The sequence below is a fragment of the Apodemus sylvaticus genome, chromosome 7, assembly GCF_947179515.1.
Source record: "Apodemus sylvaticus chromosome 7, mApoSyl1.1, whole genome shotgun sequence".
Classification (NCBI taxonomy): Eukaryota; Metazoa; Chordata; class Mammalia; order Rodentia; family Muridae; genus Apodemus; species Apodemus sylvaticus.
Genome location: NC_067478.1, coordinates 120,196,557 through 120,337,966, shown reverse-complemented (window position 1 = coordinate 120,337,966; position 141,410 = coordinate 120,196,557). Strand labels below are relative to the sequence as shown.

General features: G+C 44.2%; 5 protein-coding genes, 10 non-coding genes and 1 pseudogene across 26 annotated transcripts; 10 read left to right on the top strand and 6 right to left on the bottom strand.

Moving 5' to 3' along the window:
• Positions 1-3,171: 3,171 nt before the first annotated feature.
• LOC127690329 (uncharacterized) lies at positions 3,172-3,346 on the bottom strand (annotated as a pseudogene).
• An 18,502-nt stretch (positions 3,347-21,848) lies between these two features.
• Positions 21,849-40,855, top strand: Vstm5 (V-set and transmembrane domain containing 5). The gene is made up of 4 exons (XM_052189729.1): positions 21,849-22,224; positions 38,673-38,999; positions 39,093-39,233; positions 39,666-40,855. Exons 1-4 carry the CDS (start codon positions 22,137-22,139, stop codon positions 39,707-39,709), a joined length of 600 nt encoding a protein of 199 aa, XP_052045689.1. The 5' UTR covers positions 21,849-22,136; the 3' UTR covers positions 39,710-40,855.
• Positions 40,856-42,620: 1,765 nt separating this feature from the next.
• On the bottom strand, positions 42,621-63,556 carry Med17 (mediator complex subunit 17). Its single transcript, XM_052189091.1, has 12 exons — positions 63,304-63,556; positions 61,501-61,667; positions 59,781-60,000; positions 57,948-58,084; positions 57,785-57,869; positions 55,954-56,106; positions 55,189-55,319; positions 54,005-54,189; positions 50,878-51,015; positions 49,270-49,387; positions 44,401-44,560; positions 42,621-43,706 (listed from the first exon to the last, which is right to left on the bottom strand). Exons 1-12 carry the CDS (start codon positions 63,545-63,547, stop codon positions 43,495-43,497), a joined length of 1,950 nt encoding a protein of 649 aa, XP_052045051.1. The 5' UTR covers positions 63,548-63,556; the 3' UTR covers positions 42,621-43,494.
• A 2,197-nt stretch (positions 63,557-65,753) lies between these two features.
• On the bottom strand, positions 65,754-88,779 carry C7H11orf54 (chromosome 7 C11orf54 homolog). Of its 2 annotated transcripts, XM_052189092.1 has the most exons (9): positions 88,654-88,779; positions 84,653-84,794; positions 79,557-79,655; positions 76,271-76,344; positions 76,019-76,120; positions 71,593-71,769; positions 70,585-70,734; positions 69,530-69,646; positions 65,754-67,329 (listed from the first exon to the last, which is right to left on the bottom strand). In XM_052189092.1, exons 2-9 carry the CDS (start codon positions 84,705-84,707, stop codon positions 67,156-67,158), a joined length of 948 nt encoding a protein of 315 aa, XP_052045052.1. In that variant the 5' UTR covers positions 84,708-84,794; positions 88,654-88,779; the 3' UTR covers positions 65,754-67,155. The 2 variants fall into 2 exon arrangements, with proteins under 2 accessions (XP_052045052.1, XP_052045053.1); XM_052189093.1 differs by lacking the exons at positions 76,271-76,344; positions 84,653-84,794.
• Positions 88,780-88,862: 83 nt separating this feature from the next.
• On the top strand, positions 88,863-98,328 carry Taf1d (TATA-box binding protein associated factor, RNA polymerase I subunit D). Of its 2 annotated transcripts, none has more exons than XM_052189090.1 (12): positions 88,863-89,015; positions 90,282-90,378; positions 91,239-91,614; positions 92,455-92,642; positions 92,968-93,019; positions 93,938-94,101; positions 95,108-95,150; positions 96,541-96,580; positions 96,779-96,811; positions 97,660-97,689; positions 97,920-97,950; positions 98,283-98,328. In XM_052189090.1, the coding sequence occupies exons 2-6, from the start codon at positions 90,308-90,310 to the stop codon at positions 94,091-94,093; spliced, it is 843 nt and encodes a 280-aa protein (XP_052045050.1). In that variant the 5' UTR covers positions 88,863-89,015; positions 90,282-90,307; the 3' UTR covers positions 94,094-94,101; positions 95,108-95,150; positions 96,541-96,580; positions 96,779-96,811; positions 97,660-97,689; positions 97,920-97,950; positions 98,283-98,328. The 2 variants fall into 2 exon arrangements, with proteins under 2 accessions (XP_052045050.1, XP_052045048.1); XM_052189088.1 differs by having other exon boundaries at positions 95,108-95,165.
• Positions 94,883-95,012, top strand: LOC127690425 (small nucleolar RNA SNORA40). The gene has a single exon (XR_007979117.1). It is a non-coding gene; the product is annotated as a small nucleolar RNA SNORA40 (small nucleolar RNA).
• On the top strand, positions 96,360-96,486 carry LOC127690349 (small nucleolar RNA SNORA18). The gene has a single exon (XR_007979069.1). It is a non-coding gene; the product is annotated as a small nucleolar RNA SNORA18 (small nucleolar RNA).
• On the top strand, positions 96,622-96,693 carry LOC127690431 (small nucleolar RNA SNORD5). Its single transcript, XR_007979123.1, has one exon. It is a non-coding gene; the product is annotated as a small nucleolar RNA SNORD5 (small nucleolar RNA).
• On the top strand, positions 97,381-97,517 carry LOC127690336 (small nucleolar RNA SNORA8). The gene has a single exon (XR_007979058.1). It is a non-coding gene; the product is annotated as a small nucleolar RNA SNORA8 (small nucleolar RNA).
• On the top strand, positions 97,730-97,858 carry LOC127690344 (small nucleolar RNA SNORA1). Its single transcript, XR_007979065.1, has one exon. It is a non-coding gene; the product is annotated as a small nucleolar RNA SNORA1 (small nucleolar RNA).
• LOC127690335 (small nucleolar RNA Z40) lies at positions 98,030-98,103 on the top strand. Its single transcript, XR_007979057.1, has one exon. It is a non-coding gene; the product is annotated as a small nucleolar RNA Z40 (small nucleolar RNA).
• A 38-nt stretch (positions 98,329-98,366) lies between the features above and the next one.
• On the top strand, positions 98,367-98,488 carry LOC127690348 (small nucleolar RNA SNORA32). Its single transcript, XR_007979068.1, has one exon. It is a non-coding gene; the product is annotated as a small nucleolar RNA SNORA32 (small nucleolar RNA).
• A 123-nt stretch (positions 98,489-98,611) lies between these two features.
• On the top strand, positions 98,612-98,744 carry LOC127690342 (small nucleolar RNA SNORA25). The gene has a single exon (XR_007979063.1). It is a non-coding gene; the product is annotated as a small nucleolar RNA SNORA25 (small nucleolar RNA).
• Positions 98,745-98,838: 94 nt separating this feature from the next.
• Cep295 (centrosomal protein 295) lies at positions 98,839-138,982 on the bottom strand. 10 transcript variants are annotated; one of them, XM_052189081.1, is made up of 29 exons: positions 138,850-138,982; positions 136,084-136,214; positions 134,501-134,701; positions 133,301-133,425; positions 132,420-132,513; positions 127,506-127,601; positions 124,449-124,589; positions 121,606-121,789; positions 121,215-121,379; positions 119,086-119,307; positions 117,136-117,228; positions 116,877-116,980; positions 116,456-116,590; positions 116,185-116,282; positions 112,532-115,910; positions 111,367-111,526; positions 111,109-111,261; positions 108,629-108,781; positions 107,368-107,474; positions 106,758-106,860; positions 106,165-106,410; positions 104,621-104,757; positions 104,044-104,191; positions 103,024-103,613; positions 99,782-99,916; positions 99,606-99,693; positions 99,379-99,516; positions 99,165-99,228; positions 98,839-99,092 (listed from the first exon to the last, which is right to left on the bottom strand). In XM_052189081.1, exons 1-29 carry the CDS (start codon positions 138,965-138,967, stop codon positions 99,026-99,028), a joined length of 7,575 nt encoding a protein of 2,524 aa, XP_052045041.1. In that variant the 5' UTR covers positions 138,968-138,982; the 3' UTR covers positions 98,839-99,025. The 10 variants fall into 10 exon arrangements, with proteins under 10 accessions (XP_052045041.1, XP_052045047.1, XP_052045044.1 ...); XM_052189087.1 differs by having other exon boundaries at positions 111,118-111,261; XM_052189084.1 differs by having other exon boundaries at positions 98,839-99,228; positions 112,532-112,981; positions 113,579-115,910.
• On the bottom strand, positions 106,946-107,015 carry LOC127690350 (small nucleolar RNA U2-30). The gene has a single exon (XR_007979070.1). It is a non-coding gene; the product is annotated as a small nucleolar RNA U2-30 (small nucleolar RNA).
• LOC127690351 (small nucleolar RNA U2-19) lies at positions 107,188-107,267 on the bottom strand. The gene has a single exon (XR_007979071.1). It is a non-coding gene; the product is annotated as a small nucleolar RNA U2-19 (small nucleolar RNA).
• Positions 138,983-141,410: the final 2,428 nt, after the last annotated feature.

Genomic DNA, 141,410 nt, shown 5'->3' with positions numbered 1-141,410 from the left:
ACAGCTCTCTACCAGTCAGTATGCTCCTCACGGCTCCATTAATCCCTCACAACACCGTAAGGGAGCGTGGTGCTGGGCAGCAGAATGGTGAGCAACCTTCTCAGGAAGAAAGTGGGAATGCTCATACAACCTGTGGCTGGACAACAGCCTGCACTCGTGTGTGTGTGTGTGTGTGTGTGTGTGTGTGTGTGTGCATGTGTGTGTGCATGTGTGTGTGCATGTGTGCATGTGTGTGTGAATGTGTGTGTGCGTGTGCATGCATGCATGTGTATGTGCATGTGCCTGTGTGTGTATATGCATGCGTGCATGTGTGTGTGTGTGTGTGTGTTGGCAGTGGGGGTGTGCGGGTGTAGAATGAGTGGGGGGTGGCTGGACCGCAGCCTGTGTGGGTGGATCACAGTCTGTCTGGAACACGGTTTACAGAGGCCAGGACATCAGAGTGAGAACCTCGGAGTCAGTGCTGTCTCAGGAACAGGAGCCCCGAGGCCCGACAGTCTCTGCACTGCCCCATTATAACCCTGTGGCAACATCCTTGCTGGTCCATAGACGGCTGGGGTTTCTCTGTGATCTAAGAAAAGAAAGGCTTAGCCAATTAGAAATAAAGATGGATTTTTCTCCTCTTCACACCTGTTGAAAGGGTTTAGATTAAACAGGTTGTTCGTAGTATGAAAACCTGGCTTTTCTGGATAGATCACTGGGGGGGCGGTCAAAAGCCAGTGATTGAGATGTTACAACCACTTGTAGGTAGCCAAAGTTTAAAGACTTTGTGGCCAGCCTGGAGGCTGTAATATTCTTGTCTGCTGAAGGAGCTGAGAGACAATTAAGTGACCTCAGTCAGAAGGACAGTCTCCAGGCTGTTCAAAGGGACAGCCTTCCTCTAATGACCGCCCGTGCTTATCCCAGACTTTCATCTGCCTTCGCATTGCTCTAACCAGTAATTACACCTTCCAGCCTCTGAGGTAGGTAAAAATTACTGCACCCGCTTTACAGGTGAATAAAGAACTTCTGGGGGGGGGGGTGCTGTTACTGAGGCCACACAGGCGTCCCAGCAGGGCAAGCAGAGGAGACAGCTCCTTCCGCTGCCTGCCAGACCAGGCTGCTCTAAAGAAGCAGCCAGAAGGTTCCTGTGTGATGCCACTTCCAAGGGCCTTTCAAGGAGGGGGTGCGAGGAAGAGGAAGATGAGGAGGAGGAGGGAGAGGGAGGGGGGCAGAAGGAAGGAGAAGGAGAGAAATTGGGGGAAGAAGAAAGGGGAGAGGGAGAAAGTGGGACAAGAGGAGAGAGGAAGAGGGGGAAGAGACAGTAGAGAGGAGAGGCAGAGGAGGAGAGGACAAGGAGAAGGAATTGAGACTCCGGTCTCCGGTCTCCCAGTCCCTAAGTACTAACTCTACCTTTCCCGTGCACAGCTTCCTTTCCTTCATACCTTATCCGAGTCACCAGGCCAGGCTGCTGCCTAGACAAAGCCTTCACCCACTGACAAGTGTTCACAGTACAGGAAGGTACCAGAGGAGAGGGTACACACCAGCTCAGCTACAAACCCTTCTGTCACAGCGGTGACCTGCCTACAAGGCAGCAGAAAAGTCGTGGGAGTAACCAATCACTGTCTGGTCAGATGTAAGGTTCAGTCCATGAGATGGAACCATTGCCCATAGAACCTGAGACTAGACAGGCCGTGGACCTATGGGAACAAATACTGCCATCCTGTTGAAGGAACACAGCAACAGGAAGACTCCTGATGATGTTCTGCTGTCTGAGAGAATCTCATGTATCTGAGCTTTGCTCAGCCGCCATCCGAGAGGCTTCCTTCTGCAGCAGACAGGAACAAACATGGAGTCTCACAGCTGGTCTCCATCAAATCCCTTCCTTCAGGGCTTGGGGAACCCTGCAGAGGAGGAGGTGGAGAGGGTATAAGAGCCAGAGGGGATGGAGGAAACCAAGTCCCTCTAGACACAGCAGGGCGGAAGCACCCTGAACTCACAGAGCCGGGCGGGCACCATGCACAGGGCCTACACAGGCCTGAGCCAGATGGGGCCCCGTAGCTGAGGGGGAAGTGGACAGAAGGCCTCAGTCCAAACCCAGAATCTATCTCCAGTTGAAAACAGCTCCCAAGGAAAAATTAGTTTTCTCCAATGAAGTCTCACTGGATATACAATGAAGTCTCACTGGATATACAATCCATATTTAAGAACAGGCCCCAGGCTGAAGAGATGGCTCAGTGGTTAAGAGCACTGACTGCTCTTCCAAAAGTCCTGAGTTCAAATCCCAGCAACCACATGGTGGCTCACAACCATCTGTAATGGGATCTGATGCCCTCTTCTGGTGAGTCTGAAGACAGCTACAATGTACTTAGATACAACAATAAATAAAATCCTTAAGCCGGGGCCTGAGCAGGCCAAGGCAGAGCAAACAGAGATCCTGAATTCAAATTCCCAGCAGCCACATGTTGGCTCGCAACCGTCAGTACAGCTACAGTGTAATCAAATAAATAAATCTTTAAAAAGCAAGCCTTCATCTCGCCCAGGCATACTGGGGCATGCAGAGGCCAGCAGACCTCTGGAGTTCCAGGCCACCCAGGTCTATATAGTGAGTTCCAGGAGAGCCAGAGGTTTATAGTGAAACCCTGTCTCATAAACAAACAAGAAAAAGATAAATAAATGTTAATTTAAAAAAGAGCAGGCCGCATGCCCAGCAGTAAATGACCGACACGGAACAAGCTCTATGGTGTTTTTAGAAGCTTTTGTTTCACAGTGCTCAGTCTAGGATTTTTTTTTTTTGATTTGTTTTTTCGAGACAGGGTTTCTCTGTGTAGCCCTGGCTGTCCTGGAACTCACTCTGTAGACCAGGCTGGCCTGGAACTCAGAAATCTGCCTGCCTCTGCCTCCCAAGTGCTGGGATTACAGGCGTGCGTCACCACTGCCCACCAGGTTTTTTTTTTTTTCCTTTTTAAAACGTTCCAGGTATTTTGGTTTGATATTATGGTTTCCGGTTTGTGTGTTTGTGGACCTCTGTGTGTGTGCTGTGTCTATGCATTTCTGGTGCTTTTCTTTGGCTCTTTTTTATTCTCTCTCTTCTGTTTGTTCCGTCCTACCCTGGTTTGTTTGCTTTTATTATATTTTATTATAGTTATTTTTGATTGCCTGCTTGTTTTCCTTTGCTTTTTGCTCTTCTTCAAGAGAGAGTGTGAACACAGTCCCCCTCCCCCACACCCACACCCCCACCACCACAAATTATCCAGTTTTCTGAATTTGGGGAAATCACAGAGATCAGCACATCCAGAGCATAATGAATAAACCTTGCCCTGGGAAAGCCACCTTCGTGATCATGGTAATTCCCCTGCCTGTTTTGTTTTCTAGTGAGAGAAAAAAAAAAAAAAAGATACAGGGTTGGGGAGGTGGGGAGGTGAGGAGAGAGGAAACAGAAAATATTGTATAAAAATATCTATTTTCAAATTTTAAAATATGTTTAGATATGTGTGTACGTATATAATGTGTATAGATACATATTATTCTGTGCCACACACACACCCTTCCTCCTTTACACTAAGGCACACACAACCCCTCTTTTCAACATCTATTAGCGGCTTCTGGCAGTCTTGGAGCACCACCTGGTGGGAAATTAAGGTATTACATTGCTATTGTGTCTGAAGGCTGTGTTACCTGATGTAAATGGGGGAAATAGTACTTCAGTAAAAAGTTGCCAAAAACAAAAAATCACCAACTCCACAGCACACACACACGCGCACACGGGCGCACAACGCCCGCACGAGCCCACGCGCACACATGCACGCAGAGCCACGCACCCACGCGCTCCCACGCGCTCCCACACGCTCACACGAGCCACATCCACGCGCACGCGCCCACGACACATACCACTAGATGTGAAGTTACAGGTTAAATCCAACACAGCGACAGTGGGAAATTTTACTGATAAACTTTCACCAATAGGCAGGCCATTTGTGTAAAAATGAATCGGGAAATACTCACATTGACATTTTGTTCCTCCCAACATTGAAGAATATATAATCTTTCTGGCAGTTCATGGAATCATCTCAAAAGCACACCACTCATTAGACACAAAGCAAGCCTCAACAAATATAGGGACGATGGAATAATAGTCCATATTTTATCAGACCAGTATAAGGACCTTTAATCCACTAAACTGGACAATCTAAAAGACATGGATAAATTTCTAGACACATATAATTTACTAAAATGAAATAAATTATTTAAAAAGACCAAGAATTGGGGATGCGACTGAAAAAATAATAAAATATCTTCCTAGTAAAGAAAGACTGGGTCCAGATGGCTTCATACAGAATTCTACTCAACAGCCACAGAATTAACACCAACACTAACCAAATTATTCCGTTAAAGGAAAGAAGGAAGGCTTCCTAAGTCTCCGTATGAAGCCAGTGTTACCCAGACTCCCAAACCAGAAGACAACACAGGAACAACAATAACAAAAGTATAGAGCAGTCTCCGCGATGACGGTGTAAGAGCGCACTCAGCAAGAGCCAGGGCAGTACTCACACCAGAGTCCAGATGTCCACTACACCGAGTCAGGGATGTCCTAACACGGCTGAAACACAAGAGGACCTTAAACCAGTGATATAAAAATGATAGAAGCCTGTAAAGAGAAAATGGATAAACCCATTAAAGAAATGCAGGAAAATGCAATCAAACAGGTAAGGGGAATGAATAAAACTGCTCAAGACCTGAAAATGGAAATAGAAGCAATAAAGAAAACACAAACTGAGGCAGCCCTGGAGATGGAAAACCTGGGGAGGCGAACAGGAAGCACAGGAGCACGCATCACCAACAGAATGCAAAATCCTCAGAGGTAAAAGAGACGATGAAGAAACTGATGATCCATCTGTTGAAGAAAATGTTAAATCTAAAAAAATTCTGAAACAAAATATCAAAGAAATCTGGGACACTATGAAAAAACTATTCCTCTATTCCTATTCTAAGAATAATAGGAATAGATGAAGAAGATACCCAGTTACAGAAAGTATTTTCAACAAAATCATAGAAGAAAAATTCCCCAAGCTAAAAAATTAAATAAATAAATAAATAAATAAATAAATAAATAAATAAATAAATAAATAAATAAAAAAAATACAAAATGCCTATATACACACAGGAAGCTTACAGAACACCAAATAGATTCCACAAAAAAATGCCCCCACCACATCATAGACAAAACACAACATCTACAAAACAAATAAAGAATACTAAAAGCTGTGAGAGAGAAATGCCAAGTAACATATAAAAGCAGACCTATAAGTACACCCAAAGTCTCTTTTTAAAAAATTATTTGTTTGTTTGTTTGTTTGTTTGTTTAATGTATGTGAGTACACTGTAGCTGTCTTCAGACACACCAGAAAAGGGCATCAGATTCCATTACTGATGGTTCTGAACCATGTGGTTTCTGGGAATTGAACTCAGGACCTCTGGAAGAGCAGTCAGTGCTCTTAACAAGTCTGAGCCATCTCTCCAGTCCTATACCCAAATTCTCAACAGAGACTCTCAAAGTCAGAAGGGTCTGGGCAGGTGTCTTATAGACCCTAAGAGACCATAGATGTTAACATATACCCAGCAAAACTTTCAATCACTATAGATGGAGAAAACAAGATATTCTGTGACAGAAACACATTTAAACAATGTCTATCCATAAATCCAGCTCTACAAAAGATATTAGAAAGAAAACTCCAATACAAGGAAGTTCACTACACCCAAGAAAACACAGGGAATAAGTAACTCACACCAGCAAACCAAAGGAAGGAAAACACACACACACACACACACCTGCACAATACGACCAACATCGGAATTAGCAATTGTTGGTTATTAATATCTGTCAACATTAATGGATTTAATTCCCCAATAAAAAGACACAAGCTAACAGAATGAAGGCAAAACAAGATCTTTCATTCTGCTGCATACAAGAAACACACCTCAGCAACAAAAATAGTCATTACTTCAGAATACAGGGTTGGAAAAAAAGACTTTCCAAGCAAATGGACCCAAGAAGCCAGATGGAGTAGTCATTCTAATGTCTAATAAAACAGACTTTCAACCAAAAGTAATCAAGAGATTAGGAAGGACTATTCATACTTGTCTAAGGAAAAATCCACCAAGATGATGTCTCAATTCTGAACATCTATGCCCCAAATAATAGGGGAACCACATTTGTAAAAGAAACATTGCTAGAGCTTAAATCACACATCAAACCCCACACATTAATAGTGGGAGACTTCTACACCCAACTCTCACTACTACACAGGCCATCAAGACAGAAATAAACAGAAAAATAATGAAGTTAACAGAGGTTATGAATCAAATGGACCTAACAGACATCTATAGAATATTTCATCCAAACACAAGCACCTCATGAAACCTTCTCCAAAATTGACCATATATTTATCAGACTACTGTGACTTAAAGCTGGACTTCACCAATAATAACAGCAAACAACAGAAAGCTACAAACTCATGGAAACTTGACAACTGAATGAACACTGGGTGTGGCTGTATTGAGCTCCCGTGGGCGATCATGCTTCTAGCCACCCCCTAGAGTTCTCTGGTTTCACAAATGAAAGATCCACACACTCAGCATTATTTTTAATATGCCTTACTACCTCAACAGTTGGGCACTTCCAAACTTCCCCACAGCTCGCACACACTCCCCTCTGGTACTCCTGAGTTAACCCTTTCTAAACCTATATTTTATCTTTGTTCCTTCTGGGCAGCCCTCCCATGGGGCCACTTTCCCATTGTACCTACATTTCTGCTGTCTCACCCTCCTGCTCCTTCATGGTGTGGTCCGTGGTCCATCCTACACCCCTCTCCCCTGCATTTCTTTCAACCTCCCAAACATTAGCCCTTGACAACTTTATTTCCCAATCAGAGCCAGCTGGGGGCAGGCTTCCTTTAGCACATGAAGGTCACTGCAAACAGGTCACTTGGTTAACACAAGCAGCACGAGAACTCAAACCACTACAACTGGGTAGGGGAAGAAATAAAGAAATTAAAGACTTTCTAGAATTCAACAAAAATGAAGGCACAACATACCCAAACTTATGGGACACAACTAAAGCAGTGCTAAGAAGAAAATTCATAGCATTAAGTGCCATAAAGAAATTGAAGCGATCTCCTACTAACAACTTAAAAGCACAGCTGAAAGCTCTAGAACAAAAAGAAGCAAACACACCCAAGAGGAGTAAGTGGCAGTAAATAAATAAATTAAAAACAAAGAAAATAATACAAAGAATTAACAAAACCAAAAGCTGGTTCTTCCGAGAAAAATCAACAAGATGGATAAACCATTAGCCAAACTAACTAAAAGTCACAGAGGCAGTATCCAAATTAACAAAATCAGAAACGAAAAGGGAGATATAAACGACAATGAGGAAATTCAAAGAATCATTAGGTCTTACTTTAAAAGCCTGTACTCCACAAAATTGGAAAATCTAAACAAAATGGATGGTTTTATTGATAGATACCACTTACCAAGGTTAAATCAAGATCATGTAAACTATTTAAACTGTCCTACAACCCCTAAGAAAATGGAAGCAATCATTAAAAGTCTCCCAACCCAGAAAAGGCCAAACCCAGATGGTTTTTTGGCTTAGAATTCTGCCAGGTCTTCAAAGAAGAGCTAATATAAATATTCCTTAAAATATTCCACAAAATAAAAACAGAAGGAACATTGCCAAACTCATTCTATGAGGCTACAGTCACCCTGATACCTAAACCACACAGAGACTCAACAAGGAGAATTTTAGATCATTTACCCTTATAAATGTTGAATCCAAAAACACATAAAAAATATCATCCACCATAATCAATTAGGCTTCATCCCAGGGATGCAGAAAGGGGTCAATACATAAAAATCCATCAATGTAATCCACCATATAAACAAAAAAGAAAAAAACACATAATCATCTCATTAGATGTTGAAAAGGCCTTTGACAAAATCAAACAAACATGTTAAAAGTCTTACAGAAATCAGGGATACAAGGTCCATACCCACACATAATAAAGACAATATACAGCAATCCAGTAGGCAACATCAAATTAAATGGAGAGAAACTTAAAGCAATTCCACTAAAATCAAATCAGGGACAAGACAAGGCTGCCCACTCTCTCCCTATCGATTCAATATAGTACTCAAAGTCCTAGCCATAGCAATTAGACAACAAAAGAAGGACAAAGGGATACAAATTGGAAATGAAGAAGTCAAAATATCACTATTCACAGATGATATATATTATACATGTATACACAGTATATATAAGTGACCCCTAAAATTCTACCAGAAAAATCCTAAACCTGATAAACACCTTCAGCAAAATGTATTTATAATACAAAATCAACTACAAAAAAAAAAAGAAAGAAAGAAAGAAAAGAATCAGCAGCCCTCCTTTATACAAATGGGCTAAGAAAGAAATTAGGGAACGAACACCCTTCACAATAGCCACAAATAATATAAAATAACTTGGTATAACTAACCAAGCAAGTGAAAGATCTGTATGACAAGAACTTCAAGTTTCTGAAGAAAGAAATTGTAGAAGATATGAGAAGGTGGAAAGATCTCTCATGCTCGTGGATTGATAGGATTAACATAGTACAAATAGCCATTTTACCAAAAGCAATCTACAGATTCAATGCAATTATCACCAAAATTCCAACACAATTCTTTACAGACCTTGAAAGAACAATTCTCAACTTCATATGGAAAAACACAAAATCTAAGATAGCCAAAACAATCCTGTACAATAAAAGAACGTCTAGAGGTTTCACCATCCTTAATTTCAAGCTGTACTACAGAGCAACAGTAATAAAAACTGCATGGAATTCGCATAAGAACAGACAGGTTGATCAATGGAATAGAATCAAAGACCCACAAATAAACCCACAAACCTATGAACACTTGATTATTTTTGTCACAGAAAAACCACACAATGGAAAAAAGAAAGCATCTGAAACAAATGGTGCTGGTCTAACTGGATGTCTGCATGTAGGACATTGCAATTAGACCCATATTTATCACCCTGAATAAAACTCAAATCCAAGTGGATCAAAGACCTCAACATAAAACCAAACACACTGAATCTAAGAAGAGAGTAAGGGACTGCATTGAACTCACTGGCAGTGGAGAATGGCTAAGATCAAAACCTCAAGTGACAGCACATGCTGGCAAGAATGTAGACCAAGGGGAATACTTCTCTATTGCTCATGGGAGTGCAAACTTATACAACCACTTTGACAATCAATTTGGTGGTTTCTCAGAAAACTGAGAATAGTTCTATTCCAAGACCCAGCTATACCACTCCTGGCCATATATCCAAAAGATACCTCACTATATTACAAGGACATTTGCTCAACTGTGTTCATAACAGCTGGTTCATTTATACAATAGAATACTCAGCTATTAAATACAAAGGCATCAGGAAATTTTCAGGCAAAGAATGGGACTAGAAAATATCATTCTGAGTGAGGTAACGCAAACCCAGAAAGACACATCTTATGTACTCACTTATAAGTGGACATTAGCCATAAAGTACAGGACACACATGTGCCTTACTTAGGTTTTACTGCTGTGAACAGACACCATGACCAAGGCAAGTCTTATAAATGACAACATTTCATTGTCTCAGAGGATCAGCCCATTATCCTCAAGGCAGGAACATGGCAGCACCCAGGCGGGCATGGTGCAGGTGGAGCTGAGAGTTCTAAGTCTTCCTCTGAAGCCTGCTAGTGGAAGACTCACTTCCAGGCAGCTATGGTGAGGGTCTTAAAGTGCACGCCCACAGAGACACACTAATCCAACAAGGCCACACCTCTTAGTAGTGCCACTCCCTGGGCCAACCGTGTCTAAACCAACAAACCATGCTACACCCCACAGACCCAAAGAAACTAATTAACACGGAAGGTCCAAGGGAGGATTGGTGAATTTCACTCAGAACAGGAATAAAATAGACATCAGAAGTGAATAGAGGGAGCAAACTGTGTGGAAGAGGGGAGGGAGAGGAATGGGGGCGGGAATCAGATGTAGAGGAGCAATGGGAGGGAGGACTGGAGGAGAGAACTGAGATAGGATCATCTCTGTGGCAAGCTAGAGACCTGGGACATATACTCATGACCCTACTGAGACTCCTAGCAGTGGGGGATAGGGAGCCTGAATGGCGATCTCCTGTAGCCAGGAGGAACTTCCAGGGGAAGGAAGGGAACACAACCCAGTCACAAAACCTTCAATCCTAAATTTGCCTACAAGTTGTTCAGGGATAAAGATGGAACAGCGATTGAGGGAATGGAAAACCAGCCACTGGCCCAACTTGAGATGCATCCTACGGGAGAGAGCCAACCCCTAGTACTGTTAATGATCCTGTGCTATGCTTGCACACAGAAGCCTAGCATAACTGCGTCCTGAGAGGCTTCGTCCAGCAGCTGATGCAGAGAGCCACAGCCAAACATCAGGCAGAGCTCCTGGAGTCTTGTGGAAAACCAGGAAGGGTCAAGGACACCATGCAAAGACATACAGAGTCAACTGACCTGGGCCAGTGGGGCTCACAGAGACTGAACCACCAACCAAAGAGCATGCAGGACTGGGCTTAGGCCCCCTACATATGTAGCAGTTGTACAGATTGGTCTTTATGTGCGTCCCTTGACATTTGGAACAGGGACTGTCTGACTCCATTGCCTGCCCTTGGGTGGCATCCCCCTAACTGTGCTGCCTTGTCTGGCCTCAGTGGGAGATCTTGCCCTTAGTCCTGCTGTGACTTGATCTACCAGGATGTGTTGATATCAATGGGAGGTGGGGGGGTCCCCTTCTCTACGAAGAAAAGAGAGGATAAGGGGAGCGGGGTATGAGGATGGGACTAGAAGGACAGGAGGAGGTGGGGCCTGTGATCAGGATGTAAAGTAAGTTAGTTAATTGACTAATTAATTAATTAATTAGCTAATTTTTAAAAGTTCCCAGAATTCCAGCTGTGCAGTGGTGGCTCACGCCTGTAATCCCAGCACTTGGGAGGCAGAGGCTGGCAGATCCCTGAGTTTGAGGCCAGCCTGGTCTACAGAGTGAGTTCCAGAACAGCCAGGGTTATACAGAGAAACCCTGTCTCGAGAAAAAAACAAAACAAAACAAAACAAAAAAAAAAACAAATCCAAAAAACAAAACAAACAAAAAAAGTTCCCAGAATTCCAAATATAAACTCTCTGTAATTAGGCAAAAATCATGCCCCTCCTAGCGCACGATTGAAATCATAGTCACCTGCTGTGAAGCAACCCCTTATCCCACACTTGGGATTAAACCAAGAACACATTCACATAACATAACTGGGTTTTTAAAGAAACCAAAATTCTCACCACACACACACACACACACACACACACACACACACACGTACCACATGTACATGACTGACTGGGTGGGGCCCGTCACATTATTAAGGTTTTGTCAAAAAGAACTGATTGTGACTGTAAACCATACCTTCGAATATCTTCACAGCAACATCTAGACTAATATGTGACCAAAAAGTTTGACACCATGCCTTGATGTCACATTCACCATCAGTGGGGCATGAGCCCGAAGAGTGACTGACTCGACATGCCATGAATACGAAGGCAAGGACAAGTGGTTCTGGGGGAAAGCATGGCCCCCCATCACTGCCACACTGCACCATGTGGAAATGAGGCTTAGCCCACTGTGCCCACCTGCTCTAGGCCTCCTGCAGAGTGGCACAGCCAGGCTGGGGCGGCATCCAGCCTCCTGGTGTGCGTGTGATGCCCGCTCTTCCGCTCTGTTCAGTGTCTTCCTTCTGTCCTCTCCTAAGCTCTGAGTGGCACTGGGGTTACTTCCAAGACTGCAGAATCTACCCTGACTGTAGCCTCCAGCCAGCTGTTCTTGGGAATTCAGTACCTACCCCGACTGTTCAGCAGACCTGTATCCGGAATCTGGGTCTCTGAATAGTGCAAACTCCTGTGTGGTAATGTCTCTTCTCTGAGCATGCGGACCTAGAGTCTTGAGATTTTCCCACTTCATCCACCACTTCACAGAGCATTGCGACTGGCCGCGGAAGTCCATCCTGATCTGCTCTCTCCGAAATACCCCCGGATGGTGTGGTGCCCCTGGGAAGTGGCACTATTAGGAGATGTGGCCTTACTGAAGAAGGTGTAGCCTTGTCAGAGGAACTGTGTCACTATGGGGGTGGGCTGTAAGGCTCCTAAATTCAAGCTCCACCCAGTGTGGGGAAGAGAGATTCGGTCTTCTCCTGGCTGCCTTTAGATCAAGATGTAGAACTCTCAGCTCCTCCAGCCCCACGTCTGCCTGGATGCTTCCCGCCATGATGATAATGGTGGACTGAGCTCGGAACCTGTAAGCCAGCCCCAATTAAATGGTTTCCTTTATAAGAGTTGCCTTGGTCATAGTGTCTGTACACAGCAATGGAAACCCTAACTGAGACAGAGGATGACCGTGGCAGCTGACTGATGATACATGCATTTGAAGTGTCTGAGCCTATTTCCTTAACAATAAGCTCTACATTTTCAGAGAAGATATTAGTGTGTGTGTGTGTGTGTGTGTGTGTGAATTATTGTAACAACTTACAGTCTACAGACCAACTAACCCAACAATGGGCATCCGTGAATAGAAAGTTCAAGAATCTAGTAGTTGTTCAGTCCCACAAGGATAGTTGTTTCAACTGGTTTCTGTACAAGCTGGAATCCTGAAGAAGCAGGTTCTAACAGATGTGCTGGCCAGTAAGTGTAAGCAGGTAAAGAAGGAAGCCTTCCTTCTTCCACCGCCCGTATATAGACCTCCAGCAGAAGGCGTTGCCCAGATTAAAGATATGTACCACACCTAGATATGAGTTTTTCTATACTTGGAACTTGCTCTGTCCCGGGCTGGTCTTGAACTCAGAGATCTGCTTGTCTCTGTCTCCTGGGATTAAAGGTGTGTACCACTTTGTATGGGCCTGAGTTTTTCATGACCACTATGCCTCAAGATCTGGATTAAAGGCCCATGTCTTCCAGCCTCAAAATCTGGATCAAAGATGTAAATCCTCCATTTATGGATTGTAGTTCACTCCAGATACAGTCAAGTTGACAACTGGGAACAGCCATCACACCTAGCATGCTCAAGGCTCTGGGTTCAATCTCCCAGCACTGAAAAGAAGGAAAAGTAGTTGTGATCATTAGGATGATTTCTATAAAGCTGTTTAATTAGAGCCAGGTCACAGCTCCCACCCCCAGCATCCACCAGTTGTCCCTCTAAAACCTTCAACTGCCTCAAAGTCCCTTGTGTTAGCTGTCACCCAGGGACAGCCACAGAGACAGGGTATGGTAATACTTCTACCATCAGAAGTCTTGCATTCCAAACGTGGTCTGAATGCCCCAATTCAGGAAATACGTCCTGCGTCCTGCCTTCCGTGCCTTCCTCCTCTGCAAATGCAGATACCCACGCTGAGAGTGCTGGCCTCCCTGTGGGGTTCAAGAGAAATAATGTAACTCCGAATCATCGGCAAAAGTAGACAACGTGTCTATGCTCACACTAAGATTCCAGGAACCAGCAGCAGCCAGTCACTTCCCTGGAGAATACTTCCTTCCCTCTACAGTGAAATATAATCAGGCATTCGGTGAAGAAAGTATTTCTAACCCTTCTGCCTCTGGCAGCAGAACATGAATTTCACAGTATCTATTATTCATCAACCCCGACCCATGCATCCATTCACTGACCATCCATCCATCCATCCTGTTAATCTTCACTGAATCCCTGATGTCTGAAGGAGATGCAGTGTTTATCTCTTTAAGGACACAGTTTAGTCTTATAAGTAGCATACTTGACTGTCACTACCTAACCACACTGTGAGCTTTAAGAAGAGACATGATTCCAGGCGTGGTCCAGTGTCTGACGCCAGCAAAGAGAATGCAAAGGAGGCAGCACCACTGCCACGGGCTGCTTCCCTCCGACCCTTACAGAGTGGGGCTGCTAGCTGGGTTGTAGAGAGTAGCTGGGCAGAAAGACAGGGAATGATCACATCCCACCAATGATCACTCAGCAGACTTCCCTGGACTGCCTCAGACCCTGGCTGAGTCTAGCGAGAGGCCATTTATGTGAGCATAGCCTGCATTCACCCACCAACACGGCAGCTGCCAGTTCCCTGTCATCCCAGGAGCCCCGGGGCCATTAAGGCTGGCTGGAGCCTCTCGTATTAATGAAGGATGCTCTCGGGGTCAGCTTGCCAGGAACACAGACGAGGCTGCGGTTGGAAGCATCTCCCCTGGTCCTGGACGCACTGAGCTTGCCTAACGCACGGAGAGCCGTGGCCTCCTTCCCCTCCGTGGCGTCTCTCCTCTCTTCATCTCTCATCTCCGTCAGCAGCTCTTCTGCACTGTCTCCTGCCCCTCCAGCCTTCTTCTTGCTCTGTCATTATTTCCCCCTTTCCCTTCTCTCTGGCCCTCTCCTCCCTCATCCTGTGCCTGTTTCCATTCCCTCACTATCTTTACATGTTTCTCATACAGACCTCTGTTTTTCCTTTTATCATTTGTGTGCATTTCCTCCTTTGATGACTTCTGAAGGTCCTTGTGAAAGTGTGCTCCAATTCCCCGGATCATTTCCCTGTTGTTGAAAGACACTCACATTCCTTGCATGTCTTGTCTTTTTTTAAGTGTGTGTGTGTGTGTGTGTGTGTGTGTGTGTGTTTGTGTGCACCACATGCTTCCAGTGCCTGCAGCAGCCAAAAGATGTCAGTGCATCCCTGGAGTTAAAGGAATATGTGAGCTGCCCCCTGTGGATAATGGAAACTGAACTCAGATCCTCTGTAAGAGCTGCCCAGTGTGGGTGCTAAGAATGAAACTTGGGCCTCTGTGAGGACCGGAAATGCCCCTCCAGCCTCTGTGAGGACCGGAAATGCCCCTCCAGCCTCTGTGAGGACCGGAAATGCCCCTCCAGCCTCTGTGAGGGCCGGAAATGCCCCTCCAGCCTCTGTGAGGGCCGGAAATGCCCCTCCAGCCTCTGTGAGGCATGGTCCTGACATAACTAACAAGTGAGATTGGAATAGTAACCTCTGTGCTGGCCATTCAGGCTGTAAACAGAGTTCACAGTCTACAGCTCTAAGAATATTTCAAAGAAGCCTTTTTTTTTTTTTCAGTAGAGTGCTTTAAGGTCTAAATCAGAAGACAGTTAAACAGCTAGCCATCCCTGAGGTTTGGCACCTGCTCCAATACTGATTCTCTGACACGCATTTGTATCTTTGGTTGGTTATAGGCTACTTAAAATGTCCTAAACGCAGACACTGGATGACCTTAGGAAGGCCACGCAGGAGGCCGGTTCTGGAGCTGGAGTACAAGCAATTATCACAATCAACTGACCCAAAAGTGTGTCCGACCTGTGCTGGGTGCCCCTGCTAGTCTTCAGTTTATGCTGGAAGCCTAAGGAGCAGGCTCTAATGCCGATGAAATGGCCTTGGTGGTTACCTGAGAGAGTGAGCAGGCGGAGAAAAAGCTTCCTCCTCCCATGCCCTTATACAGGCTTCCAGCAGACGATGTGGCCCAGATTAGAAGTGAATTTTCCCAGCTCAAACGATCTAGATTAAAGGTGTGCTTTTCCCACCTTAAAGAACAGATTAGAAATGGATCTCCCTACTTCAAAGTAAGCAAAAATTCTGTACAGGTGTGTCCTCCATTTTCGAGTTTTAATTAATTCCATATGTAGTCAAGGTGACAGCCAAGGATGGTCATTGCAATGAATAATGGAATCCCAGTAGGGTATAGACGGAGCCCCCTTTCTATGACCCACACATTATAGACTCTAGTCGTCACCCACAAGCATGAGAACAGCCTGCAGAGACGTGCAGGAGGGACCTGCTGAGATTGCAAACAAGGGTTAAGTACTCCCCCTTTCCTAAGGAATGTCAGCAGACTCCATTTTGAGGGTTTCTTGTGGGTAGTCACAGTTGCTTGGATAGACAGAGGGACATCAGAGAGTGGGGCTCCCTTGAGGAGTTGCTTTAGTGTTGGATTGTCACAGGTAGGAGACTCTTAGTGACTGACTTACATTTCATGACAGCCGTGTAGACTGATAATGCTCAACTCAAAGACTGAGTAGCTCAGATTTACAAAGGGGTAGACATTTGCTCACGTCAGAAAGCTGTTTCTAACTCGGGGCTGCTTCAGACACAGACCAATATGGACATTTCTTAGGTTCCCGCAGGCTATTCAGAGAGCTAAGGCTTACATACATCAGCAACCCCTCCTGACTACAGAGACTGAAAGCAGCCCAGGTAGTTTAGGTGCTTCGGACCATCAGAGCTCAAAAAAGGAGCATGCTAAACCTCATGGTTCTTCCTCTCAGTAAGGCTGGCCTCCATGAGGTCTCAGGTGATATGGACACCATAAACCAGTCCATCTTAAGGACTCATACAGCCCCAAATGGCACAGAGAACCCTAGATTAAAGGAACCAGACATAATAAAAGGTCAGATGGGTATTCTATATCGTAGCATTGAACACAGCGGCCTCCTAGTTCAGCCATCCACCTGTCACCATAACTTTACATCACACACCAAGAATCAAGTGGCAGGGTGTGGTGGTTTGTGGCCTTAAAACCAGCACTTGGGAGGCAGAAGTAGGCAGATCTCTGAATTTAAGACTGGTCTGTTCTACATAATGAGTTCTAGGACAGTCAAGGCTATGTAGAGAGACCTGTCTCAAAAAGGAAAAGACAGAGGAAGGGAGGGAGGGAGGGAGGGAGGGAGGGAGGGAGGGAGGGAGGGAGGGAGGGAGAGAAGAAACAAGAATATTTTTCAGAGAAACAACAGAAGTATCTACAGGCCTCCAGACCTGGTGACAAGTTTTGCAGAATATCCAGATGTAAGGTCAGACAAATTCAAATGCTTTTCAGAACCACAGAACAACAAAATTAAAATCCGGACTGTCCTCAGAAATGAGGCTGTCACGGAGGAGCCATGACAGGAACAACATACGTCATTCTCTTGAAGGTGGAAAGGGTCCCCAAGGTTTGGAGAAAATAGAGCCTGGTTGTTTTTACTGACTGGGAAGAATGTGTTCAGTGCCTGAGGGCCACAGTGCATGCTAAAGGTTATGAGGAAACAGCCAGCTTTTCGTGCTCCATGACCCTTGACCTCTCAATCACAGCGCTCGGTATTCAGACCTGACTCCCAGTCTACATTTTCTAAGCTAATCTTTATTTCTTTTTAATATGCTTTTAATTATAATAGTATTACAACACTGTCCCCCTTTCTGACTTCCTCCAGTCCCCCTCAGTTACCCTCCCTCCAACTCTTTTCATGATATCTCCATGAAAAGTCAATAGTATCTTTCCCTTTGATTATTATTATATATTTATGTGTATGCACAAACCCTTATAAATACAATATAAAATAAATGTAAATAGCAGCCGAGTCTTTTTTTTTGTTGTTGCTTCTATGTATACAGTTTGAAATGTCTGCTCACACATTGGAGCAGAGCTGGTAGTGCTGCTCTGAGTATGTGGGGCCTTTAAGAGGCGGAGCAGTTGTCTGCTTCCTGACCTTGGATACAGAATGAGCTCGGCCCTCCTGCCCCTGCAGCCGTGCCTTCCCGACCACCCTGACCGACCATGGTGTGTTTACTGCTCTGGAGGCCATGACACCTGGAGAGTGGACCCCCTAACAGGTAGACTAAAGTCTCATGCAGAAGCCACCTTTATTCAGAGCATAGAACGGTTTATACGATTACGGTGGCAAGCTTTGAGTGGCAGTCAGGCCACATGTGACAGAAACATTCCTCAATAGAGGCATATAAACAAGTAACAGTAGCCGGCTGTAATGAACAGTCTGACGGAAACTCACTCCTATCTGCTACACCTGGGAGGGGCACCAAAGCGCATCCCAAGAACAATTCTGTGTTTTAAGAAACTGAGGTCACAAGACTCTTGTCTTGGGGTCTTGAAGTTTTCTCACAAGCCCTCAGAAAACCCCCCATGGGACTCCATCCTCGGGCCATGTTCCGACAGCAGTAGGATGACGGACGCCCTTGAGCTGAGAGCCAGAATAGACCTCTTCTTCCTCGCGTTGCTTTGTCAGATGTTTTGTCTCAGCAATAAGGCAAGTAACTCATGCGACCCCACTCCCAGGACATCTGACTGACGTGGGGCTTGGACCGTGGTGCCTTTCCCTAACAGTTGCTGGATACACAGAGGTCCACACGACCACAGAGTTAGGTGGCCAGGCAGAGCAGGATTTCAGAGCATTATTGAATCCTACTACCAGCTTTTTTTTTATTTGTTTGTTTGTTTGTTTGTTTTTGTTTTTGTTTTTGTTTTTCGAGATAGGGTTTCTCTGTGTAGTTCGGGATGTCCTGGAACTCACTCTGTAGATCAGGCTGGCCTCGAACTCAGAAATCCTTCTGCCTCTGCCTCCCAAATGCTGGGATTAAAGGCGTGTGCCACCACCGTCTGCTACTACCAGCTTCTAATCTCAAGAGACTCTTCCTTCTATTTTGTGTTTCTCAGGCTTCAGACTTCCTGGTTCATACATTCACTTGACAAACAGTAATTAAGTGACTCCCACATATCAGCTGCCAGGTTAATAGCAGTGAGCAGAACACGTATTTTCCTTTAACCTTGGGCTCCACAGAAAAGGGACTATGGGCCTAGAGGAGATTAATTTGGGCCATTGAATCTCCATCAGTGTGTGAAACCCTTGGGACTTGGATCCATGAGTCTTTGGAATGCTGATACTTGCAGCTGCAGGGCATGCTGGGTAATGTTTGATGAACTAACCAGTAAATGCAAAGGATACTGGACTCAGAAACATTTTAGAAGACTCCTCAGTTCAGTCAGGAGATTCTCAATTTAAAAAAAAAAGTTTCCAACATTTCAGTGTGCTTTATTTCCTGTGCTTGAGATCAAACTCAGCACTTCACGATGCTGGGCAAGGGGTCTATGACTGTAGTCCACCCAGCCATTCCCTTTATCCAAATGTGGATACGATTAAAAATAGAAGATGATTGGCTCTTTGGCTTTATGAGATTGTTGACTGTAAGCGTATTCACTAATCGTATATCCGGTGACCACAGTATCTGACAGAAACAACTTGGTGGACCAGGATTTTTCAGGCATATAGTTTCAGAAGGCTCCGGACTTCTGTCACAGAGGGTCGGGCAGGGCAGCACAGCCTCATTCATGCCAGTGAGCCTGTGTGGAGGACGATGCTCAAATCACAGCAGACCAGGGAACACGAGGCAAGAAACAGGAACTGTATCTGCCAAATGTCTGACCCTAGCAACCTCCTCCAGGCTCCGTCCTAAAGATTCCAGAGGCCCCAACAAAGCGGGCTGGGTAGAAGGAGCGTTCAAGCCACAGCACCAAGGAGAGCACGTGGGATGCTAATTATAGGGCGGCGGTTTTAAATTGGGAAGACTAGGAGAGGCTCAGTCAGTAAAATGCTCGCCTTGCAAACAGGAAGGCCTGGATTCAGATCCCAGCACCCACATTTTAGAAAACAGCACAAAACTGACCATGGCAGTACACATCAGAAATCCCACAGAGACAGAGACAGAGACAGGAGGATCATGAGGACTTTTCGGCTAACCAGTATAGCCAATCGGTGAGCTCTCAGTTCAGTGAGAACCCTTGCCTCAAAAAAGGTGGAGAAAGACCACAGAAGCTCTGTGTGTGTGTGTGTGTGTGTGTGTGTGTGTGTGTGTGTGTGTGTGTGTGTGTATGTGTGTGTGTGTCTGTCTGTCTCTCTCTCTCTCACACACATACACACATTTTATTTTATTTTAAATTGACAGATAGTAGTTATTGTGCATGACCAAGTATTTTAAAGTGTGTGCACACAGTGTGCTGGTTAAACGCAGCTGAATAAAGTAGCACAGGTTATGTGGTCCTCATTTGCATTAGTCAAGCCTCCTTCCGCTCAGCGTTCACTCATCACATTTCATCATTAATTACCGACTCCATACTATGCAGTAAACAGATGTCTTGAATGTAGTCTCCCTAACTGCAATGTCCTGTCCTTCAGCCAACATTTGCTTTATGTCACAGAAACCCAGCTCAGGCGACTCCCTGGGGAAACTGAGAGTTCAAACCCCGGAGCACACACCGTGTCTGCTTCTCTCCCTGGGTCCTGGCCCAGTGTGTCTCATCTTAGCTTCATTCTTTTGACTTTTAAAATATCTTTAGTTATTATTTTTGAAAGAGGGTCCCAGCCCTAAACTTGCCCATGACTTCCCTGGGGGTGGCATGTGGCCATTGCTGGGACTGCTAAAGCAGAGGACATGAACCTACAGTATCACCACCCCATGCCTGTCACACAAGAGGTCCTGGGCTGGGAAGGAGGCCAAGTCAGGCATGGTGTCGACGTAAGAAGCCAAGGAAGAAGGATACAACCAAGAGCCCGAACACAGGAGGGCATGCCACGCCCCATGGCCTCTTGGGAGAGCACGCTACACACCGCTGTCTCCTGGCACTTCCTGTCTTTCTGTTCCTCGCTCCTTTCCTAGAGAGATTCGTCCTCCCTTGAGACTTCATGAAGTCTCAAGAGCCACAGACCTAGGGCGAAGGCGTGTCTTCGAGGCAGGAGGAGAACTGAGCAGAGCTTTCCCTGGAAAGACACTTCTATTCCTATCCAGCGAGGAACAAAGCGTGTATTAAGGTCACATTAGCAAGGGTCAGGAACTTGGGTGGTTCAAGCGGCTGGCTGTCTGTATCCCAGAGAAGCCCAACCCTGCACGTCACTGGGGCTCCCCGTACAACCTGCTGCCAGCTCCACCTCCACGGAAGTCTCCTCTCCCCTGGCGATTGTTACAGATTACACAATCTGAGAGTTCTGTAAGTGCCCTAGTGCCCTGCCTGAATCCTTTAGGTCGCCTGTGCATAGTGAGTCTCCTCCTCCCCCTTTCAGGAAAAGAGTGTCTCAATTGGAAGCAAACAGCTACACAGCAGGTAGCCACTGCCTTTTCTGTCCTCCCCATCCCTCCCACCCCCTCATCCAGAGATTCCCGCATAGACTTCCCTTTTAAATATCACCGTTGTTTGTTCAGACTGCTACTTCCTAGCTACAAGGGAGGTAAGAAAATCTAGTTCTGACAAAGTCAACTATAATGCCACAACTAGCTTGAGCCAGTTTTAGTTTCTCCCGACTTCCATATCTTTACACACCACCACATCCCCCTTGGAGTCTAGTCGCTCTGAGCTTTCCAGCATGCCGGCTCTTCATTTAACCGCAGACTGTGTCGTAGTTGATCATTGTTTCGAGGCCCCACCCCTTGCTGGGATTCCTAAAGCACCCAGTCACTCCTGAGGCTTCCAGAATGCTGGGGTTGCAGGAGGGCCGCCTCTAGGGGCTCTACAGTCAGTGTGGTTGTATCTCTAGTACAGCTCAGCCAACATTCCAATACTGTCCTGTGGAGGAGTGCCCACCTCAGCCAGGTCCCACACGGAAAGCAGCTTTCAGAGCCCTTTCCTGGTTGGCTGATTACCTGGCTGGCTGGGTCACTGGCCGGACAATGGACGGATGGATGGACGGACAGACGGACGGATGGACGGATGGAGCATGACTGTCCATCTACTCCACCAGAGCCAGCCTGAGTCTCCCTAGCTGGCTCCCCTCACCCCTCACACCCCAGGCTGTCACTTGGCTTTCCTAAGTGCCTGCCCCCAATGTAACTTGAAGCCCTCAAATTGTCTCTTTGGGTCTCTGGGCAGCAGCCAGCACTAGCCCTCCCTCCTAGTCACCTCCCCGCGCTGAACCTTGAATTGATACACTGGGCGTGACCCTCAGGAAATTGCTCATTATTTGCCATTAGTGCCTCTGAGTGCGTGCCTTCCCATTATACCATATCTTTCCATATTCATAGTCCTTCCTTCTCTCACTGCTCCCTCCCTTCCTCTTCCCTTCCTCCTTTCTTCCCTCTCTCCTGGGAACTGGTTGAACCAGAGTACAACCTGCTCATCTGCCTCAGACGGAGCAGCTGCGGGAGCTGAGACGCGCTGAGCTGCGAGCAGTGCAGCCGAGCCACGGCCTAGGGGGCTAGGCTGGCGCGCTGCGCTGCGGGGCGCTGCTGAGGGCGAGCATTGGACCGGCCGCCTCCCCGAGGCCCATGCGGGGGCAATACAGTCCGCGGCTCGCTCATGAGGCCACCGCGATGCGGGGGGAGGACCCAAGGCATCCCGCTGGGGCTGCTCGCCTTCTGGGTGGCTGCCGCCCGCTGTCTGCAGAGTAAGTGCCTGATTGGGAGACCTCGCAGGTGGGAGCGACATGGCGGGCGGGAACAACGTCGCTGGAAGGAGCGACCCCTACGCTGCTGTCGGCAAGCTACAGAGGTGCGGACTAGGATCATTTCACCGTCTCCAGGCTGGCGGGGCGCAGCTGGAGAGTCCTAGGCCGAGCCAAGGCTCCCTCGGTGCCCTGGGCCGCGGTGGCTGCTGCTATCAAAGCAGGAAGCCGTCCTGGAGATAACTCGCTCCCTGCTGGGCCCTGGCCTTCTGGGCAGCAATTTTTATTTTCTTTCTGGAAATAACCAGGCTGCTAACCCCAGGGAGCTCACCGCCACCCTCTGGTGGTAGACCCTCCTTGGGTTTCCTAGGTCCTATGGTCCTCCCTTAACATGGTCCTGGGGTTCGCTGGAGCATGAGACCAGGGAAGGTGCCCCGTGAGGCAGCACTAGAAGCCCTGGAATGGCGAGTCGGGATGTGACACACACTGATCATCATCTATAGACACGAAAGATTATAGTGCAATTGTACTCTTGTTCAAGGACTAACATTATTACCATTCCCATCTTAAGGATCAGTCAATGGAGGTGCCTAGAGAGGGGCGACAGGAGTTGAGAGGGCTGGTGGGGAAAGCTGGCCTTCAGAAGCTCCTTTGTTACGGATTCTTGGGCTCTACAAGCTTCCTAACCATTTAGCCCACATAAAATGAGAGCCTCTTCTTCTGTGTTCCGTAAGTGCTGCAACTGAGGCACAGGAGGGCAACACTGCCGGGACAGGTGACTGACTACCTATCCAGTGTGCGGTGAGGCCGAGGCTCTACCAGTTTCTAGGTCTTTTCCTGGAAACCACCCTGCGCATTTGCAAGACTCAGGAAGACTGAACTGAGATGGGGGACTGTGGCTTCAGCAGCTGGGGGTGTGGCTCTGGTAGCTGGGGGTGTGGCTCCGGCAGCTGGGGGACTGGTCTTAGACCCTCGTTAGTCCATCAGGTAGGAATCTTGGCAATGAATGACCTTTCCCATTGGTTTCCAAGCCCCAAGCGCAAGTTTCTAGTCGCCATTCTTGCTCTTGGTACATCTGTCTGTCTGTGGTGTTCAGGGGGTAATATCCAGAGTCCGGCTTCTCCCTGCAGGAGGCAGGCCACAGTAGGTACAGGGGATGCTGTGGTTAACAGCTTTTCCTTCGCTGTGGCCTCTGGAGGAGGTAGGGGCTGCCTTCTGGGAACACTCAGAACTCAGATTTAGTAAATCAAAGGACTCTATGTGAAGCAAACCACACTGACCGGGTCGTAGCAGTTGGTTAGGAGCCCCCGTGACAGTGTGCTAAGGGGAATACAAGATGTCCCAGACATGTAAGTCTGTGGAGCAGGTGAAGGTTTGTGTCACCTGGCGACTGTCTCCTGCCCGGCTGTGGCTTCAGGAAGATCGGCACCGGCTGTTCTGATGAGGTTGAGTGTTTGCCCCTTTCCAACGGGAGCAGCCTTCTCACGTGGTGAGTGGGTGTGAGCCTGCCTGGCTGCGGCCTGCGCTGGAGGCCAACCCCAGTAATGTGGGGGGTGCCTCTCCTCTCCTCACCAGCTCCCTGCCTCCTCGGCCTCCTCAGCTTCTGCCAACGGCTTCAGTCTAGGGCTGGGGGATCGCTCAGTGACAGGTCTTTTCTAGCATGTGTTTGGCACCTAGCACTGTTGACAAGAAACCGTAAGTGTAAAAGAAGGAAGAAAATGAGAGCAAGAAGCCTCATTCCAAAAAAGCCTGTGTTACAACATGTCCCCAGACACAAAATCCCTGTGTGTGGAAGCTTCCGCTCTGTTTATGGTGGTGTTAGCGGCTAAACATATGCCCCAAATGCATTGGTTGAAACCTCTGATGTGGCATTATTCCCCACTGTGGTGAGACTAATGTCCTTATCAAAGAGAAATCAGAACTCTTCCTCTGCTGGTGAGGACACAGTGAGCAGTTTAACAGGCGGGAAGAGGGTGGTCGCTAAGCTACAAACCTCTTGTTAGCGAGAGCGCTCAGCAGGTAAAGGCACAAGGTGAGATGAGAGGACTGACTCTGTAAGCTCGTCCCGTGATGTCCACAGAGACCACGGCACCCAGGCACCCACAGACATGGCATGCACACAAATAAATAAGTACATGTAAAAATATTTTCAAAATAAATTTAAATAAAGTATGACTGTAGCTGTATTGGTAGGGTTGTATTAAATGCCTTGGACCTTGCACTTCCTGCTCTCCAGGACTGAGTGGGGGGTCAGGGGGGAATAAAGGCCTGAGCTTCAGCCATTCAGCCTGTAGACTCCCACAGCAGCCGGCTCTAGAGGACTGTACTGCCCTGGAGGACACCAGTGCGGAGCTGGTGCCATAAACGTGTAGAGCTGTAGGTGGCGCTATAGAGCCAGGTACTGGGTGGAGGCTGGGGACGTTTTCAGTGTGCTAGAAACTTGGGTTGGAAGGCAGGTTTGAGTGATGTCTGACAGAGAAATAAGGAGTGTTCTTGGACAGTGCAGAGAGAATTCCTGTAAAGTAACGAAGACATTGGCGCAGCTGCCTATGCGCTTCAGAGTTCTGAGGAAGTTAGAAGCTGACTGTGAGGCAGTTGCTTATTTAGCTGAGGAGATTTCTAAGCAAAGTGTTGGAAAAGGGGATTTGTCACTCCTGGCTACTCACAGCAAATCCAAGAGGAAATGATGGATTGGGCTGGGTGTGGTGGTGCATATGATCCCAGTACTCAGGAGGCCAGCCTGGTCTACATCATGAGCTCTAGGCCAACCCAGACTACAGAGTGGGACCATGTCTCAAAAACAAAACAAAACAAAAAACAAAAAAGTTGAATAACTAAACAAAAGAACCAGATCTTAAAGATTTGGCTGTAACCTGCCTGTAGTGTAAAATAATAATAATAAAGGTATATTAGGAAGAGAGCGGCAGGGGTATGGTAAACAGCCCTGATAAATATGGGTGTGAACGTAGACACTAGTCAGCCACCCCAACAGAAACACTGCCACTCTGAACTGAAGGGGCCAGGACAGAATGAAAGACTGTGGGTGTCTTAGTCCTGCTTGACTGACTCTCGGAGCTATGCAGCGGTAGACATGTTCTTCCAAACAGGAAGGAACCAGGACTGATTACGAGATTGTTAGGGCTGCCTTGGTTCAAAGGAGAGAGAAGAGGACATAGTTTCAGTGTCAACTGCTCCGACAGTGGACCCAGGCCACCAGTAAGAATGTTAGGGGTCACTTGAGTGTGTCAAAAGGCAAATCATCCAACAGAAGAATCTAGTCTTAACAGTGTGTCTGACTGCGCTGGGAACTATCACTGCCCCGGCTTCCCTTTGGGTTCTTTCCAATGAAATGATAATTTCCCTGTACAGGGCGGTCACGTCGTGTATTTTGGGATATGTCACTTCCATAGCTCCCAGTGCACAGCCAGAAAGAGCCTGGCTTCAGGATGACTTATCCCTAACATCTCACCCACATCTGCCTTAGGAGACTTTTAACTAAGACTTCAAAGTTAACTTTAGAGAAGATTCCAGAATGGGTTCATAATTTCAAGGCTAATGAGATAAGATAAATGTGGTTTTTATGTAGAACAGATATGAGTTTGGGAGACCAGAAATGGAAGATGTAGATTGAATGTATGCCCACAAACTTAGAAAAGATGAAAATCCAACTTCTCTCGGTTATGTTGGGATAGCAATGGTGACAACCCGAAAAAGCCAACATGAGAGATCTCCCTCATCAAGAACCACAGGTGCCTTTGACCTGGGCTTTCCTCCTGGAAAGTAAAAAATGAGGAAAAGTTTAGTCATGCTATTAAGATGGGGGTACATCCTGAGACTTGCATTATCAGCTGATCTCAATATGATGAGAACATCTTACAGGGGGCTCACAGAAACCAAAGTGTCTCTTGTGTCACCAGAGGGTCTACTCTCATGGGTCACAATCATGGATGTGGTCCATTACCTGGCATATGCCTGTGTTTACATAGATAGTGAAAATGTAGACGGAAGAGAGAATTGTTAAGTTCAGAGCATCAAAATAATTTTCTCTTTACTGATTCCCTAGCCTGCTAGATATCAGTCAGCTCTCTGGACACAGGGGACACAGAGATAGCAAAAAGGGTCAGACAGGGAGCAGCAGGCACAAAGCGCGCCTTGTCCACATGTCCAGCCAGTTGAGAATGCATGCTGGTCTTTCTTCCTGCTGAGGAATGCCACAGGTAGCTCAGGCCTGCCCCTTGCTGACCCAGGGAAGCCCTTCTGTGAAGAATCCCCAGATGGCAGAGAGAAGTCTTTGATGCTCAGTGCCAGCCTTGTAAGCTCTGAGTTCACAGGGCCAGGACAGTGAGGAAGGGGACTCAGTGCTCCCCCTGCAACTTGCTTATGAAGACAGGTGCAAAAACAAACAAACCTTTTGGGGAACTAGACTGACTGACTCATGGTGGTAAGCCGTACTGGCTGCTCTTCCAGAGCCTCAATTGCCAGCACTCACATGGTGGCTCGTAATCACCTGTAACTCCAGTTCTAAGGCAGGCTAGCTAATGGCCTCTTCTGACCTCCAGGGGCACCAGGTTGCACATGGGATGCGTACACATACATGAAGACAAAACACATAGCTGGGCAGTGGTGGCGCACGCCTTTAACCCCAGCACTTGGGAGGTAGAGGCAGGTGGATTTCTGAGTTCGAGGCCAGCCTGGTCTACAGAGTGAGTTCCAGGACAGCCAGGGCTACACAGAGAAACCCTGTCTCGGAAAAAAAAGAAGGAGGAGGAGGAGAAGGAGGAGGAGGAGGAGGAGGAGGAGGAAGAAGAAGAAGAAGAAGAAGAAGAAGAAGAAGAAGAAGAAGAAGAAGAAGAAGAAGAAGAAGAAAGAAGAAGAAGAAGAAGAAGAAGAAGACAAAACACTCACACACACAGTATACAATAAAGCAAATAAGTAATTTTTCAAAAGAAAGCTAGGTGCCTACTTCACACCAGTAAAACCAGCATTGCCAAGGGCAGGGACCAGACTATTGGTTCTGCCTTGGAGCTTCTCCAGCTAGTATGGCCAGGCAGAGCATGTTTCCTCTGGACGATGTCCATCAGTTTGGTCCTAGGGGACCAACTGGCCAAGAAGTACTCAGGTCTCTCCCACTTTCATTTCTTGGAACATCCGCCATTGTGTCTTGGAGTCTCGATTGCTGTGCGGTTTGAGTCACACAGACTTATAACAACTTTCCTGTGGGGTTTGGGGTAGGAAATCTGTTTTGCTTTGGTCTCACTTGTCTCAGAAGTTCTTGAACACTTACTGCCACTGGCCACCAGGAGCTGGACGTCCTGAGGGACCTCCTGGGAAAGTGTAATCCCAAGTGGGTGAGTTACACTGGCCCTGGGCATTGAGATTGGGGCTCAGTTTGGAGTGGGGAGGATTGTTTTAATGAGGAAGCCTTGAAGGCTAAGTAGGTGGGCAGAGAAAGCTGCAGGAATCCTGGGGAGCCTCCCGGCGCTGGCCCAGTGACTAGGAGATCATTCTTTAGCTATACTAGACTTTATGTTCCTGTGTTGTGAGTCTCCTGTTGCCTATGGGACAGCATGGTTCTTTCCCAGCTCGGTAAATCCATTGTGAGGAAACGTCACTTGCCAATCATGCTTCTCTCAGAACGTGTCCTGCCATTAAGCAACAAGGCCCATAGGTTCCTTTCTTGATGCTGGTTTCTAGGGGAGTCAAGTCCAGGGAGCCCCAGACCTGCCAAGCACTAGCCCAGTTCTCAGTGAGTCTACACTGACTTCCTCTTCCGCTCAACACCCTGCCAGTTAAGAAACTGGAGCTTGGGAAGCTCTTGGGGTCTTGGGTGGAAGTTGTTGGGATAAACCCGTGTGCTCGAGGAGGGAGATGTAGCTCTGGACACAAAACGCTGGTACCAGGACCCAACAGGAAGCTCTTTTTGTCTTCCCTCCTCTACAGACAACCTAAAGCAAAGCAGACCTCAGGCTAAGCCAAGGCCCGGAAGCAGAACCCCATCATCGCCTTCCCTCCCCCTCCATCCAGCCTTGGACATTCTTTGCGATGAGATTTCAGAGAGATTCTTGTGCTAGAATTATTTTCTCCTTTGTGTTAGAGGAGTTAGACACAGAGTAGAGGCTTGAGGTGAAGGTAGTGAGAGAAATTACCCTTCAGGGTATAAGGTATATTAGGGGAGTCATTGAATGACACAGATTCAATTTCAAATTGGACAAAAGGTGCTGTCAGAATCTCAGGTTTGGAGGCCTGGGTGTGAGGCAGTCCCATACATAATGGTTGGTATGCAGCCCCACAGCATGTGCATGTGGCTGGGCTGCCTATGCTTCCCACAGGGCAGAGGAAAGGGGGATAGCCTCAGCAAGGCTACAGCAGACATTTCCTGTCAGCTCCCCACACCTGCACCTGGAAAAGGCGCAGCGGGTGTGGCCTGATATGTAAGGTGACAACTCCTGATATAACAGGGTTAAAGTTCAATTCAGTTCTGCCGCCCCAGAGAACTGGCCTGGCTGACAGAACAGGTCACATTTAGGACAGTCCTTGAAGAGAGAAAATGGCCCTGAGGCCAGGGAGTGGCAAGTTGAGCTGAGCTAAGGAGATAAAGCCCACTGGGGCGCGGCCCGTAGTTTGGGGTGATTGGAGTGGAGGGTGAAGAGGACTCACGGGAGACAGAGGTGGAAGAGAAAGCGGAAACCAGCCTTGAGGCCTTTCAGAATCCAGGAGATTTGCACTTGGGAAACGAAATACTCAGGACTCCTGAGGCAAAAGCCAGAGAGGCAATAAATACTTCTGGCCTCCTGCCGCCTTCCAGAGCTGGACCACTAGTCACTCTGAATGGAACTTAAAGCTGAGGTGTGGGCGGCTTGTAAAGGACTCTGCTCCAGGCCCCTCCCGCTTCGTGGGTTGCTGCCAATCTCTGGTGTTCCTTGGCTTGAGCACCGGGATCTCTGCCTCCACCTGCCCTCACAGGACGATGTCTCTCTGGATCCAAACCTCTCTTTATAAAAAGACAGCGGGTCAACTGTGTCCAAGCCAATTGAGCCCACTCTGGTGACCTCATTCTGACTTGATGGCGTCTGTAAATGTACAGTCTCTAAAGATCACATACAGGCTCGGATGCCATCATATCTCTGGGGGACACCATTTAAACTTTAACAGGCAGACAACAAGGTGGGACCTCTGGGTAGGACACAAGTCTTAGCAAACTTTTCCGGTGTAGCCTGGAACTCCCATCAGCCCTTGCCAGGTCTGTGGTCACTTGCTGCTCCACATCTTCAAATTACTTCTGATGGAGTCTAGGAACATACTTTTTTAATCCACCAGATGAACTTCACACCTATGCCACATGAGTGTCATGGATGGAATCAGAGCAGCCCTGGATGAAAGGCAAAGGAAGCCCCTGGAATTGATTGTTCCTGGTGGTCCAGGTTTTTTCTCTGTGAAGTGGTTTTCTTTGACTCACTGCCAGGCCATAAGGATCCCCAGTTACCACTTTGGAGGTGTCAGCTGAGCGTGCTGGGGGGATTTGTGGTCTCCCCACGGGGGTGGGGAGGTGGGGGGATCAGCCACAGCAGCTGGGTACTTCAGCAAAATGTAGTCCACACGAACCAGCTGTCAGTGTGGGAAGTGCCAGCTGAGGGCACCAAACAGTGTGGGCTTGAACAAGATAGTGGGACCTGGGAACCAACCCACAGATGGGACGGAGGGGTCCATATGCTAACCTGAAGAGGACAGGCTGGAGATGGACAGTTGCCAGGGTGCCTGCCCCACATACAGAACCCTTGGGTCAACCTCTCCCTCAGTATAAAGGGGCCATGGTGATAGAAGACTATAATCTCTGCAGCACAGAGGCAGAGGCAGGAAGGTACAGAGTTCAAGGTATATAGTGATTTGAAGGCGAGAAGGATAAGGCATTCAAAGCATGTCTCAAAAAAGCAGGGATGGGAGGAGCCAAAGCAAGTCGGAACATATGAGCTTTTTCAAGAAGCAAACTATGGAACTGAAATGTCAGTCAAGAAATAACCTCAGCCGGGTATGGTGGCACACACCTGTAATCCCAGCACTTGGGGAGGCAGAGGCAGGCAGATTTCTGAGTTCGAGCCCAGCCTGGTCTACAGAGTGAGTTCCAGGACAGCCGGGGCTACACAGAGAACCCTGTCTAAAACTAAAACTAAAAACTAAAAAAAGAAAAGAAATAACCTAGGTGTTAGGAGCAGACTGTTATGCGTGGCTGTCTGAATAGCTTTATTCCTTCTGTAATGTTTCCTGTAAAAGTTTCTTTTATTCACCTGCTCTAATTGTCCTCTTGGAGGCTTACTGCCTCTGTCTGCTAACCTAGGCCTAGTCCTGGAAGCTTCTAGCCTCCCTTCAATCTAATCTAGGCCTAGAATGTTTTCAGCCTCTAAGATTTGTTGCTGAATAAGCTCACCCTTCCTACTTCTTCCTGATCTCTGGCTGGCAGATTCAACTCAGCTGTTCTGACTCAAACTCCTCTCCAAGCTGACTGGTTCAATGGCCAACTCCTCTCCAAACTGACTGATTCAATCCGGCTTCTCTTGGCTTCTCCTGAATTGTTGTGCTCAGCCTCAAACTAATCTGGCAATTTGTTCTAATGTTCTGGCTCCTTCTCATTGTCTGGCTAGTTCTGTCTTCACTTGTGTATAGCTTGTTTTCTGTCTGCATCCTGTCTCTGAACAACTGTCCCAGTAAAAACATTATGAAATATAATGAGATAAGGGAATTCCTGGCAGGCCTATGCCAAGGTGTGCCCCTGAATACTTATGTCATGCAGCAGATCTGGTATAAAGGGGATTTGTTGGGGGAAGGGAGAGGCATGAGGACCTGGAGAAGGGGTAGAGGCAGACAGATGGGAGCCAAGTCAGAGGGTAGAGAAGTTTGGGGGGGCACAGAGAAGGACAGAAAGGGGGGGAGAGAGAACGCGAGAGAGAGACACGGGGGGTGGGTGGTGTAAGACCTGAAAAAACCGAGGGTGCCCCACGTCTCGGAAGGCAACACCCATATCACTTGCGAGAAACGATCTTGATGCAATAAACGAGGATTTTTATTCCAGAGCTCTGGGGTCCACAGACGTATACTGTGCAGGGGTAGAGAACTGTGGACCGAATGCCGAATTGGGACAGCTTTTATAAGTTTACAACAAAGCCCCCAAATCACAAACCAATCATTCCTTAGCATCGAGAGCCCGCAATTAGTTTCTTATTTTCTTGGAGGTCTATAGCTGCGGGAACTCCTGGGTGGGGGTAATGGCATAAGCAATTTACAGAAGCAAGATAAGCAGATAATTAGCTCATTTCCAGTTACCTTACAAGGCCAGGGTCACCTATTCAAGGCCTTTTTGCCTAGCTCTTAACAAAGGGCGGGCTCTGGAATGCGACCTTTTACCTAGTTTCTGACAAAGAGCACAAAGAGAGGGCTCTGGAATATGAAGTGTTTGGGGCTCCTTAGAAGGCTGGAGTTAGAGCTTCTTTGGAGTGATGAAACTCCATTTTAAACTTCTGACTTCTTGGGGTCATTAGAGAGTTAGGCTGTATTTTCTATCCTTTCATTGACAATCCTTTCATACGCAGCTCACACCTGGTGGCGGTGGCCGGTGGTAAGGTAAGCCTTCGCTGGGTCCCTGGGAGGAGCCTAGTGGAATTCCCTCTAAGTCAACAAAACCTATCTCCTCTCTCCTTCTTCCTCTCTGCACTGCTCTGTCTTCAGTCGCTTCCCTTTCCTAGTCTGTCAGATCTTTCTGATTCATCACTCTGTCCGCCCCACAGTTAGACATCACTTTCAAACATGGGTGCTTCCTTCTACAAACTAACTTTACTTTCATTATTTGAGATTACTCAATAATAGTACTCATGTGTGTACTAAGGGCTGAGCCACATCACAACTGAACCAGGTTTTCTCAGTAAATAACACAATCTCAGTTTTTACAGTGTGATCAAATATCCTGTAACAGCTTCAAACATGTGCCAGCGTGAGCTGATGGGCAGAATGGGATTGTAACTAAGATGGCGGCAGTCGTGTTAAGCTAGATCCTCTACTGGGGTCTTCTGCACTGTGTGTCATCCCTGTCTTCACAACTGGCATTTGCCCCTTTGCCTCCCCCCCCCCCTTTGCTTCATCTGGCAGAGTCCTTCACTCCCAGCCCTGTTCCTGTGAGTAAGGCATGCCCTGGCAGAAGAGAGCACAGCTGACCTCTTCTGTAAAGCTGATGAGTGTTCTTGTGAGGGTCAGGAACAGAAGTTTGCCTGTTCTATTGAAAGGATAGAAAATACAGCCTAACGCTCTAATGACCCCAAGAAGTCAGAAGTTTAAGATGGAGTTTCTTCACTCCAAAGAAGCTCTAACTCCAGTCTTCTAAGGAGCTCCCAACACTTCATATTCCAGAGCCCGCTCTTTGTTAGAAACTAGGTGAAAGGTCACATTCCAGAGCCTGCCCTTTGTTAAGAGCTAGGCTAAAGGCCTAGATCCTGGCCCAGTAAGGTAACTGGAAATGAGCTAACTATCTGCTTATCTTGCTTCTGCTTACGCCATTACCCCCACCCAGGAATTCTCGCAGCTATAGACCTCATAGAAAATAGGAAACTAATTGGTCCACAGAGTGCAGGCTCCGATAATTTAAACTGATTGGCCTAAAACTATGGAGTAGTACAAATTGATTGGCTCGCACTACAAGGGCTCTCGATGCTAAGGAATGATTGGTTTGTGATTTGGAGGTTTTGTTGTAAACTTATAAAAGCTGTCCCAATTCTGCACTTGGGGTCCCACAGTCCTCTACCCCTGCATGGTGTACGACTGTGGACCCCAGAGCCTCTTGCTTATTGCATCAAGACTGTTTCTCCCGAGTGATATGGGTGTCACCTTCTGAGGCATGGGCACTGGGGTTTTTTTCGGGTCTTACACTCTCTGTTTTAAAAGCTGTGGAGGTTTTGCCAGGCATGGTGGTGAGTTCCAAGCCAACTGGGGCGGCGTAATAAAACCCTGACTCAAAAGTGGGGACACGGATTGGATATTTTTCCTGGTGTATTTGCCATAGTCTGAGGTGCCCAGCACAGTGTCTTCCTAGTGGCATCCTTGTAGGCAGGACTTCCTGCGTCCCTGCCTACCACTTACACTTTACTTCTTGGAGCATAGAGTCCGGGGTTTGGCAATTGCAGCTTTGCTTTGATTCCTCCTAACAGGCCAGACCTGTGAAGTGACTATAGCCATTACCTCAGTCACATTACAGATGAGGAGCAGAGGCCTAGGCTGTGGATTAGCCATAACTCGGCCAAAGTCACAGCAGTAACGAAGAGCAGGCTGGCACTGGAACCTACCTCTGCTGCCTCATCTCCTTCCAAGGCCTGGATTTCCTGATGGGATTCCCCGGGCTGTCTCCATGTATGGCCACCATCTGCAAGAAGGCAAGACTCTGGACTCTGTGGGGATAGCATGTAGGAGCAGGGGGATGCCTGCTTGTATCCACACAGGGCTCATTGCTTAGTTAAGTCATAACTAGGGAGGCAAGCTGGGTCCTGAAGTTCAGCCACGGGAGCCTGAGCTCCAATTTTTTCCAGCTTGGCCTAGTCCTGCATTCTGCACAACACTCCTGCAGGCCAGCTGCATAACCCACTAAGGGGAGGCCACCACTCAGTAAGGCCTGTCCATGTGCCAGTGTGCTGTGGGATTCTTGGGGTACAACCTAGACCAAGCAGGCTAGACTACAAGCTAAAGGGAGAGGGGTGTTCAGTAGTCACACCGTGAGGATGGACACAGCTGAGAGCTACTGAGGTGACAGAAAGGCGCCTTGGGAGAAGCTGGCCTAGGCTTTCGGAGCTTTCACCATAATGCTATGAACAGCTTCTGTACACACCCCAACCACTCAATGTTATCAACGTTCTTTATCTTTGCTGATCTGATAGCGGCTGGAGTCATTGAACTTTGGACTGTGAAATGGGTCTGATGCCCATAGATGCTATTCATAGGCTGAGAAGGTTTGCTATTTTAGAGTGACTTTTCTTATTGGGATACAAACTTTGAGCTTTGTTGAAGGGGGACATCCAGGTAGCCAGCGTGGAAGGCTATCTCTGTCCAGAGATGGATGATAGTAGGTAGAAGACTGATAGGTTACAGGTAGAGGATATAGAAATGAGGATAGTAGATCAACAGATAGAGGAGAGATAAATAATTATAAATAGATAACAAACAACAAATACTAACTGGTGATAGACCATAGTCACCTACATACATACATGCTTAGATGCTGGATAGATAATAGGTAGATAGATAAACAAACACGTAGATACACACACACATACACACACACAGATAGATAGATAGATAGATAGATAGATAGATAGATAGATAGATAGATATAGATATAGATATATATAATATAGACATACAGGTAGACAGCTTGTAAAGTGCACCAAGCATAGAAACCCTAGATTTTAGGCTGGTGAGAGAGCTCAGCAGGTAAAAGCAGTCTGTGCGAGCTAGAGGGCCTGAATGTGATGCCCAGAGCCAACTTACACACACACATTCTTTCTCTCTCTCTCTCTCTCACACACACACACATACACACACACATTATCTCTCTCTCTCTCTCTCACACACACACATTCTCTTTAACACACACACATTCTCTCTCACACACACATACACATGCACATATACATACACTCACACACTCACATGCACACAAATAAACCCTTCCTTCCAGGCCTGCCCTCCCACACACTGTTGTTCGATGACCTAACTTCCACCTCGGAGCAGCTGCTCTCAGGGAGGAAAGGCTGGCAGGTCGCATGGTCACTCACATATTCATTGACTCAACAGACATTGATGGGTCGCCACCGGGTACCCGCATGGTGCTGAGTCCAGGAGTCCAGCCTCCAAGGCTGACCTGGAATTTGACCTCAGTGTTCTTATTTATTCCAGGAGCCTAAACTCTGCCCTGGGCTCTTTGTTAAAGGATAACTAACTGTATCCCACGGGCCTCAGAGAGAATGGCCAGCAGTCATGGGTGGTCCCTAGCGAGCTGAAGTGCTCCAACCCTGAACAACTTCTGTGGTGAAGGGCAGCTTCCTGAGGGAGCCATGAGACCTGGCAGAGGCGGCTTCCAGCAGTCCTGTGAGGAAAAGTCCTGGCAGAGGTGGCGAGCCGTGCTCTTTGCATTCCCATCTGAGAGGGAGGTTGGCCAGGAAGAGCTTACACTTGGAGAGACTGAGATCCATCTGCGCATAGCCAGGCCAGGCTTCGGTCCCAAAGGTGGTCGTGTGGCCACCGCAAGTGGGAGAGCACGGATTCGGGGAAACCCCACAGCTCTGGGCGGCCTCCTTTGTTCTGCATGTCAGAGCGCTTGTGCTGACCCTCAGAGGGCACCAGCAGGGCCTCGGGCCACACTCATCCATGTTTCTCATTCTTTGGCTTTGAAACATGAGGGTCCTTGTTAAAATATAATCGGTTCAAAAAAGCCCTGGAAAACCAACTTAAAGAACATTTAACAGACCCGAAGAAGCTTCCATTTGGGCCAAATGTAAGTTAAGTTGTAAGATGTTTTCCATGATAATAGAGTATGCCGGAAGCAGTTCAAAGAAATAAATCCACATGTCTACAGGAACACTAAGAACACACTCACTCGCCCCTCTTGAATCTCAGACACAGGCTCCCTAAGTAGCTCTGACTGGCCCAGGACTTGTGCAGTAGCTCAGGCTAGCCTGAAGTTTCCCATGCTTTTGCCTCGCTTTGTTAAATTCTGGGAATATAGGCCACCATGCTCATCCTATGAAATAGCTTTCATTTTGCACTGGGCTGGGGGGACATGCGCATCGCATTGCATATATGAGGTCAGACTCTTCTATCTTGTTTGAGACAGGTCTTCTTGAGAAATAGCTTTAATTTTTTTTAACAGAATAGTACCAGCTGATATATTTAGAAGAAAGGAGGAATTTAATACATCATGGGATTACAGATGTAGCCATCTATGAAGTGGCTAACAAGGGTGAGGTGCAGCGGTGAATGCCAAAACCTCCAAATGCACCCAAGTTTCCCAACAAGGTGACCATGTGGTCTCTATAGGAAAGGGAACATGCCAGTCACAACTTAACTCCCACTTAAGTCCCCAGCCACCCAACAGACTTCTAATGTTGGACTTCTGCGCTGCTGCACCCAAGGAGCACAGACAGGGAGGCAGGGTGTGGGAGGGTCAGAATTTTTACCCCTTCTGGGTGAGCTGCCCTGTGAGCATCTGTGTGCTTAGCTCTCCAGAACACTGTCCTTTCGGGGTTTGCATAGGACTCTCCACGCGGGCGTGGATGAAGGCACAGACCACTGGGGGCAGGAGAGAGCGAGAGCGACAAACCTATCACTGATAGGTGTGTCAGCCCCCTCCGCTCCCTGGAGGCTGGAAGAGGCTCTCCAAGCTCCAGCATCCCAGGCACTCCCTGCTTTTCCTGGTCACCAGTCCCATTCCTGAAGATACCTAGGCATGGCTGGCCACCAATTGTGTCATGGGTACACAAAGAGGCTCTCTGTCACTCCCGTCGCTCTGGAGGGTCGGGGCTTTAGGAGCCGAGTGACGGGACATGGTGGCAGAAGTCAGATGTTCATTCTTGCATGCTAATGTTAGAGAGAGAGGGTATATGCACTCCTGTCACTTGACACTCTAGAAAGCCTCTGCTGCCATTTTAAGAGTTCCTTTCACCACTGTGTTTCCTTATGTTGGGTGGGAAAGGTGTGCATGCTCAATGGACAACTGAAGGAACCAGTTCTCTCCCACCGTGCGGGCGTCAGGGACTGGGCTCGGGCCATCAGCAGGCTTGGTGACAAGCTCCCTAGCCCACTGAAGCCATCTCAGTGGCCCTCCTACCCACCTTTTTAAAGCACGAGATCCCTTGCCCTGCTTTAGTTCCCCAGCCACCCCAGGGAATGGATACACAGATACTGGTGTCAGTCAGTGGTAGAGGACAAGAGAAAAGGGTCTGGAAACATTACGTGTTGGGTTACGTACAGCCGACAGGGTGGACCCAGGGCCGCCGGGCGCCCGAAGGTGAGGGAGCTAAGCAGGAAGGATAGGTGGGAACTAAAGGGCCTTAGTCAGGGTTTCCCCTGCTGTGCTAGAACACCGTGACCAGAAGCAGCTGACGAAGCAGAGGGCCTACGTCACTCACTTCCACATCACAGTCCGCCTCCGAAGGAAGCCGGGGCAGGAGCTCAAGGCAGGAACCTGGAGGCAGGAGCTGAGGCACAGGCGAACCCTGTTTACCTGCAAGGCCATGGCTTGCGCAAACACCTGCTTTCTTCTACGCTCCAGGACCCTTCCAGAGGTGACACCACCAACAGTGGCTGGGCCCTCCCACATCAATCATAAATCAAGACAATGTACTCCAGGCTTGCCCACCGTCTCACATGATGGGGGGGATTTCCTCAATTGAGACTCACCCTTCTCAGTGACTGAACGGTCTGTCAAGTTAAGGTTGAACTAGGCAGCAGCCCTCCCCTCCCGTCGCTAGCCTTCCCGTATGTGGGAGCACCTGTCACACCACTCTGTCCCGTCTACTGCCAGCCACTGACCTCCTAGTTGAGCCATAATATAAATGTTTGAGCTTTGAAGTCAGTCACCCATGTGCAAACCTCAGTCCTGCAGAGTGACCCTGGGCAGGCTTTTCAGTCATAATGAGCCTGAGGCTTCACCACTGATTAACTGGCAATGGATTATGGGAGACTTCAGTAGTGTAGGGTCTGTGCATGGTGTGCACTGTGTGACACGGTACCTATTTAGTACTTGTGAAACACACCTGTTCAACAGAGGCACCACGGTTCCCTTACACACTCGGCAGACATCTCTGCTTTATCCAACCCCATAGCCACACCCAACTGGTCACTGTGCTCAGGCCCAGGTACTTCCTAGCGTGTTGTAAATCACCCTGATCTTTTAAATTCCCCGTCTCTCTCTTTCAGTAACCGCCTGGCAGCCTCTCTTGTTCCCATGATGCCTGAGTCCCTGGCACTGTCAGTCTGGACTCCAGCCCAGTTCTCTAGCTTTTCATCCCGAGCCCCACCCAGTGTCCCTTGCCTTCCAGTCACCGTGCCCACCCTCAGGACAGATGCCAGAGCTCCTTTCGCCTCTGCCAGAAATGTCTGCTTTGTATTTTCCTTCACAGTTACTACTTCCTCTTGCTTGTTCATTGGGTCTGAGCTCAAATGTGATTTCCTCAGAGAAGTCTTCCCAAACCATCGTGTACCCGCCTTCACTGCTCACAGTTATCCTAGCTTATCGCCAGTGCACTGGCCACTACCGAGCATCAGGCTGTTCTGTCCACTGGTCCCTAGTGCTCCGCCCCTCGCTGACTATAGAACAGCGCTGTCTGTTCGCCTGGCTTGTGAGTACTATAGGTGTTCAGTGCATGCTCATGAAGAAACTGGTTGGCAAGTAGATTCAACCGCAGATTCATGTGTGCCTACAGGTCAGGGTGTGTCACTGTACATCCCACAGTCAGTCATCAACGCCACCGTCCAAGAAGACATCCTGCTGTCAGTGGACTACATCTGCCACGGCGTGCCCACGATTGAGTGGAAGTACACACCTAACTGGGGTGTGCAGAAGATCGTGGAGTGGAAACCAGGGACCCCAGCCAATGTCTCCCAAAGCCACAGAGACAGAGTCTGCACCTTTGACAATGGCTCCATACGGCTTTTCAGTGTGGGTGTGAGGGATTCTGGCTACTACATCATCACTGTCACAGAGCACCTGGGCAGCAGCCAGTCTGGCACCATCTTGCTGCACGTGTCAGGTAAGAGAGCCCCAGGGCTCCCTGAGCTGCAGGCACAGGTGGGTGACACTGTAGCCTTAAGAGAGACCTTGCTTCCCTCCTGTCCCACCCCAGAGATCCGCTATGAAGACCTCCACTTCGTTGCTGTCTTCTTCGCTCTGCTTGCTGCTGTAGCTGTGGTATTGATCAGTCTCATGTGGGTCTGCAACCAGTGTGCGTACAAATTCCACAGGGACAGGAGGTACAAACTCAAAGGTAACGCTCTGGGCCGGGTGGTAATCCCTTCACACTTTTGAGGTCGGAGGTGGCTCCTGTTACCTCATTCACACTAAAAAGCCACCGTGCGGCAGATTTTCAACCCCTTGTTGAATGTTTGCATGCATGCGTGCGTGTGTGTGTGTGTGTGTGTGTGTGTGTGTGTGTGTGTAAGTCAGAGGTCAATATTGGGTGTCTTCCTCAAGCACACTCCACCCCTGATTTTTGAAGCAGAATTTCTCTCTGACCTGGAGATCACTGATTGGCTAGACTGGGTGGCCAATAATCCCCGGAATCTGCCTGTTTCCATCCACACCCTGAGCACGGGGATTACAGACGTAGTTATGTGAGTTCTGGGGCTCTGAATTTAGGTCTGTACGATCATGCATTTAACCAAAAGGAGCTGCCCTTGACTTGTCTTCTGCTTTGCAGAAAGCACCACTGAGGAGATTGAGCTGAAAGATGTTGAGTGTTAGCCAAGACTGTGCCCAATTACATTGCTACCTCAAGAGAACAACAGTATTTTCGAGTCCAAGGAACAAACCGAGCCAATCCCTGCTGCAGCATCCACACCCCTTTCCTGATGAGACAGCTGGAAGAGAAGAAAGCTGACTGGGATCTGGAGGTGACGGCTTGCTTATAGAAGCAAGTTCTAGGGCTTACCTGTAGCTCACAGATACGTCTGAGGCTTCCGACCAGGAACTCTTCCTTGGTTGCAGGTTCAGGGCCATGCTGACCCTTAACACAGGCAGGTACCCGCTACCACTCTAAATGCAGGCTGCAGCCCCACAGCGCTCTGCTGAAGAGTTCCTGTCTCCAGAGCCAGCGATCTGCAGAGGGGCTGACATGCAGCTAGGACTGGAGCACGTGTTCTGCTCCTTTGTGCTCCTGTCTGATGTGCAAACTGTGGCACCCCCATCCTCCTCCTCCCCATTCTACATCCCATACATGAGCAAGCCTGAGGCTCTGAGGAGGTGGAGTGAACTGTACCTCATGGGGAGCAGCCGAGTGCCCGAGGGAACCAGCTTGGGGCACAGAGAGCAGAAGACATCCATCGTCCATCTCACCCTCCCTCATACGAAGTAGCCTGAAATTGCGTTACTACAGATGATGTGGCTTACGCTGACCAGGGGTAGTGCAACAGGAAACTCTGCAAGGCGTCATCCAGCTTCATCCTTCAAGTCCCAGTCAGATCCCGGGCAGGGGAGATGCGGTATTCACCTACCTCATATGGCATCAGGGGAAGCCAGTATTAGCCTAGATCTCTCAGAGGAATTGAGAAAAGCACACGAGATGGCTCAGCCCTTAAAGACTAGGCTCACAACCAAAAATGGGAGAGAAGCATGCGAGTCATTGAAGGAAAGTAGAGAAAGTGCAGTATCACATAACGAAGGTTAAAATGCCTTGGGGTGGGGCTAGAGAGAGGTTCAGTACCTAGGAGCCCTTGCTGTTCTTACAGAAGACCCTGATTCAATTCCATGCAGCAACATGGTAGCGCATAACCTTCTCTAACTCCAGTTCCCTCTTCTGGCCCCCATGGGTACTGCATGCACACAGTGCACACATATATGTGAAGGCAAAGCATTCACACACGTGAAATAAAATTTTAAAATTAAATCTAAGCAAGTTTGTTTTTCCAGGGCCCTGGATTACCAGGGCTCCAGCTGAGCTTGGGGGTTGGGTCTCTGTTGGCCTTGGTTTACAGCGTCTCAGACTACTGTCAGGGTTACCTGAAGGGTCTTCCCAGCTTGTTTGTCAAGCTCTAGCTGCAAGCATACACTCCCTTCCTGCTTCTGATGCACAGCTGCAGCTCAAAGCTACCACACGCCACCTCTGATGGAAGCTGAGGTGAGCGGTTGTGTGCAGGGCCTGGGCTGCAGGTCCACGCATAGGAAGGTAAAAGTGGACTAGAATATTCCTTTTTTTTTTTTTTCCCTTTCAGGTCCCCAATGCTCATATCTTTTTTATTTCCCGCAAGGCAGGTAAGGAATTGTTGCTAAAACCCCTTTTCTTGGGGCAACAAAAACATTGGCTACCTTTCCTTGGGTCCCAACCACAAACCAAGGTGCAACAACCTATTTGTTGTAGACAGAAGACCATTTTGAAATGTGTGCTTCCAGAATTTTTTTTTTAACCATGGGCACTTTTTTTTAAAAAAAAATATTTTATGTATATGAGTATACTGTAGCTGTCTTCAGACACACCAGAAGATGGCATAGGATCCCATTACAGATGGTTGTGAGCCACCATGTGGTTGCTGGGAATTGAACTCAGGACCTCTGGAAGAGCAGTCAGTGCTCTTAACTGCTGCGCCATCTCTCCAACCCCTACTTCCAGAATTCTGACTGTAGTTCTAGAATCCTGGCTCCCTCTGGAAAGGGTGGAGACAAGGAGATTGCCATGCCAGTCAGTGGTGCATACCTTGCTTTATAGAACAAACTGGTGTCAACTGGGTCTTCTGAGAGCAGGAACTCAGAACCTAAGAGGTGTATGTCATACTCGTATAAGTTGTCTGGTATTAAAAAACTGAAATAAACCTGTCGCTTGAGGCCTATGACAGTAACTGCCTGAGACAATCTCAGGCTTAACTGGAAAGGATACCACAGTGAGAACAGATGCAGTGAAGTAAGGTTTCCAGGGCGTCTTGGCCAGTACAAGAATGTAGAGACACAGCCCAAGGAGGACACCATTCAGAACGGTCCAAGAGTACACTACCGCTGTCTTCAGACACCCCAGAAGAAGGCATCAGATCCCATTACAGGTGGCTGTGAGCCACTATGTGGTTGCTGGGAATTGAACTCAGGACCTCTGGAAGAGCAGTCAGTGCTCTTAACTGCTGAAGAAATGTAACCATGGGCAAATGGCGTGCCTCGGACTGACTGGAGAACCAACTGTCATCAATAGGGTGGTGTCCTGGGCTTTATTGCTGTGAACAGACACCATGACCACAGAAATCCTAACTGGGGCTGGCTGACAGCTTCAGAGCTTTAGTCCCTCGCCACCATGGTAGAGAACATGGCAGCATATAGGCGGACGTGCTGGACATGAAGCTCAGAGCTCTTCGTCCTGATCTGCGGGCAGCAGGGAGGAACTGTACCACACTGGGTGTACCTTGAGCATACGAGACCTCAAAGCCCATCCCCCTTTTCTTTTTCGTTTCTTTAACCTTGAGACCAGGTTCTCCCTACGTAGTCCCAGATGGTCTGGAACTCATGCAGATCAGGCTGAACTTGAACTCTTGATCTTCCTGTCCTCAACTCCCCGTCCTAGATTACAGGCATGAGCCGTCACAGTGGGCGCATCTCCTTTATATCTCAACTTGTCAAATTTCAAGTGGATGCAGTCAGCTCTATGGAACTTTTTTTTAAGTTATTTATTTTATGCTTATGAATACACTGTAGCTGTCTTCAGACACCTCAGAAGAAGGCATCAGATCTCATTACAGATGGTTGTGAGCCACCATGTGGTTGCTGGGATTTGAACTCAGGACCTCCGGAAGAGCAGTCAGTGCTCTAACCGCTGAGCCGTCTCTCCAACCCTCTATGGAACTTTCTATATAGCCAAAGACAGCGACCACTAACAGGGGAAGCAGACTGTATCATGGTATGTTTTTTAGTTTCCTCTGCTTTTTGGGGAAGTTCTTAACCTGTTCACTTAGACCCAGGTGAGGAAGAAGATAGCTACAAAGGTACTTTACATCCTGAACACCCCAGGAGCCCCAACTACTAGGGAAGACTACTGTGAGTGACCTTGGTGAACTTCCGGGACAGGGCCTGGCGTGGTCAGTAAATCTGTGTTGTAAGATCTTCTTAGGTGATTCTTAAAAGAAACAACAGGAGCGTCTGTTTCCGACAGTTCATATGGGTTATGAGAAAGTCACAAAATACTTGGAGATTTTTTAAACACAAAGTTTATGTTAACATTAAAGATGGATTTTTTTTAAAAAAGCAAATTCAAGCCCTTAAGTTAGTAATATTTTCAGGTCAGCTGTATAAAAAATGTACTATTTTACATCTCTCCGTACTGCATACTATAACTGTACATACATTTTTCCATTCCAAAGTACTTGTCACTTATAAAGTGAGAGAATTCAAGCTGCAAGGTAAACACGGAACTTTTAAACAGGGCTCCCGTGAAAGACTGGAGCACCAGTGCACATGAGTCTGCGCTCAGTACTTATATGGAAGACATCTCTCCCTTGTGCTTATAACTGCTCTGCAAACACGCAGGTCAGTATTTCTGGAACTTGTTCTGGAGAAAATCACAGCAGACAGGGGCTCAGGGCAGACATGAGCAGCTCCATCTTATAAACGAAGTTTCGGCCTTCCATCTTGTTCCACTGAACCTCCTTGAATGGTCCTCGGAGATGACTCCACTTGCTGTCTTGTAAAACGTCACTTTTCGGAAGGTCTTTGCACTGGTTACGGGGAAACTGAACCATAATCTTGCTGCCGCTCTCAGGTCCGTTACGAACTATTGAGGAAACCAACATCAGTCCATTCACTCTGTGACTTAAAAAGTGACGGAAAACCTGCCCAATAGCTTAGTCGATCTCATAAACAATCGTCTCAAGAGCAGGCCATGAGAGGTACACAGCCCTAGGCCTGCACCTGGGAGGTGCAGTCTACAGGATCAGGAGTTCAAGGCTGGTTCTGACTACATAGTAAGATCAAGGGCAGTGTTTCAGTTCCAAAATACGAAATTTATTTATTACTTTATGCATATATATGTATAAATGTGTGTATATGTATGCACGTGTGAAAGTCAGAAGTCAACAGACAATTGACAGAAGTTCTGACAACCGTGTGGGGTCTGGGATCAAACTCAGGCCATCAGGCTTGGTGGTAAGGGCTTCTTCCTGCTAAAACATCTTGTCAGACCTTCAAATGCTAAAGTTCTGCACATACCCATACTCTAAGATGATTTAAATATTTTTAAACTATGATTTGCCCTATAAAAATTAGGCAACATGTGCCAGGTGTGGTAACCTATGCCTGCAAGCCAAGCCCCAAACAGCTGAGATGGGACTGCCCGTGTCCACTTATACACACATAGACTCAAATACACACTACAGCCGTGTAAACATGTTAACTCATATAGAGATAAATGAAAGGAGACTTCTAAGCACTTCCTCCCATTTCCCTCCCACTGGAGCAGTGCAAAGTACCTGAAATAGCGTAGTCTCCACTTGGCGAGGCCACTGTGATGGCCGAGGCGTTGCCAATACTCTCTATGGGCCCGAGACCCACATGATTACTGAAGCTGAGGACCTGCCAGCCCATAACCTTGGCCAGCTGCTGAACTGCATGCACCTGGTGCTGTGACATCTGTGAATGAGAAGATGACTGAATAGCGGGCACACTTTGATGAGCAGATGGAGCTTGTTAGGTGTGAGAAAGTCTGTGTGACATGACTACTAGAGAGGAGGGTAGACCCCACCTCCCACTGCAGAAGCTGCGGCTGCCTAGTGCTGTCTGTCTGCCGCTGTCAGCCTGCCACTGCCGCTTCCTGTCTGGATCAATACATGTGGAGTATCATCAGAAGTTGCTGTGCTCCAAGCATCTTCCATTTGCCCTTTAAACAGTGTCGCCCCACTCTCTGCTAGGGAGACTTCACATCAGTTCACTCTTCTCTGGCTTCAGGTAATGGACCTATCAAAACTGAGGGCTCTCCAGTGCAGCCAGCAGAATAGTAAGGGACACCGTGGGTCAGGATTGTCCTCCGGGTGGACACTGGTTCCTGAGAGGCTTGCTAGATTAGCTGGAGCTCGTGACAAAAACCTGCTCATCTGGTCAAGTTCCACATTACATCCCTCAAGGCCAGAAGACCTCAGGCCACCACTAAGTGACTGCTGGGTCTCCCACTCCCACATGGTCAGCTGACCCTCAGTGACAGCATTGCCTGTCTTCTTCCTCCCCTGGTGGAGTGAACTCTGCAGCCAGCAGTGAAGGCAGCAGCACCAGGGCAGCAACGCTGCCACTCCCTGCTTCTCTGGTCCCTGTCCACTTGCAGACCTTGGTCTCTAGACATGCCACTCTCTCTGAGACACTCCAATACATCTGTGTGTACTCTTCAGCTAACCAAGCCACTTAGGATGCAACTGACGGGGCTGAGTCAGCTGTGTCCCTCACAGATGCACCTGGTTACCTGGCATCAAAGAGGCAAATCTTCCATGAGAGAACCACACCAGGAGGAAAGTATTAGCATATTTGCTCTTAATTTGTGTGAATAATTATCATTACATTAGCATAAAACCCCTCCCTTTTCTGCCACAGTTCATCACTTTACTAGCTAATCCCAACTTTAAGGTGGCAAACTACTGCTCTTCTTGCACTTCGCTGTCACCAAACAAGTCTGTGGAACAGGGACTAGAAGCCAGCACTTTCCAGTGTCCTTTCACAGGAGCAATCCTTTCCAGAGCCGAAGACTTAAAATCACCTGCTGTGTCTAACGGCTGTGTGTATAGGATGTCTAATGGCTGTGTGTGTAGGATGTCTAATGGCTGTGTGTATAGGATGTTTAATGACTGTGTATATAGGATGTCTAATGGCTGTGTGTATAGGATGTCTAATGGCTGTGTGTATAGGATGTCTAATGGCTGTGTGTATAGGATGTCTAATGGCTGTGTGTATATAGGATGTCTAATGGCTGTGTGTGTAGGATGTCTAATGGCTGTGTGTGTAGGATGTCTAATGGCTGTGTGTATATAGGATGTCTAATGGCTGTGTGTGTAGGATGTCTAATGGCTGTGTGTGTAGGATGTCTAATGGCTGTGTGTATATAGGATGTCTAATGGCTGTGTGTGTAGGATGTCTAATGGCTGTGTGTATAGGATGTCTAATGACTGTGTGTATAGGATGTCTAATGGCTGTGTGTATATAGGATGTCTAATGGCTGTGTGTGTAGGCTGTGTAATGGCTGTGTGTATAGGATGTCTAATGGCTGTGTGTATATAGGATGTCTAACGGCTGTGTGTATAGGATGTCTAATGGCTGTGTGTATATAGGATGTCTAATGGCTGTGTGTGTATAGGATGTCTAATGGCTATGTGTATATAGGATGTCTAATGGCTGTGTGTATAGGATGTCTAATGGCTGTGTGTATATAGGATGTCTAATGGCTGTGTGTATAGGCTGTCTAATGGCTGTGTGTATAGGCTGTCTAATGGCTGTGTGTGTATAGGATGTCTAATGGCTGTGTGTATAGGCTGTCTAATGGCTGTGTGTATAGGATGTCTAATGGCTGTGTGTATAGGATGTCTAATGGCTGTGTGTATAGGCTGTCTAATGGCTGTGTGTATAGGATGTCTAATGGCTGTGTGTATATAGGATGTCTAATGGCTGTGTGTGTAGGATATCTAATGGCTGTGTATGTAGGATGTCTAATGGCTGTGTGTATAGGATGTCTAATGGCTGTGTGTATATAGGATGTCTAATGGCTGTGTGTATAGGATGTCTAATGGCTGTGTGTATAGGATGTCTAATGGCTGTGTGTATATAGGATGTCTAATGGCTGTGTGTGTAGGATGTCTAATGGCTGTGTGTGTAGGATGTCTAATGGCTGTGTGTATATAGGATGTCTAATGGCTGTGTGTGTAGGATGTCTAATGGCTGTGTGTGTAGGATGTCTAATGGCTGTGTGTATATAGGATGTCTAATGGCTGTGTGTGTAGGATGTCTAATGGCTGTGTGTATAGGATGTCTAATGACTGTGTGTATAGGATGTCTAATGGCTGTGTGTATATAGGATGTCTAATGGCTGTGTGTGTAGGCTGTGTAATGGCTGTGTGTATAGGATGTCTAATGGCTGTGTGTATATAGGATGTCTAACGGCTGTGTGTATAGGATGTCTAATGGCTGTGTGTATATAGGATGTCTAATGGCTGTGTGTGTATAGGATGTCTAATGGCTATGTGTATATAGGATGTCTAATGGCTGTGTGTATAGGATGTCTAATGGCTGTGTGTATATAGGATGTCTAATGGCTGTGTGTATAGGCTGTCTAATGGCTGTGTGTATAGGCTGTCTAATGGCTGTGTGTGTATAGGATGTCTAATGGCTGTGTGTATAGGCTGTCTAATGGCTGTGTGTATAGGATGTCTAATGGCTGTGTGTATAGGATGTCTAATGGCTGTGTGTATAGGCTGTCTAATGGCTGTGTGTATAGGATGTCTAATGGCTGTGTGTATATAGGATGTCTAATGGCTGTGTGTGTAGGATATCTAATGGCTGTGTATGTAGGATGTCTAATGGCTGTGTGTATAGGATGTCTAATGGCTGTGTGTATATAGGATGTCTAATGGCTGTGTATGTAGGCTATCTAATGGCTGTGTGTATAGGATGTCTAATGGCTGTGTGTATATAGGATGTCTAACGGCTGTGTGTATAGGATGTCTAATGGCTGTGTGTATAGGATGTCTAATGGCTGTGTGTATATAGGATGTCTAATGGCTGTGTATGTAGGCTATCTAATGGCTGTGTGTATAGGGTGTCTAATGGCTGTGTGTATATAGGATGTCTAACGGCTGTGTGTATAAGATGTCTAATGGCTGTGTGTATATAGGATGTCTAATGGCTGTGTGTATATAGGATGTCTAATGGCTATGTGTGTATAGGATGTCTAATGGCTGTGTGTATAGGATGTCTAATGGCTATGTGTATATAGGATGTCTAACGGCTGTGTGTATAGGATGTCTAATGGCTGTGTGTATATAGGATGTCTAATGGCTGTGTGTATAGGCTGTCTAATGGCTGTGTGTATAGGATGTCTAATGGCTATGTGTGTATAGGCTGTCTAATGGCTGTGTGTATAGGCTGTCTAATGGCTGTGTGTGTATAGGCTGTCTAATGGCTGTGTGTATAGGCTGTCTAATGACTGTGAGTGTATAGGCTGTCTAATGGCTGTGTGTATAGGCTATCTAATGGCTGTGTGTATAGGATGTCTAACGGCTATGTATGTAGGATGTCTAATGGCTGTGTGTATAGGATGTCTAATGGCTGTGTGTATATAGGATGTCTAATGGCTGTGTGCATATAGGATGTCTAATGGCTGTGTGTGTAGGATGTCTAATGGCTGTGTGTATATAGGATGTCTAATGGCTGTGTGTGTAGGCTGTCTAATGGCTGTGTGTATATAGGATGTCTAATGGCTGTGTGTATAGGATGTCTAATGGCTGTGTGTATAGGATGTCTAATGGCTGTGTGTATATAGGATGTCTAATGGCTGTGTGTATAGGATGTCTAACGGCTGTGTGTGTAGGATGTCTAATGGCTGTGTGTATATAGGATGTCTAATGGCTGTGTGTATATAGGATGTCTAATGGCTGTGTGTATAGGATGTCTAATGGCTGTGTGTATATAGGATGTCTAATGGCTGTGTGTATAGGATGTCTAACGGCTGTGTGTGTAGGCTGTCTAATGGCTGTGTGTATAGGATGTCTAATGGCTGTGTGTGTAGGATGTCTAATGGCTGTGTGTGTATAGGATGTCTAATGGCTGTGTGTATATAGGATGTCTAATGGCTGTGTGTATAGGATGTCTAATGGCTGTGTATGTAGGATGTCTAATGGCTGTGTGTATATAGGATGTCTAATGGCTGTGTGTATAGGATGTCTAATGGCTATGTTTATAGGATGATGGCTGCCGTAGTCTGCATGTGTCTTCCTCTCTCTGCCTTCCTTGGGCTAATAGCTCCCCCTTCCTGGAGAAGGTCTATACCCCAACATTAGTGCAAATAAAAACAGGACAGATTATGAGCCATTATGATTATTACTGGAAGTAAGTGACAGGGCAGAAAAAAGGGTCTCTCCATCTGGAACCATTCTAACTACTGCTTGCTCGGACTGTTCCTCCATCAATTAATGAAACTAGGGACTTGAGGCCAGAGGTGTGGCCAGGCATGTGTTGAACTCCTGCATTCCAGTAACCAGGAGGACACAATCCATTCCAGGCTACACAATCCATTCCAGGCTAGGCTGAGCTACATTGAGACTTATCTCAAAGGCAAAACTCCAACCAAGGCACAGTGTGCCACCGACCTGAGATAGAAGGAAGTCCTGTAGCTCCTGCTCCTGATGAGACAACGTGATCACCCGTCCATCTCTGTGCACAACGCGGACCTGCTCCACACCTATGTTCAACTGCAGCTGGATGGACCTGCAGACGCACACTCAGTTGGTACAGTCCCGAGAGACACTACACAAGGTTAGCAGCGTGCACAAAGATGCAATGGCTCTGAGGCCTAAGACGACTTTTATGTCACAGGTGAGGGTGGTTTCTTAGCATCCACCAAATGAAATCGAAGGGAGACTTCCTCAGACTGCACTGGGCACTTGCTCCGCAGGCTAGTCAGTCTTCCCTTAGGGTTGTCATAGCAGGACAAGCACACAGCAGCATCCCCAACTCCCAAGTAGCAAGCTATGTGGGCCTGGCTCTTATTTAAAATATAGGTAAGGGCTCTTGCATCCAACCCTGAGTTCAATCCTAGGCACTAGGTCCAATTGTGGAAGGAGAAAACCAGCTTCTATAGACTGTCCTCTGACCCTTTGTAATGATGGGTCCATGCACAAGTAGCATGGTATGCATGCACACCAGCCCCCAGAAAAGGAAATAGATGTAAAACACACAGGCTTAGCTCCTGTCCATCGCAGATTTCCCGCATCTGGTCTTACACTTGTTCACTCACTGAAAATCAGTACTGCCTGAATCTTCTGCTCTTCCTTCACAAGGGAGGGACTTTGTATGTCACAGTGCTTTGTTCATGGTGACCAGTTTGCTCTGTCTTAAATAAAGCATCTAAGCCCTTGCAGAGCCTGGAGAGGCAGCTGGGCCTTTTCACTACCGGTTTTAAAGACGGGATCTTGTTTTGTAAAGCCCGGTCTGGCCTTGACCTCCCAAGCTCTGGGATTGGAGGTGTGTACCAGCGCACCCAGCTGTTTTATAAATGCCATGCAAGCATTCTGAGCTGACTAAGAATGCTGGGACAGGACGATGCTGCCTTCCACAGACACACAACAGTCAACCTGGTTTACAGGCACAATCATCAGCCAATGGCTCAGCACCAAGGACAACACCAGGTCAGGAGAGAACTACAAATTCAGACGACCCTCAGCACACTAGGCTGAGTGCAGGCGTGGATGGTGTGCATGGTCCTCTCACTCCTGACACAACAGAGTGCACATGCTCTAGGCAGGAACTGGCTCCAGCCTGGCGAGTGTCGTCGCAAGCTTTCCGCTCCGGTGGGGATCTACTCAGCCCACAGGCGGCCAGGGATAGCTGTGAATACAGCCCAAAACGAAACTGTAAACCTGAGATTTATGTGGCTTTTAGAAGATGTGTGCATGGATGCCACATATGTGCAGGTGCCCCTGGAGGTCAGAAGAGAATCTCAGATTCCCTGGAGCTGGAATTACAGGCAGCTGTGAGCCACCTGATTTGGTTGCTAGGGAACGATCCTCTGGAAGAAAACTTCACTCAGCCATCTCTCAGCCCCTTACCTCTTGTGTTTGCAAACACGTTACAGGTGATATAATTTATAGACACTCATGGCCCAAAACAAATAAAAAGCCCAAGGCTTATAGAATCCCTTGGAGAAGGACACACAGCTCCTCAGCAAGCTGTCTGCGTGACTTACTGGTGATACTTACTTGCAGATCTGTTCATAACCCTGAGATGTGATTAAAACTTTTACGCTAGACTCATACACATCATTGATGTTTGACCAGTGAGCCTGAATCTGGGGGTCCTCAATGCGACTTGCCAAGCTGTCAATGGTTGCAGCAGTCCTTTAAAAGAAAATGTAAAAATCATCATACAGAATGAAAGGATTGAAATTACTATCAATTTTACAAATATCTGAAGATTATGTAATTTTGCCTACTTTCCAACCCCACACCATTTGAAAGGTGAAGGTTCTGGACATGAGCTGGTCCCAGGAGCCCTTGCACACCCACTGCTACGCCGGTCATAGCTTTGTACCACAACCCACACTCAGACCACCTCATTCATCCTGTCCTGCTCATGAAAGCTCATTCCACACAGGTAAGGCACCCCCCAGGTACTAAGCTGATATGCACCCGGATATTAGTGATGTTTGGTAACAAGTGACTGGGTCATACCCACACCTGGAATAAATCATAATTAAGGGAATGAAAGACTTGGGCACAATCCAAACATCACCTGTCAAGAAACTCAGCAATAAGCCAGGCAGAGGCAGCACACACCTGTAATCCCAGCACTTGGGAGGCAGAGGCAGGTGAATTTCTGAGTTCGAGGCTAGCCTGGACTACAGAGTGAGTTCTAAGACAGCCAAGGCTGCACAGAGAAACCCTGTTTTGGAAAAAACAAAATACAAACAAACAAAAAAGAAAGTCAGCAATGCTCGCTACACATGAACATCTGAAACCATGCATGCAGTCCTGTGTGTCTGGCAGGCACTGGCTTTTATTTTTTGGTTGGGTTTATTTATTTTGCTTTGAAGCAATCTATCCCTGTGTAGTCCCAGCTTTGCCTGGAACTAATGGTCTACATAGCAAGTTCCAGGAGAGCCAGGACCTCCTAGAAAGACCCTGACTCAAAACAAAATAACAACAACAACAAAACCCAAAACTTCATGATCCTCAGGTGTGGCAGCACACACACGAAATGCCTCCTCACTATACATTTCGCACACAAGTCCATTATTTCTATAAATGGGTGTGGGGGGGTGGTTACTACATTTTAAAGCTTTCCTACCTCTGAGATCTAGGTACTGTTTAAGATCAGTAATGATTCTAAAGACACTTCTTTCTCAGTCCTATACTTCTCACATATTTCAAAGAGTTTCACTTTACAGTCAGTGAGAACTTTTAAGGTGACAATACATTCCCACTGACAGCATTTATCCCTGAAGCCCATGAGGAAGGCAGAGCCTGACCAATACACCACTGGGGTAGCTCTAGAATACCTCTGCACAAGTTACTCATTCTTTCCCAAGGCTTGGCTTCTGTATCTATGCACAGTGACCTGGGCACAGTGATGCAGGAGAATCTGACGGGCCACGAACCTGCAGTGCAAGGCCAAGCTCAAACCCATCTCCCACCCCGCTCTCCCTTTCTTCCAGTGCACCACCAGTACTCTGAAGCGTCTTCCTAATTTACTTTCCTAAAAGCTCAAGGACCTAAGTTTCTATTCCTGCGGGGACAGTAAGCCAATATTCTAACAAACCATGGTAAAGAATGGAGTCTGCCTATAGAAGACAGGCCTTGTCTCTTTCCTGAAAGGTCAATCAAGCAGGGCAGATGAGGGAGCTGGCTAGATCACTCCTAGGAAGGCAGGTTTACCTTAAAATATTGTGTGCTTTCCCAGAGTTTCTTCCACCTGGTGTAGTCCCCAGGAGTTACTACAAAATCTGAGGCTCAGCTAGGTCTACCCATCTTTTTTAGGCCGACTCAGCAGATGTAATGTTTTTTTCTTCATCTGCCCCCACCCCCTGGTGCTGGCAAAAGCTGGGTGTGCTTTTAGCTTCCTCACAAGCATTTGGGGTTTCCCTGCTCTTTTGTGACGCCCTGACCTCTCACTGCCTACACTCAAGCTGAACAGCAGTGTTCCCTCTTTTTCCTCTCCTCCTTCGTCCCAGGCAGCTGGGAGACTCACAGCTTGCCTGCCCTGAGCATTCCCTTTCAAACTCTCCTAAACTGTTTTAATCGTAAGAGGACCCCGATTTCTACGTACCACACTAGATGGCTCTGCTGGGACCCCCTCAAGATTTCTGGTAATACGTTCATGCTGTTTAGTATTTATTTATTTACTTATTTTATGTGTACTGGAGTTTTGCCTGCATGTATGTCTGAGTAAGAGCATCAGATCCTCTGGAACTGGAGTTACAGACAGTTGTGGACTGTCATGTGGGTACTAGGAATTGAACCCAGGTCCTCTGGAAGAGCAACCAGTGTTCTTAGCTACTGAGCCATCTCTCCTGCCCTCCTGCCATTTAATATTTTAATCAGCAGTGAAAATAAACCTATTCTGGCACCTCTAGATAGCATCAGCATGACAAGTGTAAGAAGTCAATGAAAACAAGACATCCACGAGCAGTGTCACCTGCTAAATGACAACGCTACAGAACCTTCAGACCTCCTCACCAGGGTCAGCACTGAAAGAGGACAGAGTTAACACAGCAAGATGCACTTCCCTCTCATTTGGGCCAGCCAGGCTTCAAAGACTGGTGAGAGAGAACAGGGGATGAAAGGGTGTGGCAGCAGCACACACCTTTACTAGCAAAGACAGGTACAAACAAGGTCTCTCTCAGTTCAGGGATGGGGCTACTCAAAACAAAACACACAGCACTTTTGGGCTAACACAGCCTCGGGCTGTTAGTTTTAGCAGAGCAAACTAACAAAATTATCAAAGTCTCAACCAGCTCAACATTAAGAAAGAAAAAAAGGGCTTCATTGTTATCAGCTCCAAGTAACAATTAAGTCAATGTGGGATAAGGGTTTCCAAACAAAACACAATACACAAAATACAAAGGAGGGAAGTCTTTTTCCTGGCTATCAACCAGGTCTGTACAGGTTCTGGGTAGTGTTAAAAACAGAGCAATTCAGCTAGACAGCAGGATCTGCACCCCTAACACCCTTCCCAGCCCCCTCCACACCCCTCAACTGGACTAGACCCAGTCTGTCACCAACATTTTTCTCTTAGCCACTTTCTGCTAACATGAACCCAAAATTAATACAGAGAGGACAGGAAAAGGACTCCATTTCACAGAAAAACAGTAACTTTCTTCATCCTTACCTGCTCCTTAGAAAAATATGCTTTGCTTGTTTAATTATTTTTTCTAGGAGCCCTTCTGTGGACTGTATTGAATTAATTTCATTTTTATCAAAAGCTTGAGGACCTGAGAGTCTCATCCTCTTGTGGCCAAAGGGAGCACTCGCTGGGTGTGGCATCACGACTGAACTCAAGGTCTGTTTGTGAAACTGACAAAAAACAAAACAAACCACAAGTCACTTTTAACAATCCGCACCCGTGTAATAAACAGGACACCCATTCAGCCTGGCAGTGGTAGTGCACGCCTGTAATCCCAGCTCTTGGGAGGCAGAAGCAGGCAGATTTCTGAGTTCGAGGCCAGCCTGCTCTACAGAGTAAGTTCCTGGACAGTCAGGACTACACAGAGAAACCCTGTCTCGAAAAACCAAAAAAGAAAAAAAAAGAAAGAAAAGCTTGGTTCAAATTATTTTTGGAAATAATAAAAGTAATAAGTAAAAAGTAATCTTGCCAGATGTGACAGCAATGCCTTTAATGTTAGTTCTGAGGAGGCCGACACCAGCCTGGTCTACTACACGTGTGTTGCAAGGTAGCCAGGGCTACATAGTGAGATTCGGTCCCCAGACCACCATCACCACAATCACCCTGACACAGAGATAAACGCACTGAGTGCGACCATACGTGTGATTCAAGTCTCTAAGGAGGTGGGCTCCTTTGAACTACAATTTTTATTCTGAAAGTTTAAATTACAAAGTATTCTTCATTAAGTCTCATCTCATATCATGATCAGACAGTTAATCAACTGTACTAGACTACCTGGCAGAACCCCAAGAAACATGTAATAGTGGGGCTGAACTGGGAGCCTCACCCATCCTAAGTAAGAGTTCAGCCCTGAGGGAAATCCTCAGTGTAAAAATCCTAACACACCGGCTTGCTGGAATATAAGCCTCTATGGTGTGTCCAAACCCGATGCTGCGCAGCTTGGCCTCCCCCAGAGCAGCCTCCTCCATACAGTGGCGTGCTTCCCACGGCAACTCCAGAACTCGCTGTGTGTGCCTAGTGCTACAAGACACTGTGGGAGCAAGGCCATGGACTGGTTATTTCTGGCCTTTCAACCAGGCAGGGGCACCAGGGCCGCCAGGTCCCGAGCATCATGGAGGGTCTGTTTCCGCTCTGCTGTGCTCACACCGCAGAACCTCACTGGTTGGTACCTCTCTGATCAGCAGGTGTAAGTTGTGCTCCAGGACGTAGAGGTGATCCTCCTGACCAGGCTTCTCTGTGGCACTTTTCTGGGACTTCTTATCATCTGAGGAGTGGCACAGAGAAATGGACAACTGCAAGCCTGTGTAGAGAGGCAGGACAGATGCAGATAAGTCATGTCACTCAGAGCGCATTCTCAAGACTCTCAAGTGAACAGCAGGCCTGATGTGAGCGCCTCTCCTCACATGGCCTCCCTTACCTAACATGGTCACATCTCACAGGCTTGGACAACGGACGGTTAATATTCCACAGACTATACCGTGGCTCTGACACTGAGCTGTGACTGCGGATGACTGGGATCAACAAGAAGTTGATCTAGTTCGGCCAGGCCCTCCTCCATGCTCATAAAGGCCTGGGGCAGAGCTGCTCATGTCTCAGCCTACACTAGTAGGCATACAGCCGCCGACAGCTCATTTCTAGATAGCCTGGACTGCTTCTCAACAAAAGCTTCATTTCTACAAATTAGGAACATTCTATTTCTTTTTGTAAGTTGGTACCTCATTTAGAAAAGTCAAGTATCCTTGAAAGAAATACCACTGTCAAAGCACTGCTGCTGACTGAAGCTACAGCACTACAATTTTTAACATATGCCATGCCAGCCCAAGGTGTCCCAGAGCAGAGCGGGCAGCACGGCCGGCTCGCGTCCTGAGCCCACTCTTCCGGCACACCCAGGCCATCAAGTCCTGCCTGCCGTCCCAGCAGGCCGCCTGACTCACTTGGGAAGGGCTGAGAGATGATCTGGTTTTTCACCACAATGTGAGGGATCTGAGACTTAATCTGAACGGCTTCCCGAGAGAGCTGAGCAAAGATCTCCTTACAAAGAAGAACATTTTGTGCTGCTTCGAGTTTCGTCTGCCAGTGTGGGGAACCTGGAAGACAGAGGCAGTGTACAAAGCCGTGTCCACAGAGCATGTCCACAGCTGCGTGGACAGTGACCTCCCTTTACATCACAGCTTCAGGGTACTGCTGTAACCCTGTTCACAGTCGCCACCACCTCACATGCAAGCAAGCTTTGGGTCACTCTTACCTGTCTCCCTCTCATCCCTTCCCTTTCCTACTCTAACTCTTCTTCCAAAACCTCCTTCCTGTGTGCCTGCATGAGTGAGTGCATGCGTGTGTGTGTGCGCGTGCCTGCGATTGTCAGTTTGTGGCTGCGCACAAGAGTGTGAGGTTGTTTATAGAAACATAAGCAGCTAATCAGCGGCTGCACCTTAGAGGCCTGAGGGCCAGGGGAACACAGACAAAGCCTGGAAAATCCATGAGAAGTTAACCATGCAGCTCAGGTCTTCAGAGGAAGCTGCTCATCTGCCTTCCTCCTGCAGTGCTCGGACAGGATATACTTTACAACCTCGTGGTCCTGTGCTACCTGCCCACAGAGCCAGGCTCCGCCCGTGTACTCTAGAATCTGTTCATCTATCCCAGACCCTCTCCCCCTAAACCTTAAACGTTTTTAAGTCCATTAAACATTAAACACATCCTTATGAGATGTCACTTTTGTTTTACAACCGCCTAAAAGACTACTGTTAACCTAGGGCCAGGTAAATCCTGACACCTACAGGCATATTTACCTCAGTCAAGCTCCCTAGACCTTAAATCTTGGGTACTATTTCTGAGTCAACAGTACCCATCTTTAAGAAAGAAGCCATATGTACTTGTAAAGAATGTCAATGTAAACATGTCTTAAGCTTTGTTGCACACATGACACTGAGTTAATTGTCATCAGAAAACTCTTTTTTCCAAGAGTGTGCTGTACTTAAATATGGCTAAAATAAACTGCCCGGTGTCAGATTCTAGAAGTCTGAAGCAGTGGTGTCAAGCTGAACAGTTTCAGTCTTAGCTCGTCTGTTTCATTCTGATGCTGGCTGTATTGCCTGCAGGGACTCCTCTCTGCATCACCTTGCCTAGAAACCATTAGCGCCCGCAGTCCCTCAGTAATGAGGCCTCATGAACCCCTCACCCACCCACAACGGAATGATGGGGTGCAGTCTGGCACAAGCGCACAGCAGGTAAGCACAGGCAGGGTGCTGAGTGCACGGCTGGCCCTGCCCACAGACAGTGAGTGCTTCATAGCAGCCTCCCCAACCTCTATACTCCTGGTGTCTCCACTCCCCGTGACATTCCCAGCCTTGGAGGAGTTGAACATCTTCTTCTACACAGAGACACCTAGTATACTTCAACCTACAAAAATATGTAGCTATTCACTAGTGCCGTATTTTTAATAAGAGGTACGTTTCCAGAAGCAAGCATAGCATTTCATGCCTGTAACTCCAGCATGTAGAAGGCCAAGGCAGAAGGACTATGAGTTTAAAGTCAAAGATTGTCTCAAAGCACCAAAAACTGATAGCAGCTCTTTGAGAAACCCACATCCATGCTCTGGGGTATCTTTCTTTCTGAGCATTCTCCTTCTCTTAACCCTCACTGCTTAAGACATCTTCAATAACAGCCAACTTCCTATTGTTTTCACACCAAAGGTCTCTTTTCCTCTCTCTTTTCATCTGGCTTACTGGGTATGTGAGTCTAGAATGGAGTGTAGACACCATGACATACCTGGCTTGGATTTGGGCAAAGGTCTCTTAAAAAGGTTAACTGTGCCGAGATCACCAATGTCTGGAGCCTGTTTCTGAATAGAAACCTAGACAACATGAAAAACATTAGCAAAGTAGCTTCAGGGTAACTGCCAAGAAATAACTTAAAAAACACTAATCAGTACCTTGATATAAGCAGACCCCTCTAAATCACTGGGAATCTGGACATCTAGAGGACAGTAATCTTCTGGTATCTTCTTATCCAAGTCAATGTCTGTATTCTTTATCACTTCAAAGGTACCATGATGGGGAAAGAGAGAACCTAATTGGGTATTAAAGATTAAAATAATTAATGTGACAAATTAATTTAACAAATACATCAAATATAACATCTATCCCCACACCACTAAAACATGAATTCTTTCCACTGGAAATGTGCATGCTAAGTGGGAGGCACTGGAAGGCTGAGGCGGGAGGGTCAAGAGTTCAAAGCCAACATTGCCTACATGAGACCCTATCTTGAAAATCCCGACAGACCAGTCTTACTGTAGTAGCTACATTCAAAAGAAAGTTCAGGGGACTGGTGAGATGGCTCAGCGGTTAAGAGCACTGACTGTTCTCCTGAAGGTCTTGAGTTCAAATCCCAGCAACTACATGGTGGCTCACAAACATCCATAATGAGATCTAATGTCCTCTTCTGGTGTGTCTGAAGACAGCTACAGTGTACTTACATATAATAAATAAATAAATCTTTAAAAAATAGAGAAAGTTCCAAGGCAGAATATTTAAGGCTTGGCTCCAGTGGGAGATGGTCGAACAGTCCTGCTGGGTGAGCCAAACCAGAGAAGGAAGCAGAGGAAAGGGAGAAGACAGGTGAGTCTACAGTTTGAGGCTAGCCTGGTCTACATAAGGAATTCTAGGCCAAGGAGAGCTACACAATGAGATCTTGTCTAGAAATAAAACCAAACAACATAACACTTGGTGGGCACGGTGACACACACCTGCACCTGTCTCAAAGACATCACTGTAACCTGACCTCTACAGACCACACACGATTCTCTTGGAGTTTTGATAAAATGAATTCGGCATCAGAAAGACAAACCCACAGCACTCCCAGTGCTATTTCCAGCCAGCTCCTCAACTTTGATGTGCAGCAGGGCTATGCAGGTCAGAAATCTAAGGAACAGTTACATTAGTGGATGGTTAAGTGCAATGCCTGTAACAAGATATTCAGGATCATCTTACAATTAAAGAGCGCAAACAAACTCTTCCATAATCTCAAGGAATCAGCCAAAGAGCAATTAAGTATTTGTACATAATTATTTTGGGGAAAGAAGTTACAATGTCAGCTGGGCAGTGGTGGTGCACACCTTTAATCCTAGCACTTGAGAGACAAAGGCAAGTGGATTTCTGAGTTCGAGGCCAGCCTGGTCTACAGAGTGAGTTCCAGGATAGCCAGGGCTATACAGAGAAACCCTGTTTTAGGGAAAAAAGAAAGAAAGAAAGAAAGGAAGGAAGGAAGGAAGGAAGGAAGGGAGGGAAGGAAGGAGGGAGGGAAGAAGGAAGGAAGGAAGGAAGGAAGGAAGGAAGGAAGGAAGGAAGAAGTTACAATGTCTAGAACCAGAAAGCACTAATTGATCTTGCAGTGGGACTCACATCAGTGCTGGGACACTGACCCCAGAATGTGTTAAGTAACAGCATGATTTTGGTTCAAGGAGTCTTCAACATCTCTACTACCATTTTCAAGCATCCTGGGGATGTAGTTACTACAGTAAGATTGGACTGTCTGGGGTCTTTCAAGATAGAGTCTCTTATAGGCAAAGTTGGCCTTGAACTCTTGACTCTCCAGCCTCAGACTGAGTGTTAGGACTCCAGATGTGTGACACCTGGCTCCGCCAAGAATGGTTTTGGCTTACGGGTAAAGACATTAAATATGTCCAACAGGGAGCTGAGAACCGATCCTGGCAGGAGGCTAGGCGCCATCACACAAAGCAGTTCCTTTGGTCAGACATCTGTACCTGCACTTCTGTAGCTCAGGTCACCCAGGATCTTGTCTCCCACCTTCCTCAGTTTCCAGTGCTGCCGCAGTCTCAGGAGCTCGGAGTTGAAGTCCCGCTGCAGCTTGTTTTCCTGGTTCTCGGCCACCGACTTGGTCAGCCTCTCTGCCCCCTTCAGTAGGATCTGAGCTGCCCCAGCGAGAGACTTCTTCTTGGAGATCAGCTGCAGCGTCTGTGGACTCTACCAAAAATAATGTAGCATGTTTTCTATCAAAAATGAGTTCCAACATATTTTAGATAATTTTAAAACTACATTATTTTCTCAAGCAGCAAGTGTTTTACATGGAAGAAAAGTTGTGATTACACACACACACACACACACACACACACACACACACACACATACACACGAAGGGTGATGACAGTTGCCAAGCAAGCATGAGGCCTGCTGAGTTCCATGCCCAGCACCCACATTCAAACCCAGTGCAGCAACACGCCCCTGGCCTCCCAGTCCCAGGGAAGGACAATTCTGGAGGTGTGCTGGCCAGTCAATCAGGTCAACAAGTGAATTTTACCTTCAGAAAGAGAAACTGACTCAAAAATATAAAAATTCAGAGAGAACTGAGAAAGCTATTTAAGGTAACCTCTGACATCCACACTCGCACATACTCACACAAATACATACACAAAAACATAATGAATAAATGTAGAAGAAAAATGAGCAGATGGGGAAGTAAAATACCAAGACTTAAAAAAAAATTCCCTTGCAGAACTTTTTTTAAACAAATGTAACCTGTTCCTTGGCAAGCTTACAAAATGACCTTAAGCCAAAATACCACAGTGGCCCAGAACTAGAACTCAGCAATCCACCTCCTGGGGTGGACTAGGCCCAGGCCCTGTCCTTACCCTCCCAGCTCCCACCCTGTGCATGCCTTTCTGTGACACCCATGCTTTGCGTTACATTCCAAACCCGTGCTTAGATGCAAACTCTGCAGAAACTAGCACCTACATGGCTCAGATCAACACTGAGCTGACAACTGCCCTAAGACCAGTAGGGACCTCCAGGACTTTTGAAACTGTGACTGTGGTCAGTCCGCAGCACTGCCTTAACTACACTCACTGACTCACTGCAGACTGTGTGTACAGCCACCAGTTCTGAGGGTCACTGAGTAGCTGCACTCCCAAGTGACAAGTCTAACCAGTGCAAGTTTTCTAACAGTTGAGTGTGTCCAAAAACAAAGCGAAAGATTTTTGCAGGAGTTAAGTTTCACAATAAGACCCCAGCCTTCTCCAATCACACTACTCCGAATTCCCACCACCTCACCTGGCCTCAGACTAGCTGAGGAACTAGCTGGTCAGGCCTGGTTAGTACCTGCATGGAGAGAGGCCACCCTCATTCTTTATCTACATAAGGAGCCTGATTCAAAGATAATCCTCATCTGCAAAGCGCTTTTTCCTATACTAATGATACTTTATTAGTGCACATGTGTGTGAGCGTATGGAGAGGGCGGAGGGGCGTCAGAGCCCCTGAAGCTGGAGCTACAGGCAGGCTCCAGCTGCCTGATGTGGCACTAAGACTCGAACTCAGGTCATGTGCAGCAAGGATGTGTTCTTAATCACGGAGCCACTGCTCGAGCTCGTGGATTTAATTCTTCAACAAAGTAAAAGGGAGCGAAATGCACACAACCAAACACCGGTCCTGGGACTAGAGGAAAGACGTTCAGTTAAAGGGCACACGTACCTGTTTGGGAGGAAGCGCATCCTGAGAGACGGGGTCCAGAGCCATGAACTTTTTGTCCCTGACAATACTGAGGACATCATAGAGAACACACATCTCCGTGAGGGCACTTCGCAAGTTGTTCCTCACTGAGTCCCAAGGCCACAGAGAGGGCTGGAATCTCACCAATCCTAAAAAAACAGAAAAGAAAAACAGAAGCACATGTGTACTGGTTACATTGAATACAAGACAGAAGAAGGCTCATTTAAAGGTTTAAAAGTGTGAAAAGGAGACATGAGTTCCCTTCCAAACTGCTTTCCTTCACCTCCTTATCATACCCTATCTTGATCTGTTAACACCTAACAAATCCAGTCTAATTCCCACAGGCCAAAGCTTCATTATATCGTAGGGAGGCCCTCAAACCTTTCTGAACCTAGTGCTTCATTCATCCCAGCTAAGCACTGAACTATATCCCCAGCCCCAAGCAAGCCTTTAAAATAACCTGCTTCCTTTCAACATTTAGAACTTGAGTAATTGTAGTGAATTCCTGAACTGCAAAACAACGGGCAAAGCCCCAAATGGCCTACAACACCAGCATTACTATTGGCTCCATGAAGGGATCACATCTTCCTTTTAGTCAATTTTTAATGCATGTTCACTCTACAGAGTTTGCGATAAAGGATCAGGGAGTGAAAGTCAAAAGTTTTCTTTTAATCTCAGTCCTGACTCTCCTCCCTCCTGAGACATAACAGTTACTAACAGTTGGGTGAACCCTTCCACAGCTTTCCCCGATAATTTAACACATACTGTTACTTGCCTGTTCCTCCCACTGCTTTGTCCTAACGATACCTCATCCAGCATATAGGACCTACTTATTCTTTCACACACCTCAAGACATTTGGAAGCCAGGAAGCACGCCATTTAAGCCTGTCACTTAATAGACAGGTCAAATGTTCCTAATGAAGTCAGTACTGGATCTCAATACACACTTCTGCTCTACAGTTCTTTCTGGGGGTGGAGGATTTCATGGATCAAATGGAATACACATTTAGAAATTTGCATTTAAAACTACTGAGCTGATCTGCCTTTCCAACACTGGGTAATAACAATGTTGGTTTGTTTTTATTTTCTAAGATTTATTTATTTAATGGATATGAGTATTCTGTTGCTCTCTTCAGACACACCAGAAAGAAAAGGGCATTGGATTCCATTACAGATGGTTACAGATGAGCCTTACAGATGATTGTGAGCCGCCGTGTGGTTGCTGGAAATTGAACTCAGGACCTCTGGAAGAGCAGTCAGTAATCTTAACTGCCAAGCCATCTCTCCAATCCCCAATGCCAAACTTATGAAAACTACATTTAAATTTTTATTTATTTACTGAGATGGTGTTTATTAGCTCACGCTTTTCATAAATCTGACTGCCTCTGCCTGGCGAATTACCTACCACACTAGACACGAACATCCCCACTTAAACCGACTCTGTCACATCACGAAATCAAAAACCGTGGTTACAAATTTTGTTTCTTGGATAATAAGGAGTATCCAAAATCTAGTCTGGAATTCTCCAAATTCCCCTCTTTCAGTTTTGTTTCCTTGTAATTCATTCATCTCAAAGTTTCAGTGGTCACCTTTAAGCATCACCTGTCTACACCTAAAATCACCCCCCAAAGCTGTTCGACCCCGAGTCCCTACTAGGTCGGCCTTCCCACCGCTGTCAATACTTGTCATTGTAAGGGGGGCTGCTCGGCTCAGGCCCACCCTCCACAAAACTCTACCCCTAGGGGAGCCCCTGGGGCAGAGCCAGCAGCCCGGGCGAAGCCTCACCCTCCTCGTCGTCCTGGTCGGCCCCCGCGCCCGCCCAGTCCGGCGCGTCGCCGTCCGGCCCCGCCGCCTCCTCCTCTTCAGAGCCGGAGCCCTGGCTGAAGTCGATGCGCTGCGCCAGGCGCGCCAGGTTCTGCGACATAGACAGCGGCTGCAGGTACGTCTCGGTGCCATCGAGGCCCACCTCCTGCACCTGCTTCTCGCAGGCCGACTCGATGCTGATGCGCACAGCTCGCACCCCCGACATGCTGGCGGCGGCCTGCGGGCGACTCGCCGGGGAAAACTCAGAAGCGAGCGCGGACACAGAAGGCTGGACGCCGAGCTCCCCGAAAGCCCGACGCGGCGGGCCGGGAGGAAGCCAACCACCCACCGCTGCCCCACAATGCTCCGCGCAGCGTCTCGCGGAACGCTATGAGCAGGCGCCGAGGAGCCCCTGCCCGGACACTTCCTGTAGGCTGCACGCGGGAGCCGGAAGCTTCCGGCTGACCGTGGCTCAGCCGCAGCCGGGAAAGTGGGGTGAGATGGTTTTACGTAGACACGCTGGGCGTTGTAATTTTGTTTAGTTGGTTGCTTGGTTTTTGAAGTAGCTTATTTCTTGTTGACCTGATTAGTTTGTTGATTGGTTATTGAGACACGCAGCGTACACATCACACCACTCACTCCCGTTGATTCAGGCTGGGATGCGTCCACTCACTTTGTGGGTAGATTTTCACTTCCTAGTTAAAGCTCTCTGGGAACCTAGAGGTGTCTCCTCTAGGTGATTTTACACTCAGTGAATTTAACGATGAAGACGTACGTACCGTCACAAGTAAGGGCTGAACACTTATGTAAGCACTCACAAAGGCACTGAGGACGGTGGTTTCACCATAATTCGCAGCTGTTGGAGTGTCTGCTGATGGAGCTGCTTCCTCCAGCAAAAAGTCTGAGTCACGCAGCGAGCAGCGCTACCATCCCGACTGCACCACATTGAGGGCAACAAGCTTCTGGAGACCAACATGTAACAAGCTTGCCTACCCAGGATTTCCATCAGGGCAGAGCAGAGAGCGCTTAGCCAGCGGAACACTGAAGAGTACCGGTTCTTCACCTGGCAGTCCTTCCCCACGTGCACGTGGATGCCAGGGCATCTCTGCAGCTGTAGTTACAGCCAGTTGTGAGCTGCCTGATGTGGGAGGCAGGGAACAGACTCAGGTCCTCTAGAAGAGCAGCAAGCACTGCCGAGCCAGCTTTCCGGCGCCTGCTTAACTGCAGGCAGCCTTTAAACCTACACTTGACAAACCAAGAGCACCCGATGCTCCATTGATATCTGTGGGAAATTCAAAGCTCATACAGGAACTATTAAAGCCAGCCATTCCTTATTCTGTCGGGCCATTTTTTTTTCAAGACAGGCCTAGTAGCTCTCCTGATCTCTCTAGAAACCTTCCTTACATCAGGATTAATACCTTGTGGGTGTGTGATTTCATTAGTCTTGATAGTTGAATCATATTAAGGAAGTGAATCCATCCTCTCAGTGTGGGACCCCACAAGGAAATAGAATTCTTTTTATGTTCCACCCCTGCTGTATTTCTGTTCACATATTAATATGTTAATTACATAATATTTGTTTGGGTTCTCCAACTAAACATATCCCAGAAACTAGTGATATACCTGGCACAATCATCCACCCACCCAACAAACATTTACTGTAGGCTTACGTGGGCACTGTGCTACAGTGGTAAGCTAACACCTCCCTCAGCTCTGGAGTACAGGGTAAGTGAGGTGAGAACACCAGCACCAGGCTGGGTGAGAAGTGGATCAAGCCCTCGTCGCACAAGTGTGAAGACCGGAGCTTGGATCCCCAGAGCCCCCATAAAAAGCTGGGTGGTGTGGCGGCTCGTATGCATTCCCAGTGAAGACAGGGTCGCACTGCCTGACTGGCCTAGTGAGTCTGCAAGCCTCAGAGTTTAAGGTGGAGAGAAATCAGACCCTGGGCTTGACCTCTGCCTTCCATGTGCATGCACACTTATGTTGTGGACATGCAAACATGTAGCACACATACACATTTAAAAAATAGTAATGCTGTTGTTTTAAAGAATATATATGTATATGTGAGTACACTGTAGCTCTCTTCAGACACACCAGAAGAGAGCATGGGATCCCATTACAGATGGTTGTGAGCCACCATGTGGTTGCTGGGAATTGAACTCAGGACCTCTGGAAGAGCAGTCAGTGCCCTTAACTACTGAGCCATTTCTCCAACCCAGTAATATTGTTTTTGTTGAGTAAGATATTTAAAGAAACTATCAGATGATCAGCTGGGCAGTAGTGGCACATGCCTTTATTCCTAGTACCTGGGAGGCAGAGGCAGGCAGATCTCAAGTTCAAGACCAATCTGGTCTACAGTGGGAGTTCCAGGACAGCCACGGCTACATAGAGAAACTCTTGTCTCAATAAACAAATGAGAGAGAGAAGAAAAAAACAGTATCAAATGATTTTATTCAGTTTCACCTCAAAAATCATGTTTAATTAAAAATAATACATGTGCATTACAAAATAAAGAATAAGAAAACATTTAGAGCTTATTTCTAAAGAGTTCCTAAACCCACATCTTATTGCTATTAGGAAGGTTGGAAAGTTGATTTCTGGCTAATGATCATCACATGTTCTGTGATATAGAACAGCAAGAAGATTTCTAACCATCATCACCATATGCTAACCATCAGCACTCAGTGTAATATCTTTTGAAAAGCACAAAAAGATTTCTTGAATGTAGTCACCTCGGAAAGAGGAACAAACAGGTCTCTGGATTCCCACCCCTCCCCCAGCATCCTGCAGAATTCATGGTGGTCCTAGCCTGAGGTTCAGGGCTAAATAGAAAGAAGGCACAAGGTGTACCTAACCAAGCAGGCCAAGCTGTGGCCCTGCCCACCATCACTGTCCAGGCTCCCGTTTGTCCTGACAGCTATGTGACATCTCTTTCTGGAAGATGTCCTCCTCTAGTGGTACCAGGCTTCAGCCTTTTCCTTCTCCTGGCATGAAAGTCCTGAGGGAATTCCAGTTTCTTGTGGTTCATTCTCTCAACAGTCTATATAGCCAAAGAAAGGGTACAAAGGTGTCTCTTTAAAACACCACACTAAGAGTAAGTTGTGTTATATCTCATGATGGAGACGTGTTTGGTGTTGTGTTTTGTTGTTCTTTCTTTTCTTTCTTACCTTGCAAACAGTTACTAAGGTACAAACTGTTGGATAGAGACCCCATTCAGGTAGAGTCTGGCTAATCGATGTTATTAACCTTGGAAGGCCACTGCAGACGTCTGAGTGTGGGTAGTCCCGAGTGCTGAGAACATAGTATACTAACTTCCAGAGTGGGCTTAAAATGGGGGGGGGGGCGGGGCAAAGAGTCCACACCGTTGCGTCTAATGCTCAGTAATAATCCCTTAGCCCTTGTGGGGTGAACTTGAAACATTTAGTAATGCCACACAAATGTCAGTTATTCCCAGATAGCAGGAATAATGGAAGGTCCCTGTTCATATTCATATCTGTGGTATGAAGAGAAGGTAGACTTTGCTGGGCTATAAAGACACAAGATTGGTTTACTAAAGTGAGCATCTCAGTTATCTATGTCCCTAATACTCTCCCTCACATGAAGATTCGTGCCATAAGTCCATATCCTTGCATTTCAAATGCCATAAAAATAGTGCTCGTGTAGTGATATTACTTTAATTAGTTGTGCTGGGGTTAAGGTAGGGCCTTGGCTTCTAGGGAAGTGCTGTCTGTCTGTGTCTGTCTGTCTCTCTCTCTGGTCCTCTACTGTATTTTTTAATTACTATCAGTTGCTGGGTTAGTAATTTAACCTTAGCTAACCATTCAACCAGCTGCTTTAATCTCTCCCAAAGGCATGGGTCTCTTTGGGTTGGTCAATGCGGTAGAGGAACTGTGCAGGTGAGAAGTAGCCAAGATACTCCACTGTGTCTGGGGTGGTATCGTAGTGGTAGTGTCCACCTTCTCCATGGTGACTGAAGAAATGTGTGTGCTCCAGGCGCAAATCGAGCCCCTAGGACAGCAGGCGGTCTGTTAGTATGGAGTCAAGTCATTTTGAACACAGTGTATTGCAGGGGAAGGAGAGAAGCCTTTTGTTACTTCTTAATGGCTTTCTTTTCTTTAAGGCAGGAACGCACTGTGGCTGACACTCACTTTGAGCTCCCCGCCTTCCTACTGCATCGTCTGAGTGACAGATCACAGCATCTACCCCTAAACCAGCGTTGACTTTTGTAGTGCTGGTGGGTCTCTGACTCAAGGCCTCCTGCATGCCAGGTGAGGGCTCTATCTGAGCTACACCTGCAGCTGACCAGTTTTAAGTAAGCAATGGAGTCACACTAAGGAACCTCAAGGCTGCGGGGGAACAGCCCGTGCCATCAGGAGAGCGCACTGGGCCTCGTTTTCATTTCTTTCTTCAAGGCAGCACCTTCCTCCGTGTCCTTCCAAGAAGACTTTCACCATTTCTATTCAAACTGTACTTTCTACACTGCTGCATATTGCTTATTCCAAAACTTCCAATGCAGGAGGATGGAGAGATGCCTCAGTAGTTAAGAGCACTGGCCGAATCCCCAGAGGACCCATGTGCAATTCCCAGGACAACTCTCAGCCATCTGTAACTCCAGTTCCAGGGGATCTGATGCCCTCTTCTGGCCTCCAGGGGTACCAGGCACACATGTGGTACACAGACATACATGCAGGCAAAACATCCATACACAGAAAAGGAATACAACTTAATCTTGTTTCTTTACAAACTTACAATATGGCTTGGAGTTTCTGCCTGTGAGAGGGTAAGCGCTTTGGTTTCTCTGATGCCTCTGTGGCGTTCTGCTCAGGCTTTCACTGTGTCAATGGACACATTTCCAGTGTTTCTACTACTATAGAACATTGTCCTTGGTTTAATTGATCACTGTGGAGCCTCGTAAAGACAAGATCTTAGACAGCAGTCACTGCCTGAAAGGCCCACCAGTCAGGACTTTGGTAGACACTCTCCGGATCTGGCATGTAGCAGCATTAGGACTGGGGGCAGGATGGCAAGAGACCTGAATATTGTACTTTATTATTATTTATTGTTTTTTATTTGTCTCAAGACCAATTTCACTGTGTTGCCCAGGATGGTCTAATCTCACAGAGATCCTAAAGAATGCTGGAATTAAAGGCTTGTTCCAACACACCAGCTCTATTATTGAATAGTATCCCAACTTGTGTGATATTTAAAATGCCTGCTCTTTTACTTTCTTGAAGGTAAGTCTGCTCTGCCAAACACTCTGTGTAGAAAGCCACCCATCCCCTGTCTTTCAGGATGATGCCCACAAACTGGACATGGTGGCAGTGCCTGTCACCTCAACACTGAAGAGGAAACTGTGAGCAGAAGGATCAGAGGTTCAAGGTCATCCTTGGCTACAAAGAGTTAGTGGCCTGGATTGATGCATACATTCTAAGAAAAAAGCCAGGCGCGATACCACATGCCCTTAGTTCCTGCACTTGAGAGGCAGAGGCAGTTGGTGCCTGGTCTACAAGGTGAGTTCTAGGAGAGCCAAAACATTAGGTCTCAAACCTGGGACAAATGGCTATTTAATATATGAAAGCAGCCGGCTGCCAGGTTCTCCTAGGGTCTTTCAGTCCTTTTCTGTCACAGGGATGGCTGCCACACCCTGCCCTCTACCCCAACTCTCCAGCCCGGGGCTGGGCCGCCCTTCTGCCAGAGGCTCTTTCGTACGTAATCAAGCCATTTTGGTGACCCGCTCTATTTTTAACTTTTGCCCTCCTGGCTGCTGCACCTGGTTCCTCTCTCTCCCCCTCCTCCTACTCCCTCCTCCCGTGGCTCAGGGGCACCTCCACTCTGGACTCTGCAGATGTCCCTGCTTCTGGCTGTACTCCAGCTTCTCCTCCAAAGTACTCATGGCTTATCCTCAGGCTTAAATAACAAAAACCCAAATCACCTCATTCTAATACAATATGAGGCTGGCAGGATGAGTGGCAAAAGTGCTGCCAAGCCAAACGTACTGTTGTTCTCTCCTTCCTACTGTGTGTCTCACATGGTGTTGTTCTCTGATCTCCACTCATTTGCTGTAGCACGTCTCACGCTCACACACACACATGCACACACACACACACACACACACACACACACAAAATAAATAAATAAATAAATATTAAAAGAGCGAGTACCCCACCAAGCATTTTCACTGTGTATAAAAGGAAGATGAAAGACTCACCGGGTCTTTGGAAACAAACACTGGTAGACAAACCAAGGGAGCCTTCATCTCGTAGAAGTTTAGCCATTTATTGACAGCTTCGTCCGAGTTCAGTGGACAGGAAGAAAATTCTGCAGGCTGAAATAAGAACTTGTTAAACAGGAAAACACTGAATATTAATGAAAATTAAATAATGAGAATAAAAAAGTATGATCTCATTGTTATAAGTTTTATACTTTTCACTGAGTGCACTTTGGTATCAGTTACATGTGAACCAATCTGTACACCCTAAAGCTTATTCCTAATTAATGAGGTGAGGCCTTACTGTTTTTCTTTCCACAGGTATTCAGCCTTCTTGTTGTACATTCTTTTTTTTTTTTTTTAAAGATTTATTTATTTATTATATGTAAGTACACTGTAGCTGTCTTCAGACACACCAGAAGAGGGCGTCAGATATCATTACGGATGGTTGTGAGCCACCATGTGGTTGCTGGGATTTGAACTCAGGACCTTTGGAAGAGCAGTTGGTGCTCTTACCCGCTGAGCCACCTCTCCAGCCCACTTGTTGTACATTCTTGTTCTCCATTTTATGTGTGGTTTTAATTTAATTTTTTTGCGATGTTGGGAATTGAACCTGGGGACTTGTTCACTCTAGGCAAGTCCTACATATATATATAAAACCACTGAGCCATAGCCCCAGCCCCTCCCCATTCTGGGTGAATGATTTTCAACAAGAATGCCCATGCCAGCCAAGGGGAATTAGACACACGCATGCGCAGAGATGGATGGAGCTAGACTGCACAATATATAAAAGTTTCCTTCAATGGGAAAAAGAGAGAGCGGCAGCTGCAATCTACAGAAAATGTACAAAAACACGGATGATTTTCTGACATTAGGGTTGGTTATGGTTTATGGGCCAAATGTAAAGTAAAAACTTATACTATGCATGGTGGTATATGTCTGTAATGACAGTACTTAGCAGGCTGAGGCTTGTCAATCCAAAGGCAATGCGATCTATGTAGTGAGGTTGTGGCAAGCTAGCTGTTGTGTCCATGCAGGCAGCAGAGAGCGCTCACCATGATGTGGGCTTTGACTTTTCCCTTCTGCACGATGAAGGTGCCTCCCATCCCTACAGGCTTGGTGCCATAGTGCTTCTCCAGAGTCTGCCTCATGCAGCTCACAAAGTTAAGTTCTCCTGTTCTTCTCTTGGCTTGCACCTCAATGACCTGCAAAGGGTGAAATGGTGCACATAACTGCATAAACTACGCAATTCTATGTAGATATCTACCTAAATGTACCAGTATAAAGTCACTGCTACCAGGTAAAGGTAAATCTTCTTATTTGCTCAGCACACAAAGATGAGAGTTGAAATGCCTCATTCCTTGTGAGTCTTAATCTCTCTCTCTCTCTCTCACACACACACACACACACACACACACACCAGCTATACATGACTCCAACAATCTTATTCATGAGTTCTGAGCTGAGTCCTATTCTGAACTCTGGAGACCAAAGTGGTTCAGAAAATGTAAGGGTTACTGGCTTAAAGAGATTCACCTAGGGTAATGGTTTTCCCTATTTTCCGGGGTACTTTTACACCGCTATCTCATTTCTCAAGGCTCTCTCCTTTCAAGATCTAGGTCCCCACTGGGGATAATACTGAGATCAACCAGGCATGCATCCTCCTTGTCAGCTTCTTGTTTTTGTCACCAACACTAGCTCAGTGTCCTTCTGAAACAAACAAATGCCTAGCTACCACCTGCTAAGTAGGGGTGATATTTTATTGCTTCATGCAAGTGATAAATATCTGAGATTTGTATCTTGTTACCTTTTACTCAGAAAAGTAGAGCAAATGGATGCTCTGTTTACTAAGTAAATATTCTTAACTTTGGGTTTTAAAAAGACTTTGTCTTTCCTTGTACTATTCTGAATCTTTTTTTTTTTTTTTAACTAAGTAGGCCATATAAAAACTTTGCATTGGCTCATCTGATTTTCTTGGGAGAACTATATTGAAAACAATAAAAGCTCATATTTAGTTATCTGAGAAGATGTAAAGAATGCTATGTTCTTATGGGCATAATCACCTTGCCAGGTTGGCCCTCACTGGCAAACAGGTTAGCCAGGAGTGCACATCCAAAATCATGATATTTTTGGCTGTATTTCTCCAGCAGGCATTCACCATCTGCAGGATTTTCACAGGCAAAGTAACTTCCATTTACAGGTCGGTTGTGTTCGCTTGCTGTTTGAACAATTGGCATGAACTGGAAAGAAACAAATCAGTGTTAGTGCAATAATTACTTTTTTTTTCTTTCAGACATTGGGAGATTGCATCCTAGGTCTTTCCCACTATAGTCACACATTGCAGTGGTGTTGGAGATAGCATGCAGGCGGTTCCTGCGAGGACAAGGCTTGCACTGGCTGGTTTTGTGTGTCGACTTGACACGGGCTGGAGTTATGACAGAGAGAAGAGCTTCAGTTGAGGAAGTGCCACCATGAGATCCAGCTGTGAGGCATTTTCTCAATTAGTGACCAAGGGGGGAGGTCCCCTTGTGGGTGGTACCATCCCTGGGCTGGTAGTCTTGGGTTCTATAAGAGAGCAGGCTGAGCAAGCCAGGGGAAGCAAGCCAGTAAGGAACATCCCTCCATGGCCTCTGTATCAGCTCCTGCTTCCTGCCCTGCTTGAGTTCCAGTCCTGACTTCCTTTGGTGATCAACAGCAACGTAGAAGTGTAAGCTGAATAAACCCTTTCCTCCCCAGCTTGCTTCTTGGTCATGATATTTGTGCAGGAATAGAAACCCTGACTGAGACAAGGCTCTACCACTGGCTTATGTTCCCAGCCAAGTTCAAACCGGTACCTAGACAACATGACCATTCCCTAGGGCCACCTCAGCAGCACCCGAACCTGTCTGTGGGATGCAGGGGTTAGGGAGAAGGGGCTCTGCTGAAAGACTCCTGAATCCTGGGAAATCTTCACTCAAGTCTTGGGATAGGACAACACCCCAAAAATTCACGAGAGACTGTTCTTGATGCAAACACATGAGGCTTAATTCTCCAGTGCACTGAGCCGCTCCTGTGTCTGAGCAGGGACAGAGGAGTTCCACCTGAGCAGCTGCCACTGGGGTTTTTTAAAGAAACAGACCATAGGGGCTGGAGAGATGGCTCAGCTGGTAAGAGCACCGACTGCTGTTCCAAAGGTCATGAGTTCAAATCCCAGCATCCACATGGTGGCTCACAACCATCCGTAAAGAGATCTGACATCCTCTTCTCTTGTCTGAAGACAGCTACAGTGTACTTACATATAATAAATAAATAAATATTTAAAAAAAAAAAAGAAAAAAGAAACAGACCATAAAGAAAAAGGGGAGGGGATGTTCAGGCTGTGATCTATGTCATAAGGAATGGGGAGATCAGCGGCAATTCATGGCTCAGCGGAAGGTTACAGGTTATCTTGGGCAAACACAGTTACTTTGAGCGGGGATGAATCCTTGAAGAAAGGGGAGTCCTCTTCCTTGCAGCTGGAGGGAGTGTGGAGGGAGTGCCAGTCTTTGGAGCAGGAGTGCTATCTTAAGGTTGACAGTTTTCTAAGTTGCACTGTGTCTAGGCTAATTGTTAGTGGTCTCTCATTGCTCCCTGGCTGTCTGCTTTCCCAGCTGCAGGAAGGGAAGCAGCTGTGTCCCACCATGTCCTCCTCACTGTGTTATCTCCACAAACCTTCAGAACACCTGGGAAAACAACCCTGGATGGAAACTTCTGAAACTGTGAACAAGAGTGTCTCCTTCCAACTGTCTGTTGCCATTATTCTGTCATAGCTGTGGACATTCAACACAAACATTTCGTAAAATGCTTTTCTAATTTCCTTTTAGATTCATTTATTTTACATGTGTATGTGCTTTGCCCACACATATGTGTGGCATGCCTGGTCCTCACAGAGGTCAGAAGGTGGCACTGATTTCCCGGAACTGGAGTTACAGACAGCTGTGGGCTGCCATATATGTGCTGGAACTGAACCTGGGCCTTCAGGAAGGGGGCCTTAACCGCTGAACCACCTCTCCATCCCACTCATAGAAAATGTTCACAGCATCTCTTTTTTGGAGACAGCCCCTTGCTGTGTATCCCAGTAAGTTGCTGTGAAGACTATCTGTCATGGAATTCACAAACTTAGATATCATCCTCTTGCCTGAACTCTGGGATTACTGTGTCCACCACGACACCTGACAAAACGTCTGTCTGTATATTTATTTAGAACAGGATCTCATTCTATGGTCCTGGCTGGCTGTGTAGACCAGGCTGATCTTAGACTTATAGTAATCCTTCTCAGCCTCTCAAATATTAAGATTGCAGGAGTGAGCCATCATGAACAGCTCAAAATGTCTAATCTTAGACTTTAACTTTTTTTCGGTCTTGCACACTGGGAAAATTCTATCACTGCTTCTGCAAGAGAAGTTGTGTAACTTCTGAACAACTCCCTATCTGATAACGTTATAAGAGAAAGGTGGTCCATCTCATCATGAGATGTGGACAGTGACAGTCACATCACATAGCATAGGTAGTACACACCATGTTTAGTATAAATGGTACACGGCACATTATAACACACCACATACAGCATGCACGACTGGCACCAGTTCCAGCCATTTATTTTTGTAAGTAGCCAAAAAGTGGTTACTTACTATGTTTTTGTTGTTCTTTTTGTTTTTCAAGATAGGTTTTCTCTGTTTAACAGCCCTGGCTGACCTGGAACTTAGTACAGAAATCAGGCTGGCCTCGAACTCATAGAAATCTGCTTGCCTCAGCCTCCTGAGTTCAGGAATTAAAAGCATGCCCCACCATGTCTGGCTACTATCTAGTTTTTATCATGGAGTTCCTCTTTGGACCCAAAGTTGCCCTTATATGACAGCAAGGATTTACAGAGATGTGAGGGATCCAATGATATGTAAGAAAAATCATGAGCCAGGTGGTAGCTCATGCCTTTGATCCCAGCACTTGGGAGGCAGAGGCAGGTGGATCTCTGCGAGTTTGAGACCAGACTGGTCTACTGAGTAAGTTCCAGGACAGCTAGAGCTACACAGAGAAAACCTGTCTCAAAAAACAAAACAAAAACAACAACAATAACAAAAAAAATCATGAGGCCTCAAGTGGACATGGCAATCCAGAAGTAAATAGGCAGAGAAAGATGACTGTATGAGGTCAGCCTGGATTACATAGCCAGACTCTGCTTCCAGAAACAAGAACACACATAACACACACACACAGACACACTCATAAATACATACACACTATGTACACACAACACATATAAATACATAATACATATAGCATACATACACACATAATGCACACATATGACACACGCGTATAATATACTACACACATAACACACTATACAAAATTCACACATATACATAATACATGCAATACACAGACATAATACATAAATGCATAGTACACACAATATATATACAGACATAATACATGTACATACCATTTACAGCCACAATATACACACACAATATACACACACTACACACAATATATACACACAATACACACACAATACACAGTAATGCACACATTATATACACATTACACACATACATAATATACACACACAAAACACATACATAATACACTATACATATAATATACTATATACATACATAGCACACACTACACACATACATAACACTATAAAAACATATACGTACAATACATAGACATACAATACACACATACACACATCATACACAATACATGCATAATACATAAACACATAATACACATTACACACTATACACATACACTACACACAACACACATATACATACATGCATAATACACATAACACATACATAACACACTACAAACACACATACATACTACACAGATACTACATAATACATGTAATACATATACACTACACACTATACATACACACATATATGTACACAATACACATGCACATATAATAAATGTACATGCTACACACCTAATACATACACATTATACACATACATACACATACATATATAATACATACTACACAGATATATACACACTACATACAAACATGCTACATACATATATACATACATGCTATACATAATCCACACATACATAATAAACATGCACACACCTTTGTGTTTAACCTATTCTCTAAACACTCTGAAAGTAAAATAGGCGCTTCATTAGCACTGGACCATTTGGAGTGTCCACTTGGGCTCAAATCTGAAGAGACATCAACAACTTACAATTCACTCATAAAGGAGGTGGTTTTTGTTTTTGTTTTTCCCTTGACACAGGCTCTCCCACTGTAACCAGACTGACTTGGAACTCACTATGTGGCCCATGATGACCTTGAAGTTGCACAATCCCTCTGCCTCAGCCTCCTAAATGCTAGAACACATGTAGGAGGCACCACTCCCAGCTAAAAGTAAATTTTGACAGACCAGTAAAAAGGTTGTGAATAAATGTCAAATGACTAAAATAAAGCAATGCTCTTTACACACTGACCTCAGAATTGAATCCAAGCGTCTGAAATGGACCTGCCCCTGCTCCAAGGATAAAAGCTCCAGGCAGCTTTATTTCTTTTGCAATTTCATTTAGGTCATAAACCTATAAAAAGGAGAAAATTATTGAAGCTGTACCATATGAATTTCCTGATTTACTTTTTACAACAGACCACTAGCTTTCTTGCCTGCCACACTCGCTGGTGTGGGCCGACCCAGTTTCTAGTCTGAATACAGAGAATAAAAGCATACTTACTTTTTTTTTGTTTACAAGAGGCAATAAGTAAGGCACACCTCCTACTTCTGCAATTCTAGTTTGCCCACAGATGCCTAAAAAAACACAAGCCATCTTAAAAGTAGGCAAACATATCATTCCAGTATAAAATTCCAGAGGACACTAATTTATTAGGAACACCTGTGGGAGAATCTCAGCTGGAAGGAGCAGAGATAAAAAGGGCCAGGTGGTCCCTGCTCGGCTCTGCTGTAAACTCCTGAGCATGACTCTGAGGCAAACCAACCACTGATTTCTAAGAGGGCAGGGGCCAACTTTTGGGTAGAGTTGCTAGAACTCATTTGCTTGATCCTTTAAAAATCCCCCTAGGTACATTTTCATTTTTAAAAAAAGTATTCTTTTTGGGTATAAGTTGTATATTTAAGTTTTTTGTAATTTATTTCCATCTTATGTGGATTTAGTATTTTGCCTGCACGTATGTCTGTGTGGAAGTTTCAGATTTGGGGGTTACAGATAGTTGTGAGCTGCCATGTGGGTGCTGAGATTTGAACCTGGGTCCTATGGAAGTACAATCAGTGCCCTCAACTGCTAAGCCATCTCTCCAGCCCCATAGTTTTAAATTTTTATAACATTTTCCTTTGGCAGAATGTTGTTCTTTAGACCCATGCTGAAATTTTTTTTTAAGTTTATATAAGTAAGTTTATACAAAAAACAAATGAAGCCAGGCGGTGGTGGTGCATGTCTGTAATCCCAGCACTCTGTGAGGCAGACACAGGCGGATTTCTGAGTTTGAGGCCATCCTGGTCTGCAGAGTGAGGTCCAGGACAGCCAGGGCTACACAAGGAAACCCTGTCTCAAAAAACAAAAAATCCAAAAAACCAAAAACCAAAAACAAAAAACCAAAACCAAATGATAGATAACCTTTAGGTACTAGCAAGTTTCTATGCGTGTTTTCTGTAGTTGTGCAGGTTTGTTGTTTGCTTTGTGCTAGGGATTGAACTCAGGGGTAAAAATAAATTGTACTACTAAGATGACGTTCTCCCAACCCCTTTTATCTACTTACATTTTAAAATCCAAGTTAAACTATTAAAACTAAATTTAAACTAAATAATTTAAACTTTATATTGTACTTTATTTACATTTTTAATTGACTGATTTTTATTGTATATGTGTACACATGAGTGTGGTGTGTGTATAGTATATTCAAACACATTTATGTGCATATACTGCACATATATACCATAAGCAGAAGCCAGAGAAAGAGCCTGGGTGAGCTGCTCCATCTCGCTCCGCCTTACTCCTTGCGGGTCTGTCCCTGCACCTGAAGTGAGCCGCCGCAGTCCTCCCTGTCTGCCTGAGTGCTGCTGCCTTACAGACAAGCATGGCTGCTCCAGGTGTTATGTGGGCTCTGCGATCTGAACTCAAGCCCTCGTGCTCCAGCAGGAAGAGCTGCTCCCTCCCTCCCCCCCATGTCACCTCTCCAGTCCTTCCACTTGCATTGTTCTCATGACCTGTATTTATTTATACTGTGTGGCAGTAAGGGCATATGTGTCAGAAAACAACCTGTGGGGTCTTCCCTTCCACTGTGCAGATTCTTGCTTGGGACTGAACTCATGAGGTGTGACAGCAAGGGCCTTTCCTCCTCCAGATTTGAACCTGGGTCCTATGGAAGTACAATCAGTGCCCTGGCCAGCCCCGTTACTGACATTTTTAGTATTAGAACAACACAATGAGGCAGTTTGAGGGAAGGCACTTTTTAAAGTATAGTAGAAATTTATTATCATCTACTTAAGAAGTCTTTCAAGGCCAGGTGGTGGTGGCGCACGCCTGTAATCCCAGCACTCTGGGAGGCAGAGGCAGGCGGATTTCTGAGTTCGAGGCCAGCCTGGTCTACAGAGTGAGTTCCAGGACAGCCAGGGCTATACAGAGAAACCCTGTCTTGAAAAAACAAAATCAAAAAAAAAAAAAAGTCTTTCAAGGTTATCATTAAGTGAAGCACATTTAATCACCCTGCTGTTATGCAGAGGAGAGATGCAAAAAAGTCTTAATAAGTGCCTTCTGTGTTTGGGGAAGAGTTTGTGTACAGGTTGTGTACTGAGTGACAGACAAGATGCTGAAGGCTGGTGGAACTACTAGAGAACCATAGCTGTCCAGGGACTAGGGAGGAAGGAAGCCCTCGGCAGAAATGTGGTACACAGAACAGGAGATTCTAGAGATCTCAGTGAGACAGAGATTTCAAAGGTGCTGGATCCTGGTTAAAAGTGCAAGGTTAGATGAAAAACTTGGAACGATTCTACAAAGTAGGTGGATGCAAGGGGAAAAGATCCTGCAAAACATTACAAAGCGTCTTCTACACAGAGACAGCTGGAGAAACAAGGAAGAAAAGAGTAATTTACTCTCAAAATGAAAACCAGAAACCACGGGCGATTACAAGGGGGAGGAAAATAAGACTTGATCTTAGTTTGTTCATCCGCAGGGTTGAACTGTGGCTGGAGAGACGGCTCAGCAGTCAAGAGCACTGGCTCACTCTTCCAGAAGCCCTGGGTCAGTTCCCAGAACCCACAACCATCTGTAAGTCCACATGGATCTGATGTTTTCTTCTGGCCTCCATAGGCATCAGGCATATACAAGGTACACAGTCATACATACATACAAAGTACGGAGTACGTATAAAATAAATGTTTCCAAAATGGCTTCTAATAGTTGCAAGGTGTTGAGTCAAAGACTGTTGAACCTGGCAGACTCCCACACACTCCTAGTTAATGTATCTAAGGCTGTGGGACATTATGGGGCTTAGTCCAAGTAATCGGATGAATAGACACTCAGACCAATGTCTAAGACTCCCAAGCAGATTACTTTGTAACCAGCTAGCTATGCCAATTAACATAAAAGAAGAGGAGCTGCACTATGCTCTAATTCCTCATGGTCACAGGGCAGAAGACAGAGGTTAGACTTTCTATTACGACTCACACGGAGTTTACCTGGCTCCAGTCGCCTCTCCCTAGCTCCAGTCTTTCAACAGAGAGCTGGAGCGAGCGTCCTGGAATGCTGCAGTCACATGCATCTGACCCAGGTGTCAGTCACCCTGGAGCTGCTTTACTCAACCAGTATTCATTGGCAAATTTCTGGAAGACGTCTAAGTATTTAATAGATAATCAAATATAAGGCCTAAAAAGAGGCTTGCTTCATTTTAGATTATGTATATGATGTCTGAAAGTTGTAGTAATAGCTTTTATTCATAGAGGAAAATAATACTGGCTTCTAAAAATGTATGACTGAAAACCAAAAACTTTTTTTTTTAACTACGCACCTTTTACAGGAAAGGTAAATGGCTCCTTGGTTAGATCTGGACAGTCAACCACTGAGACCTGGACATCAGCAAAGTTATCCTTTAGCCCCTTCTGCAAAACTAATACAAGACACACAAAGAAGATATTTAACATTAGGTAAGGAAATTGGCCACCATATACTAAATCATTCTTCAAAGTTTCTTTGTTACACTCACAATCTTAACTTACATTATAAGAAAGAGAGAGGGGAACAGAGATAGAGAGAGAGAGAGGGAGAGAGAGAGAGGACCCCAGGTCTTAAGTACAAAGCACACAGTCCACCTCTGACCTGAACCACCAACCCAGGAGTGCTCTTTTTTTTTTTTTTTTTTTAGTATTTTTTTAACTTCTTGCAATCTTTTTTTTTTTTTTAAGTTTACTTTTTATTTAACATAGTGTTCTGCTGTGTGGGCACATGCACACCTGAAGTGGGCACCAGATCTCATTACAGATAGTTGTGAGTCACCATATGGGTGCTAGGAATTGAACTCAGGACCTCTGGAAGAGCAGCCAATGCTCTTAACCACTGAGCCATCTCTCCAGCCCCAGAATAATCTTACTGATGAATAAAATTAGACCTTGACGTGCTCAGAAGACATAATGTACTCTCTGACAGACAAATACCCATAATTACTAGCTAGCTTTGGGGTGCTGATTTGAAAAACAATGGCCCCCATATGGACAGGGATTAGAAGGGGCCGCCTTGCTGGAGGAGGTATGGCCTTGTTGAAGGAGGTGTGGCCTTGCTGGAGGAGGTGTGGCTTATTGAAGATGTATGTCTCTGGGAGTGGGCTCTGTGGTTTCTCTTCCAGCCAGCTGTCCTATATCTGGATGTAAAATCTCTTGGCTCCTGCACCATACTTGCTTACTTCCCTCCATGATGGTCATGGACTGACCATCTAAAACTGTACGCGAGCCCCAGTTAAATGTCTTCTTTATAGGAGCTGCCTCGGTGTTTTCACTGAGCCCTGGGTCCATTATTCTTTTTGATAAAGTAAGTTCAGGTTGTAAGTGTAACAACGTATTTTGAAGGAAGGTTTATTCTGTCTTGTCCTGGTGTCTCTTCACAGCAACTAGCAGATACAGGAAGGAAACAGACTGCCCACAGGTGAGAGCTCTTTTCTCTTGAGGGGATTTCAAAACACCCAATAAAAGGAATCTCTTGCCACAGGTTCAGTGGTGATTATAGTCAGATAACAGTGCAATCCAAAGAAGCCAGATAGAAGAGCAGAGACTCCGCGACCCCACTTTAAGTGTTTCAAAGGCAGGTGTCTAAGGTGATCTCTGGGGTAGAAAGGCTGCCTGGAAGGTCCGTGAGGGAGCCTACTAAGGACTGAACATATTTAATCTGAGTGTCAAGTTACATGTGCTGATATAGGTACATGTGCTCACACAGGTACATGTGCTGACACAGGCACATGTGCTCACACAGGTACATGTGCTGACACAGACACATGTGCTCACACAGGTACATGTGCTGACACAGGCACATGTGCTCACACAGGTATATGTGCTGACACAGGCACATGTGCTCACACAGGTACATGTGCTCACACAGGCACATGTGCTCACACAGGCACATGTGCTGACACAGACACATGTGCTCACACAGGTACATGTGCTCACACAGACACATGTGCTCACACAGGTACATGTGCTCACACAGGTACATGTGCTGACACAGACACATGTGCTCACACAGGTACATGTGCTGACACAGGTACATGTGCTGACACAGACACATGTGCCCACACAGGTACATGTGCTCACACAGGTACATGTGCTGACACAGACACATGTGCTCACACAGGTACATGTGCTGACACAGGAACATGTGCTTGCACAGGTACATGTGCTGACATAAGTACATGTGCTGACACAGGCACATGTGCTCACACAGGTACATGTGCTCACACAGGTACATGTGCTGACACAGACACATTTGCTCACACAGGCATGTGTGCTGACACAGACACATGTGCTCACACAGGTACATGTGCTGACACAGGAACATGTGCTTGCACAGGTACATGTGCTGACATAGGCACATGTGCTCACACAGGTACATATGCTGACATAGGCACATGTGCTGACACAGGTACATGTACTCACACAGGTACATGTGCTGGCACAGGCACATGTGCTCACACAGGCACATGTGCTCACACAGGTACATGTGCTGACATAGGCACATGTGCTGACACAGGTACATGTGCTGACACAGGAACATGTGCTTGCACAGGTACATGTGCTGACATAGGCACATGTGCTCACACAGGTACATGTGCTGACATAGGCACATGTGCTGACACAGGTACATGTACTCACACAGGTACATGTGCTGGCACAGGCACATGTGCTCACACAGGCACATGTGCTCACATTCACAATCACTATACTTTATTGGAGGTGCACTGTGCTGTCATACACATGTAGAAAAGCATAGTCTTAACATTCCAGAGCCTTTTTTTCCTAGAACTTTATTTTATTCTGCTTTTTTAGACAGGTATCTCCCTATGTATCCCTGGCTGTCCTGGAATTCATTACATAGACCAGTTTAGTCCCAAGTTCATAGAGAGAAAGTTCCTTATTAGTGAAGACTGAGACCAATTAAGTAGATGACAGCTTTGCCAACAAGAACAGTCTCTTCCATGGCTAGGAAGGGACACTGCTACAGTGAAAATCGATGTAACTCTAATATACATATGTATTTCATTTATTTATAGTGTGTCTGTATGTGTGTGTGACAGACACACACACACACACACACACACACACACACGCAGTTTGTGCTGCAAGCGCATTTACTCACTGAGCCATCTCGTCAGCCCCACAAGGATTATATTTTCAAGGATCAAAAAGAATAAGAAGCAAGCAATTAAAAAAGCAAACAGCAGGGCTGGAGAGATGGCTCAGTGGTTAAAAGCATTGCTTCTCTTCCAGAGGAGGCAGGTTCGATCCCCCTGCACCCATATGGAGGCTGATAACTGTGTAACTCCAGTTCCTGATGACCCAGCACAGCTTTGGTCTCCGCAAGCACAGGGCACTCATAGGATACACAGACACACATGCAGACAAAAAAACAAAGACCAAGTACACGTCTGATCCAGTCTCTGTGAACATGTTCATTCTCAGACAGCATACCATGAAAAGGGATCCCACAAAATAGAGCCTGAGACACGACAGCTTAGATGCAGACATTCCGGGCTTCATTGGTGCATTTGTCTATCTTTTTTCTTCTCTAGCTTACACTGGGGAACTTTCTTATGTTTTTGTTTGAACAAAATAAAAAAAGAAAGGAAAAAGCCGAGCATGGTGTTGCATGCCTTTAATTCTAGCACTCTGGAGGCAGAGGCAGGTGGGTGGGTCTCTGAGTTCAAGGCCAGCCTGATCCACAGAGTGAGTTCCAGGACAGCTAGGGCTACACAGACAAATACTGCCTCAAACAAACAAACAAACAAACAAACAAAGACTCCACACAGAGAAATTTAAGTAGTGAACTGACAGTCAGTGAATCAATATGCAAAGTATATTTGAGACTATGATCAATACTCAAGAATAGACTATTTGACTTTTATTATTTATCTATTTTTAATATGTATGAGTGCTGTGTCTGTGCACCACCTGTATGTCTGGCGCTGAAGGAGGCCAGAAGCAGACACCGTACCATCTAGAACTAACAATCACACACAATTATGAGCCACCATGTGAGTTCTGGGAACACAACTCAGGTCGTCTGAGTTCAGCCAGTGCTCTTAACCACCGACCCATCTCTCCAGCCCCAGTAGACTGTATTTAAAGAATACAGTCAATATTGCACAACTCTCTGGGTTCCTCTGCTAATTTTCATTACATAAAGGTGGTAGCAACAAGATCACTATAAACAGTGATATGGTGGTTATTCTTGGAAGAATAACTTTTATCACTCTATATAGTGTTATTGAGCTTATTCCTGGAAGAATAATTTATATCACTACAAATAGTGATATGGTGGTTACTCCTGGGAGACTAATTCATATCACTACAAATAGTGATTTGGTGGTTACTCCTGAGAGAGTAATTCATATAAATAGTGATATGGTGGTTACTGCTGGGAAAATAAGCAGAGAAGGAGCCAACGCTAGGGTTGGAACAAAATGAAATTTGAATTTACCTACAACAATATCTTTTTAATTAATTAATTAATTCACCTTGCGTTCCAACATCAGCCCCTTCCCCCTCCCCAGGCCCCTCACTCTTGAAGCTCCTCCTCTCTCTCCCCCTCCCATTCTCTTCTGAGAAGAGGTATCTCCTCCTCCTCACACACACATCAGTCACACCCTCTCTCACTGGGGCCAGAGGAGGTGGCCCAACTAGGGGAATGGGGTCTGCAGGCAGGCAACAAATTCAGGGACAGCAGACAGCCCCTGCTCCACGTGCTGGGGACCCAATGAAGACTAAGTTACACATCTGCTACATGTGTGCGTGGGTTGGGACGGGACTGGCTTTTAAGGTATTAGTATGTGCAGTTTCATGTGATGCTAAAAATCTTGAATTAAATAACTTCTATTTTGTTAAGGTCAAGATGGGATAATAAGCCGGGCGTGGTGGTGCACGCCTTTAATCCCAGCACTTGGGAGGCAGAGGCAGGCGCATTTCTGAGTTCGAGGCCAGCCTGGTCTACAGAGTGAGTTCCAGGACAGCCAGGGCTACACAGAGAAACCCTGTCTCAAAAAACCAAAATAAATAAATAAATAAATAAATAAATAATAAAAAAGATGGGATAATAATTGTAAATGTTTATAAATAACATAGCTTAAAAAACTTACATAACTTTGGTTTTTTTTTCTTTTTTGAGACATAGAAATTTGGATACTGATGCAGAAATTTCTGAATCAAAAGTACTATTTCAATAAGATAGAGAGGTAATTAAAGAGAGAAGGCAGAGGCAGGAGGCTCTCTGTGAATTTGAGGCCAGCCTGGTCTACAGAGTGAGTTCCAGGACAGCCAGGGATACATAGAGAAAGCCTGTCTTAGAAAAATCAAAACAAACAAGCTAAACACAACCCCAACGACCCAAAGCTAACATCATTTTTACCTTCCGCAAGCTCCTCCAGACTTGGCAAGTGAAAAGAAAACTCAGTGCAAGCCATTCTCTTCCTCTCTCACTGCTACTCAGCCACAGCGGCTGCCGGCTGAGCACCACGGGAGCTCACAGGGCAGCAGCACAAGTCCGGGCTCTGGAGACAACGGTAGAGCTTAGTGACTTGATGAAGGCAAAGGCCGTCGAGGTCCCATCTCCTCAGAGTTCACTTACGTAAGGAGGGTAAAGTGCTCAAGGCTCCACTCAGAGTTCACACAGCTTCCAGCCAGGTCCATGTGAGCAGGAGCTGAGGGACCTCTGCCCTACAGACTGTTCTTTCTTCCTCTTCCTTTTGATCTGTTTCTCGTTCCCTCCCGCTCTCCTCTTCCTTCCTGGCAGTGCTGCGTGTGGAACCCAGGACTTCAGCCTCACCCCAGCCCAGTACTGTTACATGAACCTGCTCTTAATACTTTTGTACTTTCTAATTTCCTTTCTCTTTGTTCCGTACTGGGATTGAGGCAGGAGCTCAGGCGTGCCAGGAAAGCCCTTTCTCATGGAGTGCTCCACTCGGCCTCAGCCTGAGCTTTTCTAACAGATGGTCTAAGAATATGGACTTATGTGTGTTTATACAATCCGTACAGTCCACAGTATCACATATCATAGATCACAAAAATAGACTACTCTATTTTTGACATTTAAGCTAAAAGTTAATTGTCTTAGAGTTATTACATTGTTTTTAATATTACACTTATTTGTGTGTGTGTGTGTGTGTATGTGTGTGTGTCCTTGTGCGCGTGTCATAGCATACCTGTAGAAGGCACAGGACAACTTGTAGGAATCGGTTCTCTTTTCCACCATGTGGATGCCAGGACTGAACTCAGCTACTTATTGGTAGCTTCACCCACCAGGCAATCATGCTGCCCTGACTACCCAGTAGTAACAAAACACCAAAGTCTGGCATTGTAATAGTATAATGGGAGTTTGCTTTGTTTTTTTCCCTGAAGCTAAAAAAAATCATGTTGCCAAATCTCATTTGTTTACATTTGAATTATTCTTTTTATCTGCCATTTTAATAAGAGAAAAATTTTACCAATTGAAATGGAAACCTATGAATGATTAGATTCTGAAACTCTTTTTTTTTTTTTTTACTTTAATTTCTAAAGAAATATACTTACTTGGTAAGTACTTTTAACATTCAGTTAATCTGGTAACTTAATCAATTATAATCCTATATTTCCAAAAATGCAGGGCAAAAACACTTTACAAAACACGAGCACACAGACTCATTACTTACTTCCCTGTTCAGGAGATCGGCCTTCTAAGCAAGCTCAGTGAGCCGGCTGGAGGGAATACAGGGAAAGAAAAGGAGCCAGGCAGGGAGTGACAGGCAGGGCCAATCCCAGCACAGGACAGTCAAATCACAGAGGGCATCCCTGCCTCCCAGAGCACCATGGGAGTAGCTAGCACTCAATATTGTTAATGGAACATCTCCTTAATCAGAACGGTTGGCTTTAAAAGTGCTCACGCAGCAAATGAAAAGTGGGTCCCTCAGACTGCTGTGGATTTCTTCTGATTTGTTTTTCTCCTTAGACAGACGATTCATACCCTGTCTACATAATGGAATCCCAGCCCACAGCTCCTCCTGCCTCCACACAACCCACATGTGGAGGTCAGAGGACAACTTGCAGAAGTCAGCTCTCTCTTCCTCTCTGCACATGTAACTCCTACGCCATCTCTGGCCTACGATTTCTACTTTTGACCACACTTTCAGAACATACATATTCCATGAACATGCCACTGAACATATTTAGCACCTCATATTTACAGTTTTTCTTTTAAGATATAGGATCCCTACATTGTCTCCACAAACCATCCTCCTGCCTCAGCCTCTAAGGTAGCTGAAAGAGGTGACATTCACTTTAGTACTTTACCAAACATTCATTTTTATTGTCCTTTAATATTTAACACATACATTCTTGTGTTTCAAATGAAATATAAGTAATTATTGAAGATGGGTCTCAGCTGCTATAACCATACCTGAATTACTCTAAACACATTTTTCAATTGAGTGTCTTTAATTGTTTATAAGTAAAACATGTTAATTTTTTTTTGAAATAGTTTAAAACTGGTATATTGTATACAAATAGATCTTACTCACTCTTTACCCAGATGCCCCATGTTAACAGTTTCACACTCTGTATGAACCAGAGATACTTCCTAATATAAGAACATGCCAAATCTGTACAACGAACAGCATATTAATCCATTGCTGATTGTTTTCATTTTTTTGTTGTTGTTGAGATAAGGATCACTAGAAGGCCCAGGTCTGTTTGAGCCCCGTGAGTGCTGGGGTTCAACGAATGTATGAGATTAACACCTCACCCGACTCTGGAGACAGGATTTTTCTGTCCAGTCCTGTCTGTTCTGGAACTCATTCTGTAGACCAGGCTGGTCTTGAACTCACAGAGTACTGGGTTTAAAGGCATGTGCTACCACTGCCCATTAATATCCCTAATTTTATACTTTTTACTTTCTTAAAGGAAAACCAGTCAGTTTGTTTTATATCACTACCAAAATGGAGACAAAGTCTAACTAACCATGGGCATCTCCAGCCCAAATAACTGGTTTAGAAATGTAGATGTTCATGCCGACGACAGCAGGGGACATGTGTATGTAAAGGGTGGAGTTAGAGTGAGGACCCTCAGGGAATGGTTTCCACAGACAATCAGAGCTGCTCCAGCATAGCATCCAGCCAGATGAGGGCAAATATTTACTTTCCTGATGTGAGTGGCGGGAGCCAATAGCTCAGAACCGGGGTAGAGGAAGGGTGACAAACGGGAAGAGAAACAACATGGAAAGCACCAGAGTGACTGGGCAGCCGTGCTGAGGGCCATATTAAGGCCTCTCTGTTCAGAAACTGTCATGCCCTTTAAAGCCCCTCAAAATTCTCAAATCCACAACACACTTACATTGTACTTCTTATTATTGTCCAGAAAAGGAAACAGATTTACCCAAGATCATTCAGTTGTTACAAGGCAGAAACAATTCAAAAGCAGATTGGAGCCAGGCATGTTGGTGCACATGTTCAGCTCCAGCACTGAAGGCAAAGTCAGGGGCAGAGGGGTGCAGAGGCAGGAGGTTGTCTGTGAGTTTAAGACCAGCCCGGTTTGCATATCAAGTTCTAGGACCCTCAGGGCTACATAGAGACACAAGTGTCGAACAACAGCCGCAACACCAACAAACACAAAGGCCGGTCTGTGAATCCAGAACGCACCCGATGTAAGCGGAACCTGCAGTGAAGAAATGGCCGCTTCAGCTGACACCAGGAAGACTGTTCAGAGAACCCTGCAGCACCCAGGACACCTGATCCTGCCTGAGCTCCATCTTCCTCCTAGGCTGGATTTCTCCTCTCTTCCAAATATATCGCACACAGTAGGTGGTCTGTTAGTTAATTGTTAAGTATTTATGATATACCAGATTGTTATGATATACAGACTAATAGGGTTCAAGCACAAGGCTGGCTTTACAGCTTTGCACAATAGTCTAGTCAGTCACGTAGGACCCTGTACAGATCTAACCACATACACAGGTTTTGTTTGCTTTTCTTGGTTTTGTTTTTTCTCGGGGCACACTTATGCACACTGGCAAGTTCTCTATAATCCAGCTATATCTCTAGGCCAACAACTTTACATTTGAAATGTGTTTGTCTATGAGAGCTCAAGGGATAGTGAAGTGCGAGAACGTATGTCCTCTCCCCGCAGACCTTGTCACCCACTGAATAAGGTGTTTGTAATGTTCCGTTAGAACTTAGTCCCAGTGGACCTGCATGGGTGCAAAGCCACAGAGACAATGTTGCAGGGTTCACAGACTGTTGGCAAACTGTGCAGGGGTCAAAAAGTACAAGTAAGGCCAGTGTGCACAGGTACTGTACACACATACGTAGCACAGGCCATCCTTAGTCTGCCAGGGAACTTGACACACTGCGGGCTCAGTCACCACAACAAACCGACGCTCACCTGACCCGCAGTGACTTCACACTCGCAGGAATGCCTTCTTTCCAGCCAGGAACACAGGTTCAGTCTCCTGCCTGCCTTTTCTGATAGCTCCAGGCCAAGGGAAGAGCCCGGTTAGCCCCGCCCCAAGGACCGCCCACCACATAGCCACGCCCACTGACGTGCCCTCCCGCGAGATTTCGTCCAAGTCCTAGTCCGATGCTGGGCGGGGGCGACGCCCTTTTCCGCGCAGCGCGGCGCGGCGGCGGAGGTGAGCGGCTGTTGGTTCTGAGCGTTCCGATCTGCCGCGGCCGGCCCGGCGGCGTCGCCCGGGCGCAGGGCGGGGCTCTTCGGGCTGTCGGCGGGGAAACGGCGCTGTTGTCGGGGTAGGAGCAGCGGAGCGGGCCGCGATCCCGCAGGCCGCGCGAGCCTCGGGTCGCTGTCGGGGGAGGCCGAGGTGTTGTGGGAGGCGTTTGTCGTGTCTTGTTAGGCCGGGGTCGTGTGCCGCCTGCACACACCTTCCGTGCTTTAAGGGTCTTGTCGGCCGGCCCTCCCGTGGCCGCCAAAGGTCGTAGTCTCTGGGTATGAAAGCTGCATACAGGTGGAGGTGGTTGCCTGTGAATTTACCCACAGGTGTATCGTTGGGGCAAACGGGTCAACCTTTAAGTTTTGGTAGAATACTTTAAAAAAGCAATTCATGTAGTGCGTATTTAGCCATCTAAGGTCGTAGTCACTCTGTTTTCCTCACCCTTGAAGGTTGTGATTAGTTTAGTTCTAGGATTTGTGTAGCCCAGGAGAACTTTGAAGTTTTCTCTGCTTTAGTACATGTGGCTGTTTTACCTGCCTGTTATTTCCACACCACGTGCTCACAGAGCTCCGAAGAGGATGTCGACTCTTAGGATTGGTTACAGCTATTTTTAAGCTGCCACGTGGGTGCTGAGAGTCTAAATCTTAGTCCATTGAAGAGCTCTTAGTCCACTGACAGTATTCTTACTCCGCTCCCCCCGCCCCCCAAGACAGGGTTTCTCTGTGTAGCCCTGGCTGTCAAGGAACTCATTCTGTAGACCAGGCTGGCCTCGAACTCAAAAATCCGCCTGCCTCTGCCTCCCAAGTGCTGGGATTACAGGCGTGTGCCCCCACGCCCGGCTCACTGACAGTATTCTTAAAACTGCTAGGCCATCGCTCCAGCCATAATCTAAAGTTTTTTGTACATACTACAGGCCATTTGATCAGTAATAATCTTTGCCACTATCCGAACTCGTTTTTGTGATGAGTGCACAGCCCAGATTGGAATTAGAAATGCTATATTGCTGTGAGGCTAGGTGATAGTTAAAGCCAAGTCGGTTTTTTAGGGTAGATTTAGAAACAGTATTGAAATGTGGTTTCTGTGTGCATGTACGCCATATGTGTGAGGGTACTGAGGTGAGATCTGTAACGTGGAGATTGTGAACAGCCCAGTGTGGGTACTGGAAAACTGAACTCTGGAAGAGCAGTGGAGCTCTACTGAGCTCACTCAAAGGCACTAAAAGTAGATGTAAAGTGTCCTGTCCGTAAAGATTTACAAAAATTCACACAGTGGTAAGGAGTATGTTGAGCTTTTCCATTAGAATGCTATGAATGGGAAGGTGCATCACTGAAATTTGTAATTGCAGAAAACTGGGTAAGGCAGAGAAAAGTGATGGCTCAATCAGGAGTGAATTCTGTTGACTGTGTGGAATTGGATAGAGCTGAAGATACTGGAAACCAAAGGTAAGGTAGCCTTTGTGGGTAAACTATAGTTCAGTCCAAATGTTCAATTTATTTTGAGACAGTCTCAATAGATAGAGCCATGGCTGCCTTCAGCCAGATAACCCTGCCTATCTGCCCCGAGAGTTGGAATTAAAGGCATGTTACCACACCCTGCACTCCAGTAAACCCGAATGATGGGAAGTTATTTGTAATGCTTCTTGGGAAAGATACAGAATAACTCAATTAGCATTTATATTAGCTTGACTAATATAGATTGAATAAAACTATTATTCAGATAACTACCAACCTGAAGATGTAGAAATGGAACATAGTTTTTTCTAAGAAAACTACATTGTGGGGGTTATATCTGGTCTTTTGTTTTTTGTTTTTCGAAACAGTGTTTCTCTGTAGTCCTGGCTGTCCTGCAACTCACTCTGTAGACCAGGCTGGCCTCGAACTTAGAAATCTGCTTGCCTCTGCCTCCAGAGTGTTGGGATTAAAGGCGTGCTCCACCACTGCCTGGCCTGTATCTGGCTTTATTGGCCCATTTTTGTTAGGTAGATAGCGAAGTTTCAGCCTTTAAGATTTTAACCATGTCCATAAATAGTAAGGATATAGTAGTTAACTGGTGCTGAGTCCATACTAAAATGGTGGGTATGATTTTAGGGGGTTGATCTTAGAAGAAGAAATGTACTTTGAATTTTTAATATGTCTTTAGGTTTGTCCTAGTGCTTTTGTATGCCTGTCCTGGTGCTCTTAGGTCAGTAGAGGGTGTGGAGCTGTGAAACTGAAGGAGTGCATGACTGGGCTGCCTGGGAGTGCCCTTGCCACAGCGAGGAGGTACCTAATGAGAACTGAGTGCAGTTTCATTTTTGTTTTAGTGATGACTCATCTGATAGCTTATTTAAAACTCAGTGTGTTCCTTCACCTGCACAAACGCCAAGACCCCCCACTGTGAAGTGTGTTCCTTCACCTACAAGTGTTGAAACAGATTCATCAAGCGACTCTTCGCTAGAACCAAGACCCTTGACTTTAAAGGCTATTTTTGAGAGATTTAAGAAAAAGAAACGGAAAAAGAGGAAAAAGAGAAAATATAAGCCAAGATTAAGACCAAGAGGAAGACCATCTGGAACAAAGAACACTAGAAAGTCACAGATAGATGCAAAACAAATTAAAGACAAAAGAGCTGTGTTTCCATTCTTAGATTCTGAAAATGGAAGAAAACCTTTACCTTGGAAGAAAATTTTAACATATGAGGTGAGTGTAGGTGTGAGATACATTAGGTAAGATGGAGTGGTTTATTGGCCATTCTTACTTAAGGTATCTGAGGGACACCTGAAACAGATTGTTACTTTAACAATAGTGACATCTGTGTAAAATACTCCAGTCCTCATCTCACATGCATCACTAGTGAGAGAAATGTGCACAAGCATATTTATCAGTGTGCACAGATTTAGGCAGTTGAGTATACTCCTTAACTGAGTCACTTTATGTTATTGTCTCTAAACTACTCTGAAGCACAGGATACCCAATTTTATTTGCAGCAGTAGTCAAACCTGTCACTACAAGGTCAGCAGGTATGGTATCATTTCTTAAGGCCCACTTCTAGCAATCACTATTCAAAAAGCAATTCCTCTGGTGAGGATCCCTTCTCAGATGATTGTGAGCTATGCCAAATTGACAGTTAACAAGGACAAGGGCTGGAAAGAAACCCAAGTACCTGGGTACTAGCTAGGTTTTTCAAATGTTTGCGCAGTAGATGTTGAATGGTTGCCGGTGGTCCTCAGTTGGAGTGTGTAGTCTGAGGTAACATCGACTTTCTTGGCATGTATGCGCATATACATATAATATAGCACAGCTTGCCAGTTTGGTTGTCTTCCTGTCACCTTGGTCTTGGATATGGTCTTGACTACCCAAGTCTGTAATTAGAGTAGACCCGTCATGTACACAACATTTACATGGTTTCTGTGCTTTCAAATCTGGTCCTTTTGATGAGCAGCAAGCCATTGTCCAGCCCTTGGTACAGTTTCATTCAAGCTTGAAATTATAATATATAATTAGTATTTGGTGTTTTAACATTGTGTTTCTAACTTGCAGCAAGCTGTTGCAAGAGGATTTTTTCACCACATTGAAAAACTCAAGTATGAACACCACCTTAAGGAATGCTTGAAGCAGATGCATGCTGGGGAAGATTTAGATAAGGAAGACCTTGATAGCCGCAGACACAAGTACATGGATGATGAAGGCTCACTTTCTCCTATTGAAGAGCCATTGGGTCTTGAAGGGTAATTTGTTCATGGGCTTTGTCATTTTGTAAGCTAGTTTAATTAAAGACGGTCTCATTACAGTATAGCTTTGGCTAGATTTGGAACTTCGATTTACTCGCCTCTGTCACCCAAATGCTGGGATTAAAGGCATGTGCCATCTATAAAATAAGCATCCTATAAAATTCTGCAATAGTAGCCATAGATTCTAGTCCATTTAGGGTTGTTTAAGGTATATGCACAGGACATCAGGTTGGGGAGGATTGTTTTTCTTTGACTATAGCTTTCAGTGGTATCAGAATACTAATAAGGTAAGGATTGTGAAACATTGCATTTAATGTTACAGATCTGAAGAAGAAGCAACAAATCCTCAATCTGAATGTGATATCAAGTTGGTTGTAAGTGGCTGGTTTTTATTCTGTCTCATTTACAGGATGTAGAAGTTGTATATGATTGTGGACTTTGAGTGAAACTGCTATTTAGGCTATTGGATAACAAGGATTTTTTTTTTTTGTGCCTCTTCCTCTTAGTCCCAAGTGTTGGGTTTCAAAGCCTTTTCGCATTTATATTTATGATAAGGCATCATACTGCCGAGTTAGGACTCCAGCTTTGAATATTTGTAGGGTATGGTGGAGGCCGGAAGTCAATTTTGTGAGACCACAAAATTAACTGGATTAATCTGCCAGCACAGTCTTTGCACCTACTATTTATTGGCTTACAAAATGTGCATCTGTGCCTGGCTCCAATCTCAAGACTTCTTTTACTTTTGTAGAAAATTTCAGTATTGTGTTTTGTTTGCATGTAAGTAAGTATACCGGGTGTGTTCCTGGTGCCTGGTTAGGCCAGAAGAGTAGATCCCTTGGAGCTGGAGATGGTGGGTACATGGAATTGAATCTTAGTCTTGGGAGTAAGAGAAGCCAGTGTTGGGGCTTATTTTTTGTACTCTTGATTTTGTTTCCTACTTTTTGTGTGAGTGTTCCATCTGCATGTGCACCTGATTAATGGAAGAAGGCACCAGGTCACATTACAGATGGTTACTAGCCACCATGTTGTTGCTGGGAATTGATCTGCAGGAACCCTGAAAGAACAGCCTTGGTCTTTAACTGCTGAGGCATCTCTCCAGCCCTGAAAAGCCACTCTTAACCACTGACTGAGCCAGCCCTCTACCCTCTAGCTCCTGATAATAAAGAACATTTAGCTAGTCTGGTGTGCTGTGCTGTTGAATGAGAAAATAGTGCTGCTGTACTGAGGAATATATTTACACTCACCCACCAGTCAGTGGTGAGTTTAGTTACTGGTTTTTCTTTTAAATGCAGGAAGACAGTTGCTTCATAGTAAGTTCAGACTTCTCGCGGAAGAGAAACTTAGAACAAGAGAAGATTAAATTAAGAAAAAATTTACATTCACTAAAAAAGCCAAAGATGCCACACACCGAGATCACAGAAGGACCTGGAAAGGAGATGAGCACGTGAATAAGAAGGTAAAGAACACAAATGATTATGTATGCCAAGTAAATCAAGAAACATAAAAATCACTGAACAAATCTGGGGAAGAAAATAAACTTGCATGCCGGAGAGATGGCTCAGGTTAAGAGCGCTGACTGCTCTTAAGGTCGTGAGTCAAATCCCAGCAACCATGTGGTGGCTCACAACCATCCATAATGAGATCTGATGCCCTCTTCTGGGGTGTCTGAAGACAGCTACTGTGTACTTAAATAAATAAATCTTTAAAAAAAAGGAAAATAAACTCGCTGGGGGAAAGCTAATAAACACTTAGTAGAGCTCTTTTCAGTGCTTGATTTCAGAGTAAGAAATACTATAAGGATTATTCTATTATAGCAAATACAATTTGGATTCTGGAAGGAAAATGCTAACAAAATCCTATACATGTCTAGTTTCAAAAACTCCAGCCTCTTCAGTGCAAAGCCCAAAATATTTTAAAAATTATTTTTCATATTTGTATATTTTGCCTACATGCAGTATGAATCCTGGTACCTAATGTCAGAAGGCATCAGGGCCCATGGATCTCAAGTTACAAGACGGTTAATTTAGTCAGCCAATGGGGAGCTGAACCACAATTCTGTCTACATTTACAAAGTTGTTTTTATCTGAGCTTTGTCATCAAACCCACACACAGGTTCAGGCTGCAAGTCAAACAAGAGCTTATCTTCCTCTGGGACTGTTTTGAATGTTACCACTGTCCATACTGTGGTCGCAATTGTAAAGCTGGGTTTGTGTCAGATATGTATTGTTTGGTTTGATAGCACTTGGTGTGTGTTTTTGTTCAGCTGTTGGACAAAGGCCAGTTGGACAGGTGCAAAAAATAAATCCTCTTTTGCAACCCAGAACTCATTGTTAAGTATGAGTTTTGATACATACAAGAAGGAATATAAGAGCAAAGAGATGTTACTGATGATGCTGATTCTAGCAATATAATATATAGTTTATTCTATAAAGGTAATGTGATAAATATTCCTCTCTTTAAAGGATTAACTTGATTATGAAATCTGAATTGAAGATACTCATGAATGTATGTTTCAGTATTGTAAGTAGCATGTCAATTTACATCTTCACAGTTTTCATCTCAGTTATGTAAACTTGCTAATTCTATGAAAGTTTGTTTTAGAGTACTCTTAAACCTCAGTAAATCCTAGAACCATTAGAATCAATTTGAACTGAAATAGGTATGTTTAGCAAAATGAAAAAATAAACAAGGCTACAAGTAAGGTCTTATACATACTCGATTTACATATAAACTCCTCAAGCATGGATTATAAATTATAGCAGAAATGTTTGAAAAGTACAACTTAACAAAAAAACCAAAACCAGATTACCCCTTTTAGTCGCTTTATCTGCCTATATATGCTGGTACAAATTATCTTTTATCTCCTAATGTAATTGTCTGTGAGCCTTACTGCCCATCTGCTAATGAAGGCTGAGTCTTGGAAGCTTCTAGCCTCTGTACAACCAGATCTAGACCTAGAATGTTTTCAGCCTTTGAGACTTTGCTGAGTAAGAGCACTTTCTTGTTCTTACTGAACTTTTTTCTGCTTTAATTCAGCTTGTCGGTCTCATACTTCCCCAAGCTGACTGTTTTTGGTTTTGGTTTGTTTTGGTTTTCTTGAGATGGGGTTTCTCTGTATAGCTCTGGCTGTCCTGGAACTCTGTGTAGACCAGGCTGGCCTTGAAATCAGAAATCCACCTGCCTCTGCCTCCCAGAGTACTGGATCACAGGCGTGCGCCACCACTGCCCAGCTATGACTGGTTTAATCTGACTTCTGCCTAAAACTATTCAGTCCTTTCTGATCTTCTGGGCTCCTCACTCTTGGCTCATTGTGTTTTCACCTGTGTCTAGCTGCTTGTTCACCTGTCTTTGTAAAGCTCTCCTGCCCTCTCAAGTTGCTTCTCTTCCCTCCTGACAGTTGTGCATCTCTTCTTCTGTTAAATCTTTTGTCACTTTGTCTGCTACTCAATTAGACATCACGTTCAAACATGAGTGCTTCCTTCTACAACCTAACTTTTGGATAAAAGGGTGGGCCTGTATTACAACCAGCATAACCATGATGTTGGGTTAAAATCCCATAGGTAAAGTGAGCTTGAGAGCTCAGTACTATAAGACTATAACCTTATGATCTTAAGCTAAGCAAATGTTCTGAGATTACTTTGTAATTTCCTTAAGTTCCTATTCATAGATGTCCATTATAGATGGCTGGAGAGCTTCACAGTTGAAATGATTGCTATTGAGGTCTATCCCGATGGGGCTTCCCTAGTAGCCAGCCATCGTTGGAAACGCCTCATAGAGTAACTTGTGGTTCCTTGACTCAGGCCTATTTGTTAGGTTTGTGGGAAGGAACTACAAGACAGCTAACAAAGCATAAAATTCATGTGTCAATTTTGTTTGGTTGTTTTTTTAACTTTAGGTACTGGCAATTCCTCAAAGATTAGAATTCTGAGTGTTAGGTGAGTTTTAATGACATTAATTTTGGGGAAATATAACTGCAGTTCATATGATGAATTAAACTGTTCAACTGCTGAATGATCTAAACATGAACTAAAATTTAATTCTGACAGAACTGGCTACAGCTGTTAAGTCAGAGTAAACTTGGTAATTTTTATAACAGAAATGATAGCCTTTTAAAGTCATATGTACTATTTTAGGAATGGATGTGTGAAGACTCTTCAGAGCTTTTGGTAAGTAAAACTAGATTTCTGTTGGTTTTTTAGTATAAGAAATTTATAAATCTCCAGGGATAACATGGTGTTAAGTTCTCAGCAAAAACATTTACTATTTGTGTACAAACTAGAAAGTACTATGCTTGTGCTAGGCTAGATGAAAATAATTAGAAATACTCATTCAGTAGGGATAATTGAGTTCTTTTTAAAAAAGACACTATGAACTAGTCCCACACCTAAAATTCTAGGAGTTGAGAGTCTGAAATAGAAAGATCCAAATTTGAATACCACCTGAGAAACCTTGTCGAGGTGGGCACAGTGAATGGAAGTACTACAGTTTCAAACACTAGCAGCCAGGCAGGTATGATGGCTAAATCTGGACGCTCTGAATTTAGTCAGCATCAGTGTGCGTGTGCATGCATGTATATGTACCCAAAGAGAACATTAATCTTTTGATTAAAGCAATTTTCCCACTTGTGGCAGATTTTATCTGTGATATGGAACTCTTCTGCATACATAAGCTTGATAGTTGGAAGTCTACCTTGCCTCCTCAGCATGTGAATGTATATGTGAGTGCTTTAGGACTTAGCACTGCATGGTATCTGCACTCAGCAGTTCTTTCCTGTTGGGTGTTCAAAAGACAGTGCGATAGAAACTCACTATCTGGCATCGTTGGTTTCTTGGCTTTGTGCATGTTAAACCTGGTATTTCTAATGATACAGTTTATTTCATATGTACATATTTTTGTATGTAGGTATGCTTGGGAGGGCAGAACAACTTGTAAGTTTGATCTTTGTGGGTTTCTGGGGAACAACTGGTCTTAAAGCTTGGTTGCCTGATGAATGAAACATTCCTTTTCTTCTTAGGGCATCACAAGTGAAGCCTACCTTAAAATGGTAAGACATTTTTCTGTTTCTGGTTGAGACTCAGGAACTAAGCCCCATTGTACATAATGGGCATTGTTGGTCAATGTCCAGAACTGTCAATGTGGCTAAATTGAGATACAGGTCATGCTTCCATCACAGCAGATAAATTACAGTGATGACAATGAGACCTGTAACATTTGTCGAGTACACTCAAGTGCAAAGAGATGTTAATAATTCCTTCCTTACGATCAATCTTGTAGGTTTATGAAGATAACTGAAGAAAATCTTCTGGTAAGATGTTAACTTTGAAACCACATGTGAGATGAGATAATACTGAAATTCACTGAATTGTTGAAAACACTACCTACTCTGATGTTGTGATGATGGGCAAAAATGTTCAACTGCTCTGAACGGGCTGAATGAAAGTAGCCTTTCTGAACATCTGTATTGGGTAGGTCTCTTCAGAATCCCTGGATGCAGAGCAGGTGACTCCATCAACCATGGGAATGCTCTTGGGTTGCAGTTTTATCCACTCAGTTATATGTGAGCAAGATAAGTCTGGGTGTGAAGTTACAGTACTGTAGTTACAGGGCATCATGTGCAACGTTCATTTCCTCCCACAGGTTAAGAACTGTCGATGATGGTGGCTTTAAACCAAGGACAGATAAAGGCAAGTAGTGGTCATTTTAGTCATGTTATTTTTATAATGGTCATTACCAAGGCTTTTAGAATGCAGTTTCTCATTTGCTGTGGACATGACCATAAAGAAAAATTCCCATTAGGTTTTCCATATCCTGCTTGAATAGCAGTTAACCTGCTGGGAACATTTGTTACTAATAATGTAGATGGTTCTAGAATGCTCATCTGATTACTCCCATGTACTCTTATGCAGGGCTGAAAAGCACTACTGGATGACCTTTGAGAAGGTATGTATATGGGAGGCAGGAAGTGAAGGTCATTTCAAAGAGGGCTTTTTGGGCTATAAAACAAAAAGCTCTTAACGCTGTGACCAAAGATTGATGTTCTTCACAGAGCAAATCCTGCACTGCTTTGATAGTGCTGTATTTTTCTGGGAAGATAACATGCATTTCCCCAAATCACAATTCATCATCAATCTTATTTTTTTTTGTCTTCTCTTTTAAGGGTATTTCCAGATGACCTGGATGGACAGCAAAGGAATCAAAACCCTTAAATAAGAATTTATTTGACTTAATTTTTAAAAATAAATAATTTTGTACATTTAAAAAATGAACCCGTTACACAAGTTTGTAGGAAGTCAGCATGTATTTTGGGCCTGAAGTTCCTCTAGTATTTGTGCAGAATGAAAATGTAGCTGTTCTTTTGTGAGTGAAAAGCTGGCCCCTGCTCACCCTTTTTCTTGCTTTGTTTTCTCTTCTCTTTGTTGTTTCGCCCCAGCTAGCTGCCTGTATAACCTGTAAGAGAAATTGGTGGCATTAGGTTGGCACATGTAGCAAAGTACTAAAAGTAAGAGAATGAAAAGATACCTTAGTGCCCTTTGGTGCACCAGGGCTTGAGCAGCTTTTTTCTCTTCAGGAAGAGACGCTGAACCTGAAAAGCAGTAAGTTCTTGAGTCATCTGTCAGAAGATCTCCTTACATATGGTTGTAAGCCACCATATGTTTGCTGGGATTGGAACTAGGGACTTTCAGGAGGGCTCTTTACTGCTGAGCCACCTCCTCTCTACTGTAAGGAAACATACCTGCAGATAGCTTCTCTTTGGATACTTTGGTTTGAAGGAGTCGAGTTTTATTCCAGATCTCTCTCTGTCTCTGGTAGGATCTTTCCATAAGTGTCTTTTTTCTTTTCATAAATGCTTCTTGTAAACTACCTGGTGCAACTGTAATATTTGGGGAAAGTCATTCATGGATTTCACATAAACATTACCAAAGTGATAATGTTTAGCCAAGCTGGTAAGAAAGGGTATACCTGGAGGTGTCCTTGTGTCCACACAAGGCTCTGATACAGCTTCACAAACAGAGGTTTCCATTGAAGATGTGGGCAGAACAACACCTGCCTAGTTGCAAGAAAGTCATTTTGGCTTTGCTCCCACCTCCCAGTCTGGCTGTTTGAATGGCCTAAGAACAGCCTGTGAAGGCATTTACCTGAAAACTTGCTTCATTGCTTTCTCTGTCTTCAAGGGTTAAGTTTGCAAGATCTGTTTCAGTGATGCTGATGTCACTAGTACTCACTAGAGTGAGATCTGGTTCTTCCATTATTCCATAGCCAGTTTCAGTTTCCTGATTAAACAGAGAAGAACTTTCCTGCATAATGCTAACAAGGCCCCCTAAATGAGGGCCTGCTGGGTTAGGAATTATATGCCAGTTAAGTGTTGGCCAGCCCCAAATTTTATATTCGGAAAGGAACGCATGCAGTTTTGGCACAACACAGGGTGCTTCTCCAGGCAGTGGTGGTGCATCCCAGCACTTGGGAGGTAGAGGCAGGTGGATTGCGGAGGCCAGCCAGGATTACAAAGAGAAGCCAAAAAAAAAAAAATCTAGGCTTATTTTTGAAGTCACCCTAGGGACAACAGCACATGAGTTCATATCAACAATTTGTAGTCCCCAACATTGTTATGTCCATAAGGAGTTCTCCAACCCTTATTGCGCCAACCCTAAGAATTCAGTTTAAATCTAGGAATCCTCCTACGACATCAAGCCCTTCAGTGGATGAACATCAAACTCCTAATATTCCCTACTTAGAGCCCTTTGAGCAGTACCTGTCCTCTTTAGCCGCACACTTAGTACTCACAGGAGCAATTACAGTGTGCGGCTGTTCCTTTTCTCAGATAAAGGGACCCACACTTATCTCTTTTTAGGCTACATACACTAGCATCAGTGTGAGTTTTTAGGCTACATACAGTAGCATCAGTGTGAGTGCATACCTCACTCAGGATGACACTTTATAGTTACATCCATTTGCCTGAGAATATACCATATTTTCTGTATCCATTCCACTATTGAAGGACATTTGTATTCTTTCCAGCTTCTGGTTGGAGCATCTTCTGGGTATCTGATTTTCTAAGGAACTGCTGATTTCCAGAGTGGCTGGAACTTGCAGTCCCACCAGCAACGGAAGAACACATTTCCATCCCACACAGCCTAGCGCTTGCTAGCCTAAGTCCAATCGTAGGGACCACCTGCCATTGTTTTCAAGCACCTGTCCAGTTGCCTGAGCAGGGGCCCCAAGCCTTTCTGCTCAAGCACGGCCTTTGGAGTCTTCACCCTCTCTGGGAGCCACTGTGGCTCCACGGGCCTTAAACATTTCTTTAGGCCCTTCACAACCATGAATCCTCAGTTGAGAATTCTGTTTAGCTCTGTGTATCCCCATTTCAAATGGTCCCCTTCTTCCTCTATAAGCCCTCTCCCCTGTTCCCCAATCAACCCCCCTCTTGTTTCCCTGTCTGGTATTTCCCTGTATTGCTGCCTTTCCAGGACAATAAAAGCAATTTTTAACACTAGCATTTTGCATGACATCTATAGCAATCTTCCTAGCAAGCATCCCACCCTACATGGGTTACTCTTGATAAATTATAAATAAGCTTTCTAGTAATTATTCCACTACTTAAAAAAATCAGCTTTTATCCATCATAACTAGGAATATGAACATTTCAACAACAAAGTGTACTGAATAATAGCACTAATCTCACTATCAATTAAAGTTGGTTTAAACATGACAAAAAAATGGCTCTATTATTCCAAATTTATGAACTTCTAGATCCCATCATTTTCAATCCTCTGATTCTAGCAATTCTCATAGGAGCATGACACAGACTTAACCAGTATACCAATTATCCCCATCCTGCCATAACACATTTATACTTTAATTCTGCTATCCCTATGCCTCCCCCCTCCTATAGGCTTTCTACCAAAAATCACAGAGCTTCTAAAAGATTACTGCTCCATCCTAGCCATAGAAGCAGTGATAGGGTTTCTCTGTGTAACCCTGGCTGGCCTGGAACTCCCTCTGTAGACCAGGCTGGCCTCTGCCTCCCAAGTGCTGGGATTAAAGGTGTGCGCCACCAGTGCCTGGCTCACAGCAGTATTTCCAATCAACAATAACTCCAAAATAATTACCCACCACATAATTATAATTACTATATAATTTATTATATAAAAACAATTTTATTTTCCCCTCCCTAACAATTGTAAGTGCAGTTACTTTCAACCTAACTAATCATGTAGAAGTTTAGGATATCACACTCCAGGAGCCTTCAAAGCCCTTAAGAAAAAGTAAGCAAATTTAACTTCTGATATCGAATCACTCACTTTATGAATGAATCAATCACTTTAAGCTAAGACCTTAGCTATATTGGCAGGAAACAAATCTACGAAAATTTAATGAACAGCTAAATGCCCTACTTCTGGCTTCAGTCTACTTCTGCCTGTCAGAAAGGGGTGGGAGATGCCTTCAGATTTACAATTTGACATGATTGTCATCTTAAGGCTTGGTAAAAAGAGGGCTTAACAGTTCATTTATTAGTGGTTTATGCAGCCATTTTACCTGTTTGTAAAATCACTGATTACTTCCAAAGATACCAACTCTATCTCCTATTCGGTGCCTGAGCAGGAATAGTGGGAATAGCACTAAGTATCCTAATCCAAGCAGGCACACTACTAGGTAATAGCCAAATTTACTACATCATTGTAACCACATTTGGTATAGTTTTCTTCATAGTGCTATCAATGATGATTGCACTAATAGTTGGAGCCCCTAATATAGCATAACCTAAGTTTTTGACTTCTGCCTCCCTCATTCCTTCTCCTAGCATCACCAGTAGTAGGAGCAGGAACAGGATGAACTGTATAACCACCCCTAGCTGGTAATTTAGCCCATGCAGGAACATCAGTAGATCTGACAATTTTCTCCGTACATTTAGCGGGAGTATCATCTACTTTAGGGGCTATTAACTTTATTGCTGCCATTATTAATATAAAACCACCAGTATAACTCATTATCAAACACCACTATTTGTGGTCTCTGGCATTCTTCAAGTCACAATAGTAGTGAAAACCACATGTAGTTGACTAAAGTTGGAACTAAGCAGCCTCTGTACATGCTGAGCTAAACTTGATAGAAAATGAGTGTCTGAGGCTGGTGAGATGGCTCAGTGGTTAAGAATACTGACTGCTCTCCCAAAGGTCCTGAGTTCAAATCCCAGCAACCACATGGTGGCTCACAACCATCTGTAATGAGATCTGAAGCCCTCTTCTGGTGTGTCTGAAGACAGCTACAGTGTATTTACAAATAATAATAAATAAATCTTCAAAAAAAAAAAAGAAAATGAGTGTCTATAGTGAGGCTTTTCAAATTTGTTTGAAGTTTTTTAAAAGAGGAATTAACTTACCCAAACTGGAATAGGGCTTCGAAGTGGACAGGACTCAGATTCCAGTATGTGCTCTGCTTGTGCTAGCGGACTTACATTTGTTACAGCTTTTGTAGTTTCAGTTTTAATGACGTTCTGAATTGGCTCTTCATTTTGAATACTCAATGAATTAGACTCCTGAACTGAAGTTTCCATCTCCACTCTTTCCACATGTGGGTTTATAGGTAGAACTACATTTTCATCTTTAGTGAGTCTTTGTGACATTGTAACTACTCTTCTTGACAGTTCTTCAAAACCCAGCATTTCTTCCCGGCTTTCTAGTTGCTTTACTGAGCACTCACTGGAGGTGGAACCACATGGAGTGCTGTGCTGTAGGTGTAACTGATCAAATAGAGCAGTATCAGATGAACTGTAGGCTGGATTCAAATTCTCTGTGGAGGGCTGGAGATAGATACTTTTTATCTTATTTTGTAGTATTTGAGAATAGTTTTGGTTTTCCATGCTTTGGGAAGTACCTCTTGCTTCAATGCTATAAATACTGGGTAGATCAGCATGTTGGCTTTCCTGCGAAGAGAATTCTGGTAGAAGCTGTTGAAAAGACTGTTCAGATCCTGCATTTAAAACAAACAAAAGAACCACAAATTCAAAACTGGATATTGATCTCACATATCACATATTGATGGTCAGTAATTTTCACAAAAAGCACGTATTCTCTAATACTGTCTAAGTTATTCCCGTGAGAATTCTGAATAACAAAAAAAGAATGTGTGTGTGTGTGTGTGTGTGTGTGTGTGTGTGTGTACACAAAGTTCTAGAAAGATAGGACTACAGTTCGTCAGGTGGGACAAAAGGGATTTCTGATTGTGTGTGACTCAGTCCTGTACACATTCAAGTCAAGTATATATTACATTGTTTGCATAAAAGAATAGAATCTATGATGCTATGAACCAGAGAGGGGACAGATGAGGAGGTGAGAGGCATAAATTCCTGAGACGAAGTTCCTACTTCACGTTGATTTCGCACTCTCACTTAGTCACATACCCTCAGTTGTAGCATGAGCCAGGTTCACATCAAGTTGTTGGTTCAGCCTTGTGTTAGGAGAATGGGAGCTGGCCGTCAGTGCTGTGAAACAGATTGTGCTTGTGGACAATGCCTTAACATGTTTTTCAGATGTAGATTCTGAGCTCTGCTGAGAACAGTAAGAAAAAAGGCTGAAATACTGATCTTATATAACTAGTCAAATCCACCATATTCCTTTGCTATTATTTTCCCTTAATTGTAACTTTACCATTACAGTCACACATTTGTGATCATTAAAGAAACTCTATTCTGAAACAGTAGCCACCCACCTAAATTCCTGAGAGATGAACTATCAACCTATACTCTGCCCAGAATGCTGTAACTGCTGTGAGATAACCAATTCCCTGCTCTGGCTTCTATTAACCCAATGATTGATAAGGGGCCACAACTCCTTTATCGAGGTGTACAAGGAGCCACACGTACCTGAAGGGAATGAAGCTGTTCCTCATTCAGCTACAAATTCCACCATAACAAGATGACTGGCGTCACCTTTTAATCACCTGCCCCTCAATACTCACAGCACTGAACTTGAATATACCTGGTAAAAGTCTCTGTCTTCTTGAGAAGTCCCAGGGGATGAGAAGTCAAAATCTAGATGTGGTTCTAAGGGCTTAAAGAGCTGACGATGCAAGTGTGGGAACAAGTGTTCCAGTTCTGGAAAGTCAAGGTGCACAGCTGGGATTTTAAGGAGAAAAATAGATAAGTTTAATTTTAAAAACTTCAATGAAGCTCAGGAAGTGAATGCTAAGAACATGCTCATTAGTGTTTAAACATTTCTAATACAGTAGGATTGCTTCCACTTGCTCGCCATGCTTACAAGATGCATTCAAATAAGTCCAATCACAACTGTTGCCCAGATGTAAGAAGGCTTCCATGGCTGATTAGGGATGACAGACTACGTGGGAAAACTTAGGTAAAAGAACTCTGAGCTCTTTACTTCATTACCAAGTATCTTCCTTGTTTGGGGGGGGAGGGGCGGGCGCAGGGCGCAGGGGGGCACATGTACTATTGTTGATGTGTACTATCTTATTTAATTTCAACTTCTTTTATGAAAGAGGTAAATTAACTTCTTTATGGTCACACAGTATCAAATGCTCTAAATCCAACCCAATTCTCTGCCTTAGTTGTAGTGATTAAAGGTAAAGGGAGCTGTCTTTCTCTTTAGGCCCTTCAAGCTGTTTATTTTTTCTTCTTCTTTTTTAAACATTTATTTATTATTATATGTAAGTACACTGTAGCTGTCTTCAGACACTCCAGAAGAGGGAGTTAGATCTCATTACAGATGGTTCTGAGCCACCACGTGGTTGCTGGGATTTGAACTCAGGACCTTCGGAAGAGCAGTCAGTGCTCTTAACCACTGAGCCATCTCTCCAGCCTGGTTTTTGTTTAAACTTAAAAAAATTAATTTATGTGTGTGTGCGCGCATGTACATAACATGGTGCACCTGCCATAGTGCTTGTATGTAGGTCAGAGGTAACCTCTAGAAGTTAGTTCTCTCCTTCCACCAATGTGGGTTCTGTGAACTGAACTCAGTCAGCTACATCACAGGTTGATAGCAAGTGCCTTTAATGCTGTGATGGTTTGTATATGCTTGGCCCAGGGAGTGGCCCTGTTGGAGTAGGTGTGCCACTGGGGGTGTGGGCTTTAAGATCTTCATTTTAGCTGCCTGGAAGCCAGTATTCTGCTAGCAGCCTTCAGATGAAGATGTAGAACTCTCAGCTCCTCCTGCTCCATGCCTGCCTGGATGCTGCCCAGCTCCAGCCTTGATGATAATGGACTGAACCTCTGAAGCCAGCCCCATATTGTCCTTGTAAGAGTTGCCTTGGTCATGGTGTCTGCTCATAGCAGTAAAATCCTAATTAAGACAAATGCCAAGCCATCTTCTCACTGGTTCCTTTATATTTTTCAGCTATACAGTGCTCCCAGATACCCTGTCTCATAAGTGCCCTCACTATTCTCTGTGGCACAAATGATGTGCAGGCCATGAGAAATATGAAGCTCAAATAATACTTAAAACTAAAAAAGGATGAAAGACAAAAAGCTGGAAAAATTTATACAAATGTTCTTTTAAAATAATTTTACCCTGAAAGTCTCTTTTGTCGGGTATCATAGTTGCTTCATGTATATCCTCGTCTACGATCTGTTGGACATGCGGATGATCAGATGTACTTTCTTCTTCTGTGGGCAGCAGAGAGTTATGAGCACCTAAGGAGTGCTGATGATGATAAATAACTTGTATTGAAGGGACTGTAGGACTAAGAGGATCACTCTCTCCCTGCTTATTGGTAACTTCTTGTTCTTGATGCTCTGTCTGTTCTGAAAAAGACTCTGAAATTCAATGTAATAGAAACAATTAACATTTATAATATACAGCAATTTAATAATGTCTGGGTACTTCCTCACAAAAATATATCATAGCAATATATATTGTTGAGAGTGGTGGAGCCAAGATATCTGTTCAGAGGGAAACTATGCCAGAATACACACATGACTTTGTCATTTCCAGAATACCACACAGCACTGTATTCTATTCTACACTGATGCTCTTTCCTTTGAGATGGTCTCTGACCCAAACCTAATCCCTTGGGCACACCATGAAGCAATGCTTCTTCTACTATCACACTGCAGTCCAGCCAGTGCAGCTCCTTTAATATGTTCACAAAGTCGGATAGTACCTGGATCTGTGAGGCTCAAATCTGTGATTTCATAACTTAAGAAGCTTCCAGTAGAAACAGTTACTGAAGATAATGGCTCCTGAGAAATCTCTTGCGTTTCAGCCTAAAATTTGAAAGGGAAGTATTAGATTATGATCATGACACAACTAGAAAAACCACAAATCATCCACATTGCCAGTTGTCAATTCTGAGCTCAGGTCAAGTGTAGGAACCTTCATAGTGACCAAATTCAGTTCTAAAACCTTTTCATCATTGCTCAGAAATGACCACACACACACTCTCTCTCTCTCTCTCTCTCTCTCTCTCTCTCTCTCTCTCTCTCTCTCTCTCTCTCTCTCTCACACACACACACACACACACTCTCTCTCTCTCATACACCACCGTTCCTTCTCTCACCATAGACAGACCCTAATTGTTTTGTAGTTTTGCTTCTCAGAACTATAGAGATCATGCACCAAGCAGACCGAAAGGTCTTCTGATGCTCAGATTTGGCTATTTTCATCATTGATCCACTTCAGTAGATCTCAGAGAACAGACTTTAAGTTTTTAATGAACTAAACAAACACAAAACCAAACTGCTTAATAAATTACATCATGTAGTATTACTGACCTCATCCTCTGGCTTCACAAGTGGACCCGAGTATATACACGCTTCTTCTTCTAAGATAGCATGACTCAGTATTGCATGATCCTCAACATCAGATTTCTTGACTTTAACTGAAAAGTGAATTTGAGGGTTCAAAGTAGGAGTAGGGGCAATTAAGACAACATAGATTTTAGCACCAGAGGGTGTCATTTTCTGTGTTTCTATACTTTATTTATTTTCCTTCTTAAAATTGCCTTGCCTCAGGCCAATGAAAAAATATCAACATTTATTGTCATCTATAATACTCACTAGGGGAATACTCATTAAGAAAAGAAAGAAAGGAAGAAACAAAGACAGAATATGTAGTTGTCATTGCTAGTCAAAAGAAAAATTCTTTTAAAGTATTTAAAATTATAAAGCTGGAAGTGTCAAAACTACATATCAAAATATCAAAACTGACAATGTCCTACACTGCTGTTTCAACTATAACACAAAAAGCCGGTGCTGGAGTGAGTCCGTCTCTTATGAACCCTCCTTCCCAAGTCTCTCATGGCCTATGCTATGCTTTAACTACAACTCAGACCAGTTACCCTGGTTTAAATCAAGCTAAGATAAACAGAAATACTTGAAAGTTAATAGCCTGAAAAGCAAGTTACAATGAATAAAGTGGTATTGGAGCTTTGCTCTGTAGGCCAGCAAACAATATCACAGCTGTGTATCTAATATGTATCCATTTAAAAGCAAGAAAATTAACTTTGGATGCTACTGGTTGATGGAATAACTGACTTAAAATTCTTCATGTTTACGAATATCATATATGAGGCCCTTTCTTACAAGACCACAGCTTTCCTACCACTGGATTCACAATGCGGCTGGCCTACAAAGATGCCAACTCATCATCCCTTATATACATGGTACTCACTGCAGGCCACAGTTTGGCAGTAAAAACATTTCCTGCCAGGCAGTGGTGGCGCATACCTTTAATCCCAGCACTTGGAAGGCAGAGGGAGTTCCAGGTCAGCCAGGGCTACACAGAGAAACCCAGTCTCGAAAAACCAACCCCCCATCCCCTTAAAAAAAAAAAAAATGATTTCCTAGCACTTGCAAGAGAGGCAAAAGGATCTCTATGAATTCCAGGGCAGCCTAGCCCCAGCTAACATACATCAAGAGAGCAGTTATGTACCTCACCAAAGCGACTTACCACTATTTTCACACACAAACTAACAGTCACCCTTTGTCCACACGTCCTTATGTGTAACACTTCCACTTCCTACATATCCTTTACCTGCTTCAGCACTGTTATGGCTTTTGCTGTTCTCTTGGGCAGGTGGCTGGTGACAACCAAATGGATCATGTGCCAGTAGGCTCCCCAGGAAACTTTGTTCTCTGCTTACTGAGACCCTTAATGGGTCTCGGTCTTGATAAAACTCTGCTTTTCCTGGGTAGGAAAACAAAAAACAAAAACAACCCAGCTCATTAAATTTCCAGTTGCTAAAATGGCCATTTGTTTTTAGATATCTTCACGTTAGGTGTGTGAGTGCTTTGCCTGCCTGTATGAACATACATTGCTAGTGCAGCCCCTGGAGGCTGGAAGGGGCAGTGGATCCCATGGAGCTGGAATGAAAATAGTTCTGTGCATCAGTCCTCTGGAAGAGCAGTGAAGTGCTCAAGCTCTGAACCACCTCTTAGAGATAACAGGTTTTAAAAATCCAGCCAGCCTTTTACTCTAGCAAATATGCAGCAACTTAGAGGAAAGCTTCTAAAATATATGATGGGGAAAATTTTGGACAAATAGAAAATATGGAACCAAACAAAAAACTAACTTTTAAAGTTACCCCTATTCTGTATTCACAGAACAAAAGTAGGATGTAGTGAGATGGAGTGTTGGAGGAGCCAAAAAAAGAAAAAGACTGTTAACTCTAATTAGACAATCAATAAATTCAGATGCAATAAAAATTCAGAAGCAAAGAAAGAAACAGTAAATTAAAAGAATTAAGGAAAATTATCCAGAAAACAAAGACAAAAGAAACAAGCTACAAGAGAGAAAAGGAAAATCAATACAGATTAGTGTTTTCAACTTAATTATTAACCCAGGTCCCTCTAACTGCCCTACCCATAGGAAATGTCATCCAAGCTGTAGTTTGTGGGTTAAAGATCACTGCGAAGCTTTCACTTCTCCCTCACCAGTTTTCATTTCATTGGAGGTCAAAGACATTTTTATGAATGACCTCATTTAGCCAGCCACACATCTGTAATCCCAACACTTGGAAAGCTAAGACAAAGGATCACATGTTTGAGTACAGTCTGAGCTACACTATGAGCTCCAGGACATCATGGGCTACACTGCAAGGTTCTGCTTCAAAGAGCCAAAAGAAAAATGACAGGAATTACTGCAGGCATCCAAGAACAACAAAACACAAGGACAAACAAACCAGGACAGCCAGGATTGAGTGGGAATAAAAAGTGGGAAGTTTTAGGAGTTCAAAGAGGTAAGAGACAGTGATATTGCATTAGGACACCAACCCTTAAAGAGGAAGTGGAGTGATGTCCTTTAGACAAAAGGGCATTTTTATAATCTCAAACATGATTCAGTTAACTACAGGAATCAGTGATAAGGAATTTCCTCACAATCATTCTAAATTAGGTAAATTGTTAATTTCCTGGCTGGGAAAACTCTTCCAAAGTTAGTAAAAACTTCTGATTCTCATTTCATGAAACACGCTAAGAGCAAGGCACTGTTTATTAGAGGGCCTGTGTTTCCCTACTTTCCCATATTCTTTCAGTAAGAAACCAAGGCATTTTATGGCATGACCCAAGCAGCTGATATTAACATTTTATTTCTATTTATTCCTACCTTTTTATCAAAAAAAAAAAAAGCTAATTTTCTTGTAATCAAGATTTGTCTCTGGTAAATTCATCAAGAAAAAATATCTGGTGACTCTAAAATATAAAGGGTGTTAATAAATTCAAGAATTTCAGGAAGGAATTTTTTTTAGATGTTTGAACATAAGAGTAGTATGGTAAAAAAAAAAAAATCTGCTCTAACTGCTAGTAAAGCCAACATTTTATAAACATCTTATAAAAGATACAAGAAAAAGATCAAGGTCAGCCTGGTCTAAATATCAAGTTCCTGTATAGAAACAAACAAAAAAGCTCCACCCAGATGCAGGAGAAGACTTGTGAGAATAGAGAGAAGGGGAAAAAGCACCGAGTCCCACTCTGAGGTATTTCTAGATAGCAGACATAAAAGAAAGCACTGTGTCAGAATGTGGGACAGCAAAGGCTTTGTAACAGCAAACTGCCCTTCTCCATTATGTGAGGAAAGCGAGTTACTTACAGTGCACACTGCCTTCCAGATGTGAGACAATAAAGCTAGTTATAGTGTTAAATTTCCTTAAGTCAGAAATTTAAGTATTCAATACATTCTACTTTATTATTGTGTGTATGCATATATAAGATATATGGTAGTGTTGCTGTATACGTGCCATAGCATGACATGTATATAGAGATCAGAGGACAACTTTTGGGAGTTGGTTTTATTTCTATCTGGGATCCAGAGACTTAACTCCAGTTGTCAGGTCTGTGAACAGGAAATTGCTTTTTACTTGGTAAGCCATCTATCTCTCTGCCCCCAAATTTAATCATTTTTATGTAAACCAGTTTCTCTTTCTACAAGAACTCAAAGATTGTTTCTTGGATACATTTTAGCATACTGAGAAAAAGTAAAAATCTAACAAACTAACTAGTAAGATGTATTTTTATCACCTTGTTTACCTGGCATGGAAATCCTGCAGCTTGCTGGTGACTCTACTTCCTGAATAGTACTAAGTTCGTGCTGGTTTAAGTCCAAAACACATTTAACTTTGGAGACAGGTGGCTTTGAGGCTCTACCACTTAGTTCTTTGCCCAGACTCTCACCTATCAGGTCAAGAAAAGATTAAGCAAATGAAAAACAGCAAGCTTTTCTTCAGCCAGCTAGCTGCAGGGCTGGGTATAATCAGAAGACAACAGGGATCATCTTACCACTACGCTCAGAATGGACATCTGCTAAATGTGGCTGCTCACCACTAGAGCTCCCCTGACCTGAGTCTCTCCAGGTAAGGCCTTGGATGTGAGGAAACCAGCTTGTAAGCTGTTCTATCTTCTGTATTTCCAAGTCATTCTCTCCTGTGGGATTTCTTGCCTGAAAAAACAGGTTGGGAAATGGGGATGTGGGTTAAGGGATCATGTGAATAAGCCATGAGATTTAAATCTCAAGTGAATGACTAATTCCATCACTATAGCATTTTCCCCTGCATTTCTGTAATGGCCTACCTCATGGGCTCTACCAAGTACTTGGAAAGCACCATAAATTTATGGCTTTCTGTTGCTCTGTAACTACAAAGTCCCTGTAACTGTTTCCATAGTAGAATAAGCTATTTAGGAAAACCTGAACCCATAACCCCAGGTATAGCTCAGAATAAATAATCTGTTTTATGTTGACAGATCAAAACTGGGACATACTTCATCATACATACATCACTGAATGAGTAAAACTCCCAGTGCAACGTACAACCACGTTACAGTCCCACACCAAGCACCAGCTTCCTTGCACCTGCTAACACATTAGACCTGAATGTCTCCCCTTGCCTTTTTCCCCTTTACTTTTCCTTCACAACTCTATGATTTTAACTTCTAGATTTAAGTGCCTTCTGAACATCTAGGTGCTGCAGAAGTGTTTGCTCTAAGGAACTTAAGAAGTGTCCTAAAGTAGAATAGACCCATTCTAACTAAGTATGAGTGACGACACCAGTCTTCTCAGCTACTCAAATATAAGAAGCGTAGGTCTGGCTTCTATCAGACTTTAACCATATACCTATACCATTGTGTCTCTTAGGGGAAACACAGGACACAGATTTTGATTCATATACAAATGTTAATAGTCATTAGAGAATAGGATCTGCCACATTATAAGAATTCCATTAACCAGTCCTTTTTATAATTTTATCTGAGAACCTACTACAACAAAACTCATAAAGATGGGTATTCTATGATGATTACTGTATTTTAGAAATGACCCTATAGAGTAGATACATTTGTTTTAATTTCCACATTCCCAATAACTAAGGAGAAGGTAGGTTTAGGATTAAAATGGAGTCAGGTTTAAACATCTATTATGTAATGCGGAAGTTTTAAATTCAGGACATACCTGACTGACATTAAAGAAATCTTTCAAAGTCTCTCTGTGTTTTTGGATTTGTTGCTGTAAGGATGTCTGTCTCTGCACAAGCAATTCTTCTTGGGCTTTTTGCCTTAAGTGTAGAGCTTCTCTTTGTAGATTCAGCTGCGTCTGAAGACTCATATCTTGCTGAGTTAAGGCAGGCTGGGAATAACTTAAAAGTCTGTCCTGCAATCTTGGGATCGCAGCATCATTAGGAGGAGCTCCATGCTCCTTTTCAGATAAATTCAACTCACAAATGCTTTTAGATTTAGTTTCTGCAAAAGGTAGTGGAATGAATGGATGCTCTATTTCCTTGGACAGAAACAAAGCAGAGAGGGAATGCTCAGGAGACTCACTTTTGTTTTGGCTCTTTTGTTTTTGTAAAAGCAGTTCTTCAGGAAATACCATTTCTAAGTCCAACTGTTCTGTCCTGTTATCCTGCAGAGGCAGAAGAGGCTGTGAAAAGCCCAGATACTCATCATGGGACCTGAGCATCTCAGTATCATTACTTTTGGCTGGGAAAGACTGTAAGGTCCCTTCAGAATTAGCAATGGGCAGTGCTACCTGGGATGAAAATGTAGAGGAGCTAATTTGTTTGGAAGATACCCTTTGCTCCAATTTATTTAACCTTTGCAAAAGCATTTCCTCTTGTATTTCCTGGCCAGATCTAATGGCTTCCTTTTGTATATCTAACTGCTGTTGAAGTGCCTTTAAGTCATCATGATGAGGTTGGATAAAATGCTCAGCAGACATCTCTCCAAATTTACATGGTCTGGGAAACAACAACCCTTCTTGGGTTTTCTCAGTAGAATGAAAGGAATTTGTTTGTGCATGAAGGTGTTCTGGATGTGCAGTTAGATTATCCTGCTGAGGTAAAACAGTACGTAATACACCCAATGCCCTATCAGGCATCCCAGAATAACCTGAAGAAATGGTGTCACTGTTGGTTGAACACAGTTCTTGTGGTCTTTCAGCATCAGAAACAGGGAATGAAGCAAGCGAATGTTGTGGTATCAGGGGAGAAAATGGACCAACCTGCTCTGGGAATATTTTTTCCTTCCATTCTTTCAGTGTTTCTTCATGAGTTTCTTGCCTAGAGTGGATGATGGCTTCCCTTTGTGTAGCTAGTTGTTCTTGAAGGGCTTTCAAACTGTCTTGCTGAGGCTGGATGAGCTGGGAGATCCTCGAAAGTCTATGCTGCAGTTCTGGAATCTGAAGATGGCTGGGTTTGACTTTACTGTCACGCTCTGGTGAGAGAGGTTGCTGTGTTATGTCAGAGTCAGCAGACGGCAAGGACACACATGATGGCAGTCTGAATGACGGTTCGAAGGACAAAAAGCCTGTATGCTGAGAAGATGGATTTTCCTGAGTTTGAGGACTAAATTGAAAGCTTTTTTTTTCTGTGCCTACCCATTCCTGGTATTCCTGCAAATTATCTTGTAGAGGGAATGTATGTTGTGAAACTCTAACTAGTCTTTCCTGAAATCCTGGAATCTTAAAATGGCTTAAGGGACCTGTACTATCACTTTTGACTGATACAGACTCCTGGGATATTTCCCATTCAGTTACTTGGGATGGAGAAGACAAGGCACCAGTCTGTTGAGAACAGAGTCCCTTTTCTAATTCATTTTGTTTGTGAGCAAATTCCTGACTTTTTTTTCTAGCACCAAGTATAACTCTCTCAATGTGTGTCTGTTCCTGGAATGATGTAAAATGTTCTCTTCTGGGCAGGCTGTGCTGTGGAAGGCCCTGAGACTCCTCCTGAACTGCTGGGGTGATCAAATGACTACAAAGAACTGTATCTTCGTTCTCACATGAAAACAGTTCCTGGAGCCTCCTAGGCCCAACCTCTGAAACTACATGAGAGGCATCTGAGTGCTGAGCAACCACTGTGGGGAGGGAGTTCACTGGCCCAGCCTCACTGTCTCCTGAACATCGTTCTTTATGTAGAAGTAATGCCTCTTGAGCATCATGTCTAGGCTGAATCTTACTCCTCTGTAGAGTCAGCCGTTCCTGAAGCAACTTTAAAGTATTCTGGAGAGGTAGGATCTCCTGGAGAAAACCTGAAGATCCATCCTGAGCTCTTGAGGCTTCAGACTGGCTTGGGAATAGCCCTTTGTTTGTAGGTAAAGGCTGTTTCTGGATTTTTCTAGATTGTGTATCAGCCGATGCTAGTGAACTAAATGACTGCTGAGCCACCTGATGTGGCCAAGACCCAGCTTGTTCAGAACGTACAGTGTCATCCAGCTTATTCTGTGTATGTGCAAACCAGACCTCCTGGGCTTCCCGCCTAGCCTGAAGGTTATCCTTCTCAACACCGAACTGCTCTCGGAGAAATTCTAAATTAGTTTGCCGTGATGAGATGGGTTGTGAAGAATCCCAAAACCTGTCCATATTGTCTGAGGAAACAGTAGCATTGCTTTCTGTGGAAGATGTATGGATGTTTCCTGATTCAGCTGAGGTAGAGGGCAGTGAAGAAAATATATTTCCAACTGGTGAAGGGAGGAATACTGGGAGACCAGTCTGCTGTTCCAGTTCTTTCTGTGTACATAAAAGCAGCTTTTCCTGAGCCTCTTGTCTTGCCTGAAGAACTTTCTTCTGTAGTTCTAACTGTTCTTGAAGAAACCTTAAGTCACTCCGCTGAGCTGTAATAATCTCTGAGGATGACAAAGGCTCATCATGCATGTGACTGATTACAGACTGGTTTATGGTTGTAAAGGGTTTCTGAATTGTTCCAGATTCAAGTTTTACTGGGAGACTAGTAAAAGGGTGTTCAGGTACCATTGGGAGAAAAGAAGATGTTTCAGTTGGCTTAGAAGATATATTTTCACTATCCTCTGATGATATCTGTTGGGAATCTGAACTTTGACAAATTACTGCCCTCAGTGGTTCAGATACTTCTCCAGCATCTTGTAATGTTTGTGGCCTAACAGAAGACAAAGTCTTTGAAAGTGAATGAGAATCTTTAAGGACAAACTCAGAGTCTCTCTGATGGGTTTCCACCTGAGAAAATTGCTGCTGACGTTCCTGGGACTCCACAGACTGCTTAGCTAGTATCTTTGATACAGCTGTTTCTCCTTGCCTCTGTGGAACGTGACCCTGTCTAGGTACCTGAATATGACTTTGCTCTAACGTGGGGATCTGTGAGGGTTGCACATGTTGATATTTGCTAGGACTTAGTTTCAGTCTCTGGCTTGGATCCCAATAGTCTGAAGCAGCAGCAGGCTTTTGGGATTGCTGTGGTGGCCCTGACACAACAGAATCAGGTCTCAGTGATGTGGCTGACATGGGTGGGCATCTTTCTTTTAATATGGTTTGGTATTCGAGTAATCGTTTCCTGGCAGTTTCAACAGTCTGCTTGTGTAACCTATCAAAAACAAATAAAAAACAAATACTACTAATTTGTAATAAAAAAAAAAAACCCTCAGATTCTCAAATTTTATACATTAAACTTTATAAACTAAAGGCTGGCCATATTTACTATGAAAAAGTACTAGCATTCCCACTGCCAGAAAGAAATTCCCACTTGAAGAAAACGTGGCAATTTCTAAGGGAATCCCAATTAGATCCTTATATAAAACAAATGATAAATCCAAAAGATGTGGTACACTGTCTCACAGAAATCATAACTTGGTCCATACCTGTTTTGTTGTAAAAGCTGATGTTGATAGTTACGAATCATCTGCCTGTGACAGTCTTCATCAGAAATCATAGCATGTGACACTGGAGCAGGGCAAACCTAAAAATTAAAAGTAGCATTTTCTACAGTGCCAGGTAAATCCAAAATCTCAACACACACCTTACTAATAAGCCTGATTGCATTTACATTGGCATAGCACACAAACTGAAGAGGAAGTATGTCAGGTTGGGTGGAACATAAAAATATTTTCTGGCTTCCCAATGCCATCCTACCTCAAGCTGATCAGCTTTCTTTTTTTGTTCTTCCAGCTGAGCCCGGAAACAGTCAGTTTCTAACCTTAACTTCTGTTGCTCAATTTGTTCAAGTAATTCCAACTGCTTCTGCTTCTGTTCTTCTATCTCCATTATCTAGGTAATGAGAACACTATTGTTCTAACTAACAACAGACTCTCAAAAGTTCATTCAGTGCATTCAAAAGAAACACATGTCATCACCAAAAGGACTGATTATCCTGAAATAAGTTGTCTTAAATCTGCCAGTGGTGTTGCAAGGGGGATTATGGCAGAACCAAGAGGAAGTGGAAAGAAGCACACAGCAGAGACCTAAGGGGCAGACGAGTGAATCAGAGACCAGATGTCACCTGAATGTATGTAAGAGATAACATGGTGTCAAAGAATCAGAGCTGCGTGCTTACCTGTTTGCGCCTTACTGACATTCGAATTCTGACTGCTTCTTCCTGAGGATGAAGCAGGACTGAACTCTGAGTCACAGCTGTGGCAGGTGGAGAGACAGCCATTGCTACAAGAATCCCCAAACAAACAAACAAACAAACAAACAAACAAAATCAGCATCGGTAATTCAGAAAGATGACTCCACTATAGTACCCTTCCTTCTTTACTAGAAAAAAGATATGAGGGAACCAAGCAAGTTCATTGAGGCTGTGACAGAAGTACCTTGTTCCTTTCCAGGCCCCGCTTTGTAGAAGAATGGCTTATCTTCACTACTCAGTGGTCCAGATTCTATGGTCAGCCTATCACTGTCCTTGGCTGTAAAAGACACCACTGTTATAATAGTGTCAAACTTAAAAAGAGCAAGTGAATAGGACACTTCATTCAGATTACTCATTCGCCCTTAGTCTACATGAAGTGGGCATTCAGTGAAAGATATGTAGTTTTTTTGTTAGCTACACACATCACACATTACAAGAAAAATCAAAGACTAAAGAGGAGCTAAAGAAATGTCAATAAATCTGTACTAGAATACTAGATTCTAGGGATTTTTTTTTTGTTGTTGTTTTGTTTTGTTTTTCGAGACAGGGTTTCTCTGTGTAGCCCTGGCTGTCCTGGAACTCACTCTGTAGACCAGGCTGGCCTCGAACTCAGAAATCAGCCTGCCTCTGCCTCCCAAGTGCTGGGATTACAGGTGTGCGCCACCACGCCCGGCTGGCTCTAGGGATTTTAAGATACAAATCCCATCATATCAAGGTAGAGCTCTTCTGCACAGAGCACTCATTCAACCATCTATCATAGCATGGTAGACAACAAGAAATACTGTGCTGAATGACAAGAGGCTACAAGGAAGTTGGAAGTTTGAAAGGAGGACATAAACATCATATAATTGCCTCAGAAAAACTTAGAGAATTAAAAACAGGCACTACAATGGCTGTATTATAAAATAAATAAGGTTACTAGATTAGTGAGTCGGGTGTGATTCCTCTGAGAAAATGATCTTTAAGCAGTCACTGAAAGATAAGGAAGAGGTCAGGTGAAGGAGATGAACAGACCTATCCAAACACTTTAACATGTATGAAGTCCCTGTGAAGGGAAAGAAAGGAAAACAACAACAACAATAACACACACACTTTCTTCAGGGTACTCATTAGAAGACTCACAGACAAGGGGTGTAGTCAGTTGAAAGGGAAGAATGCAGCAAGGTGAAAGTGGAGAATGCCTATTCTATTCATGTAGGGTATTTTCAAAAGACTATAATTATGATAGTTTCCTTTTATTGAGTTTCCAACACTATCCTCTCCATTTGTCTGCCTCCTGTAGCTCCTTATACAGCTGCAATCTCTCAGGTAGTCATGGGCAAGTTCCCGGATTCTCACTGAATTCTTTCCTCTAAAGGTAACTTCCACCGGGCATGGTGGTGCATGCCTGTAATCCCAGCACTCTGGGAGGCAGAGGCAGGCAGATTTCTGAGTTCAAGGCCAGCCTGGTCTATAGAGTGAGTTTCAGGACAGCCAGGGCTACACAGAGAAACCCTGTCTCAAAAAAAAAAAAAAAAAAAAAAAAACCAAAATAAAAATAAAATAAAGGTAACTTCCATTCTTGTGGCTTTAAATATCTGACTTCTCGAATTCAACTCTCTTACTTTAAGCTATTCAACTAATTCAACAACAACTGAGTATTTTTTAATACACAAAACGTCTTGAGAACAGAGGAATGAATAAAGTCTTCAAGTTTCTTACAAATGGGTTAGATATGAAGAAAATAAGCAAAACAAAGTAAGTCTATTGCCTGTTGGTAAGAGCTATAAAGAAAAAGCAGGGTGAAGAGACTGTGAAAAGATGGGAGCATTACTGGGAGGGCAGAGTCCATTCAACTGTGCCTTCTCTGCTCTCTTTATTTAAAATACACCCTTCTGCCCTCCTAGGAAGTGTTCCTAACCACTGAGCCACTCCTCCAGCCCATGTCTTAACTTTTGGCCTCTGTTCTTTGTTTTGTCATACATGAGTCAACTACCACCATCCCACTCCCACCCCACCATCACCCCCCAGATGCCAGAAATGCAGGCTGGACCCAGGACTTTGACGCTCTACCACTGTTCTAAGCCCCAAACCCAGGTATGAGCATCCATCCTTTTACCAATGTGACATCAGACAAGAGTAGTGGCGAAAGCACCTTGCTCCTGAGCAAAGGAAGCTGCTCTCTCCTCCGTAGTGACGGCTCCTGAGTCCATGCTTGGTACTTTACTCTCAATCTCACTGATGCTCGCAGTCACCTCACCTTCATCCTCAGATGCGGATTTAATTGTCCAGAGAGATTTTTGACTTCGAATCTTGTTTAATAATTTTTTAAAAAGAATTCTTGAGGGGATTTGTTGGGTCTTCATTGCCAAGGGTACTAAAAAGAGAAAGCTAACTTCATTACATTTGGGTAGATTGTGCTACCTTTACACTCAGTCACTGCTATAATTATTTAGCTAAAACATAAGCACAAGTTTATTTTCAATAAAAAGTTAGCAGTATATTCAACAATAACTTGTCTTAGTTTAACAATCAAGTATATTTTTTTCAACTTAGATTCAAATTTAGACCATTTCCAATAACATAATCCATATATACTAATTTCAAGCGCTGTTTGCTAGGTGATGGTAGATTGTAACTCCCAATTAGCTTGTGACTAAGGTTAGTGTCTGAGTCATGCACTATAAGATTTTATGTTCCGTGCTAGGGGATGGCCCAAATAGTTCTTAGCAGGCTACAGGAAGAAAAAAAATTATAGCCTTTAGAGTAAGGACTGCTTTCAAATCATTCTTGCTAAGACCTGAGGTGAACTTGTCTATCTGTGATCATAAGGAAGCCCTTTCACTCTCAAACCAGAAACAAGTATTCTTTCACAGAAATGGCACAACCTACCTACAAACAGAACTCAAAATTCTCTATGGGACCAAATTGTGATGAAAGCTCACAATGCTTTGGTTTAATTAAAGAAAAGACTAGAAATACCAAAGAAGTAGAAAACTGGCAATTAGTACATTTTCATCCATATTTAAAGAAAAAAATATAATGGAATGAAAAAGGTAGCAAACAGTTCAGCACACAAAAACCACATGTTCAGATGTGTCTGTCAACACTGTCCAGGCCGCTGTGCAGCATCTGCATGTAGTACCTACAAGGTTCTTTGTCCTTCCTAGTCAGCATACTCAAAAGGTAACTTAACTGCACCCTATCTTAATGCTATACAGTAATTTTACCCCATTCCTTAATTACACACACACACACACACACACACACACACACACACACACACACACACACACACACACACAGAGCATAGACTTAAGTATAAGTAACATTTTTTTGCCTGGTTCATTCAATTAGCTATTAGTCTGTGACCTACCCATTTTTCCAACAGATTGACCATCCATCCACCATGCATCCATCCATATTTTGTGTGTATGTGGAGTAGGGATGGAATTTAAGGCAAACACTCTATCACTGAGCTACACTGCCAACTTTTATTTGTAATTATTTTCAGTGAGGATTTAGTTTAAGGAAGATAATAGGAATGCCTAGCCTTTTGTTGTCTTCAAGAAACAAACTATTATTTTGTCCAGAGCAGCACGGCACCCCTGGATGTCCTCTTGGCTCTGCTTCCTCAAGAGTTGAAACTACAGGCTGCGCAGTAACACATAGCTGCCTAGCTTTTTATGAAAAGCTGGAAGTCTGAGCAACGTTAAGCCAGATCCTAACCGGGATCAAGAGGAAATAGAATGTTTCTTTATGTAACGCTAGGCTTTAACTTTGGATAACCAGAAATATAAATAAAAAGTTCTATTAAAACAATTAAAAACAGGGTGTGTAAACACTAAACCAACCCACTGTTTGCCAAGTGTCTTTTTTTTTTTTTTTTTTTTGGTTTTTTGAGACAGGGTTTCTCCATGTAGTCATGGAACTCACTCTGTAGACCAGGCTGGCCTCGAACTCAGAAATCCACCTGCTTCTGCCTCCCAAGTGCTGGGATTACAGGCGTGCGCCACCACCGCCCAGCTTGCTAGACTTTCAAATGACTTTAGAACTGAGCATCTATCTCATGTAACCTAAAGGTCACCAAATGGTGTGACATGTGATTGGCAACCTCCAACAAGTCTGGACCTGATCTCCAATGGCAGAAACAGAAATGCAGAGAGGCACTGCTCCCATTAGTGTCCCATTAGTGCACTCAAATTGAACAGATTTCCTAATTATTAGCTAATGATTAAAATGCTTTTCTGCAAGTTTCAACATTCAGCTTAGAGGCTTATGTACCTGTTCCACTAGGACATATTATTTCACTGTCTGGCACTTGAGGTTTCTCAGTTTCACCTTGACTTTCTTGTTCCATTGAAAGGTCCAGTTCTTCATCTTGGAGCGGATCAGACATTGTAGGCAAAGGTTCTGGCTTAAGATGCAAAATCAGGTTTCCTTTTACCTCTGAATAAAGAAATGCAGAGACATGCTTCCTTCTAATATGACTGAAAAATACTTAAAAAAAATAAAAAATAAAAACCGAAAACCCACAAGAATTTAACTATGAAAATTTCTAAGTCGAAAGCATGAGGGCCCTTTTATACAATAACTCATTTAAAAATAAACACTGCTTATCACTACAAATATAATTCCCCACAAACATTTAAAAGCGCTGCCGCAGGTCCCTTACTCCTGTCTGCATTGTACATATCCTCAAAGGCAAACTCCAGCTCTCGCTGCCAGTCTTCCTTCACCTCGCTCCGTCTGTATGGCAGCTCCAGCAGCTGCGGCGGCATCTGCGCCACCGTCTGCTTCCTACGGGCCAGGTCCTCTTTCTGTAGCTGTTTGAGTTCTTCCATCAGTCGCTCCTGGTTCTTCAACAGAATAAGCAGATTAAGGACAGTAGAGTCAAACTTCAGACAGTCCTATCAACTGGCGAGGGGAAAGCATGAAGAATAAGGTCTAATATTACCCCCTCTCCCGTTTGTTCTGACCTAAGACATACTACACTAATTTATATATTCAATAAATTTGTGGTGAGTAACATACTGTAAATAGTATGCTGACCCTAGACTAGATAGGGGACAAAACAAGTAGCACAGGTGACATGCTGAGCCCATCGGTCTGAACGCTGTCTGCCATTCCCAGTCCTCCTAGGAGAGGAAACCACGGCATCACTTCCTGTTCCCCGCCAGGGCCCCACCAGGTGCTGTGACTCAGCTCCCCTGTACCTCTCCGGTCCTAAGCGATGGTGTTTTACCTGACAGTACTCTCACTCCACACTGATTCCCATGAGGAAAGGGGATTTGTGTATCTCTGTGTAGAGGACAACCAACATGGAAGTTTAATCAGATTGTCAATAAAGCTATCCGATTTAATTTTGATGATATGGGCAAAGAAGAGAGATCAGAGAAACTTCTTCAGTTTGTGACTAAGCATTAGTCATAAAGAAGATGAAGTAGTAGAAAAAAACCAGAAACCCAGGGGCAGCATCTAGGTGTGGCTATGAAGGTAACCAGAGACCAGCATATCATTTTATGGGTAGGGCAGAGGGCAAAAGGATTAGAGACAAAAAATGTCAGACTGGAAGAGGACAGAATCCAAATGCCAATTCCAAAAGGCCCAGCAGGAAACATCCCCAGACTGAAAGGCCTTGTAGGCCAGAGGCTTAGATAGGAGTTAACAGGAAGAGGCCACTGTTTTGGATCACTTGCTCTTTGTTTGTTCCTTTTGTTTTCTTCTGAGACAGGGTTTCTGTGTAGCCCTGGGTGTCCTGAACTCACGCTGTAGCCCGGGCGGGCTGCCTGGCATGGATGACTTTTTTATGTAAGAAATACTAGTCTAGAGACAGAGGAGAGGCCTGAGCAACTGGTTCTCAATGATAGCGTGTGTGTTACTTGCTGTTTGAGTTATTCTGGCTCACTGAAAGCATGGCATGTCACTCCAGTAGTATTTTTCCTAATTACAGTGAATGAAAACTCCATTCATGTTCCAGTGAGCTTTATGCAGTCCTCAGAAAACAAATTATGAAACTTAGTTCAAAGCGTGAGCTAAGACAGATCAACAACACAGAGGTAAATCCAAACAAGCTGAGGGAGCTCATTTCTGTAGCCATTCAGCACTGCTGCTTTTGTGGAAGGATGGACTCAACTTAGAACCGCTCCTCACGGTTTCTGTTGTTAATTATCATAGGTTTAAGTCTTACATGACAATAATTAAAAAGTCAGACACTCAGTTAACTGAGTCATAATTCACTTCCATCTTATGAGAGCTACAAATCTGAGGGAGGAGATCACACTCTAAACGCTCCTATACAGGTAAACTTCCTTAGGATAAACATTAAATGTATTGAACAGAGCACTTAAAAAATCCCTCCTAAGGTGCTGTATGTTTAAAATGCACAAATGTAGTCAACACAGAAAGTAAAGAGAAACACACAACACAGTGAACCATTTTCATGCTGTGCTATAAGAAAAAGCAAGGACACGAGCCTCTCTTAGAGTCAGCACTCTAAGAGGTGGGTAAGTACTTTGCTCAGAACATGCTTAATAGATCAACTGCACAGACTTATACAACACAATGCAATAAAAACTACAACATCAAAGAAGTGATTAATCTTCTCAGTAAACATGCAAAACAAAGATACATTATGAAAACAACTTTATCTAACCTGAGCTTAAAAGAGGATGGCAGGGCTGGAGAGATGGCTCGGTGGTTAAGAGCACTGACTGCTCTTGCAGAGGTCCCGAGTTCAATTCCCAGCAACCACATGGTGGCTCACAACCACCTGTAATGGGATCCCATGCCATCTTCTGGTGTGTCTGAAGCTACAGTGTACTCATATAACTAAAAATATAAAAATTTAAAATATGCCGGGCGGTGGCGGTGCACGCCTGTAATCCCAGCACTCTGGGAGGCAGAGGCAGGCGGATTTCTGAGTTCGAGGCCAGCCTGGTCTACAGAGTGAGTTTCAGGACAGCCAGGGCTATACAGAGAAACCCTGTCTCGAAAAAACCAAATCCAAATATATATAGAAAGGAAAAAAACGAGGGTGGCAAAGGATACTGGGATATTTTAATGAATCCTACTGAGATACTTTGGACAGTTAATGTTGTCAACATGACAAGATTTTGAATCACATGGGAGATGGGCCTTTGAGCATGCCTGTGGGGAATTATCTGGCTAGTGCTGAGGTTGAGGAAGCACGCCCACTGTGGGTGGCGTTGGGTGCTAGACTGTATGGGAGGGGAAGCTGAGCACTGCAGGCATTGGCGCTCTGCTCCTCGCTGTTGTAATGTGCCTGTTCCTGTTTCTTCACTTGCCCTCCATGACCAACTGCACCTAAACTGTGAGGGAGCAGAAACCCTTCCTTAAGTTACTTTTTTCAGGATATTTTTATCACAGCAACAGAAAAAGACAATGAGATGCTATATTCATACTCTAGACTCTGAACTTAACTCCTCAAGCAGTTCTATAATGCCACCAACCAGCCTATCAGCAGCAGTCACAGGTCACAGGGACATCAATTCTTACTTGGGCCAAGTGGATCTTCTTCATGGCTTGAGATCCCCGCACATGTGCCCTTTCAAACTGTTCCATTCTCTCCTGGGCCACCTGTTTTCGTTGTCTTTCCACACGTCTAGCTTCTTCTTCAGCAGCCAAATGAGCATCTGGCTAGCAGTTAATCAACACAATTTTAGATCTTTTTTAGGAAGTGTGAAACAAAGAAATAGCTTTAAAAAGTAATGTCATTTTAATAGAAAACATTTTCTACTTATATGAAATTAAAAAGTACAAAAGGTTTTTTTGGGGGATTGGGATGTGGAGGGATGGATTGGGGAGGGATTCAAGACAGAGTTTCTCTGTGAAGCTTTGTGTAGATCCATCAGTTTCTGCCTCCCAAGTGCTAGGACTAAAGGCGTGCACAACCATGCCTGGGAGTAAAGTTTTTAAGGTCTAGAATTATCAAAATATTTAGCCATAAATTGACCAAATTATAAAGTCTTATAAATACATTTAAAAACACATCAGGTTTTTGTCCATTCAAAAGCATTACTCCTTTTTGTTTGCTTGCTTGTTTTCCAAGACAAGGCTCTCTGTGGAACCATGACTGTCCTGGAATTCTCTCTGTAGACCAGGCAACCTTGAACTCACAGATTCACATGCTACTGGGATTGAAGGTGTGCACTACCACTGCCCAGCTTTATGCCATGATTTTTAAGAAGTTCCTCTAAATGGTAATGCTGATTCCACTAAGAAGCCCAGAATGTCTGAGACATAGCCCTGGCTTTCCAGGACGCATGCACAAACAGGGACTAAGCCACTTACCACAGCTTGCCACGCTTATCTGAATATTTACTTTCAACTACACAGGCTTTACTTGACATTCTGTTTTACTTCTTTGCATGAGCACATGCCCTGAATTCCAGAGAAGGGTGTCTGGTTTATCAGAGCTGTAGTTCAGACTGGCCAGGAGCAGTTTGCTGTGGGTGCAGGTACTCTTCAAGAGCAGTCAGCACTTAACTGCTGGGCCATGTCTTCATCACTAGAGGCAGCATTTCAAATGAAACACTTTGTTCATTTCAAATGAAACCATTTGTTCATGGTGGCTCATGCCTGTAATCCCAGCACTTGGGAGGCAGAGGCAGGCGGATTTCTGAGTTCGAGGCCAGCCTGGTCTACAGAGTGAGTTCCAGAACAGCCAGGGCTACACAGAAAAACCCTGTCTCAAAAAACCAAAAAAAAAAAAAAAAAAAAAAAAAAAAAAAAAGCTTTGTTCTTTATATGATCAAATTCTATCAATAGATTAAAACAATATTTGTGAAAACATTAACTTTATACATAAGATTAAATCCTTCCAGAGTGGGCATGGTAGCGGGCATGGTAGCTCGCTCTTGCAATCTTTGTACTCAGACACTGAGTTTGAGGCCAATATGGACTAAAGTGAAACACTGTCTCACAGAAAGAAGATGAAAAGTCCCCAAATACAGAGACAAGCAGAGGAAGAGACTGACAGTGAACAGGTAGAATTACACTAACCAAATAAGCCTATTAAATAAGCTTCTTTAAAGACAGAGAATACTTCTTCAAATCTAAAGAATGCCAGGCAGAACAAAAATACATTAAATAAAAATTACAATGAGCACAGAACATTAAACAAAATAAGTTATTAAAACAACACTTCATTCTATTCAGGCCATGAAATTTCATGAAAAAAGTTCCTATGGAATTCTCTCCCTCTTGAAGATGAATTTAAAGTAGAATGTCAATTTTGATAAATTAAAATCTTAAGGGGAAGGAAAAAACTTCAAAAAATACAACATGAATGATAATTATGTCTAATCTAGAGACAATGGAGAAGGGACTAGTTATGGTGGTGCATATGGTGTCTTTAATATTAGCACATAGAAGGCAGAGATAGGTGCATTTCTGTGAGTTCCAGGCCAGCCAGGGCTATAAATTAAATTGAGACACAGTTTCAAACAAACAAACAAACACTAAAGAGGTGTTGGAGAGATGGCTCAGCAGTTAAGTAAACTGACTGCTCTTTCAGAGGTCCTGAGTTCAATTCCTAGTAACCACATGGTGGCTCACAACCATAGGTAATGTTATCTGATACCTTCTTCTTTCTGATGCATCTGAAGACAGCTATACCAATCTACAGAAAATACCCCCATCCCCCACATATACACGCACACACACTCAGGAATGGGAAGAAAGCCATTCTGATGTTGGTACTTTATAAAAGGCAGTTTAATTAACTTTATCAAATGCTATGTAGTTTAGAAGCAATAATTTTTCTTCTAGAAATCTATTTTAATATGCAATCAGATATAGATATAAATGTCCAAGATTATTATGTTTCTATTGCTTAGTGAAGTATGAACTATGACTGACTGTTTTTTAGGGACTGGAGAGATGGTTCACAGTCATGGCTATGCTTTGGGAAGATCCATGTTCAAGCCCCAGTACTCTATGGCAGCTCACAATTGTCTGTGATTCCAGTTCTAGGGAATCGGATATCCCTTGTTCTGGCTTCTACAGGCACCAGGCATGTGATATGGTACAGACATACTTGCAAAGCAAAACATCCACAAACATTAAAAAAAAAAAAAAAACAAAAAAAAAACAACTATTTTTAAATGTTTGTGTATACATGTATACATAAAGACTGTGATTCATATATTAATCATTTTGTTTTCTGATAGTGAGATCATTGATGTTTCTCCTAGTTTACCTTTTATATAAAGTTCCATTTCTACAAAGAGTCTATTATTTTATGACTACAAGTTTTAAAACCTACCTTAGGTTATAATGAAGCATATTTTGTACAATGGATGATAAAAATACATTTATCATTTTAAAAGACAGTCACAAATAGTCATGGATTTCTTCCATTATTCAGGACCACCATATAGTTGACATGAAAATTCAAAGTACATGTAGAAGGCTTTGTTGTCTTTAGAGTAGTTAGTAGGATTGTTCAAATTTTGAGAACTGGTCACACAAGACATAGAATCAAGATAACACTCAACTAAGTGAACACCTCTGTTTTCAAATGAGGTCACAAACAAACAGTAATTCAATCACCTGCTTTGAATCCATCTGTCTACTCACAAAGGTGGAAATATGATGGTAGGTGGAACTGTTGGTTTTCAATGAAGGAATTCTGTTTATGTCAATGTTCTGGAAAACAGGAAATAACACAGAGTTAGTTACAAAATCAATTAAAAGAGGATCCAATGCAAAAAGTAAAATTGTCTTCTTCTTTATGGAAACAATATTTAGCTATGTAGTCTAGGACTGTCCTGGATTTACGGCAAGTCTCCTGTCTCCACCTCCTGAGTGCTGGGATTGCAGTGTGCACTGCCACAAAACTGTGCATTAGTCTATGCTATAGCCTGTCCTATTTTAATGCCCACTGGAAGATGCTGGGAGTAATGAGGTAGAGACTCCAGGGGTCATTAGGGCAGCTCGTGTAATGAAGACATCAGTCCTTTCAAGTGATTAATGCATCCCAAGGCTGTCTAAGGTGAATCTGCTACAAAGGCCAGTTTGCTTACATCACCTTGTTTGTGTCTTTGATACTCTTCATCAAGCTGTGACTGCCAGTGATAAGACCACCACCAGATTCAGCACATTGTTTTGTTTTCTGATAGTGAGATCATTGATGTTTCTCCTAGTTTACCTTCTATATAAGTCTTGGAGAAACAGTCTTTTCTCTATGAATTACTCTGCCTGTAGCAGAAATGCACTAAAACAAGACTGGTGTTAAAATCTGCTTAATAATGAAAAATCTTTTTCAAAGTTAAATTACTTCATAATAATCTATGTCACTCTAACTTCTCAGTTATTTAAAGAGACATTTGGTTTTACTATAGCACCCCCTACCCTTACTGAGGACTTGTATCCAGGGCCAGGCACATGCTAGGCAGGTGTTCCTTCACTGACTTCATCTTTAGAACTGAGAGTACTTTCAAATGTCTTGAACACAAATGTGCTTATAAGACACACCAAATCAAGTTAGAGCACAAGTAAACACAAAAATTCTACTACAGTTCATCATGAATTAAGTTTTGGTATAGAAACACTAGCTAATATTTAATCACACTGATTCCACTAGTCTCAAAAAGATGAAATGAGCTACTTCCCTGTTTCTGTTATTTTGGCATAAAAATAGTCAGGCTACTACAATTTATTATGTATCGATATGTAACTAAATCAATTATACTAAACAGGGATTTCTGAGTGCTCACCATATCCAAGCTTAGACACTGTATAAAACAGAAAATAAAGTAACAATTCCTGCTTTCAAGAAACTCAAAAGTAACACTTCTAAAAATGAGTTGTTTTTTTTTGTTTTTTTGTTTGTTTTGTTTTGTTTTTTTCGAGACAGGGTTTCTCTGTGTAGCCCTGGCTGTCCTGGAACTCACTCTGTAGACCAGGCTGGCCTCGAACTTAGAAATCTGCCTGCCTCTGCCTCCCAAGTGCCGGGATTAAAGGCGTGCGCCGCCGCCGCCGCCGCCGCCGCCGCCGCCGCCGCCGCCGCCGCCGCCGCCACCACCACCACCACCACCACCACCACCAGTAAAAATGAGTTCGAAATGAATTGACATTTTGTATGTAACCTGATAAAAGTCCCTTCCCAGAGAAATGCCACTTCTGCACCTGGCTTTGTCCCTCAGTTTTCTTATGAAAAGAAGGCACACAGCTATTTCTATGCTGCACTGCCATGGTGACAATTATTGTAGAAATCACAATGTGTCTGAGAAAGCACCTGTTAAACCACAAAGTGGTAACACTGACAAGTACAGAGGGAGAAGTGTAATTGAAAAAATTAGACACAGCTTTAACATGGATGAATGGAAAAAAGGAACAGGACCCCGCCCCCACCAAGATTTAAATTATCACCAATCATTATTAAAACACAACTTCCAGTGAACTAGACTTTAGAGTTTAGTCAAATTAGTCCATGGCCTGTCAGTATTGCTAGGATGCCTTGTAATGATTTTAAATTGCTCAGTTAACATCTAGCTTCCAGTCTGAGTTCTGTTCTGCTGGACTTAAACCATCAGGGTACAAGCTAAAGGCAGGGCCCTGCAGGCCCTGAGAGTGGCCCCCCACTGAAGGGGGAGACAAAATAGTCAACTATGACAAGTCCCATAACTACACACACATAAAACAAGCCTGTTTGTTGCTGGTTTTTTCCCTGCATCAAGTATTATCTCCAAAGGCAGTGCAAAAGGGTCATGTGCTGGACACCTAGGCGACAGAAGCAGGCAGATCTCTATGAGTTCGAGGCCAGCTTGGTCTACAGAGTGAGTTCTAGGACAGCTAAAGCTACAAGAGAAACCCTGTCTCAAGCAAACAAAAAAAAATAAATAAATAAATAAAAATCAGGAGGTGATTACCTTAAACTGGCAGAGGTAATGTATACCTTTAATCCCAGCAGTAGGAAGGCAGAGGCAGGCGGATCTTTTGAGTTCGAGGCCAGCCAGGTCTACATAGTGAGTTTCAGGATAGCCAGGACTACATGGAGAAACTCTGTCTTGAAAAACAACATTAAAAAAAACCCAAACAAAAAAACTGCTTTTAAATGTGTACTAGACCACACAAGACACTCGGCTGTGTGCACGGCACTGAGGTTTTCAACACCCTGGCTGCTCACATCTGCAGTCTTAGAGTCTGACTAGTTTACCTTAGTGACGTCTAAAGAAGGGATTCATGGAAACTAAGAGTCACAAAAGAAAGGTGATGAGTTTGTAGAGTCGGATCTTGTTATGAATTCTGGTTCTCTATTGAGGTTGGTTAACCCCTGATCTTCATGTCTCCTAACTTGAGAAACACCTGTAACTTTTCCTGTGCTTGGCTGTACTGGTGGGTAAATAAGACACACTAAAACCCTAGGAACTGTTCTTGGTAAAATTTTAGTGTATCCAAAATAGTATTTTTCTTTACATTATGTAAATAAAACCTTGTTTTATGTTTGTTTGCTTGGCTTTTCACATTCCTATTCTATTCTAGCTTCCAACTTGTTGAGCAAGCCAAACTGGCCTTGATTCCTGAGCTCCCTACCTTCCCTACAGGGAAGCGGGTTCCATGCCTAGCTAAGAGAAGATACTTGAGAAAGTTTGAGAAACCTAAACAGTTTGCATTTCTTTCCTCAGATTTCTCAGTATTTGAGTTTTATGTTTGGAGAAATGGTTACACAGACACACCTCCATTCTATATGACACAAGATCCTTAAATGGTACACAGTAACTTCAAGAGACTCAAACACTCCATTAACAGTCATTCAAACCAATGTCCTTATTTTTTTCCTTTTATACCACAAACTTACAACCGGCTCACAACATAGAATATACCTGGATAAGTGTGAATAAAGAATCTACTCTAAAACATGTTTTTCTTTAACCAAACAAGAATATAATCACCCTAGCTGGACAGTAGTGTCACACACCTTTAATCCCAGCATTCAGAAGACAGAGGCAGGTAGATGTCTGAATTTGAGGCCAGCCTGATCCAGGATACCCAGGCCTACACAAAGAAACCCTGTCTCAAAAAAAACTAAAGAAGGAATAAAAGAATACAATCACCCAGATCTTCTTAGTTTATAAGAGCCATACAGCGTGCACACACACACACACACACACACACACACACACACACACACACAGCAAGGTATGTTGAAGATCCAGAAGTGGGGCTATGTATGTTCACAGGGAGTCAGAGTAATTTTTAGGCTACAGAACAAAGAAGCTTGAGAACCATGGACACAGAGCGAGCTTGAAGAGCCTTCCTTTCAATGAAGAGGATAGGAACTTCCAAGAAAGATAAAAAAGAATAATTACAATAGTTGTGTATAGTATAATAAAATCCAATTATCTCTAGAATGATATTCACAAAAATGAAAGAGACCCTGCCACCACTGTCAAAAAGGAAAAACCAAGCCAAAACAACAAATTTGCTATCCTGAACTGATAATACTATCCATCTAGCACTTTGAAAAGCATTTTTCTTCAAGAAGCTAAAGGCTGGCTTATAAACACTAGAAAACATAATAAAAGCAATAAAACAGCAGTGGGTTAAAATACTGCCTGCCCTGCTTATCTCTGTATGGGCCTAGAGGAGTACTGAAAGAGGACACTACCCCTGGGCCTCACTGGGGCAGGGCAGACAGCTCAGTGAGAGCAGGGAGGCTGACAGAGCCTGATCATATCCACACATTTGAGATTCTCATGCAAGCATTACTGTTTTCATGCTTTTTTTAAAAAAAAGCTTCTATATAAAACAACAAATTTTGACAGTTATCTCTATAGCCACTCCAATGACAACAAAATGCTAATGTAAATAAGAGAAGTGATTCTTTTCTTTTTCCCGTTTTTTTCTTTTGAAACAAAGCCTTACTATGCTCAATAGCTATCCTCCTACCTCAGCTTTACAAATTCTGGGAATATAGGTATGAGCTAGCGTGTCCATTCTAGTACTCATATGGATTGTCTATAGAACAACTAATGTAACTTTTCAGCAAATACAGGCTATAAAAAAGTCAAAAGCAGAATGGGCAGCAGCCCGAGAGGAACGAAAACCACTATGCTTTGTAAACACACTGCTTGGAGACCACTGGGGAAAACTCAACACATATGGGAACAACACTGTGAGGCAACACTAAGCAAAATGTCAGTATGATTAATTTTTTACAGTTTTTAAAGACACACATTAAAGCCTAGCGGTGGTGGCGCACGCCTGTAATCCCAGCACTTGGAAGGCAGAGGCAGGTGGATTTCTGAGTTTGAGGCCAGCCTGGTCTACAGAGGGAGTTCCAGGACATCCAAGGCTACACAGAGAAAGCCTGTCTCGAAAAACAAAAAACAAACAAACAAAAAAGACACACATTAAAGTATTAATAGGTAAAACAGTATCTAGGATTTTAAAATACTCCATATAGACTCATATAATATTATTTAATTAAAACTCATTTAAACAAAATTCTAGGTAATTCACCTCAAAGGGGGATGGGACAGGCGGTGGTAGCCTGGCCATTTTAGCAGATCTCTGTTTTTCCACAAGCACTGCTTCCTTTCGAGCTTTTATGTGCCTTAAAAGACAAAAGAAGCCACCAATTAGTCCCCCGGGTTTCCACCAAGAGGACCAGAGATGCATTAATTGATATCAGTACAGAGTCAAAAACATAAAGCCACTCATCTTCTAGGTGAGTGCACACCCAATTTGCTGCTTGACAAAGCATCCATGTTTGGACATGTTTACCAGCTACAAGAGGCTTATATAAAGACAGGAGGGTCAACTAAGAGGGCCAATGGAGAGGTGTTTTTACAATAAGAGCAGAACTAGAAATGTTAAAGGTAGGCTACTGTGTAAAATGACCAATACAGACCACTAACATTCTGCAAAAGTTACTAATGATTGAAGCTTCCCAGTCCACAACTGTAGGTGCGTGCCTGTGTATGTATGTTTTCAGACAGTCTCACTGTATAACCCTGACTGGCCTAGAACCCAATATATATAGACCAGGCTGGTTTGAACTCACAAAGATCTGCGTGCTTCTACCTCCCAAGCACTAGAATTAAAGGTGTGAGCCACCATACTATTCCCTAAGACCTCTGAAATGCTCTCAATCACAGAAAACTTTTTACTTTGTTTTTACATCAGAGACAGTTTCTGGCTGATATTAAGTCTGCACTGTCCATACATTTCTTCAGAAACTCAGCTAGTGACACCAGGCCCTGCTGCATGAGTGAGCATGGTTCAGAGCGCTGTGGAGGCCCCAGCTTCTGTTTGGTCTGGTCTTTCACAGCCTCCCACATGCCCTCCACTTCTTCCCACAGTGATTTCAGCTGAGAATATGGTAAAAATTATTATGTCACCTGGTTTTCTGCTTCATTAACATTTCTTTTTGACTTTTCTGCACTTTTAGAGCTTCTTTATGCCTCATTTCTGCTTTTCTTTTTCTTTCTGCTGCTTGCCGAGAAAGAGCATCCAAGTCAGGCTCCTGGAAGTATATACTACTTAAAAATCCATGTTGTACAAGAGTAACAGAAAGGTGTCTACATGACATTGGCATTCTACCTTGCAGTTCCATCATCTCTTCCCACAGTACCCAAAGTATGGCAATGGTACTAGCACCACCGTGGCACAGTACTAAACATCTAACTTCCTATAAAAACATAAAATATCAAGCTAATGTGCACAGGTTAAATTAACTAATAAAATATTTTATTTAAACTAAAACCCCAAATGTATAGTATAGTAATACAGTTGGTTCTCTGGCCTTCAATAGGTGTCATTCAAATGAGTTAGGCTTGGGAAAATGATTAAACACAAGGCCAACAGTGACACAAAAAGGTAAAAAAGTAAAAGAAAAAAGTTAGAACTTAGGATTGCTGGTACACACACACAGGCTGACATTTCTAAGCCTTCTTCCCCTGCCCCTTTACTCTATTTTGTTCTGTTCTGTAGCTTTGACTGACCTGATGTAACTCACTATGTTTACCAGGATGGCTCTGATCTTATGGAAGTCCTCCTGTCTCTTTTCTTGAGTTTTAGATTACAGGCATACATGTATACCATGCCTGGCCAAATGATTATTTACTAGCCATAAATTATAGTAAGCAAATCAAGCAAAGTCAAGGACTTATCTGAAAACACTGAACTCTACTTTGCCTTTAGGAAAATCATCAACAAAAACAAGTGCATATTTAGTCATACATATTTAGAGGTGTCAGGAATGAATTTGAATTTGGAAATCTGAATTTAGTTCCCCGAATGTGCCCAACCTGCTTGAGATGAACAATTTCTGACTGCATAGGTTACCATCATTTTATACAGGCAAGAACTGGAAGAAATAATGCTAAATTATTATTATTAACCAGAAGAAAAGGTGTGCTTGGCATGATTTACAAGGCAATGGATACACCATTATTCTCATGGTAAATTAAACTAAAAAATAAAGGTCAGCTTGCCTCTCCTACTTGTACACATTAAAACATGCTTATATAAGCATTCAATAAATCAATTTAATATAACTGCACTGTCTCAATCAGTGACAAGAAGAGCTCACCACTTACGTTTTCTTTAGCCTGTCGATGTCCATCTCCCATATGTCTTAAACTTGCCAAATATAGTTTTTCCAGGTTCTGTATTTTCTGGCTTTGTGCTTCTTCCCATTCTGCCCTTAGCTCCTCGGCCAAATGAGAAACCTGCTGATTTCGCCTCTGTTTTATGCCTTCTCTTATCTGGAAGGCAATGCCCCTTTCTTGTTCTCGAACCTGAAAGATGAGTATTTCATACAAAATACATGAAGGGGGGTTTAAACATTTAAAAAAAAATCTAACTGAGAATAACAATGCAAATGAATTCTCTTCAGGCCTATCATTCTCTTATTCAGTAGACACAGACTACGGTTAGCAAAAAAAGCTACAATGACAGAGGAAAAAGAAAGGGAGAGGCTATTTAGAAATTTTTTATTGCATTCATGTGTGTGTGTGTGTGTGTGTGTGTGTGTGTGTGTGTGTGTGTGTGTGTGTGTGTGTGTGTAGCAGAAGACAACCTGCGTGACGGTCCCTGCTTGAGGACCTGGATTACCAAGCTTGATAGGAAAATACCTTTACCTCCTGACCATCTCAGCAACCTTCAAGGGTCTTTCTAAAATGACTTCATCAAATCTTGTTTCATCTACTCCACCTCTAATAACACATAAGATGCTAAGAGTAAGATGATTTCACAAGTTTCACAATCAAGGTCAGATGGGAGGAGGCTCCCTCTCTAGAGTACATTGCCTCTAGGTCTAGGTAGAAATCTATTATATGACTCACAAAAGCTTAACTTTAGATTGCTAGAAAGGGAAATCTAAACTTTCCAAATAAACTTGTCTTAGATGCTCACATTAGTAAGTCTGTTTCATCTTTCCAACAGTCCTTTCCAAGCGGATTCCTTCTGAGCTTCCTTTTCTAATGTTCACCAACTATGTACTATTGAGAAATAGGACAGAAAGATTTTAACAGACAGAAATTGAGGAAGATTTCTGAAAAATAATGTCTTATGGACATAACAGAAGTATTGCAGGCATAGATCTTGCTGACACAAGATCAAGTGAGTCAACACTCCTGCACGGAGGGAGGGTTCATGAGACCTCACCCTAGCTACAGACCTATTGGGAGCTGACAGCTGCTGGGGGACAGTAAGTTTTCTTCAACAATGTGGTCCAATAGTAAACTGTCCATGCTCCAATGGATGGCACAATGCAAATGCAGGCATAATTAAATAAACTCTAGGTTATTAAAAAAAAAAAAGAAAAAAGAAAAGACATGAAATAGGGAAAACATGAGAAAGTTGGGGAGAACATGGAGGGAGCAGAGAGGGGTGGATAATGATCTAAATATACTCTCCACATATGCAATTATCAAAAAATAAAAAAATTTTTAAAAATATATAGATATTTAAATAACTATTTTCCAATACTTGGGTTAAGTGATATCTTTCAATTCTTCTCAAATCTACTTATCAGCTTATTTTTCAAATGTAAATAAGCAAGAACCAGGACTCTTTCAAGGACAGAAAAAGCTTGTAAATTAAACTTTATTTACAACAATCTAATTCAAAATATATGATTTAAGAAAGACAAAAAATTTAAACTCCAAGTAAAGTATACCTGTAGCAATCTTAGTTTTCGTCTTCTTTCATAATCTTCCCTCAAAATGAAGGCTTCTTCATTAGGACTCAACCTCAGCTTTGCATTCATTACCTTTCTTCTCATTTCTGAGTATTTTAAATATAAAGGATCTGAATCGAGAAATAAACAGATGAATGTCTATAAAATATATTACTGAAATTACGGCAACAATTCAAATGATTTTAAAACTTCATGTTAATATTTTCAATATTTAAAGGGTAATTATATTTACTGTATACAGATAAATAAAGTTCAACTTATAGTTCTGAATCTGCTTTTTAGATCACTGGTTGTCAGATGATGAGGGAAATGAAGAGTGGGGGGAGCTCCTCACAAGTCTATCCCCATCTATAGCTGACTGACAGTAGTTCAGACCTTACTTTTTCCCTGTCTTGGCATTTCCATAGTTTATTAAGCACTTAAAAGATGTATTAGCATCAAACAAATGTTTTCACAAGTACAATTTAACACTGATAACCCAATAATAAAAGTAAATATTAAAGTAAAATAATGAAAGTAAAAACCTGTACCTAATAAAAATAAAAAGGTAACTTTAGGGGCCTCTGGTTTGCTGTACAAAATTTGATCACTTAGCACCATTAAATCTCATGGACTATTATCAATCCCATGGGCTTTGTTTAAAAGTTCCCTCAACAATTTCAAACACGTTGTATTAGTTAGGGATTCTACTGTTTCAATAAAACACCATGACCAAAAGCAACTTGGGAATAAAAGGTTTATTTTAGCTTGTATTTCCACATCATAGTCCATCAGTAAGGGAAGTCAGTCAAATGGCAGGAACATGGAAGCAAGGAGCTGTTAAGGCAATATAAAAGTTACCAGGATACTTTATTTTAATGACCATTTAAAAAAATCCCTATAGGATAATTATAATGGCATCAGTGCTTAGATTCCTGGGTCTCTTCTTCTATTGCTAAGTCTGGGTGTTCTTGATATCCTCCCTACCCTGTTTCTGTCTCTGTAGTTCTGGGATGGAACTCCAGGCTCTGTGCATGCTCACGCTTCTGCTGTGCTACAATCCCACTCTTCTCTAGAACTTAAGATTCTTCTTTAACATACTCTTATCTAGAGAAATGTAGTGTGTCAGAGCTGGTGTAATTTGAAAGCCTTTCCCTGTAATTCTATCAACCTGTTCCCATGATCACCACTACCAAGAAGTATACACTTAGCAGGCCATGATCTTATCTGAAATGAATGCACATCTCTCTGTCTCTTTACAGTGAGGAGGCAGGCACATTTATTACTGGATATTTACAGCTGTGAAGCTAGCTTAAGCTCAGACGCTTCTAAGGAGCTATCCTCTATGAATGAGCCTTCTCATCTCACCTAGAATATAGACTATCTATGTTCATATAGGGATAGCTTCTTCTTTAGTTTTTCATTATTATTTGTCTTTTGTAGCTAGGGTCTTAATAACTGAGTAATAGTAGCTATAATTTTAAAAACTCTCTCTCTCTTTCCCCCCCCCCCCCCCCAGACTGGGTTTCTCTGTGTAGCTCTGGCTGTCCTGGAACTTACTCTGTAGACCAGGCTGGCCTCTAACTCAGAAATCAGCCTGCCTCTGCCTCCCAAGTGCTGGGATTAAAGGTGTGTGCCACCAGTGTCTGGCTAAAAACTCTTAATACTCAAAAATAACAACTGGAAAAAAAGTAAAAAAAAAAAAAAAAGTACTTTCAGTGAAGTACTTTGTAACCTAGTAGAAACCAACCCTTTTTGAGGAGAATTCTCCATCACAACTGTGGTCTGGGCAAGGATGATCTTATTCACCACCTTATCTCTTTTGTCGAAAAACTCTCTCAAATCTTATAAATCATTCAAGGTGGACTGAAGGAGACAGTGATTTAATTCCTATACAGTAGTACTACATGGCAGACCAGTCACCACTACATCCAAGAGGACGGCAAATGTCAAACAGTAGTAACTGCTTGAATTGAAAACCTTTTCCAATACACGCCACTGACATTCTTAAGAAAAAACTCCTGAGGATGGTTGAGGCTCTAAGAGAGGAATATTGTAAGTTGTTTTCCATAGGAAAAAGGATCCCTCCTACACCTATTCAGTAGAATCCTGTTAACTGGTTTGTTCACTAGTCATTTCTATCCAAGTGGACGCTAAGTTGTTTTAAGTGTCCAAAGACACAGTAGGGCTTATCTTGACAGACTTCATTCGAAGGATTGGGCAGTATCTAATACAAAGTAATCACAAAACGAATAGCAGATGTGGATGCACGAGCCAACATCGCCATTCATTTGCAGAAGACAGCAGCCAAGTTTCAAATCCCTAGGGTCTTGTTAACTTTATTCCGTGTAAGGGGAGTATTAGCCACCACACACGGCTGGACTAAATGTGTGGCTCAATTACTTCCAAACCGCCGAACACATTCTAAGACAACCATTCGCTGCTGTAGTTTCTTGAGGCAGGGGTCTCACTATGTTTGTTGCCTAGGCTGGTCTTGAACTCGAGGCATTCCTCCTGCCTCAGCACTGCCTTGCAAGTGCTGGGATTACAGGATGAACTAACATTCCCGGTTGGGACTTCCATTTTTTTTTTTTTTCTTTAAGCTAAGTGTGAGACAGAAGAGTACCAGAAGAGCCACGGGTGGCGCACGCCACCGAAAGGCCGAGCTCTCTGCAGGATCGGCCTCGGGGCGGTTTAAAGGGCCGGAAGGCTCGCCAGCCCGCTCGCGGCCTGCCAGAAGAACCCGGACGGGCCTCCGTCACTCACCTGACAGCGTGTGTGGTCGGCCCTCACGACTCACAGGCACCCGCACCCGGCCAGCTACCCAGCAGCCGTTCGGGTACCTGCGGGACTGCCATGGCCCAGCTCTCGTCACTTCCGTCATTCAAACGGCCCGCCAATGGCGGGATCGGACGGCGGGAACCAGCTTGGGCCCGCCTCCGCAGGGGCCGCTGGGAAGGCCGCGCTGTGCCAACCCCCCGCCCACCTCCAGCCCAGCGCACGCGCAGCCCCGCCCACACACGCACGCATGCGCAGTCTTGCGCAACGGGCCATTATTCCTCCCAACTGCCAAGAGTCTTGTCCCACCGCTCTGTGGTGGTTTGTTGCCAGCAGTCAAGCCTAGATCGGGTTCAGAACTTGAAGGAGGTTGTGTGGAATCAGCGAAAGTCTTGGCCCAGGAACTGCAGTTCACATTCTATACTCTGACACCGAGACAACTCAGGCTACCTTTATTTATTCACGTAGTCTCTTTTAAGAACTTCCTACGTTCAACCAAGTGCACACTGTACTTCCTTCTCAATCGCCACGGTTTCCTGCTAACCCGTGAACCGTATCAAGAAAAATGAAATATAGATTCAGCAAGCAGCTAATATCTAACCCAGCACATTGGTACATAACCAATTACAGTATAGAGAGGTGATAAACTACGTATCCTTGAAATTCTGATTTAATTATTGAGACCTAGCGTCTCCCCTTAGGAAATCTAATTCCTCGAACGCCCAGGGCTCTGCGCAAATTAGTAAACTGAGTCAGTTCCTCATCCTTGCTTGGCATACCTCTGAATATTCCTGTTAAATCTTGGAACCAACAATCCAGCAAGACTTTCTTAAGCTTTTAATAACCATCTAACTATTGTTTGGAATAGGTCGGTGGGGCAAATTGTCGGAACTAAGTTACCATCGGAGAGAACATCTGGACGCTAGCTGGTGTACCCACACCAGGTCCTCTTGTTGCCCAACCACATCATTATTAACAAACACAGGAGTAGTGATCTATTCCACTCCCATTGTCCTCAGAGACAAACAAGAATGAAATCACAGTCCAAACTTCCTGATTCTAGGGAAACATCTCTCAGACAAAGTCCAAGTAAAAACTTCCAATAACAAAGCCAAAAATGCTAACGCAAGGCAAAAGTGAACCAAACATTACTTGGGGAAAGGCCAGGAGATTCTGGTCCAATATCCCAAAGGTCCTTGCCATGTGGGTTCCCAACTCCTCAGGCTGTGCCGTAAGGAGACCCCATCTGCATTACACTCATGCACCATTAGCAGCAGAGGCTTGGCCACTGCCATTGTGTTCACTTGGACATAATTCCAGAAGAAGAGGTGTAGGAAGAACGACTGGGCCAGTTGCCTGTCACCCCTCTGTCATTTGCTCATCTGATGACTGGACAGTTATGTGCTCTACCCAGCTGGCGTCTTGGCAGAAAGTCCTCAAGTGGAAATTTGAGATTGATACATGTTCTGTTTTGAATAGGAAACCAGGAGGAATCAGAGCAAGCGTGGTAGGGTGAGAGCGTCAGGCTATACATTGTGACTCTGGGACCCCGAACCACTGGAATCATATTGTATCTTAGAGTCTAAAGTTTAGATCTGTGTTGCTTTGGCCATGCCACCCTGGAGTGTCTGAAGTGGCGTATTCCTTTTACCTGGCATCTATTTCCTGTCAGCTAAGGGCACTGCTGGAAGTGTCACTGGAGTGCCTGTAGCCTTGTACCTTTGCCATGGGAACCAAACCTCTCTCAGTTTGTTCTCTGGGTTTTCAGAGGGAGCATCTTAAGAGCATTCTCCAGGGAGGTGTGAGGTGCTTGTGCTTCGGGCAGGGGAGGCTGAGGCTACTCAGCTGTTAGAACGATCGTGCCATGATATGCTTCAGCAAATGGACGGGACTAGAAAATATCCTGAGTGAGGTCACCCAAACACAAAAGAACACACATGCTATGCACTCACTGATAAGTGGATATTAGCCCCAAAGCTCAGAATGCCCAAGATACAAGTCACAGACCACATGAAGCTCAAGAAGGAAGACCAAAGTGTGGGTGCTCAGGTCCTTCTTTTTTTTTTTTTTTTTTTTTTTTTTGTATTTGGTTTTTTCGAGACAGGGTTTCTCTGTATAGCCCTGGCTGTCCTGGAACTCTCTCTGTAGGCTGGCCTCAAATTCAGATATCCGCCTGCCTTTGCCTCCCAGAGTGCTGGGATTACAGGCGTGTGCCACCACCGCCCAGCCTGCTTAGGTCCTTCTTAGAAGGACGAACAACATACCCACAGGAGGAATTGCAGAGACAAAGTGTGGAGCAGAGACTGAAGGAAAGGCCATCCAGAGACCGCCCCCACCTGGGGATCTATCCCATTAACAGACACCAAACCCAGACACTATTGTGGATGCCAAGAAATGCTTGCTGACAGGAGCCTGATATAGCTGTCTCCTGAGAGGCTCTGCCAGAGTCTGACAAATACAGATGTGGATGTTCTCAGCCAACCACTGGACTGAGCACTGGTTCCCCAATGGAGGAGTTAGAGAAAGGACTGAAGAAGCTGAAGGGGTTT

Bases quoted from the DNA above. Each gene is read 5' to 3' on its own strand.
- Vstm5 (XM_052189729.1), top strand. From the start codon at position 22,137: ATGAGGCCACCGCGATGCGGGGGGAGGACCCAAGGCATCCCGCTGGGG. The intron at 22,225-38,672 runs GTAAGTGCCTGA...GTGTGCCTACAG, and splicing joins TGCCGCCCGCTGTCTGCAGA to GTCAGGGTGTGTCACTGTAC. The intron at 39,234-39,665 runs GTAACGCTCTGG...TCTGCTTTGCAG, and splicing joins CAGGAGGTACAAACTCAAAG to AAAGCACCACTGAGGAGATT.
- Med17 (XM_052189091.1), bottom strand. From the start codon at position 63,547: ATGTCGGGGGTGCGAGCTGTGCGCATCAGCATCGAGTCGGCCTGCGAG. The intron at 58,085-59,780 runs GTACAGATGTCT...ATACCCAATTAG, and splicing joins CCTGAGCTACAGAAGTGCAG to GTTCTCTCTTTCCCCATCAT. The intron at 55,320-55,953 runs GTGAGTCAGGCG...CTCTCTACACAG, and splicing joins CATCTCTCAGCCCTTCCCAA to GCTTGCAGTTGTCCATTTCT.
- C7H11orf54 (XM_052189092.1), bottom strand. From the start codon at position 84,707: ATGGCTTGCACTGAGTTTTCTTTTCACTTGCCAAGTCTGGAGGAGCTT. The intron at 76,121-76,270 runs GTAAGTATGCTT...TCCTTTTTATAG, and splicing joins CTCTTGTAAACAAAAAAAAA to GTTTATGACCTAAATGAAAT. The intron at 71,770-76,018 runs GTCAGTGTGTAA...GTTTCTTTCCAG, and splicing joins CGCTTGGATTCAATTCTGAG to TTCATGCCAATTGTTCAAAC.
- Taf1d (XM_052189090.1), top strand. From the start codon at position 90,308: ATGGCTCAATCAGGAGTGAATTCTGTTGACTGTGTGGAATTGGATAGA. The intron at 92,643-92,967 runs GTAATTTGTTCA...TTAATGTTACAG, and splicing joins GAGCCATTGGGTCTTGAAGG to ATCTGAAGAAGAAGCAACAA. The intron at 93,020-93,937 runs GTAAGTGGCTGG...TTTTAAATGCAG, and splicing joins AATGTGATATCAAGTTGGTT to GAAGACAGTTGCTTCATAGT.
- Cep295 (XM_052189077.1), bottom strand. From the start codon at position 138,967: ATGACGGAAGTGACGAGAGCTGGGCCATGGCAGTCCCGCAGGTACCCG. The intron at 127,602-132,419 runs GTGAATTACCTA...CCTGTTTTCCAG, and splicing joins CTGTCCCATCCCCCTTTGAG to AACATTGACATAAACAGAAT. The intron at 106,411-106,757 runs GTACTATCCGAC...ATTGAATTTCAG, and splicing joins TTTGAGCCTCACAGATCCAG to AGTCTTTTTCAGAACAGACA.